Source organism: Poeciliopsis prolifica, unplaced genomic scaffold (assembly GCF_027474105.1).
Source record: "Poeciliopsis prolifica strain line A6 unplaced genomic scaffold, Auburn_PproV2 SCAFFOLD061, whole genome shotgun sequence".
In the NCBI taxonomy this organism is placed as follows: domain Eukaryota; kingdom Metazoa; phylum Chordata; class Actinopteri; order Cyprinodontiformes; family Poeciliidae; genus Poeciliopsis; species Poeciliopsis prolifica.
Genome location: NW_026562436.1, coordinates 1413622 through 1557800, shown reverse-complemented (window position 1 = coordinate 1557800; position 144179 = coordinate 1413622). Strand labels below are relative to the sequence as shown.

General features: G+C 40.1%; 7 protein-coding genes across 21 annotated transcripts in view; 4 read left to right on the top strand and 3 right to left on the bottom strand.

Moving 5' to 3' along the window:
- Nucleotides 1-62672, bottom strand: part of grk3 (G protein-coupled receptor kinase 3) — a 75467-nt gene extending 12795 nt beyond the window's left edge. The window contains exons 1-18 of one of the 3 annotated variants that reach the window (XM_055060776.1): nt 60331-62672; nt 41220-41296; nt 22148-22221; nt 21834-21935; nt 19837-19911; nt 18541-18602; nt 18403-18454; nt 17414-17505; nt 17231-17330; nt 14521-14599; nt 14171-14301; nt 12709-12803; nt 11169-11276; nt 9512-9578; nt 2891-2991; nt 2007-2073; nt 974-1069; nt 1-89 (exon numbers count right to left, since the gene is read on the bottom strand). The exon at nt 1-89 is cut by the window's left edge and continues 74 nt beyond it. In XM_055060776.1, the coding sequence (XP_054916751.1) occupies nt 1-89; nt 974-1069; nt 2007-2073; nt 2891-2991; nt 9512-9578; nt 11169-11276; nt 12709-12803; nt 14171-14301; nt 14521-14599; nt 17231-17330; nt 17414-17505; nt 18403-18454; nt 18541-18602; nt 19837-19911; nt 21834-21935; nt 22148-22221; nt 41220-41296; nt 60331-60443 (1580 nt within the window). In that variant the 5' untranslated portion in view covers nt 60444-62672. The remainder of the gene's footprint in view (nt 90-973; nt 1070-2006; nt 2074-2890; nt 2992-9511; nt 9579-11168; nt 11277-12708; nt 12804-14170; nt 14302-14520; nt 14600-17230; nt 17331-17413; nt 17506-18402; nt 18455-18540; nt 18603-19836; nt 19912-21833; nt 21936-22147; nt 22222-41219; nt 41297-60330) is intronic. The other 2 variants (XM_055060775.1, XM_055060774.1) reach the window with 2 other exon arrangements.
- Nucleotides 62673-65948: 3276 nt separating this feature from the next.
- cryba4 (crystallin, beta A4) lies at nt 65949-68011 on the bottom strand. The gene is made up of 6 exons (XM_055060800.1): nt 67925-68011; nt 67243-67286; nt 66880-66998; nt 66607-66748; nt 66294-66436; nt 65949-66194 (listed from the first exon to the last, which is right to left on the bottom strand). Exons 2-6 carry the CDS (start codon nt 67279-67281, stop codon nt 66047-66049), a joined length of 591 nt encoding a protein of 196 aa, XP_054916775.1. The 5' UTR covers nt 67282-67286; nt 67925-68011; the 3' UTR covers nt 65949-66046.
- Nucleotides 68012-74856: 6845 nt separating this feature from the next.
- On the top strand, nt 74857-79186 carry crybb1 (crystallin, beta B1). Its single transcript, XM_055060777.1, has 6 exons — nt 74857-74962; nt 75296-75439; nt 76416-76534; nt 76702-76834; nt 78038-78180; nt 78805-79186. The coding sequence occupies exons 2-6, from the start codon at nt 75317-75319 to the stop codon at nt 78980-78982; spliced, it is 696 nt and encodes a 231-aa protein (XP_054916752.1). The 5' UTR covers nt 74857-74962; nt 75296-75316; the 3' UTR covers nt 78983-79186.
- A 1148-nt stretch (nt 79187-80334) lies between these two features.
- acads (acyl-CoA dehydrogenase short chain) lies at nt 80335-86579 on the top strand. The gene is made up of 10 exons (XM_055060629.1): nt 80335-80438; nt 81573-81733; nt 82582-82731; nt 82809-82920; nt 83696-83847; nt 83943-84113; nt 85056-85193; nt 85412-85507; nt 85623-85679; nt 85760-86579. Exons 1-10 carry the CDS (start codon nt 80411-80413, stop codon nt 85910-85912), a joined length of 1218 nt encoding a protein of 405 aa, XP_054916604.1. The 5' UTR covers nt 80335-80410; the 3' UTR covers nt 85913-86579.
- Nucleotides 86580-88534: 1955 nt separating this feature from the next.
- cldn5b (claudin 5b) lies at nt 88535-89661 on the bottom strand. The gene has a single exon (XM_055060628.1). It carries the CDS (start codon nt 89554-89556, stop codon nt 88909-88911), a length of 648 nt encoding a protein of 215 aa, XP_054916603.1. The 5' UTR covers nt 89557-89661; the 3' UTR covers nt 88535-88908.
- A 10763-nt stretch (nt 89662-100424) lies between these two features.
- septin5b (septin 5b) lies at nt 100425-112640 on the top strand. 2 transcript variants are annotated; one of them, XM_055060627.1, is made up of 12 exons: nt 100425-100657; nt 100892-100902; nt 101890-101980; nt 102072-102158; nt 102243-102366; nt 104002-104136; nt 104797-104914; nt 106107-106208; nt 106966-107062; nt 107138-107273; nt 108370-108472; nt 110494-112640. In XM_055060627.1, the coding sequence occupies exons 1-12, from the start codon at nt 100468-100470 to the stop codon at nt 110554-110556; spliced, it is 1257 nt and encodes a 418-aa protein (XP_054916602.1). In that variant the 5' UTR covers nt 100425-100467; the 3' UTR covers nt 110557-112640. The 2 variants fall into 2 exon arrangements, with proteins under 2 accessions (XP_054916602.1, XP_054916601.1); XM_055060626.1 differs by lacking the exon at nt 110494-112640 and having other exon boundaries at nt 108370-108757.
- A 784-nt stretch (nt 112641-113424) lies between these two features.
- Nucleotides 113425-143739, top strand: mctp1b (multiple C2 domains, transmembrane 1b). 12 transcript variants are annotated; one of them, XM_055060660.1, is made up of 22 exons: nt 113427-114245; nt 126515-126635; nt 126723-126865; nt 126946-127025; nt 128699-128822; nt 129709-129753; nt 132363-132401; nt 133578-133742; nt 133941-134071; nt 134296-134482; nt 134910-135003; nt 135111-135213; nt 135645-135747; nt 136346-136447; nt 136540-136614; nt 137307-137426; nt 137538-137648; nt 137735-137788; nt 138735-138844; nt 140012-140121; nt 141148-141245; nt 141333-143739. In XM_055060660.1, the coding sequence occupies exons 1-22, from the start codon at nt 113742-113744 to the stop codon at nt 141402-141404; spliced, it is 2691 nt and encodes an 896-aa protein (XP_054916635.1). In that variant the 5' UTR covers nt 113427-113741; the 3' UTR covers nt 141405-143739. The 12 variants fall into 12 exon arrangements, with proteins under 12 accessions (XP_054916630.1, XP_054916629.1, XP_054916632.1 ...); XM_055060659.1 differs by having other exon boundaries at nt 133575-133742; XM_055060655.1 differs by having other exon boundaries at nt 113425-114245; nt 137307-137648.
- Nucleotides 143740-144179: the final 440 nt, after the last annotated feature.

The following is a 144179-nucleotide window of genomic DNA, read 5'->3' as shown; positions in this document are numbered from 1 at the left end:
TCGTACACCGTCTCAGCCACCTCCTGCTGCCAGCGCTCCGATATGACCAGAGGGAAGTTCTTGTACAGCTCCTGGTCGCTGTCCAGCAGCTGCAGTGAGACAGACAGAAGACAGAGCAGCGATGTCACCATGACAACAGGACAAAAAGACAAAGAGCAGAAACTCTGTCATGAGCCAAGCACTTCATCAACCTCTGAATCCAGCTGCTTTCTTATAGCACCTAGCTTGGTCTTTAACAGTTATCTGTTTAATGCTATAGGTTTGCTTGGTTAGCAGGGACAAAAACCTAATTTACTTCCTGCAGATTTAGCATTAAAGGTCATCACCAGTGTGATGACCTTTCATCATGATGGCACTCGACAATATGCAATGTCTGTTAATGGTTTCTCAATTGATGAGTGTATGTTGGCTGCCCACCCAGGGCGCCCTTGTATCTGGGGACAACATTTGAAAAAACATTCCCATCAGCCATGCTCAGATTGTCTTTACCGTTTCTTGTTTGCATGTAAAGCCGATAGCGAATGTAAAATATTTGCACATTTATTAATTGATAATATTAATAATAAATATTTCTTACTACTACCAATTATATAAAGTGGTGTATACACTAACTATTCTACAGAAGGATCCTATCAACACTTTAGTCACATAACGTTAAACTTGTCATTTTCAGATTTCCACCAAAATTCTTTCTCAAAGCCACAGAACAGATTATTTCTGGTAAGTTGCAAGATTAGCAACTCGCTAATGAATAAACTCTTTACTACGCCAGTCAGTTGAGACTGCTGCATGTAGCAATGGCTTTTTTTTTTGTTTTCCCAACCTATCTGCTTCAGGTGAAGGTAGGAGGATGAGATTCTGAAATGTTAAAAGCTATGTCCGACGATGGGACACTCCAAATCCCATCAGCAGCTGCAGTGGAAGACAAGAGGATTAGAAAGGAACCATGCGGATGCTCCAGCAGTTGTTTTACCTTGATGCCCTTGGTGTCCTCCTCATCAAACGAGCCGATGTCAAAAGCATCCGCGGCGTTCACCTCTCCCCTGGGCGGGATTAAAGGAGGGGGGTACTGCAAGACGGAGAACAGAGGGACGACTGTCATCCAAAACAATCACACAACGCTAAGAAAGACACACAGAGCAAGAACAACAACAAGGCCACAACTCTGTAGTGCTGTGGTAACCATAAAACCATCCACCTGACCAGATCTGAGCTACAAACAGAACATAAGAGATGAGATAATTTAATGTGACTCCCTGAAAACCGAATGGACCCGATGCAGATGGACATGTTCCATCATTTTGGAAGGTTATCAGTGATTAGTAAAGCAGAAGCAGCATTCAGTTCTTATGATCGTCCAATCTGGAGCAACCTTCAAGAAAACTAAAAAACTGCCGGAACACTGCGTTTCTCTAAATAAAACCTAAACCCCACCAGTTTACAGCTACCTTGGATTCAGAATAACTGGAGCATTGATCAGTATATTTGATGTGAATTTGCTTGCTGACGTTTGACAAAATGTTATATTAGTTGCTTATTTCATAATTGTTTACTGTATAGTGTCCAATGGTGTAAAGTCTTTTGAACTGCTTTGTTGCTATACAAATAAACTTGGCTTAATTTATATGTTCTAAAATACAGTGTTAGGTACTAAATATATTTTTTTTTATCAAAATGAAAGCAAAAACAAACAATAAAACCTTGAAAATTATAATGGGTAAGGTCACCAAATCCAGCAACTTTTGTCTCAAACTTGGCTAAATATACCAAGGTTTAAAAATATATATATATATGTATATATCTGTTGCTAAGTTGTTGTTTTTTTATCATTATTTTTAGGAAAAAGTGCTTTCAAATTTGCAAGTTTGGCCCACAGAGTATAAAGTTGGACACCTCTGGCCTAGATACACATTATGTCTGGACAAAATACCCAGAATCATAAAGAGCATATATATTTAGTGAGAATGAACCTCAGTCTCATCAGAAACATGACGGAGCTCACTCACCTTCTGCAGGTACACCTGCTGCCAGTCGATACCTTTGAAAAACTGATGCTCCTTCACCTCTAGCGCTCTGGATGGGAGACACAAGACGCCTCATTTGAGCACAAGGTGGCAGTGTTGCCCACATTGCTGAGCTGTGACAGCTTCATCCAGTCTGTAAAAGGCCCTGATGTAAAATGACAGCACTGACTTCACCCATCAGATCACTCAGTGCACCACGACTCATCTAGTCCTCTCAGCGTTTCTCAAAAGTGAGCACACCCCTCACTCTTTGGTTCATATTTTATCACATCTTTGATTTGTCTTTGGTAAGATGCATCAAAGATAAATTACTTTGATACAACATAAACACAGCCATTAATGACTGAAATCTACTGACAAAAGATGCAACACAAAATGATCGTCTTTGGCAAGCTTTCTGATTTTCTTCTATTGCTATGGTAACTACATCTACTCACTGATGCAGCCAAATCTGCTGTTAATTGATGTATTGAAAGTTGTCTGGATATAGTGAATACAGACAGACCTAGATAATGTTTTTATTGCTGAAAACAGAAAATATTTCTCAGTCTGTTTTAACAGTCATTGAATGGCTTTAATTTAACAAAGAAAATATTTGAAGTTGTGGCTCACAATCTGATTCCTACAAAAAAAAAAGGAAGTGAATATTTGTTTACCTAACATGGTTTATGTTTAGGTGATTGTTGAATGGGGAAAAAATATATATCTTTTTGTTGATTTTAGATTTCAACATGATATTTTCTGGCCCGTCAGTATTTTTGAGCTGAAGATTTTTGGCCCGTGCGACGTTAAGGTTTTGACACCCTGGATCTATCTAGATATCGCCGTCGATGTGAACAGACATTTCATGTGGGTGTTTGTCGTACCCCCGGCCCTGGCAACCGAGCCGCTTGGACACGTCTCTTTGCAGCAACCCCTCCAGCAGATCCTTGAGCTCCGGGGTGAACGAATCTGGCAGCTCCACATTCTGCAGGGAACAGACAGGAGGCAGAAAGGAACGTCACAGTCAGACATCGTTTTTAAGATAAACACGCATCATTTGCACTTATTACCATTTTTTGAGGAAAAAAAAACATCAAGCCATCTGCTCTCAAGGAGACCTCAGTGTTCTTGAATAAAACTTTGCTACCTATGAACACTGTCTTACATTAAATCAGGCTAAACTTCTCCTGTTGTAGGTCAACTGGGGAACTTTATTTCTAACATCTAACTGGCACTCTAGTTAGATGTTAGATGTTTTTTCTTAAAAAAAAAATGTGTATAAATCTCCTCAGTACATTTTAAACTGCCTGTTAAGATGAGGCAAATGTCCCAGGTTTCTTCCACCAGGTCCTCAGGATAGGTTGCTATGATTCTGGTCCATTCCTCCCGGTTTCAAAGCCTCCTTGTGCTCTCAAATTTTTGTCACTGGGATTGAGGTCAGGGCTTTCAGATGGACACTCTAAAATATTAACTTTGCTGTCATTAATCCGTCTTGTTACTTATTTGGCAGAACTTTTAGAGTTACCATTTTAAGTCCTATATGTGCTTTAGGCCTTCTAAGACACATCTGTATAAAAATGTATATCTCCTCCACATTGTATAAAAATGATAGTAAACACAGAATCGGTTTAAGAAAAGGTTGCGTCCACATGAACCCGTCAAATCCGCCCTTAAATGTTTTAAACATGCCAAACCTCCTTGGATAATGATGGCTGAATATTTCCAACTTATTCACTCTAGCTTGCAATTGAACAAATGACTGTGCTACCATCAGGCATCTGGAGATTGTGAACCTGATCCAGACTTGTGGAGGTTCTCACATCGCTCTGATTTCAGTTCATTTTTCCATGATGTCACTCATGGAAGGTGTTGCTTTCAAAAGACTAAACAAAATTATATCATCTCCTGGTATTGGCTGAACTGCTTCAGACGCAAACCAAAGTGTATAGACTTTGAAGAAACTGTGCTACCATCGTCAAAGAATATCATTGTTAGCTTTAGTAATCTTACTTGGATTAAAAAGAGGAAATGTTCTTATTTAATCTCACAGAGACAAAAAGGATATGCCTGTATGTAAATATCTGGTTTCAACTCAAACAGCTGCGCTTGTGTTTCTTTCTCTGATTTTTGTCAACATCTTTCTTCATCCCACTTGGGGAGTCAGACAGGTGTTAGAGCAGAGTTAATCCTTCAGGCAGCATTACTGTGGATTATAGAGTTGCAACAGTGGATTTCCAAAATCAAACGATAAATGGGATTACTGCAGAGTTCAAGCTGCATCTTCGTTCTAAGCGGGAGATTTGTTTGGACAGCCGCTATAACGGTATCCAGTTTCCATTTTAAAGAACTCAAACGGGCCACTGAGTTGAGGTCGATCGACTGAGTTGTTCTTTGCAGATGACGTCTTCACAAACCAAAAACTCCCATTTATGCTGACCACATCTCTGTGTTGATACTCGTAGGTTCTATGAATTATAAACGTGGATATATTTTTATTTGTCCTCTTTTTACTCTTTGAAATAAATGCTTCTTCTACAGAAAGTGATTCAAATACAAACCAGTCTGTCTAATCTGATTGACTTTAGTGTGTGACAGAGAAAACAATATTGACAAATTTGTTGGTACTCTAAAGAAACTGTTAGTACTGCAGTTACATTCATGTTTCAAATAGAGCTGAACCGATAAATCAGCCCTGAATCCCTTAAACTTGGGCTGAAGTCTTCTTATTTCAAAGTTTGCTGTGAAATAAGAAGACTGACTGATTGTACAGCCATTACAGAGTTAACAAACTTCCACTAGGTACATTTGTATTACTGTGTACACCACTGTGAGACCGGACCGGAGAAAGCAATGACTACTTGTTTTTGAGGAGCTCAGAGAGACGATTCTACATATCCATGGTAAAGGAAAGGGCAACAAAATCAACTTCAAGCAGCTTCATGTTTCTGTGGTCAAAGCTGCCAACAGGAGAATCAGGAGAAAGCAGCCAAACTCTCAGGGTTATAGAGGAAAATGCAACCCTACATTGATAAAGTGGACAGTGTGGATGGTTGAGGAAGACCCAAGAAAACTATCCAAAAACTAACCAGGTTTCTCTTGGTTAAGAGGAGTCTTAATACATTCCTCTCCTATGAGAAAAACGAAATAAATTCAGACCGGAATTCATCTGAATGTGTGCTGATGGGCTCCCAGGTCTCCCCAATGGTCATCAGGTCCCATCAGGTCTGTGAAATGATGTTTTTAGCAGTACACCAGACCAACAGTGAGACACAGAAATCAGGTTGGGTTGGTGTGGAGGATGCTTTGCTGTATCTGGTGAGGGGAACCTTTGATCTGAGCAGGGTCTAATTAAATCTCATCCAAGAGCCAAAACTATGTCCAGCGTCAGAAAGCTCAGTGTCAGTCATAGATTATGACCCAAAACCCACACACAGCTTAGAGCAGCCGGGAAGGGCTGAGAATGAATCATTACAGAACAGTCTGTTCTCTGTGATCTGCCCGGATCTGAATACTACTAATCATCTACGGCAACGATGTTCCAGTCCTCACAGACATCTGCATCCCTTGCACCTAAATAAATGGGGTGAATAATCAGCATAAAGTCCTGATATTGGCCTAATTATTTGGTTCAGGTGTGTCAAAGCAGAGCTGTGTAAATGTTACAAGACAGGAAGCCGGAGGGCCCTAAACTGTGGGAAAACCTAAAAACCCCTGGGAGATACCCAGAAACCTGAGACAACCTGAGCATTTCTCCTGAAGAGTAAAACGACCAAATGTAGACGCCTCACCGTGAAGTACTGAGATCCCAGAGAAGGTGATGCCACTAAACATCTGAAGGATCTAATTCTTTTCATTTGTTTAATTATAGTATTTTTGGACTACAAGTCACTGGGGTTCTTTAGTAGTTTAGCTGGTCGTGAGATTTGTAGTCCAAAGTGAACATAAAAACTCTGGACTTTTTTTTTTTTTACCTCTTCATGACCTAATTTGTGCTAATCCATACTGACAAATATGAACCAAGGATCAAACTTTTTGAATATTAGGTGGCCGGAGTTGGAGGAACGACTCGATAGTTAGATGATTGAATAACGTGCTGTGGTACAGTTACGTCTCCATGTCCCGGTAAAGGCCGGGGAGGTGGGCGTTGTTGGTACATCCCCCTCTCTGTCGGACTGGATTCACTGCAGGTCTCTCCGCTCCACTGCACACATACTCTGGAGTGACAGAGTTCTGCAAATATGCTACATAAAATAATTTACTAAATCAATTAAAAGTGTGGTTCTGATTTGTGTTGCAAATCAAATAAACAATAATTGTTTGCATGACCATTCCTACTGACCACTAAAAGCCTTTTAGTAGTCACCAATAAGGTCACACACCAATAAGTTTGTAGGCAACTTGGGGGCACATCGACATACAATGCAAGTAGAAGAGAGCTACTCTTTGAGCCAATCGACCCTGTACAAACATCTGTTTATGTCAACGAAGCTACAAAAATCAGAATACATGTTGTAGTCCCACAGACAAAAAGTGTCACTTATTTTCTTTCTGCACTGCTCTGAGCTGCAACCTGGTTGTGAGAAGTCAGATTGTCTCCTCCATTCAACACTTCATCTGCAGCAACATGTTGGTCTGCTGCTGACAGCAGAGAAAGCTCTGCTGTTTCATGGAGATGTTTGAGAGAGCAGAGGTGCCAGTAACCGTCCATCCATCTCTGCTTCCTGAGTTCATGCAACCAGCTCAATCATCATGCTGAATAAACACAAACATGCATTGGTTGGACTTTTAGAGCTGGACTGCAGTCTTTCACAGAGCTACTGCCGGTCATCTCTGTCACACACCCAGACTAGGATTAGAGGATAAACCAGATTAAGTGGCTGGATTCCAAACCTAATCTGGATTTATTGTGATATGAAAGATTAGACTTTCTCTGTTTGGAGGCCTTGCTCTGCTAGAGAGAAGGGAGAGAGTGCAGCTCCTTCTTCTCATTCCTTACAAGTAACACAAATGGACTTCGACACTTGGATGAGTTGCATTTTGGATGCGCAGCAGCTGGAGCAGGCAGAGCTGCCGCGATGCTTCAACTCTTCAGAGTTTGGTGTGAATGGAGAGGAGGAGGCAGGCCAGGATAGGTGGGCGAGAGCACATATGTCACAGTGTGGGCTCAATGGATGTCATTCATCCTGAGCGTGACCCGTGACATCAAAAAGGCCCGGCAGCATATTCCTCCCAGAGGCTACACACACACACACACACGCATATTGTTCTTTAAATCATGGACGGTTGAAGATTTCTGTCAGTGAATCTGGCCAGTGATCGTACATTAGCTGTGTTTTCATTACAAATGTGCACAAAACTTGGTCCGTCTTCCATTCATGTCAAAAAACACAATTACGCAATTTCTGTTTCCAATTAAATCTAAATTAAACTGAGATGTGAATAAGCTCACACATTAAGTCATAAAAAAAGAGCTGCACTATGATCCATCTTACCAGTTCCTGTCTTTATGTTTTCCGCCAGTAGTAACATCTGGTTGATATATGACTTGTGAAGTGACAAAATGTTTCCATTGCAGTTTAGCACAACACACTAATTTCAATACAGCTGAAAAAACGCCTCATTCTAGAGAAAAACCTTTTTTGAAATAGGTGTTTCCATAAAGCAAATTTATTTTTGAAACCCATATTTACATAATTCTATGGTTAATAGAAAAGCAAAAGAAAAATTTTCTGTGACAGTCAGGCTGCAGGTAACGATTATTTTCGTAATCAATTTTTTTAACTGAATTGACAATTTATCAATTAATCAGATAAAAAAAAACTGCCACATTCTGCAAATTAACCTCTTTTCATATATTGATATATTAAAAATAACTTAAAATCCAAACAATTCTCTTTTTTAAACAGCAGTGTCAAAAGAATGCAATAACAGCATTCGTTTAGAGAGCGCGTGATCATTTGTAGCAAAACATGCATCTGCAGATAAAAAATACTTCCATTATCAACACATGAAAAGCTCAGCCCTTTCCGCTCGGCCTTTCTAATAGGGCTGATATGACGATACTTTTTTATTAATAATTTGATAGCAAAAGGCGCTTACTGTAAAATTTCTTTTTACTGAGTTTGAAACAGATAAAGCTTAAACTGCCACTTGAAGAGTTTTGAGTAGAACATATTTACAGAAAAAGCAGCGTTCAGTTCAAATGCTCCACTAAACTGGAACAAACTTCCAGAAAACTGCAGAAGAGCCGAACACAGACTTCCTTTAAATCATGTCTAAAAATAAACCTGTTTGGAGTTGCCTTTAATTCATAGAAACTGGAACATGGATCAACATATTTGATGTGAATTTGCTTGATTATTTTGATGACAAAACAGAAAAAAAAAAACATTTTAGATTCCCCCTTTGAGTAAGATTAATCTAGAAGTAATGACACATTTGAGTAATTGTCCAATACAACAGCGCTCATACGAGGATACAAACGGATCATGGAGAGCAGCTAATACTCAGCCCTATCCGCCTCAATAGTCAAGGGGCAGGAAATGATGTCATACTGGAAGTGAACGAGTTCCAGCTGCGAGTGAGGCTGGGACTGGAATCCAGTTTGTTAAAAGACGACAAACTCTCAGCAGACTTCCTCTTTCTTCCACGGATGCTGCTCAGGTCAGGACGGGTCGCTGGACTTACTGTCCTTCAGATGTCACAAAAACTCCCAGAGCATCTCTGAATGTAGCATCGGTCTGTAGCATGGGAAGGATCTGAACGTCACTCTTATGTTTGCTGTGAGTCTGTTATGTGTTTACAACTGTTCACACAGCACCACACTGGAAGCCATTTTAACATCAAACAACAGCATATATAAGGGAACCAATCATTTCAATGCATTTCTTTGTGTCGAATTGAAAAACGTGTAAATTTTACCAATTTAATTTTTCAATGTAATGTATAAAGTATAAAACCCTTATGTTTTATCACATTTTAACACGTAAAAGCAAAAATAACATTTCCAATCATATTGCCAGTTTTGTTTTTAATTTACAATGATGGTGAATCACAATTCTTATGACTATTTTTTCACAATAAATGGCCACCTCCATGTCTGTGGCTGGAACATGAGAGGCAGAATGCTAAGATTTGCTGAAAAAGGGAACTTCGCCACATTTTTGGTAGAACCTTCATCTAGAGAAATGAGACACTTCAAAGCCATTAAGCCACTGTTTTCTCCCTGCACTGTCACTGTACCAATCATATTTGCACACTTCAGCTGCCATGGAGGCAGACGCAATGTGTCATCCTTTCATGAGGACGACGGAAACATTTCTATCTGAAGGACAAACATGGCTCCCATGGAGTTTCCTCACATCGGTTGTTCACAAGCGTCCAACAAAAAAAAAAACAACATGCATGCATTTAGAATTGAGCACAGACTCGTGTCATCTTCGGTGTTTATAGCGTGTTTACACAGAGGAGGTCTGCTGTGTAATGAGGGGATATCTGCAGCTTACCATGGTCAGCGTCATGCGGTCTATCTCATGTTTGTCTTTGGTCTTGTGCTGTCTGAAGGGGCTGTGCCTGAAGACGACAGAGAGGAGAGCCTGATGTCACCAGCTGGAGACGAGTGAACACGGGAAGGAGGAACGGAAGCGACTGGGAAAGGGTGAAGATGGTTCAGGGTGGACAAAACAGCTGCACACACACATACACACACCCACACAAAAAATAAAGCACCACAGACTCGGCTTCTTTTCAAACCATGTCACTCTCCAGCCCCCTTAGTTAAACTTTAAAACTGTGTTCAGAAAACTTCCAGCCCAATAATTCAGAAATGGTAATTTGAAGTGACCCAGATTTGACTGAGTCTAATTAGGATGCGGAGGAGGAGACGGTTCACATCCTGCAAGAAAACTTCACCATCACTCTCTCGCAGCTCTCTTTTGTTGCACTTCTTTTGTTTTGCTGACTAATCAGAAGCATAATAATTATTGTAATCAACTTTAATGGCTTAGAAACTTATTTTACAAAAAAAGGTACATTCACTGGATTTTTGCACTGACAGAATGACCAACTTATTTGATTGCTTATATGAAGCTGTGAAAGTTCTGAAATCACAGTAAATGTAAGCAATAGAAGAGCCACAGTTGTGCTTAAAATGGTTTTCTTCTTGTGTTGCCAATGGTTACCTCTAAATAAAAGAGTGGCATAATCATTGCTTAGGAGAAAGAGGGCTTCACGTTGGAGGAGACTGCTGCTAATAATGTTAGGCAACAAAGAGCCATTTTCCTGATTAATGAGAACTTCAAGGTGTAGTAAAGAATGGTATGTTCTATTTTTAGTCAGAAATCCCGACTTCCTAGACAAAAAATAAAAATCAACTGGAACGTCCCCTGAAGTCGGTCTTCCCCCTGGGAAAGTAAATTACAGTAAATTCATGATTTAGCTCTGGGGATAATACTCATTTTTTTCATGGTTTGGTGATCTATGACCGATATTAAAATGTGTTTGATAATAGTAAGCGGTGCCAAAAAGCAAAAAGAGCGTAAAATTGAGTAGATACTTTTCCTTACTGCAAACTCCAAAGTATTAAGTAATGGCTGTAACCTTTACATTCATATTCTGATAAAGACTCCTGTACCTAAAAACTGTTTATAGTTTCCCCTCATACTGGAGACAGTCAGCTTCTCTCTCTGTCACACACAAACTCTTCTTCTTTAAGGACGTGGATCCAAACATCAATAGAAAGACACCTCTCTCTCTCACACACACACACACACACACACACACACACACACACACACACACACACACACACACACACACACACACACACACACACACACACACACACACACACACACACACACACACACACACACACCCTTTACCTGGATTTTGGCCTGCTGGGACCAGACCTCTGGCATTTACACACTCTAGATCAAACACACGCACACACCCGCTCTCATACACAAACAAGATCAAACACACACCAAACAGAAGGCGGGCGGGTGAGAGGAACTCGGAGAAGGGGAAGTGAGCTGATTCAAAGAGGCTCGCATACAGAGCCAGAAGAGGTTTCAAAGCGGACAGGACGTCAGGATGCGGAGGGAGTGTAGAGCACGGAAGAGGAGCAAGAGGAGAGCAGCGAGGAAAGCTGGAGCTTTTTACCCTCTGAGGAGTTTGAAGAGCATGCAGCCTAAAGAAAACCAGTCTGCGCTGCTGTCGTACGCCGTTCCCTTCTGAAGGACCTCTGGAGCCATGTAGCCATGAGTCCCACTGTGACACACACACACACACACACACACAGCAAGTCGGAGTTACACATTGGTGATTTACAGAGCAAGACGGCCAAACAGGAGAGTGGAAAAACGTGACCAGATGTAAAACATTTCGAACAAATTGGTTTGAAAGAAAATTATTTAAACTCATTAACTGCTTCTACAAGAACAGAAACAGCAATGGCAGTCAGATATCTGCTATAGAAGCAAGTTCAACTGATGCTATACAGAAATCAGCAGCTTGTTTTTATCTTTATTTGTGTCAATGTTTTAAAATACATTCCTAATTATGTTGGATTCTTTTGCTGCTTCCTGAATTTCTGCAGATTACAAGATGGGGGTCGGTTTATCTCCAGAAAATATTAGTCACATCATCCCTGCAGGCGCATTTCATAATGAGTCTGACGAATAAACAACAGTTGCTGTCAGTGAATGATCCTCATAAAGCTGGCTGGGATTTCTGGACTTTCTGACATGGCAAACCAGACATCACAGCCTTCTCATCTCCAAAATTATTCCAAATAAAGGTTGTGGGTGGTAACAGCACTTCTTAAACGCACTTCTGACTTGCTTGAAAAATGTTTTATTTCTATCAAAATACAGACAAAATAATGTCTAAATCATTTACATTGAGTAGACTTAAATTCAAGTTAACTTTTATTTGCTCAGATGTTCAAAAAGTGGTCAAAAAGAATTATTTTAACACACTTCCCCTCATCACACCAAACATTTGACAAACAAAAAAGTTTGTTGACACACCCACGGTGTGTTCCTGATTAAAAGTTACCAAAGTAATCATAATTCCAAGAACAAAAATGAACTACACATTTTGGTTAAAAAATAACTCAAGTATATTCTAACTGTCTAAAGATGAAAACTGAACTGGCAGAAGTTATGATTTAAAAAAATTCAACATAAATGGCCAGAACACCAGATATGTACGCATTATTCCAAGAAGCATCTATAAAACCGAAAGTTGTATTTAAAACAGACAGAAGTTTTTACAAATCTAGTTTAAAGCAGTGATCTGCATTTTATCACTTAATTCATTTTTAATACAAATCTTTATTTATGGGTCATTTCTCTTAAATAAAGCAGACTAAATTATCTGTCTGAACAAAAACAACTGATAGGTCAAACATTAAAAAATATATATATATTTTCCATATTTAGTAAATTTTTCTTTCATATATAATTACTACTAAAAAAACACATTAAATCAGCTGCCGAGACCTTAAATATAAGCAGAGATCAGCATCAGCCAATAAAAACTAAAAAATCATCACATCTTGACTCCCTCTGTCCTATGAAATGAGTGAAGCTGCAATTTTAAAACCAACAAAGCGACAAAGCCGCAGATAAAACGTCTCTTATCGACCTTCTTCCTCCTGAGAAGTAAATGTTTGTGACTGTGAGGCACTTGTACTTACACGCTAGCGTGGGGCTTCTTCTTGGAGAAGTCGCAGGCCAGGCCGAGGTCTGAGATCCGAACGTGGCCGTGTTCGTCCAAAAGGATGTTGGCCGGCTGACGGAGGACGACAACAAGCAGAGGTTACCACTTCACATTCTGAGCAGACACAGACAGCAGAAGACGGCCTCCTGTCCTGGTTTCCTTCTGTGACTCTCTCGCTCTTTTTCGCTCTGCAGCGCTCGGTGTTGACGTATCATTCGGCTTGCACTCGACTGTTTATGGAAGCTCTGAAAATGTTCCCTGAACTCCTGCAAAATTTTGGCAATTGTTATGGCAACCCGTCCAAACAGCAGAACCAGAGCTAAAACAGGGGAAAGGCTGAAAACAAGGATTTTCATGTGGACGGGTGTAGTTAAAGCTCGTTGTTCTGCTCTATGCAGTGGCACCAGGAAGGAGAGATCCCTGACAGACACTCTTTATTCATACTTCCTTTTTCTTTCTATTAATGTAATTTAGGCAAAATAAAAAGTCTTACGTTAGCTGTCATGGTTCATGTAATATGATATTACAAATGTACCAGGCAAAGTTGGAAATTAAATGAAACTCAAAGAGCAATGGCTAGATTTGAATGATTAAAATATCTGATTGGCAGTAAAGGGAAACCTGACAGCCCCATAGAGCGCCCCCTGTTGCCTGGTTGGAGGTGGTTGTTCAGTGTGGAACAACCTGTCCCCCCTCCCCTCTTCCATATGGGGGCGCTGCAACAAGAACTATTGAAAGAAATGACATGAAAACGTCTGAAGAAAATACTGAGCACAACTTCCTTCTTTATGAAATGTAAACAAAAATGGAGTGGAGTCAGAGTTAACAATTGGAGTATTTCTCTGTTGTCTTTGGTAAAAGATCACGTCCCATTTCTCTAACAAGTTTGGTTTGGTTGCATTTACCCAGAATGCTCTGCGCTGTAATGAACTTCCTGCTTTTGGAGTGATCTCCAGTTCGCTTGGTGTTCACATATGCATTTGAAGCAAGTGAGAGTTCTCTATAACCATACTGAGACATAGCAAGCTCTTTGTTATGGCGCATTACAGCCATTGTAATTTACAAAACTTTAATAAACAATAAAAACTGAACTATTACCTTGTTTGTCCACAGAACATGGAGATATTCATAATGCTTATCAAACAGAAAACCAACATTTGCTTTTAAGCATCTTGACAAAAACTGTTTTTGGATTTATATCTAGGAAGTATACATATTGTACTAAGACAATTTTCTCAGTTTTAATTTAATATCAGAAATATAAATATATAGACAGAACAGTAAACAAAAAACAGGCTTATGAACATTAATGTGACAGATTAACTCACAACCGACATTAGAAACGTCACTAACAATAGTGGCTAATCGATGGTGTCCTATCTGGTAATATATATCAATGTGCTCAATGCCACTTTGGCATTTCAGGATCAGCGGCTCACCTTGAGGTCTCTGTAGACGACGAAGCGGTTGTGCATGTGCTCCAGGCCCAGGATTATTTCAGCAGCGTAGAACCGCATCTCTTTCTCACTAAACACACCATGCTGGGAGAGGTGGTAGTGCAGGTCACCCCCTGAACACACAGGAACACACACAAAGTGTATCATAACACTGATAACAACATGCTCTACGTTTCGGGAGGGAAGGAGGCCAGTTTGCGTGTATTTTAATCACACAAACTGACTCTGGCTGGAGCCTATCAGCCAGAGTCGGATTGTGTGATCCAATCTCCAAAACGTCTGGGCATGAAGCCTCAGTTTGATCTGGGATTATGAGTCAAAGGTCAGCCTACCGTTCATGAGGTCCAAGATGAAGCAGAGCTTGTCGGGGGTGTGGAAGGCGTACGTCATACACACGATGAACGGGCAGTCCTGGAAGAAAGACAGACACATCGTCGTCATCAATAACTTTAGACTTGTTTTCATTCAGTGATGCTGTTACATCTTTGCTTCAAATTCATTTCCTGATGATCCCACCGTCACTGGTCTGAGTCACCACGTCTATCGCCATAGTGACTCAGACCAGCGGAGACCTTCCATCTATCCTGGACCTTTAAAACTCAGTGAATGCACCGCTGACATGTCTGCAGACCCCACACATCCTGGACACAAACCGCTTAGACATTAACCGTCAAGTTTCCCTCAGCCTCTCTTTCTGATGAAAACAATGAACATCTTGCAGCTACTCTCCTGTGAAACCAAAGTTACACTCACACACACACTGTACATGCACACACACTGTACATGCACACACACACACACACACTGTACATGCACACACACTGTACATGCACACACACACACACACTGTACATGCACACACTGTACATGCACACACACACACACACTGTACATGCACACACACACACACACACACACTGTACATGCACACACGCACACACACACACTGTACATGCACACACACACACACACACACTGTACATGCACACACACACACACACACACACACACACACACACACTGTACATGCACACACACACACACACTGTACATGCACACACACACACACACTGTACATGCACACACACACACACACTGTACATGCACACACACACACAACCACACACACACACACACACTCGGCCAGCAAAGCTGATTCTCATTGTAAATGCAGCAGCAGTTATGTGTAATCTTTAAACTTATAAAAAGTAAAAAGAGAAAAATAAGAGGATCTTTACTTGCTTAGTTTTTCATTTTATTTTAATCCCCTTTAGAATCAATAAAGTAGTTTTGAAGAAAATGAAGAGTTAGAGTGTGTGTAGTTAAGGTGGCCACAGTGTGTTATCAGCTCAGTGCTCTTTCTGCAAGCATTTTGATTTGTCAAAAACCTTCAGACTATTGTTCCCCAAACAGCTGCTCAGAAAAGTATTCACACCCTCTTACAGGCTGGTTCTGGTTGGCTGCTTATAGCACCTGCACAGATTTTGCGCCAACAGGCTTCCTGTCTGATTCTGCACCGCTGTTCATAGCAGGTGCTTAAAAACATAACTGTTCTCACTTATTCACTGTATTAAAATAAACACAGTAACACTTCCAAGTTGAAATTATTTTCAGATTACGATCCTAACATGCGTCAACTGACCCGCTATTTATTAGCCTTAGTCTTTAGCCTAAACGATGTCAACACAATGAAAGACCAAACGGCTACTTGGCAGGAATTTTCGTTCTTCACTGTAAATATTAGTGTTGGCAGGAGAAGGACACACAACCTGCTGCAGCAAAGCTCAGACTTCCAGGTGGACAGAGAGCATTGTACCACTAGGGATTACAACTGGTTACATTAATATTCACCGTCATAATGCATCATTATTTTTATTACGGACAAGAGAGTCTGACTGTAAAAATTGATTAGCTGTTGTTGCATTCGACAGCAGCATTAACAATCCAGCTTATAGAATCGAATGATGTCCTGGAATTAACTGCACTGCTTGCAGTTTTCTAACCGATCACTAATCTTTAAAAAGTGTGACCTGCTGATTGCGTTTGAACTTTTTTTTTTAATCTGAAAGTTGCAAAATATAGCAACAAAGTTGCAAAGTTGACAACAGTTGACAACCATTATTAACCACGCTGTGACTGTAAAACCTACCTGCTTAGAGTTCCATAATAAATGGAGCACTGACCAACATATTTGCTATGTGTTGATGAATTTGACAAAATGTAATGTTTGTTACCAGTTTGTTACCAATAGAGAACTATTGGTGACTGGAGGTTGTCAGAAGACGATGACAGAAAGTATTAGGAAGATGATGGTGCAGTATTTTTTAAACAAATGTATTTTTTAAACAAATGTATTTTGTGGGATTTTATCTTATTTAACCGAAACACTGCAATTGAAAATTGTGTCTTCTCAACATTAACGGAATCTTGACAATGTTTTCAGCTGACTGATTCACCTGTTGACTCTTAGTTTATTCTAATTTTGTTGGCGACCACAAAGGTTAACAGCTCCGAAATAAAGTGGCCACACACCACCAGGAAAAGAGATGTGAGACGGCTGTCCTTATTTTTATGTTCAAGAGAGTTCACACCTCTACTTAATGCTGTCAGTAGAACTCATCTGACCCAAAAACAGGGGTTACTACCAGGTCAGAAATGTACAACAAATCCACTATTTCCGCCTTTAAATATTTGCTTATGTTGAATAAATCTGACGCTAGCTGTGTGCTACTGGGAGATCTGAGCACCTGTCAAGACCTCTGACATTTAGATCTGAGTAAGAAAGCTCCCATCAAGCGGCTGCTGTGAAGCTATTTCGCAGGACGGACGTCTGCGAGAAAACAGAGGGTTAAATTATGACTTTGATCTTCTCCGTCACTTGTTTGCTTTTTGAACACACGTTATCTGAGATGAAATGTGGTAACACTCTGAATCAGCTTGGTTTAAAAACTTAACTAACCCATAGGAACGTGAGTTAGCGGTGCGCTAATTTGTCTGAAACGACTAAAGCTCAAAGAAAAGCCATCTGGAGTCGACACTCACCCCTGTGCTGACTAGCGACAGCATGATTCTCTCGTTGAGCGCCAGAGTCTCGCCCTGCTTCATTTTGATCCTTTTCTTGTCCAAGCACTTCATGGCGTACCTGGAATCCAGAGAACGTCACAGACATTACAATAAAGCGGGCGACGCGGGCGAGTTTCTAACAGTTTCAGCTGTTTTGCTCACATCTTCCCCGTGTCGGCCTTTCTGCAGCCGTACACCTCCCCGAAGCCGCCCCTGCCGATGATCCGATGTACGCTGAAGTCGTTCATGGTCAGCTGAGAGAGAACAGAAAGAACAGCAACCTTTTATTCTGGTTTTTTTTTATTATTATTATTCTAAGTTTCTATAAGAACATATAAAACTAAAATTGGAATTTTCTATGTTCTATGAGAACATAGAAAACAGACATAAAAAGAAATGTTTTTCATCTCGGGTTGTTTTTCTGGATCGGCATCGACCGATACTAAATCTCGAATATCAGTAGTGGAAGTGAAAAAAAGAGGATTGGCGAATCCCCAGCAGAAACAACAGGAAGAATTACCAAAGCATTCGGAGGAAGTTCATAAATTTATAACAAATGATCTGGTAATTTTCTTCTCATAGCTGAAATGAGTCAATAGTTTTTGCATTATACATTTAGTTTCTGCTTTGGCTTGAGCGTCCCACAACCACAAATGCTTTCTGGGAATTACAGAGCTTAGACCAAAGCCAACAGTTTTGATAAGTTTGGAAGTTCAGCTTAAGAGCTTTTTAACATACAATCACATATATTGGAATTCCATGTCCAATATATGTATTGCAGGTATTGAGACCTGCATTTAGTCATGCAGGTCTAAATACAACTTTTTTTTTGCTTTGCATTTGTATACTGCTTCCTTTACTTTATCCTGAATAAATTACTAAAATAATGTAAAAAGGAATAGAGTAATAACAGACATGACGGTGGCAGCACCATGCAGTGGCTGCTTTTCTAGATTTCTACTTGCAAAAATGTTGACAATTTTTCCCTCCACTTTGTAATTACGCTCGACTTCGTATTGACCCATAACCTAAAATCTGAATGAAAGGCACTTCAATCTGTGGCTGTAACATAACCATGCACTGCTTTCCTATAGCACTGTACCATGTCATAATTACTGATGTTCTACCTTCAATCAAAATCTCGTACTCACATGGATGTTGAGTTCCACGTTCTTCCACTGGCAAAACCGAGTGAACTTGTCGCTGAGGTCAGAACAAAAATAGGGTAAAAATGGCACTTTGCCAGCAGTGAGAGCCATCGCTGCGTTTCCACACGGTCACCGGCTCACCTTTCAATGAACTTCTGGAAGATGTTCCCTCTCAAGCTGTCACAGATCTCCACTATGTATGGCTGCAGCAGAGACACACAGAGGCTCAGCTCAGAAGCTTTATGAGAAACATTCACTTCTGACATGGACGCAGCTCGAGTCTTTGCTCATAAGACCAAAGAGAAAAACAGTTACATTTTTCAAGCATATGTTTTAATAAACGGTCAACAGTTCCAGCTGAACGTACGATTTAAATATTGAGTAATAGCACAGGAAATACTGGCATATGCATGGCATATTTTGGAGTTGCAATGATTCACAGGGGATAAGTGAGTAAACAGACTAATAGCCAGGCTGTGGGCTAAAAGAGGAAAAGAGTGATTTGATTTACCAAGATGCAGGCCAACTTTTGTCTGGCTTGGTCTGGACTTATTCTGCTGGGCCTTTCCTTCCAACATCTGATACTTAGGAGTAAGGCATGTTTTACAAAACTATAAAAAAATGAGACTTAACCTGGATGACTAGCATTAATTCAGTGGAGTATCAGAGGTTGGCAGATTGACAGGAAACACAATGAAATGTGTCCTGCAGCAGATTGCAGTGAAGACAGTAACGAGACGGTTTCTAAAATACAGCTATAACGGCGTTTTAGGAACCAGAGGAAATGGAAAACTCTTCCGAGTGAGAAAAGTGAAAGCAGCTGAAAGGAGTGTGCTTGTTTGTTGCTATGGTTTCTCACTATTTTGTTCTCGTTCTGCAGGTGTTGGAACAAACTTCTACAGTGTTTTTTTCTTTAGCTTTCTTTCTTTACTACTTTTTATCTTGTTTCCCACTAAACCTTTTCCCCCTCCTCTCTCCCTTTATTTTCCATCACTGCGTCCATTACAATTGAAATAAACCCAAAGCCACATTGTCAAACATTATAGAAACATTACAGAAAGTAATGATGATGTGCACACCATCAGACACTGCTATATTACTTTATTGATTCAAGGATTCCTCAAACATGCGTGAAAGAGTCAAGGCAACACTCCAGTTATGTTTTTGATGAAGAAATAACATTATGACATGATGTAAAGCTCAAAAAGTTGATTTACAACATGGAAAACTGTCCCACAGCATGACAGAACTTCCACTGTGTTTAGAGACAGTAGTCTCTCTTTCCTGATCGGATTCATACTTTGCTAACTATCTGAGCTAAAATGTGAAAGCAAGTTTCACATCTACTTTGAGAAGCTGACTTTACACTCCATGAATCATAATCTGCTTCCTGTTTGGTATAAAAATGCCCTTCCATGTGTTGGGAGTGTGTTTTACCTGGAAGAGAGTTGGGGGGACCATTTTCTTTGCCAGATGACTCTGCACATGGTCCACTGCCTTCTTGGAAAATGGCTGCAAAAAAACATGGGTTGATTAAAGATGCAACGTTAACAGTAGTTTCAGTTCTGCTTCCTCTGTGCAAGAAGGCTGTCCCCTGGGTCAACATGCTGCTGCTGCTTGCTGCTGGGAGGCTCCAGAGGTAGCTGTGTGTGTGTGTGTGTGTGTGTGTGTGTGTGTGTGTGTGTGTGTGTGTGTGTGTGTGTGTGTGTGTGTGTGTGTGTGTGTGTGTGTGTGTGTGTGTGTGTGTGTGTGCGTGTGTGCGTGTGTGCCGTTTTTAAGTTTGAAGTTATCACATCAAAAATAATTATGACTGAAAAAGGTCTTAAGATGTTTCTATTTTTGCAAAAATGTTTAGTTTACTGTCTTAAATGCTTGTATGTTTTTGTCCATACTGAATGCTTGTCTCATTTTTAATGCTGAAATCTCATGTTGAGAAAGGCATTGTGAATAAAATATATTATCATTAGTTATCCCCATTAATTATGTGCTAGGTTGTTCCACAACATTAACCGCCTGCTTAAATAGGCACTGACGTTTATGATTGTAGCATATCGAGTTCTTAGGTGTTCGGTACTTTTTGCAAGACGTTGTATATTTTCTGTCTGCAAATTTGTGTCGACTAATCTAGAAACATGAAATTAAAAAAACTCTGACCAGAGCTGCAACCTGTGAACCGAAGTGGGATCAGCAAGGCGAGAGAACGAAAGCGTCTGCGGCATCCATTTAGGTGAAGCTGCTATCTCAGACACACAGCCAGAGGAAATGAAGCAGCAGCTGGATTTGGGTTTAAGGTGTTCTTCCCAACACCGCCTACCATTTAGGATGATTCCAGATAAAATATACAGCCAATAAAAATGAGGCGAACTCGATGGATGCCGGTGCCCGGTTTAATCCAGTTTTAGTGCTTCGTGTAGCGACATCAGCGTTTTTCTTTTTATTGTTTGGCCTAGCTGACACAAGATGAGTATGGAAGTATTTACACACCTGCGTCCTGACAGGGACATTTGCAAAATCAACTGATTCCCCTTCATGCAGCTGGGCAAACAGACAAGATTTCTCTGCACAATGAAAAGTCACTATCAAACAAACAAAGGAGGTTTTAAAATGTAATGCTTTAAATACATAACTTATTTTTATTTATTTATTTATTTAACACGTAAGGTCATTTGATTAATTATGGTATTTTAACCAGCAGTGTTTTTGTTTAGCTGCCTGGAAAAGTGAAAACGCATGACTGTTAGGTCGTTCATGTTAGAAACAACTGAGCATCTGGTTGTGCAGCCAGAACAAAGAGTGGTGGAATTGGGATTTCTATGACCTCTTTCGCAATCTCATAACTCGGACCTTCAGCCTTTGTTTACGTCCAGATTTACACAGTCTGACTTCTTCTGGTGCAGATTCACGATGCATTTCTCATGTCAATGACTTAGAGGTCAGACAAAATGCAGCGTTCAGACTTTGAACACTCTAGGACACGCATCTGATTAAGTTTCATATATGGAAGTGGCACAAATCAGATTTTTTGGGGGGTGAAGAGGTTGGAACTCGGACGTTCAGAGCGCCATAAAAAAGTCAGATACAGGGCACATTTTGGGAGAAAAACAAAAAAAATCAGATTTGAGTCGCATTCGCTTGTTGTGTGAACATAGTCTTTGGCGGTATATTCTTCAAATGGGAGAATTTTAACCAGAAAGACTAAACTTGGCATGTTGCTTGCAGAAAGTCTGGTTCAGAACTTTCACAACAAGATATGCCATTTAAAACACATAGCAGCAGCAACATGGAACCTGATCTGAGTTAGTGAATCATTTCAACTGACCAAAGGAGTTGAATAAATCCCACAATAGGAATGATTCATTTTCTGCTTTCACTTGAAGTCAGTGGCATACTGGAGGCCACCTGACCATCAGCAGGTGTCCTCTGTGCATCCTCACATGTGAACAGGACAGCAGCTCCTTCATGATGTAGACGTCATAAATCTGCCGGCTGCGGCTCAGACGCTCCTCCTCAGAGTCCAGGTTCTCGTATTCCTTGATCTGAAACAGAAACAGGACTCAGACTCACACGGCTTCCTGTGGGCTACATGTGGCTGAGCTGGATTATAGGGGCCTGATGCCACCTACCCACACACACACACACACACACACACACACACACACACACACACACACACACACACACACACACACACACACACACACACACACACACACACACACACACACACACACACACACTTCCGACTTACTTCTTCGTAGAACTTGAGCTGAGGCACAGCCTCGTCGATCTCATTCATACAGAAATCTTTAAACAGCAGGAAGCCTGGGAAAAAAAAAACAAAAAGACACAATGCGGTGAGAAAAAATACCCTACATGTTCACTGATGCAACTGATAAAACTGTCCATTGTATTATAATCATGAAATAAAATGACAGCTTTCCATATGATAGTGAAGTGACTCCTGAGTGACCATATATATTACATATATATGAATAATAATAACTAATAAAATCATGATCCTTTTAATTTGGTGTTAAAACAGAGGTCCTTTTTTATCCCACAGTAACATGAAATATGCTCCATTTTAAGAAATGCGTTTAATGTGGAAAAAAAGGCAATAGAGAATCACTGCCAACTTCTATGTATGAAAGATCTAAGATAGATACGACTGAGCTGTAATGTTTAGAAGCATGTGTTTCTATGATGCATTTGAGATCAGAGTTTATCATTGGCCAAAGCCTCACTACCTCTGAACCTACTTCACAAAAAATAAAATTTAAAAAAGAAAAAAAAGACTTCTCAGATTTTTCTATTAAATAAGACATCAAGAAGCAAATTCTAACTGATTGATTATGATGACAGATGGATGGACGATGAACAGGTATGATGGGCTGATAGCTTGCTGGCTAACAGATTGTTTCATGAAAATACTTGAATCAAGTTCTCCATTTCTCCAGACTGCACAGGAAGCATGTACTGATAGAAATCCTTCTCCCAAACATATTAATATATATTAATACATACACAGGCAGGATGCATGATCCTCAGTGAGAACAAACAGCAGCTTTACAGAATCTGTGAACCAAGCTGCAGCCTAAGAAACACAAAGGAAGGAAGCAGCCTGTTTCTGCCTCTGGCCCCACTGGTATGTTTACTGTCAGTTCAAACAAATGCTGCATTCACGGTCATTATGGAACAATTAGCACTCAGTGTTCTAGAATGAATTCGGTTGTCTGTATTGTTTCTGTTTCATTTGCCCTCACCATGCCACAGTCCATGTGCAGAATGCTGAGACTCTTCTTTACAGTCATTTGTAAGTAATACATTTATACAGTTGTATTTCAGGAAATGAAAAAAAAAACTATGAAAGAGGGAAAAAAAAGTATTCTTCATGAGCAATTTTGCAGAGCTGCAACTAAAATTATTTTAGTTATTGATTATTCTAACGATCGATTGATTAAAAAAATGCACTCTGCAACCACTGCTTCTTTTTAGCAATATCAGAAATACATTAAAAGGCACCACTATACTATTCAATTCCCTTTTAAATGAAAAAATCCAACCTTTAATTGTCTACAATGCAACTACAGTTCTTTAGTGAACTCTTGATTACTCGTAGTAAAGGATGAATTTGCAGTTAAAATATGTCAACATGTGAAAAGCTCAGGACTTATCAATTCAATGTAGAAAAGAAAACACGCGTTTTTGAGAAGAAACAGATGAAAGAAAGATCATTTCTTCTGTTAGAAATCCTTCTTAAAAGCTAGATGTGTGTCTAAAACAATCGTCAACTATCAGAGCTGAAATAACTCCAGGACATTAACCATCCAGTCATTAAACATCCAGTGAAACACAGTTGGCTCTCGATATTAAAATCAAACAGATTAGTTAAAAACATGGCCGTCTCCAATGTCCTGGCGAAGGACAATATGTCGCCGCATGGCGTCCCTAAATCCTCACAGAAACGCCACGAGGAGCTGAAGAGGTGAAAGAAAAACTCTTCCATGTTGCCTACAGAGATGAAACCCACAGTTGCCATGGTAATTGCATGTGTGTGTGTGTGTGTGTGTGTGTGTGTGTGTGTGTCTATCTGTGAACAATGGTGTAAAGACACAGATTATGTCGAAACGATCACACAGCCCTCCAGGAGGCCCGCTCCGTTATTATGGCCGACCTTCGAACTGCTTTCTAAAACCTGCATGCGAGACGTTTCACAGCTCCCCCGGTGGTCGTAGTACAGACTCACATCAACGGGGGAAAGAAGAGGGATAAAAACAGAGGTTTAATGAACTGAGAGGCACACTGCAACATGTTGCAGCTTTTATGTAACACGGAGCTGAGCAAACCACCTGATTCTCACTGCATCCTGAAGCCCGAGATGCTGCTAGTTTCTAACCCAAACTTTGTGTTAACGTAGGACAAAATGTCATCTCAAGAGTACTAGCAGGCCAAAAAATAAAACACTATATAAAAACTACAATCTTCGAATGCCTTCTTGAGAATTTATTTCCTGTTCAGCACTGAATAAAGCATAAAATACTTCAATTAAACAAATAATTTTGTAGAAAAGCCATGTGTAAATCACTGTAGATCCAAAAAAAGAGACATCTCAACAGTAATTTGTTGAGATGGAACATTAAAAAAAAACACCTGGAGTACTTGGTAAACCAACACAACTTAGTGAATAAAATCAGGCCAAAGTTTATCGACCTTGTCAGAGACTAAAAAGGTCGTATAGAAACTCTTTACCAGGCATTGCTGCTGCCAGATTGCTCAACAGTCATGTGTTGGTCATATTTCCACATTTTGGCTGAGTGTTTCCTATTTATAGAAGATGGTTCAAAATACCCCAGCTGGTATAAACCCAAGTTCACATCTTCTCTCTATTCCAGAAAGCTCGGACATGAAAAAGCAGGAGATTCAAAGGTGAACCTTTAATCTTGGCTGTCACTAAAGCAGACGCACCCAGTGTTCTTGTACTCAGTCCCCCTGTGGTTTCATCCGATTAGAGCCAGGTATTAGCAAAATTAGACTGCTAATGGGATCCAATTGTTGACACCAATCCTGACCTGGATGGAGACTTAACCTTGCCCATAATTACTGGGATTCCTTTCAGGAAATATATTATTTTCTTTTTAAGAAACAACAGTTTTGACTCTTCTGGGGAGTTTTGTTTTAAATCTGGCTTATAGAAATATATTTCGATGAACCAGAAAAAAAATTATCACACAGCAAATTCTTTCATCTACTGGTATTTATGCCTTACTGGAGGCACAAAATTCAGAACATTTCAAAGTCTGAACCTCCAGCATGGAGGGGAGAACTGTGGCCTACAGTGGCCCAGCTGAAGGCGCTCCAGACTGGGATGGTGGCAAAGTATCGCTCCCATTCACCGGTGGCTCTGTGTCTTACAAAATGCTTGAAACTCAAAGAAATTTCTAAGTCCAACCCTTCAGCTTAGAGGTGAGGATGTTCTCCAATTTGTGTGAAGTGTGGTCTATGTTACTTTGGAACCTCTGCATCTCTTTAGTACAGTCATGCATAGCGTCAACATCTGATGAAATTACCCTTTGCGTAGCCTGGTTGATTCACATCAAAGCGGTAGATAAAAACAATTCCCTATTTTTTTAAAAATTTGCTTAAAATCCAAATGACAGTTAGATGGAAACAGCTTGTGAATTAAAACATAATTTAGGGCTGCTGTCCACACAAAAGCTGTGTTTTCACTGACCATGTAATTGCATAATTTGGCATTTTGAAAACAAATTTGATTAATACAAACACGCCAAAAATACTTTATCGCATCACCAGACCTATTCATCAGTGATTGTAATCACATTTCTTATTTAATAAAAAAAAAAACGCAATGGCAAAATTGCATTTTGCTTGACAATAACGGAATATATATCAAAGTTGTGCGTACATTTATAATGGAAATGAAGCTAATGACAAAATTCCAAATGAGCTAAAAAGATTAGATGACTGCAGCTTTAAGACAAAGAGCATACACATCCTCACTAACAGAACATTAAACAGGTTAATAAATGCTAATATAAAGTAATGATGTAATACGTCATATGGTGACTTCACATATTCCAGATGTTATGAACTTAATTTGTCCATGCTTAATGCAATATTTAGTCAGTTGGACAGTCTTGCAGCAGCAGATGTTCACACCGGACACTAATGACACTGGCCAAATGACTAAAGGTCACTCAGTGATGGAAGCACAGATGAGAAAGAGGAAAGAAGAAAACAGACATATTGTTACCGATATTACCATCACAATAATTAGCAGCATCATTGCGAGGTTATCTAATATTGTGCTGCAAAAGAATCTGATTATTGAGAATAAAAAAGCTCTTTTTAAATAGAAGAGCTTTACTATGCAAGCTTAGGTTTCTTCCATGTATAGAGTGGTTTACATACATGATATATATATATATATATATATATATTTAGATAAATTGCTTGTTGCCTGGAAGAATATCTTTGTCGAGCAGATTAATGTGACCAGCATGATCTGGTTTAATTTTAACTTCATTTTCTGTCATTCAATTCACATCTGATCAAAAACATTCAGTGTTGCATGGCAAACAGAATCTTTGGCAAACTCTGAAGATTACTTTTTATTTCAAATGTTGCAAATTGATTACTGTGCATTATCCCATTATGAAATCAATAACATTTAAAATTCAAATATTTAAATATCAGATTAAGGGTATGGGAAGTAGACTGTTTTCATAACCTACTTTTTAAAACTTATTCTCATGTTAATACGACTGAACATGAACTCGACAGCAAGTAGAAAGCTGCTGGTCTCTCTCTCTGATTCGGTTCCAGACATGTTGAGACCAGCCGCCATTTGTTTTGGATTTTACGCCTACTATCGCCCATTCTCACGTCTTCCCTTCTTCTTTATCTCTTTTCCAGATGCGACGCATCATTTCCCCTCTGCTCCTCCGTTGACAATTGGGCTCATCCAAACAAACGGCCTGGAGCACAGCCGCGCGTGGCTTTCTTCCGCAGCAAAGAGCACCAGGGTGTCCGAAAGCTGTGCGCCTCAGCTGGCCTCACGGTGCGCAACTTTTCGGCGGTGGGGACTGGATGTGCACAAGAGGCATTAACAGAGGGGAAAAACAGCACTTCTTACGTCACAGAGAAGGGAGGATTAACCCTAATCTGTGAACACTTCAACACTACCCGTCTAATTCAACAAATAGCCTCCTCCAGAGAAGTCCCTGGCACAGACTCGTTCACCTCTGGTTGAAGTCAGACGTGGCTTTCCTGTGAGCTTCGTTTCATTAGTGGGATCAACCTGAACAGGCTAAAAATACCAGGCTAGCTAGTGGAGGCTGCCTCTGTGTTCTGTCACCTGCACAGACGCTGCTGAGTTCCACATGCACTGCAGAACATGTGCTGACCGTTTCTGACGACTGAAAACCGGTAGAGTACCTGCAGACATTTAAGAACCTTTTTTCTAGATTGAAATAATTTCCTTTAATCTTAAAGGAATCACTTTACCATATCTGTGTCCCAATGGAACATGATCCCCGTGACAAAAGCTCTCACACAGCCTGACTGCTGAGTCATTCTCTCTGAAGGGAGACTCATTTTTGACTCAGATCCCCATTGTTCCACCTATTCTTCTCCCCCCAAACACAATTCTCTTAAAGGAGAAGGACTATGTGTCTTCTAGGTATTCTGCCATTTTATAGCAAGTTATTATGTTAACGTTATTATGTTAATGTTAGTTGTTATAAATATGCTACATATTAAATATGTTATAAAAGAAAATTTCACATGTTGAAATTGGGGCTCTGTCTCTTTAAAAACTCCTGATCTTTCTTATTCTTTGCCTCCAGAAAGTCATCAAAACATGGTTCCTCTATTAATCCTTTAACAATGTTTTTACCAGTGCTGCTGTGAGAAGTGGCAACCGTAACAAGCTCAGCAGATGTCCAGTTCCACCAGATGTTTGCTAATTACTTCTGGGTAGTCTCAAGGAGCTGTGGGGGGGAGGCCTGCTCTGACAGGTGGCTGTTTGGTAGCTTGGAAACTGGAGCTCTGAGGAGGAGCTCGGCCCACCCAGGTAGATTTCACAGCTGAATGCCTGCCATGGAGATTAAACGATTGAGATGAAACTGAGAAAGAGTTCATTCTTTGCAACACTGGTCCTTCAATACAACAAAATCTAAATGTTCGTCCTCTTGGAAAGACAAAAAAAGAAACAATTAAGCTGACGTATAAAAACAGGACAGAAAACATGGAACTGATTACCTCAGAGATATCTCAAGTCAAATATTTAAGTATTATAATTAAGGGTGGCTCTTTAAGGAGTTCATTTTGATTAATTACATGGATTTTTGTGTTTAAAATGCCAACACAAATATTTGCATTCATTTTAAATATAAAAAAATCCCACGCCGGAACCTTTGCATTTTGTTTCTAGTACACCTGTAAATCTGACACACAACAAACAACACTTGCTAACAGTGTTGGACGACGAAGTCTCTTCTCTTGGCCCACTCAGAATTCATTTTTGCTTCAAAAGTGACCTGACTGAACAATGGAAAAGACTGTTATTGTGTTCAAGTTGCGCTAAAAGGAGTCATCCCATCAGTTAAGCTATTCAAACCTAAAATAGCATCTCAATGCTAAACATGTACAATCAAAACGCTAATGTCAGCATAAACAGCACTTTGCACCAATCTGATGGTTAACAAATTGAAAACAATGTCTTTGTAATTGAGCTCTTATATATATTCAACAGTTTAGCATCTAATGGGGTTTTTTGAGTCAAAGATCTTTATTTTGCAATTAACTCAAATATTTTCATGCAGTCCCACCATTACTTGTTTTACAAGGCAAAATAGAAAAGATTAACTTTCTACAGCTAATTTGTTTTTCACAGGAACAATTGTTCACAGCTCCTGCAGTGGAAGTCGACAATAGGCTGCAGTTAACTGCCCTGCCTAACTACAAAAGTAATGACCTTTATCTGGTCATAGAACCACCCATTTCACAAACATGCCGCTCTCTGCTGGATCAACTTTTGTCACAAGAGGCATTTTTCATCTTTATGCATCCGAACACACAACCATTGAGGCAGCTTTCTGCCTCAATGGTTGTTACACATGAAATGCATTAAATATCTGTAACAGTGGCATCATTTTGAGCAGTGCCCAGAAAGATTCAAACAGTCAATGTTCTAACTTCCTGCTATAGTGGACTGTACTATCATTCTGTTTTTAAATGATCATTATTGGCTTTGAAGTAAAACACATTATCACCTTTTTTTGAAATCTGCTCATCCGGAGCCGATAATATGATGTGCTTGTCATAACATCATATTACTAGAGATTAGAAATATCAAATCGTTTATAATGTACCTGGGGAAATTAATCAGGATGTTTAGTCAACCTCTCATGATAAAGATGAACTCTAATTGATGTTTGCCAACCTCAAAAACAGATAAGTGGGGATAATTATTTTGAAATAGTTTTTTTTCCGCCCTCTGTTTCCATAGGAACGTCAATAATTGCTCTGTTTCAAGCTATGATTTATTGGTGTGATTATTGTGTACTGTTTAGCAACATAAGAAAACTACTTAACATAAGTAGAAGAGTGAAGTGGTCCATTTCATATTGGATAATGTTATTAGACCCATATAAAGTGACGTAATATATAATGAGTTTGTAAGACTCAACTCTTCAGTGACAGATTTACAGTTAAAAACGTTTTAAATAATATCTATAACCACTTCTACTCTTATATTAGTACACCCTAGAAGAAGATGTGGTAATGCCATGCTGCCTCATACATTTTTTTGTATGATTTTCACACATCAGAATCAGGAGTAGAATCGACGTGAACGAGATGTTTTGTGGTACTATTGTAACAATAGTGAACTGAACAACAGCCACAGAAAAAAACAAGAGACATATTGTTCTTGGAAACATGTTAATTTGTAATTAGTTTCTTTCAGACACCAGTCACACAAAGAAATGTTATTTGTACCACTTAACTGCTCAGATACTAGATTTGATCATATTTTCAAATTTATTGATATTTATTGATCCTTGCATCAAACAAAGACTTTAGAAAAACAGAAAAACACTCCTGACAGTTTTGAGGGGTTTTAAACAACATTAACAAGATTTTGACAATAAATCAAAATTCTTATTGTGATAAGAAATGTATCACGGTAAACTACAATAAATGCATTTAATCTTTATGTAACTGTTTTTGCAGAGAAGCGATATTTGTTCACCATGCTAACCAAAAAGGTTGAGATTAACTCAACACTTTTTAAATGACACTTTCCAAATGCAACAGTCAACATAACAGTAGAAAATGACTTTTCTATATACAAATAAAAAGAAATTAAAAAGAAATCAAAACACTGGCAAAAAATGAACCCTAGCACCATCCAGTATGAAACCTCCACTAAACAACACAAAGCGTAACGAGCTGCTCAGGGACACTGCTGCTTTCACTGGGCATAAAGGACGTCAAAACAACCAGCAACCTGTAGAAAACGCTCTCTGTCCTCAGAGCATGAACCCTCTGAACAATCACATCATCATCTTCACCATCCATAGTGTAGCTATGAGATCCACGGCTGAGACTGCGTTTCTAAAACAGACTATCTTTCTGCTTACACACAGATTAAAGGACAGGTAAAGGACGCGAAGCAGATGAGGGGACGCAGGGCGGTGGTTTGAGCCGCACAGGCTTGGAGCTCGGATATTTTAGCAAATGGCCTTTTTAGAGTGCATACTTTAAATTAATGGTTACTGGTTTATCAAATTGTTTGATTATTTCAGTAACTGATTTATCATGATTAATATGATGGTTTCAGCTCTTATCCAATGTGAAAGACCAAATTAGAGAGCTATTAACTGATAGAAGTTTATTTTCAAAACCAAATAATTTCCTTCAGAGTTGTCGGACATTATAAATGAATGACAAATAACTGAATAAAACCTCAACTTCCAGCACTTCAGTTAAGGTAGAAGCATAAACAAATGTTACTGCATTGTTCATCATAGTGACTTTTACGTAACGGATTTTTATTGCCATTTTCTGTTCCTTGACAGAATGTGGTCATTGTTTTACTGCCTGGAACTGACTAACCTGCTGCTAAAGAAAGTGAATTTCAAAAATTCACAAATTTAATGTGTAAACGGGAAAGGAAAAACTAAAGTCTGGAAATAAATCTCTTCTTTGTGCCTTGTTTTCTGTTTTCACTCCAAGGTGACAAAACAGCTTTGTTTCGTTTTGAGCCAATATGGGAAAAGACGAAAAAAAAAAAAAAAAAAAGATCACGTGAGTCAGAGAATGACTTGACTGAGCTGCATTATACATACACTGACCTTTATAGGGTCGCAGAGAGCCACCATTTCTCTGTCTGGGGTGTGTGTGTGTGTGTGACAGACACTCATCCTGCTTCAGGATTCTGCAAACAATGTTATGTATTCTACTGACTGGGCTGTTCACTGATGGTTATTGAATAGCGTTAGCAGAGACCATGCTGGCTGCTAGCATACATCAAGTGTCTTGCACTGTGCGTTATGATTTTATGAAGACATTTCAAACATAATATGCAAACTGTTTGACAGCTGCAGTTGTTCTTTGATGATGCTTAATTCCTTTTCATCTTCTACCAACAACCTGAGCTCCAGAGCACAGCGCAAAGGTCTCTCACATGCAGCTGGAATTTAAAAGCAATCTTGAAGAATATTATAGAAATTCCTCAATGCACAGGGTGACCTATAACTGCTGAGGCCGCACAAAAAGTGGTGTGCAAGGAGAAAAATAATTTCCATTCTTTTTTTAAGGATATTTTATCTTTAAGACTTTTTAAGGACGCAGACTCTCCTGCCATGTCTAAACTAGGGGATACACCAATCCACTCTTTCACACCAATGCAAATATCAGAGTTTCAATATGGGCCGATATCAATCCGTTTCAGAAAATCAGAGCTGAACTGACCCAGAGTTTACTGATTTGCACATTTATTTGTTAATGTTACATCAGTACAACACTTAAATACACCAATGGCTTCACAAGCTTGGTCAAACATGTAAACCCAACTTTTAATTGTTGAGCCAGTGCAGTCAGGAGTAGAACAGGCAATGTAAAATAAACATTAACCTGACAAACACAATAGGTTGAAAGTGTTCGTCAAACATAAAAATAAACAAAGCTTTCAGATGGTTCAGAAAGTGCAATTAGGAATTCTAAATCTAATGTAAATTAAATAACTAAATGTGACGTCATTGAGAGCAGAAAGCATAGAATCAGTGCAAGCAGATCTGCTCTTCTGGATAAGGCGCACTGCCACTGATTTTTATCAAAAGCGGGACAGAACAGATATTAATATCTGATGGTTGCATCTTTAATTCAAACAGGACCAATACACTTTTAATAAAACAATTTTTTGTTCAATTTCTAAAGAGACTGTTGGGCTCCTTCAGTAAGAAAAGTTCATTCTAAATATAAAAATATTTCAAACTCATCACACTACAGATTTGGCATCTTGTTCAGTTTACGCACCTTTAAATACTTTTTTTGTTGTCAAGAACAAATATGTATAAAGATTTCAATAGAAGATGCAGGATTTTTTTTAAATACACAAAATTGGAAATGAATTCAGTTTTTATCAGTCTTCATGAAAAGCCAAACTGAGCTTCCAACCAGCATCCAAACCAGTGTATCGTAAGCCTGGAGGGCCACCAGGCTTTAATTGACCCCCCCACCATGCCAAATACTTATTTGTTTTTTTTTTTAAGGCTTCATAATTGACATTTAGGTAATGTCTACAATAACACATAATTTACCAAGTGATATTATCAAACTTCCTGCCAATTTTGAACCTTTTTTAACTCACAAACACAGCAGGCAGGCAGCAACCGACTGCCCCAGCAGTCTACCACCGGCCTTGGCAGGTTTTCAGGAGGAAATAAAAATATTAGCACTGGAATGCTAATGAATGATTGTGTGGTGGGTTTCCCCTGGAGACAACCATGATGAGCTGACTAACTTAGAAGGTTCCTGACTTTATCACCACAGCACTGTTTGACTACAGATCTTGAACAAATTGACACATGGAATTTGAACCTTGAAGGACTGTTTGCAAAAGTTGAAGAAATATTAACATACAGTACGATTCATACATGTGCTTAATGACGTGATTAGCCAACTGGATTGGATGCAGATTAGCAGCATAAGCAGAGTATCTCTGGGACTCCCAGGAGAACTGATGAATCAGCACGCCACACGTCCCTCAGTACAAGACGTTAACGCTAGCCTCCGACGTCTGAGTAAAACCGAGGTGTCTGCTAACACGTGGCGTGACCTTTATCGTGTCACTGGGTTTCAGGTTGTGAACAATGAAGGCTGAAAGCACAGTGGCACGCTTCAAAAACGTGTTCAAACCGAAAACACGATGAGGTCGCCAGTAGGAAACCGGTTGCATCAACCCAGGCCGCCTCTTGCACACACTGGAGGTTTCACACCACCAGTTACATGCACTAGTGTTCCCACTGGTCTGCAGAAGAGTCCCACTGACAAGTAAAAGGTGATGTTTGTGAGGGTGGAAAAGATTGGAATCTTTGAATGTAAGGTGAAAAGAATATATATATGCAAGTTTACACCACATTTAGAAAATTTTAAATGTGGAGGCCTGCAAGGGATCAGAAAAATAAAGATGTAGGGTTGAAATCATTAATCATAATGAATCAATTACAGAAATAATTGTCACTCAAAAGAAGGCCATTTACTGAAATAAAAACAGTAATTAAGCCCAAACTGTACAAAAAGCATCTATTTACAGAATAACAAAAATCTTCTAATTCTATAATCATTCAAATTCCCTTTGCTGTCCAATTATTAGTTAGTCCAAAAAAAATGAGTTCAAATATTAGCTCTAAAGGAATGCAGTTAATGCATTTTGATGTTACTTAAAGCAGAAACAGCTGAGCTTTCACATGTTGATTTCAGAAGCATGTTTTTTTTACCTGCTACAAATGATCAAGTGTCACTAAAGGAATGCAGTTTTCACATTTAAAAAGCCATTACTGTTTCATTTCTATACAAGACATTTTAAATATTGTATAAATGATTGAGCATATGATTAAGTGAAAATTGCAGAATGTGCGATGAATACTTGATTGAATAACAGATACATCACACAATACATAATTCTTCAAATTCTCCATTTCAAAACCATCATTTTCTAGATTCTCAACTAGTTTTCCAACAGATTGTATTATTCTATGAACCTCTGAGAAAGGGAGCTTTTATTTTTATGTTCTGATAATGTCAGCATCAAATTCTGAACCATGTTCAAGTTTTGTTTTGTTGCTTTTAGTTTCCATTTCAGCCACCAATACGGTGGCTCGAAATTCAGACGGTTTTCCCTTGATCGGTTCTGGTCAAAGCCAAGAATTCCAATCATTCTTCTTCGGCAACCAGAAGCAAATGCTTTGATGTACTTTCACAAAAATCAGATAAATTGGATTAAATGTTCCAATTTAATTAAAGATGAGTGCTTTGAAGAACAAATGGGAATAATCTTGTACAGTAATAATTTCATTTTCTGTCATATTTAACCCACATACTTCCAAACAAAGAGCAGCACAATTTGTCTCTTTTGGTGTGTTAGAAAATTGAAACATGATGACAATTAAACCAGCAGCTCAGACAGCAACCAGCATCAGCCCAGTGCAACTCCACTTTCGTTTCAATTCTGGAAAACGGACCTTCAGAATTTGGATGACATGGTCCAACATTAAATGAGAGTTCTCTTTAATATTGTGATTGCTCTATTTGTTTTCAAAATTTACAAAACAAAAGGAAGTTTTCTGCTTTTTTCCCTCCATATGATTCATAACATACTTAAAGGATGCTCTAATCAGGTTTTTGGGGTAAAAAACCCTGAGTGGTCCATTTTTGAGTTTTAAATCAAAGTGAATTTATCTGCAGATAACCGAAAAAGCAAAATGATCAACAAGTTAGAAACAAACTGAGCTTATGATTTTAAGTTCAGTTAAAATCATAAGCTCATAAAATCATAAAATCAAAGATAAAGAGTACTATCAAATTGGAAAGTCGTGTGAGAAATTACTTCATTTTCAAAAGAAAATTGAAAAAGGGATTAGTGTGTAGAAACCTAAACTTATTTTCACATGTCATTTTCTTAATGGGCTAAAACTTTTTATTGAAAAAGGTCAGTTTATTTTATTTTATTTTTTTCAAAATTGCTGTGTTTCCATTAAGAAAATGTATTAAATGCCATTAGAGGTTTAATGGAAACAGCTTGTATGATGTTTTTATGATGTGAAACACTTTGAACTGCCTCATTGCTGTTGACTGGGGAAGAAGTGTTGCTGTATAGTTGAACAGAACCGAGTTACATGACGTCTCTCCGTCATGCAACGCTTTGCAGGTCTTGAGCGATGTGGTTTAGTTGTCCAACAATGCCGAGGCAACAAGATGAGGGGCATAAAACAGCCCTGAAGATATTAAAGCTTTTACAACCGAGCTAAGCACATCCCTGCATGGGGAGCTAAGGGGAAGACAATCTCATACCACAGCTGTAGTGGGCGGGCAGAACGGTAGGAGGGGGTTATAAGTGCACTCTGAGGGGTTATTTCTGCAAACAACTGTCCTAGAGCTGCGACGGTTAGACGTGGTAAGTCGAAGCGGCTGCTGTGGGATCTCTGGAATAGAGACGGTGTGAATCATGATTGGTGAATAAACAGCCAGGTGGCTTAGGCACTGTGCTGACATCAGAATCCGCGCTGCGGTGCTTTCTGGGAAACGCCGACCACAAGAGGGTTTCTCCTTTTACACCCCACCACCCAGCCCACCCTGAAATATCCCCCTCCGCACCTCTGTCTCCCTGCGATTCCCATCACCTGTTTCATTCCTCCTTTAATCAATTTCATTTCTCTCCGTTGACTAGCAAAATGCAGCAGTTCTGGCACGGTTACCACAGCAACCGCAGTTGCTAAGCAACCCACAACTCTCCATCACCCGTTCCAGAAGTCTGACAGATGGAGAGGGAGAATGCCAGAGCAAAAAGTGAGGGAGAGCAAAAAAGAGAGAGAAAGACAAAAAAAAGAGTAAGAAAGAAAAAAAGAGAGAGGAGCAGGAAGAGGTGGGGAGGGGGGGGTACATTAGAAGAGAATAGAGAGAGAAAAAATGAAGAATAAAAATGGAGGAAGAGCCACAAGGCAGAGAGAGGCAGGGATGATGAAATCCAAATCAACTTGTGAATGACCCCCTTCGTCTACCCCTGCCTCTCGAGTTTAGCGTCATATTTTATAGCTTTCATTTTAGAAAGCAATCGGTGCCATCGTAACTCACAGCCACAAATCCAAAATATCTAACAAACAACCAGGGGGAAGGAGGGAGTCGGCTGGAAGTCCAATAAACATGCAGACACGATCATAACCCAGGAGTACAGTAGCCCACTGATATGAGGTCGGACTGTCTTCTAGTGTGAACGCACCCCGTATTAAAATCTCCATTCTGCGATAAATGAGCAGGTTGGAAAATGTTTTGTGCCCTCGAGATACAGACGACTAGCGAATCGCCAAAGATCTCATCTAAAAGAAATATGAGCTTTTTAATGCGTTTTTAATTTGGTTTCTATGATGCTGCAGATTAAAACAAGACTAATGAAAGCTCTGAGACAAAAACAAAACAGAAGTAGTAAACACAGAGCAGGGCGCATTAGTGAACTGGCCGCAGCTGTGAAATCAATCATCCCGCTAGAAAACTATAATTTACTGGTATATTAGAGTAGAAACAGCTCCCAGATCTCAACGTTGCCATGGTAAAGTGTTTCAAATGCCTGCTTCGCCTCATTACTGGATTGTAAATATCATAAAACTATCTGTACAGTAGGGGAGTGGTGTGTGTGCCAAAATATTCATAAAGTCTTCTGACTGATGGGCGTTCTGTTCTGCCTCTATCAGTTATAAATGAGAACATTTTGTTTTCAAGTCTCGCTCTGCACAAAGTGGTGACCAGAGATGCACTGATCCATCTCAATAGTGATATCACGATCACAATATTTGGCAAACGATACAATTCAATACGATTCGATGCACTTTTAAATTTTCTGAAAGATTTTAGAACAACAAAGTGATTTTCGCGACATTTTGTGTTTCTTAGACTTGGATTTAATTAACTGAAAACTGATTAAAAGCACCAACTATACAATACCTGACTGATTGGACAGAGTCCAACAGTCCCCAGCTGGACACAATGAATCAACGATGCAGTGTAAAAATGTGTTTGTCATTTTATTTATGTGGATTTGAAATAAAACTCAAAGTTTCAACAATGATCTGGGAGCTGAGTGAGGAGATGATCAGCCTCTGTCAATATGCCAATGATTCCACTTATGTTTTTCTTGTGGACATACAGTGGCTTCATTTTGGAGTAAAAAGAAATTTTTTTGGACTACAGGGAAAAGGCTATTCTACCTTAGCTCCCAGAGTTAGCCATGGCTGTAAGCTGTTTACTACTAGCTGCTGGGGGAGTGGCTCTGCCTCACCCCGTAGTGATTGACTTCTTGCAGCTGCCCAGCGCCGCCATTCCCCTGCTTGGATCTCTGAGTAACTGCCTCAGTGTGTGATACTCTTTGTCAGTTGCTAATAAGAATGATCGATCCGCCATCATGGCAATCTTCACTGCACCAACACTGCAGTTGCAGGTTTCCCGTCTTTGTTTTCCAGCTCAAAACAGAGCGCCACTGCATGCTGCGTGTTAATTCTTCAGGTAATCCTTCATATACAGAACAGGAATCACTAAGCTAAAAACAAATTACAAAGTGGACACCACTAGTCCCTCCGAGATCCAAACTTTGCATTAATTTCACAATCTCACTGCTTTTGCCGCTACGCCGTTCGCACCACTACTCCGTTCTGCTTAGCAACAAAACATCTTTCGTTGAAGATTTGAAATTTCCAAAAAACAAAGGAATCTAATGTTGCATTTTGTTTTTTATGTTTGGAAGCTCATCCCATTTCACATCACCGGAAAAATTATGTGAAACTTTTCTGGTAAATGCCAAAATGTTTTTGACATTTCTCTGACATTTGGAAAAATATGGTTTATTTATTTTAGCATAATTCCAGTTTTAACACAAATTAAAAACTGGTGTGAAGTTTATAATATGCACTTTAAGCACAAGTTGAAAGTGGGGGAGGCGGAGTCTTACTGCTATGCCGTCACAAACCAGACATGTTAAAAAGACACTATAAGCTTATGGACCCCTAAGGTTTAACGTATCGAGACTTGGATGAAAAAGAAGTTGATGTAGAAAATAAAGTGAGTTTTGGAAGTGGAAGCTCAGTGAGGAACAAGGAAGATTTGCTGAAATCTGGGTTTTCTGCAGCCATGGGGGTCACAAGAGCTGATCGTAGTAAAACGAGGCACAGCATGGCAGAGTCTCTCTGCACTGCAGCTTTTCACCTCATGCACAAAGACACTTGGCCTGCTGCTTAAAAGCAAGACTTTAATGGATTTCTGGGAAGTTTCTGGTTATTGTTTGTCTAAATGCACCAACATGAAGATCAGGGGAATGCATGGAAATTATTTCTGAGTCGTAATAGTAAAGCAGAAGTTTAGGTTTGTCTGTCATGACAGAACCGATAAAAAACAAACTGTCATCTCCACTGTTCCAGAAGATTTCTTAGAAAATGTCCAAACAGCCACCTCATGCAAAATGATTTAAATATAAAATAAGTAAAACAGCTGGCTAAGCCAGAGTTTATTGCAAAATGGCTGAAGACAGTTCTGCATTTTTTGAGCTCAGTTATCGGAATAACTGGACAACTGGGAATACAGTACCTAGAAACAACAGGTTGTGGCCAACGTTTCATCTCATGTTTAGTCATTTAAATCGGAGAATTTAGCTTTATTCCTTCTTTCTGTTACGAATAAGCTTGTATTTGAAGATGTTTATATTAAAATGAGGTTGTTTTTTGTTTTTGTTTTTTCACAAAAAATGTATTCTTTGTCCAACTTAATATCTGAGGCCAAAAAAAAGGGATGTGATAAATTTGTATTACTATAGCACTACATGGGCTTTTCTGCAATAAATACTATATATAATAAATCCAGCTGCAGGTAAATCATTTTAGAAATCGATTGATCTAAGTATTAGTCTGGAAAAAAAATTGGCACATTCCACAGATTTTTCATTTTTCCATTTAAAACTATTGACACAATAAAATGTACTAAATGTTTGCAAATTAGATAACTAAATTCCTTTTTACATTTCATTGCCTAAACTTTAAATACAGCATTCTGTTAGTGAAGCCTTAATCATTTGTAGCAAAGGATACATATGTAGCACCTGTTTACTTAACAGATTAAAATATTTGCTAATTTGCATATTTTAATGCATTTCTAATATTGTATAGAAAGGTTTATGTCGTTAATATAAAAATATGCAGAATGTGCACATTTTCTTATCTGAATTGATTAATTTTCAGAATAATTCTTAACTGCAGCCCTACAAATGCCTGATCCTGCTGTAATCTTAGGCATTTATAGTTTTCTAAGGAGCTCACACCTTTTCTGGACAAAAGAAATTCCCAAGTATTACTGACTTATTAAAAGAAATCCATCTTGCATGCATGTCCAGACCAAAACAGAGAGGATGGAGGAGATGAAACTGAACACAACTGACAGAAATTAAATGAGTGTTAAGCCTGACGAAGAGGGAGAGAGAGAGGAGACGAAGATGGAGCCAGGGACAATTAACACAGCCTGTTCTCATGGGGCAGGCTGGGGTGGGGTAGGGTGGATGTGTGTGTGTGAAGTGTAAGTGAACCAAGCGCAAGCCTGCAGGGTGGCTGTGGTCCCCTGGTAAGGCACACAGCCGGTCATCTGTGAACAGAGGCGCTGTGCTCTGTGGTGGAGAGGCGGCGCTTCCACCTGGCCGGCTTCAGGAAGCAGCAGACATGATGCTAGCAGAACAAGCCGCCCACACGAAGCCCTCACAGCAGCAGCATCACAAATCAACCGCTTGGTTTCAAAGAAAGCCCCTCTGGAGACGACAAGAACCGTGGCTGGAGACGGACCCGTCACCTTTTTGGGTTCAGGTCCGACACCAACGCTCAAACATCTGCTGATCCTGATGCTTTCCACCGCAGCTCCATTTATTTGGATTCTACAGCCATGCTTTTGGTGGAAAACTACACAGATAAATCACATGCGCAGCCAGCTGTGGCTCTAGTGCCACATTATTTGCTTCAAATCAGAAAAGCATCAGACAAATTTTATTTGGATCATATCTATGTAGTCATTTGATGATCAACCCTCAAATGTGTCTGATGAAGGCCATCCTGAGCAAACACCACCCTGCCACAGAGACTCAGCCCATAGAAATAAAATGACCTGCATCCATTTAGAGACATGAGACTGATACATTTTCATGTCCCATTCTGCTACATTTTGGCTGTGAGTTTAAACTTCCACTATGAAACGCTACAAAATTCCAGACAATAAGTATTTACAGTACGCTCACCATTTATTGGCCAATCTATTGAAGATAAGTAAATGTTTCATAAATTAATTCCTCTCTCTTAAACTAAATTATTGACAGTTGATTTCAGTTTTTTAATTATTGTTTTGACAGGTTTTCTGAAAATAAAATTTCAAAAATGTCTCCTAGGTGGTTTACTTGAATAAGAGGAAATGCCATTCCTTGCATTTTGAGGAATGGCTAAGCTAACCAGCACCATAAAATCATACTGACAGAATAAAGAATAAGGAAATGGAAAATGTTAGAGGTGCACATTAAAATGAACCCCGAGGAGTTTCAAGAGGTGAATAAAAACAGTCATTTCCTGTCCACTACATAAATGCATTTAAACCGTGTTAGTGTAAGAAAGATTTTTAGTTCTTAAAGTCTTTACAGTGGCATCCCCAGAAAGTTTAGAGAAATGTATAAAAATAAAAATAGTAATTTTACCCACACACACACATTTCATTATTCTGTTTAAGTTTACTTTTATAAATTTCTTTAATTGTTTATTGGATTCTACATGTATGTCTTGATTGAAGATGATTATGACCTTCATATGAAGTGACAATGTAGTTACAATAATAGAAGCTAATAAAACATTACAGTGGATGGGACCTCATGCTGATTTAATATTAAAGGATTTACAGTAAAAAAAATCATCACAGTGAGAGGAGAGATCATAGACTGGAAACATGGAGGAGAGGACACGGAATGATGCTAGGTGTGAAAAAGCTTTACTCCCTTTAAAAGAGGTGAGACTTACCAATTTTCTGGTTGAAAATTTTGTCAAAAGTGAGTTCGTCCCTTTCCTCCAGGTACTTCTGCATTACACTGCGAATACTGTAAAAAACAAACAAATAAAAAAAAAGTCAGTTATTAAAGCATTGACATGCCTCCTCCAGCTTCCTCAGAGATCCTGACCCAGGTTTCAAGCCTCCCAGCCAGCCAGCCAGCCAGCCGTTCCCCACAGGGAGGAACTGCAGGGAGGGAACAGGGACACATGGGAGGCTTCTGAAGGACCTGGAGAGATACAAGCTATCCTGGGACCGGGTGTTAATGAGAATAAGCCCAAGGAGAATGAATCAATTAACACCCTTCCTCATAGGCCCATTAACACTTTATCAGCAGCCTGCACACAGAAAACACACAGCGGCAGGCTGAACACAAAATCATCTGGATGCCGACGGCCATTTGGGTTTCTCAACCAATTTAACATCGAAATTTCAGGTGACGATATTTTGGACATCTGAAATGACTTTTGGACTATTCTAATGATTTACTTTCTAAAAGAAACCACACAGATGTAAAGAGGACACATTTGATTGATTCTTTTTGATGAAGTAAATGGTTCTGAAACTTTTCCTGTTGATCACCATCGGCCTGTCACTAATCAATTAATCAATTAATTGCATGATAAATTCAAACAAGCTCAATAATTTGTATTGGCAAGATTTTTCATTTTTCTCTTTCTGCCTAAAACTGGATGATAGTCTTCAGTTTGGTGATTTGGTTTCAACTAGCCCTTTTTTTGAAGGACAACTTTGTTTACAGACACTTTAGAATTCATTTTATTTACCATTTCTCTATTGTTTATTTATTTTGGATACTTAAAAGGTCTTGCAGTTTCAGTGTTAAATGTTCAACAGAATTTGAAGCTTACTGATATTTGAGAATGTGTTCTTGCATTATTATTCAATTACTATACGACTTGAAAATAGTGTCAAGACAACAATATTATTGTTTATTGCAATACTGCTGGACAAGTTATCAAAATTTGTTATCGTGACAGGTCTAGATTACCACCTAAGAAAATACACAACTTCAGAATAACAAGCCAGCCTTCTGCTTCATGTCACTTTGGTGTCAGCTACCAAGTTTTCATTACAAATGTGTTTCCTATCAGAAAAAGGGCTTTTTAAGTACATTTATTTTCAAAATGTCTCATTGTACAAAGATATGATCAATGGAAACTGCACTGGAAAAACAGCGTTGAATTAACTTAAAGCATTTCTTTTGTTAAACACCGACACAAATGTACTCAATTGCAAATGTATTTAATAACTCTGCATCAGTATCGCACACTGTGCACCACTAGTTTCAGAATCTTCTTCAAACATGCAAAAAAACAAAACTTTCATTTGTTCTGTTAGTGCCGTTTTAAATATAACAGCCAATCTTAAATAAATAATTAATTAACTGAAACTGACCAAAACAATAGGTTGCCTACCTTGGTGAAACATAAAAACAATAAACTGCAACAACCCTTCTCTCAAGAGGTCCAGAAACTTATTTTGTCAAATACAATGTTTTTGAATAGGTTGTGATTAACTAAAGCCCTGCAAAAATGCTAAATAAGTTACAGCACCACAAATAAAAATGCAAAAGTAGCTTTAGGCATTAAGCTGTCCATTTTCTTCTGATAAGTTGATTTTCACTTTTTTTGACAGAACTCGCCAACTGTTCAGAAATGGATCTCAAGACTTGAAATTCAGTCAAATTTAAGACGAGCAAAGACTCAAAACCTGACTTTGTGGTCAATACAGACTCGACTGAGTCAAGCCCTGAGAACAGAGTGCCGAGCCGTCTTTATCTGGACTCATCAGGGTGAAGATAAGCTGCTAAGTAAGCCACAGGCTGAAGCTCAGGAAGTGATGTGCATGTTCTCCCGTGAGCTTGATTTAGCACACAAGACAGGATCTAACAAAGGTTTATAACAACCTGTTTATGTCAGCCGTGGAACCCAAAAGGGCAGCACTTCATCAGGAACAAGCCATCATGATACTGACGTTGGACAGTCCAACACATGTACAGCACAACAGTAATTTCAATTTGTTATAATTAGCGCATGATTTACAACTCTTCAAGTTGTGTGGGTTGTACAGGTGCAAAGGTTCAGCAAAAGGTGGAAAAGGATGATGACTGAGGAAAATGTGGATCAATCAAAATTAGGCCTGTCATAATAATCAATAAATCAATCGCATGATAAATTAAAACAAACTCAATTTCAATTTGTGTGATTTATCTTTTTTTTTCCTCTTTCTTTCTACCAGAAACTGGACAAAAGTTTTTGATCGAATGTTTTGGTCTCAACTAGAGCATTTTCTGAAAGACATATTCCAGTGTTAAATGTTCATTAGAATCTTAAGTTTATTGATGTTTGAGGATGTGTTCTAGTATTATTATACCATTATAACAATGGTATATAACAGTATATTGCATACCATTATAAAATGGTCTCAATGCAACATTATGGTTTATCGCAATAACTTCTGGACAATTTATCGTCCAGTAAAATTTGTTACGGTGACACGCTTAATCATAATTGTTATTGTTAGCAATATTTACTGGGGCTGAAATGACTCATTGAATGATTTGATTTCGCAGACTATTAAAATTCCTTAAAGTAAATTATCTGTATCAACGCTTCGTTAAATTATGTTTAAAAGTATAGCGCACTGTGTTCCAAACAGATGATTATTTGTGTTGCACAACGCTCTCACTTCCACCACTGAACTGTTATTGAGGAGTGCAAAGAGCCTTTAGCAGCTATGGAGGGAGACGGATACAAAAAGTGTCAAAAGTGATGGATCACTTTAAACTGGCTACCAACAGGTCACGTCTTTGTTCCCTTTGAAAAAGACCAACTTTTTAATCTGTGACTCTTAGAACAGAATTTGGAATGAAAAATATGTAGAAAGAAATACATTTAAGCTAACATGACATTCCTGATCAAGAAAAGTAATGACAAAAACAAAGTATTTTTGTCAAAAAAAGTTTCTACACTTCATATAGAGACTGAAAGTGATATTTGATATACATTGCATTTTCAGAAGTAAAAAGGAAGCCTTCTTTTTAATACTAAGGCTGCACATATGGCTGAAAAAAGTGTCACAATATAATTGTCTATATTTATAATTATTCATTTGTTTTTGTTAAAATAACTGAAATACTGCCAAACTGATCACATCACCTTTCCTGTTTTATCCACATTTTTCTCTGCATATTTTAAGCAGTTGTGAAGCACGGTGACAAACTGCTGCACAAGTTACTCAACAGGTTGTTTCTGGGTAACTTAAGAATGAGTTAGTTAGTTGATGTCACCAAACTAGCTTAGCTTGACATGAGCGCTTGAGCAGCAAAAGCCTTTCCTCTGCCAACATATTCCTGAATCCTGAGCGGCTCTCGAATGGAGTTCAGTGAAATTATTGAATACTCCATCAGATGTAGTATCTCCGGATATTGATCATGTGTCAATCACAATATACAATGTTATTGATTTCTTGTGCAGCTTTACTTTTTTAACAAGCATTTTATTTTGTACATTTCCTTTACTAGGTTAAGTAGTTGCAAAAAAAAAAAAAAAAAAAAAAAAAACGACCTTTTTTTCCTTTCAATCACTTGGTAAGCTCCAGCAATCAAGCTTTCCACCGCCCGGGTCACCATTTGGTGCCATGGGTCAGACTTTGTGTTTTGTTTTCAATATTTATGCCATCATGAATCCAGAGAAGTGATGATCAGTCAAGATTCAGCACTATGAGCAACCAGAGAAGCATATGACTGATAGAGGTTTTATTTTTCAGCATGGGAATGACCCCCATCAAACAACCTACCAATGCATTGAAAGTCAGACATAAAAAAATAAAAATAAAAACCACACACAATGGAGCACTGTGAGTCATGGATCGGTCTCCCTGGAGTCTGGACCGTAACATTATTAAAGCAGTGTGGGTTCATCTCGACAGCAAAGCAAACAAAAGGCCGCCAACATCAAAAGATCTTTGAAATGTTCTTCAACAAGTGTCCACAACGATTTCCTAAAGCTACTGGTAGAAAAATAAAACAAAACGTTCCATAAACAACAGAGAGCAAGACTGAAAGAAACAAATGTGGTCATTATCGCCACCATTAGCTGGAATCTTTTCTTTATACTTTAGATATTTGAAATAAAATGTTCCAACACAGGAGGCCTGAGCAGAACTGTGTTCCATACTAGGGCTGCAACCAACATTTAATTTAGAAATCAATTATTCTGTCGATTATTCGATTATGAAAAATTGACAGTCGGCAAATTTTTCATTTCACCACCAAAATACTTCAATGGCTTTTTTGAATAAAATAAACATTGTATTGCCTAAAATACAATAAAACGTTCAGTGAATAATCAGTCATTTGTACCAAGAGATCCATCAGCAGCTACAAAGAAAATAATATATGAAAATACAGTGCAGGGCTGATCTGGTGATTAATTTTTGGATTAACTGATTAAAAATTGTATAGTAAAAAGATTCTTCACAAGACTTTTTTGTACAGAATTTGAACCAGGTGAAGCTAAAATGCCACTAGAGAATTTCTAGACAGACATAATTTACCAAAAAAGGTTTGTCATAAATTCAAAATGTTTTTTTCTTATTATATAATTTTGGCTTACTGCTCTAAGTAGGTTACAATTTCAGTAAATTACCTTTTCCAGTCTGTTTATTCCAGTTAATGCTCTATTCCTAAATTGATAGATTATAATTTAAATAATTAATCAATCAGGATTAATCCAATTAATCATTTCATCCGTAATTTTAACACAACAAGGCATGACTTTGTTGCTATATGACAGAAGACCCCAGCTAGTGGTGGTGATGACACAGATGGGTACAACCTTTTTGGTGAATACTATGCAACATTTCAGCCTCAGCCACAGCTGCTGAAACAAGAACTGAGGAAGTAGACACTTCCTCTTCAGACACGGCCTTCTTGTCCCGTTGAATCACTAGCAGCTGACTAGATTATTTGTTTAAAACTAAATCCCGCATACCACAAAGACGGATAACATTTCCCGTTAAAAGTCGAGCATTGTGAGATTATTAAAACGTATTAAAAGTGCAGCAGGTCGTTCCAGAACACGGAGGTCAGGACGGCTGGGTGCAGCTGGCTTCTAGGGAAAATCCAGATAATGAATACATCGATTACAGTAATAAATCATGCATCGCAGCACGATTTGGACCAAAGGCCGTACAGATAATCCATCTCTTAACATATTGACACTCCTCTGTACAAAAGGACAGAACATACATTTTCCAGACATTATCAATTGAGCTTAAGCCGAGCGAAGCTCAGCTGGGAACAACAGTTGTGATATAAAATCAACATTAGCTTATGGGGGCAGATGACCGCGACAGAGAGGGGCAACAAAGAAGGTCCTGCTGCGACAGAGCGCTTTGAGTGACAGACTGGCTGCCGGCGCACGCTGATAAATAAGGCCGGGTTGCCTGCAGCGGATTGACACGATGTGGACAAATTATGAGAGGTGGCGTTGGTTCTGCTGCTGGTTCTCAGAGAGCTTCAACAATCAGCAACAATGAGGGGTGCGGAGCCCAATAAAGAACGCTTTCGTTTGCTGTCATCATTCCACAGGCAGAAACGTTCCTGCACTCAGGAAGACGTCAATCAGCCAGGCAACAGCAGCTCATATGTGTTCTGTGGTGTCTAGGTTTTCAGATCGCATCATTTTATCAGTTTTATCAACATAAACACCAAAATGGTGGTATGTGCACCTTTATAGATGCGTGTTTAATTATTAATGTCAGTATATGTGTCAACTCCAGAGTCTATTAATATGGAAGGGAAGTATAAGCCTATTCCTTTTATTGTAGCTTATCATTGATTTTTATTTGTTTATTATAATAAGATTAGCCATTAGTAGGGTTGAGCATTTATAGCATCGTTTATCATTTATTGTGGTAAATTTCTTAGAAGAATTTTCATTTATCTTTCTCACCATAAATTCCAATTACCTGACAAACTGTATTGTCAGGATTAGTAGCTTTGTTATTTTTTTCCCCCAGTGCTAAATAAGAGCATCAATAAATATGACAATAACATTAAATGTAGTTACTGGGTGAAGGTTAGTGATTTAAATCAAACTTCTTAATGTGACTGGTAACTTATTAAAGAAGCATATTAAAAGTGAGAATGTTATTCAAGAGCAGCATTTGTGTTTGTGGGGCTATAAATGCAGTGATACGCAGTCACAATCAAATAGTTACTTAAAAATGAAAAAAAAAATTTTTAAATAGTAAATGGTTCTTCCATTTAATACCACAAACAGTGCCACAAAATATTGTGATAGAACTTTACGTGCATGTTGTCCATCAGTCAGATAGTCAGGGCACCTAACTGCTTTAATGCTAATTCAGCTTCAGTCTCCAGTCGTCCCTTACAACCAACCGTTTTTTCGGAGGATAACCGGATGGACTGTTTAGAACTGGAAGTTCACTCATAACGTGACGGTTTAGTGGCGCATCTCTGACCTACAACTGTTTCATCTTCAGGAACGGTGATGGATTCTTGGCTTTTGCACTATTCTTTCTCGTTTCCAAAACTCTGCAACGCTATCATGGGACATTTCCTTTTCCATGTATGGTAAAGATTAGATATTTCACCATTTTTCATGTGTTGTGCTATGGTAAGAAACGGCTGAAAGAAGACGTTTTACCTCAGGAACACGTTTTATGTTTACGCTGAATTCCACTCCTGTCAATGATCACTAAAGTGACTTTAAAACAAAAGCCACAGCTCTCTCGTGTCATAGTTAAAGTGATTCATCTCAGAGCTCTACTAGATATGAGATTCTCACAGTATGGCAACTCTGAAGAAAAATACCACATTTTACAATATAGAGGTGCACCAAAGTTTCTGGCCCATCATTGATCTGTAGAAGCCTGACCTGCTGACTCTGATTTTAGTCAATACACATTTTATCTGTCTGAAGTTGCTAAATACTTGTACTTGCAGAGCGCTTTACCAAGTCCAGAGGACCCCAAAGCGTTCAAACTACAGTCATTCACCCATTCACACACACACTCACACACTGATGATGGCAAGCTACTGATTGTAGTAGCTACAGCTGACCTACTGGGCAAACTCCTTCCACCATCGCCATACCAAGACGTATCTTTAATATTCCCATATATCATAATTTGTAATATAAACAACAGAAAAAGACATTCACCAACAATAAATGCACTAAATACAAAAAAAGAACCCATCACAGTGTAGACATAAAAACATAACTGCTGAGAAATTCAACAAGGAGTATTTAAAAGCAGGGCAACAGCAAGCAAAAATACATTCTGAAGTTAAAAAGGACAGTACTGTGCGTTTTCCAGACACACTCATCTTTCATAGCACATTCGTAGGCCTGTCACAATAAATTCTGCTCATGTCTCAAACATTATTGCGAAAAATAAGATTTTTTTAATACCATTTTAAACTGATGTAATGGTAATGACATAATAATGCAAGCACATCCTGCCAAAAATTACTTGAACTAGTAAACAAAATAAACAAAACAACCAAAAACAAATAAAATGGACTCTCAGTTTCCATCAACAAAAAAATATGCTTGCATAAAATCTAAATGTAAAACCAATGTGGATATTAAAACTACATTCAACCAAATATATTATTATTATTATTATATATTATTGCACTTTAATAATCATTAAATTTAGATGAAAGATGGGCATATCTGACTATCTGGTGCAATAGCTCACTTCTCCCTTCCACTAAGGAAATGAGGGAGGCAAAGGTCAGTGGAGACAACCGGAGTTGAGCCTTTTGTCATCCAGTGAAAGAGAAGCAGGAAGAAATGATGAAGCCAATAAATTAAAATGAGATCAATCATTTTCATTTATCATCCGATTAATTGATTTGTTAATTGCTACAGGCCTACACGTTCATGTAACTACGTTACCTTTAGATGTTATAAAATGCTATATGAAACGTGACTAAAAAGATATTTGACTTTGTAATTTAATACCTTGAAATTAGGCTTCTGTTTATTATTTCTTCTTTAAATAAATAAATCTCACAGTACAGCCAGCTGTACAATGGTCCATCCCAAGTGTGAACATCGAATGCATTTGAAGTCCTCTAAAAAAGCCAATTCCCGATCAGATATTGGCATCGGAAATTGGTAAGATATCAACTAAAAACACGGTTATCAGATAATATCAGCTTACTTCTACAATCTCAGACAGAAGCAGTCCGTTCCAGGATTTAGTCCGCTCCAGTATTTCTATTCAGTGACATTTGCATCCCACAGGCAGAACATTGGGTGATAATAAAATGGATCAGTGTTCTCATATCTATTGTTATTGATGAGCCTGTTGCACCAAATCAATTAATTGCATAATAAATTAAAATAAGCTCAATAATGTCCATTGTGATGATTATATTTTGAAGGATACATTTTTGTTGTAGAGACTTTAAATTTTTTTTTTTTGTAGTTTTTATTTCTGTTTTATTTAGTGTTAAAAGTTATTTCCAAAATTAAAGTTTATCGATCTTTGACAGTGGAAGCTTATATTATTAGGCAATTTTCAATATATTAATTGAAAATGACCTACAAACAATATTATCATTTATCACGGTAGTTATTGTGATACTGTCAATATTGGTATCAGCGAATACTCAAAGCTCGGTACCTTATTTTAAGTGAAAAAATTGTACAGACCTACAATCCTATTGTGATCTATGCTGTTTGGCCTTACAGTGTGAACCAATGGTGATTGACTGGATAAGCATCACTCATTCATTCAGAACTAATTCCAATGAGCAAATTTTTGTTCCTCCCAGGTTAAGACATGAGCAACACCATTAATGTAGCAAAAGTACAAGAGAAAATGGAAGATCAGGAAAGAGAAGTAGCTTGAATAATGCGATTTCACATGGGAAAAGTTTATGTACATGTGGGTTTCTTTTATTTTTTCATGTTCTGTTTTTGTTTTGAGTGAAAGCCAATTTGTTTACATTTTTAAATTTACAAAACGAGTAAACAGGTTGTCATAGTCAAGGACTAAGGATCTATGAGAACAGGCAGATGGAAACTCATTCACAGGCGACTATAAATATATTTATGGCAGACGTCCAAAGGTCTTCCAAGAAATCAAGATATTTTCCCAGAGTCTTCTCGCCTAGATATTTTTTCTTCAAACCTTTGGTTCATCATTTGCTCTTTTATTGTGACTGGATGTTGAGAAGCAGACGGGATCAAAGAGAACAGCACATTATTCTTCTGACTGTATGAGAAAAACCACCGTTTAGCACATGAAGATTAGGGTGTGCTCACACTGCCAAGAAAATATTGACTAGTAAGTCAGAATTCTCTCCACTGTCTCCTGGCAGCTCTTTACTGAAACATGCTGGTGCTATTCATGCAATAACAAAGCAGCACTTAGGAGGAGGGAGACCCCTTTAAAACAGATCAGCTAAAAAAATAGATTTCAAACTCACTGTTACCCAAATGTTTGCCCTTCAAGGTTTGTCAAGTGTTTGATATGATCTTTTCACACCTTTGAAACACCTGTTCCCCTCCTCACCTGTGGTGGCGCTGCACCAAGGACCACTGAAGAAAACGACACAAAAACCTTTGAAGAAGATATTGAGCGCAACTTTCTTCTTTACAAAAACTAAACAGAAATAAGATTTTTGCTGGGGTTTTTTGTCCTTTGTCTTTAGTAAGAAACTACGAGTAATTTCTCCCGCTGGTGCTAAACTCACATTTTTGGGTTGCATAAAAACCCAAAGTCCGCTTGATGGTTGCATATGCATTCGAACCGCACCAGTGTTCACTTCAACAGAACAGAGACCTGGTTTTGGAGGCACGCCAGAGTTCACTTTATGGGTGCAATTGCGTATTCACACTTCGCCAAATGAACAGGACTTTCAAGCCAAATGGCCTGGATTAAAGCAGACCAAACAGATGTAACTGCACCCTAAGGGGCACTTTATGCTTCAGGGAAATAAAATGTCGTAATTCATATCATCCAAAGATTTGTGGATAGTGATGCTATGGGCAGGAAGTGTCTCTGGTCGCAGTCAGGCTTCAGAGGTCTTTGACTGAAGAATGATGCTCTGACAGTCTGACTGCACTGACATGCTATTGGCTCAATTTCTGAGCAGCAGAGACAATATTCTACAGTGATATAATCTGGAAGACAGAAGCACTGCTAATCCATCTCATTTGCTTTTGCTGCTTCTCTTTAAATCTCTGTCTATCCCTGTGTGCAGAAAGTTGGGCAGAGAGAATAAGTCCGGAATATGATCCTTGCTCATTATTATCAATGAAATAGATGATTTGAACCTCATTCATTTTGTGGTCTTAAATCATTGACAGTGGGGATGTTATTTTTTCTAACCATCTCATTTCAACCTCTTATATACATCAGAGGAATATACATCATGTTGCACTATATCCAGATGTGCTCAACTAATTATACATTTTGAGTGATTCTTAGGACTGCACACAGAAAATGAGGTTACAAATAATGTTAGCCACATTAAATGCTAAGGTAAGTTTAAAATGTCAAAACTGTCATAATTTGATTTCCTTACAACGCAATAATCCTGTTAAACAGAGACTGCTCTCTCTCACACGATGGGATCTTTCTTCTGCAGAACTTTTGCCACCTAAAATAAATCTGTATGTGTACTTTAAGTTACAAAAGTTGTCCTTTGACAAAACGAGGTCATCCTCCTATCTACACAACTTCCACCATTCTCACTTTTCTGTCAGAGGACTTGGCTCCTGCTTGCCGAGAATGTTGCATTGCCAGGCTACGTCCAGAGCGCCGCAGCGGACTGCAACCCGCCACCTCGACAAGCAGCCGTCTAAAGGCTTACAGCATGTGTGCATGCTCAAGGGCCACAACTGGAGCATGCTTACAGAAACGTTTGCACCCGTTTCGAAAGTTTACCATGTACAGGTGTTTACAGGAAGTGGCTTTGCAGGTAAAGTCCGCATGGCTGCCAGCCTGCTCTTACTCCTTCTGCTCATCCTCTATGATCTTTTAGCAATTTGAATCTGAGTAATTCCTCTCAAGCACTCAAAGCGCAACAAGCTTTGGGGTGACACTGCACAGGAAGGAAACATAATGTAACTATTTCATTCAGACATAATGGACACATTACTGGATAAACGACCTGACTGAAAAGTACGTTTTCATGTTAATGCGAGCCTTTTGGTGCGCTGATTTACTCCACAGCTGTATAATAGTGCTTCTGTAAGTCCATTAGTTGATGCATTTATCTGGCCAGCTTCAATATCATCGTGTGTAATAACTAATGGGGATCATTTATAGCATATGACCTCAAAGGCCATGCTTTCATTTTTTGATATAGAAAAAAAAAAGAAATGCTTTCATTTTTTGATATATATATATATAAAATAAGAAAAACATTTCCTCACTATGTAGGCGTCAATTTTACCACTGAACTACTTCAGGTAAACTCCCCTGTACCTTAAGGGCTTCCCCTTCCCTGTGCTGTTAGTTTCACCCCCTCATTTTAATCTACATGTTTGATCTGATCAGAGTTTGACTATTTTTAAGTGTACTGTAAACCAGTCCCTCCAAAGTTTTGAGATTATTTTTGTGTATTGTTTTGGTTTTGTTTGTCTTTTTTTCATCAAAAATACTGATTTTGTAGAAATATTTTCATAAAATCTTGTGATATTTCCACTTAAACCTCAAAATCTAAGCAGATAAAAAAAATTTATTCTTTGAGAACTTGAAGTAGCTTTATTTTTAAACCTATCAAAAGAAGCAATTAATTGCATGATAAATTAAAATGAGCTTGATCATTTCCATTCTAATGATTCATATTTTTTGAAGGGCAGTTTTGTTTACAGAAAGACAGACTGTCTTGAGATAACGGTGTCTTCAGTCAGAGGCTTCTTCAATTTCGCTGAAATACAGACCACTACAGGAGTTCTTTCCAGCCAGCGGACATCACCATGTAAAATAACTTGAATTAATACGAGCTACAACGTTTAATTTCCTTTTGGGATCCATAAAGTATTTTTGCATTTGAATTTGTGAACAAACTAATTCATGTCTGATTTTAATTGTCTTATTTAATGGAAACACAAATTGTGCTTTTTTGATTTAAGAGGAATATTGGCAAAGTTTTGGGCATTTTTATAACTCAGCAGCTGAGACTTCTATAGTAGTGTATTTTAATGCAGGATCCTTAGAAAAACAGCTTTTTTCATTATGGTACAGGTGAACCTGCTCTGCAACAGGACCTTCCAAATAGACCGTTTCAAGTAAAAGGTTCATGATCCGCGCCAAGTTGCAAAATTTCAGAGTTGCACGACATGGAGCTCAAGATCAACAAGCAGGGGAGTGGGATGGGAGTTCAATACATCAACTATAAGCCCAGTTTATAAAAAAATCTGTTGAAACACCGTAGGTCTGTTTGTATCAATCCAAACACAAATGAGGACCTTTGAATAGTTTCTTTTTCTAGCATTAATTTTACTACCTGTAGTCATGACAGTAAAGTGTTAAAAAAGAAAAACAGATTCATTAGATCAACCAAATCATTTGCACGGCAAATAAAAGTTTTGCATACCACGGACACGGGTACAGCGTCCAACTGTAAGGTGGGAGAAAGCTTTCTGGGAAAGTGAGCCTGATAAAAAAAAAAATCAGAGCAGCCCAACGACAGGTAGCAGGAGTTGAGTTTTATCGACACAAATTATTTAAAGACGTCACCAGAAACTCATATTTGGGATCGCATTGGATTTTTCTGAGCATTAACTGTGTATGCTTATTAGATCTGAACAGTATACTCCCCATTATGTCCCAATATGACAACGCTGAAATCATTCATTTCATCAGCAAGGCCACGCTCAGAATCAGAAACTTTTATTATTTTGTGATAAATCCAGGAATGATGATGGACAGGTATGCTAGCTAACAGTGGACGAACAACCCTGTGAACAGGTCCGACCCGCCTCTAGAAGCAAGACGAACAGGAAAGTCAGAGAGTTGGATGCTGAACGTCAGAACTCTGTGGAGCAGCGATCCTGCCAAGATCCCTCTATCACGGCGGTTTTCAAAGTGTGAGGCGCGCCTCCCCTGGGGGGCGCCAGAGCACATGAGGGGAGGCGCGGTGCGAGGGAAAAAATAAACCGAAGAAGAAGCTGGTGTGGGAGAAAAAAATTGACAAATTTTTAGTAAACGTGTTCATCTCCTTCATTTCAACCCATCTCTGTGAATCTGGGTTTTCCGCACTCCCAATGATAAAAAGCTAATCCCGGTCAAGGCTGCTGGTTGAAGATGATCTGCGGTTATACCGCTCCACAGTGCAACCCCGCATTAACCGGATTTGCGCATCAAAAGCACAAGCACATTGTTCCTACTAAAACTAAAGTGAGCTGAACAGTAATGTTGCCAATGTGTTGCCACGTTGCCAATTTAGTTAAAATCATAAATAAAATGACTTACACATGATTCAGGACCGTGGTAGAAAAAAAAGGGGTGCGCATAGCGTGCGTAAATGTTTTTTTCCTTTGTATGCCTCCGCTCTTCCATACTGCACGCTCTTTTAGCTCGAGATAAATTGTTAGATGAGCCACAAAAAGAGCTCCACAATTTTGCAACTGTTTAGGTTTTTGATTTATTTTTTTAATTTCAAGGAAATGTGCAACATTTACAGATGTGTTCCAAAGATCTGATCAAAATGTTTTTGTTAAGATGTGAAAACACTGTTGGTATCTCAAACATTAAACTCAGAATCTCAGATGTAACGTTTGTTTGAGAAAACGGTTGAAAAATCAGTTTGGGGTTGTTCTTATCATTAGAAAAATGAAAAAAGGGCGTATTTGCCATCCAAAGGCCCTGATAAAATAATTAAAATGGGAGGAAATGTTTTAAAATGTTCATGTGTTAAATTTCATTCAGATAAAGTGTCATTTTAAAAGATGAGATGGTTCTAAAATAAAAGCAATTAGAAGGTGTTTTGTAGTGGCATTTGTTTGTTTGTGTGTGTGTGTGGTGTGGTGGCATTGTGCAGCAGGCATTGTGCTCCTTGGAGGGGGGGCTCACCCTTTCATACTTTGAAACTCCCCTGCTCTATCACATTATGATGGCACACTGTTAGCAACCATCAGGCTCTCTCTGAACACACCAAAAACATAAGTGGCTCACTAAACTGTCTTGTTTTCATTTTTTCCACCTCTCAGCTTATCTCTTACCATTCACCGTCATTCCAACAATAATAGTATCATTCATTGCTTTTATTTCATTTGATTTGAAAAAGCAAAACACTCAGAGTGTCAGGGATAAATAAAACCAGCAGATGCAACGTTCAGAAGATGCAGTGACTATTTAGGGTGGGAATTCAGCTTTCTCATGGTTAATCAATTATTGAAATAGTAGTCAAATAATCATCAAATAGTAAAAAATTAAACTGTTTATTTGCATCTTTTAATTTATTTCTAATAATGTTAAAAAATAGCTCAAGTTGCCATGAAAAAGGCAACTTGAGCTAAAAAATGTGCCATTTTTTATCCAATTAATCAACTAATTGGGAGACTGATTAATTTCTGAAATAATCGTTAGTTGCAGCCGTAGATAATAAAGATGATACTGACTTTAGTAAAATGCCTTGACACAATATTTGTTATGAATTGGCGTTTTATAAATGACCAACATTTTCCATATTTGGTCACCTACATCATCTCTGCATGCCAATAACATGACGTTTACTGCCATTGAAGCTTGTTGATATCATAGATCAAGATTTTAAAGCCCATGGAGATTGGTGATGATGGAAAGGAAAACATAAAATAATTGTCAAGATTGGCATAAAATATTGGAACATCATATTGCCAGTATTTCTGGATTTTCTTTTTAATAAATCAAGCACCCTTACAGACTTGTTTCCTGAATGTTTGGGAATTTGGTAGCAGAGAACATTCCTAAATATCCTGAGAGTCAACAGAAATGTAGATTTTCTGTGAATGAGACTCAAACCATCTGCAGTGAAAGTGTTTTCCCCAAATGGTCTATAGTCAGCATTACCGTATTTATCGGACTACAAGCCGCCACTTTTTCCCCACTCTTTGAACCATGCCCGGTGCAGCTTTTCTGAGGTGCAGGTGTCTATCTCCAGCAAACATTTCGGGCGAGAGGCGGGGTCACCCTGGACAGGTCGCAGGGAAGTGAATCTTTGGAATTCAAAATTGGAAATCAATGAAAGTTCTGATTTTCATTTCGAACAAGCACGTGCTAGCAGCAAGCACGACGGAGAAATTTTTTCAAACTCATACTCCCTCATCATGGAAACCACACAAAGAAGTTCATATGAAGCAGCTTTTAAGTTGAGGGCTATAGATCTGGAAGTACAGATCGACAGCCGCTGCCATTTGTACTTACGCTGGCTTTGGAGACGCAGAGCTGCTTAATAAACCTTAATAAACAGTAGATTTATTAAGGATGCTCCCTCTACTGCGTCCTTGTTGAAAACCGGGAGCGGCAGTAATACCAGCAGCTTATAGCCCAGCGCAGCTTACATATGTATGTTTCCAGTTATTTTTTTTAAACTTTGTGGGTGTGGCTTACAGTGAGGTGCGCTCTATAGTACAGTAATTTAAAAATAACTGGCTTAGTTGTGGCTCTGTAAGTATTTCTGTCTGCCACCTGAAGGTCAACCCATGTAAATCTGAAACGGTATCCTGGCACAAATTCATTCTATTTGCATAAGCATGTATCAGGGTATAAAATAAAAGGTTTTGACTGTACTCTGCTTATGGACAAAAAAGGGAGGATGCTGGCTTTAATGGATTATCTGACCAGAGAAAGCTTTAATTGTAAGCTTATTTTCAGAGTGGAACCAGCAGAAACCAAAACCAGCAGCCCCAGCGGAGGAAGGAAAAGCACATCCATCAGATCGCAAAGCAGCAGTGATGAGCCATTAATGAGATCTGAATCAAAGAACATTAGCAACGCAAAAAGTCAAAAATAAAACAAGCCAGTGTGTGTGGAAATCTAAACGCTTTGGATACACTCACGCTGCTGCTGCTGCCAATAACTGCTAGATGGATCTAGCAAAATTGTGTTTTTTCGACATTAGGGAATATTAAAGTTTTGTATACATTTGTAACGGAAATGTTGCGAGAGGTACGATGTCAGCATCAACATTGGTATCTGCAGATGTTTGTCAGTTTTTAATATATTGCCATGGGTCTGATAAATACTGGCTTGATATTAAAAAAAATATTTCCACATTGTTGCCATTTGTATTTATGGGGGAAGGAGAGGTTGCTCCTGTGGGTTTTGTTTGGTCATGCTGATGGTGATGCAGCACAGTATTGTGGCCATTTTTTTTTACATTGTCGAAAGGGAAGCATAGGGCAATATCGATTAACAGTCATAACAGACGTATTAACATCAGCCCAAATTTTCATATGGTGCATTCCTAGTTGCTATAGTTTCCCAGTAATTTTATGAAAAGGCTACAATTTTGGAAATTGTTTCACTTCACACTGTTAAACATATTAATAGAGACTTTTACAACTTTAGTCTGCTAAACATGTTACATTTCATTTCTTTTACTTGAATCATTTATTCACTACAGGTCAGGTGAGATTTTACATTTGACTCAGGAAAATAAAATATACATATCACAACATTAAAGAACTGTTTTTATTACTTTGGTTAAAATATTTAATTTCCAGTACACTCCCATTAGAGTGACCTAAAAATTAACCAACAATTTGTTAGATGAATTGAACAATCCCCCAAATATTAGTTTAACACTGTTAAACTAATCTAGAGAAGTCATTGTTAAGTGCAGCCCCAACTGTCACATTTACAAACCTCCCATGAAAAGAAACTTTCAATAACCAAATCTCAACCACATCCTGTTTCACCGAGTTGCACGCCATGACCTAAAACCAAGCACTATGAAGCCCACTGCAGCACGTCTCTCTGTAAATGCATAACAAGAGGGCAAAGCGGTGTCAGTTCAATCAGAATGGGGCTTCTTGTCTGACGGCCTACTAACAGTGGGCGCTTGCAAACAGCATGGGTGAGGGGGTGTGGTGAGGGGGCTGGGTGCTAACGTCAAGAGCTGCTACATGCTGGTAGCACAGCTGCACCAGCTTCACAGGCAAGACCCAGCAGCAGCTACCAGTTTGAAGCTAACGCCGTTGTACAGCCATCAGTCAAATAAGCCTGGGAGCAAGTGACAGCTATGAGAGGGTACACCGTGGAGCACAGAACATGGAAAGGACACAATCTGCCACTGCTTTCTATTTGCCTCAGAATCGTGAGCCGGTTTTGAAACACACACCGTCAGTCAGGCTAACACAAGATTACTTCTATACATGGACAAATCGATCAGATCCAAATTGGCTAATCTTCTGTTAATCACGAATCTGATCCATTTTATTTAGGAACCACATTTAAAAGAAACAATATGTTTATCCAATATGTAAATAAAAACAAAACAGTCATCCTCTCTTTAATAATACGCACGCTACAATCCATACAACAACAAAAAAAAGTTAGCAACAGATCGATGTCAATTCACCTGTTTGTTGATAGGTACGCCAGTGTCATACTGATATGTATAGAGGAATTATTTGCTTGTAAACACAGCCGATGAGCGTGGAACCTGACTGCAGCAAAAGCCTGGCCGGCTAAATATGAACCAAATTCATATTTAGCGCATAAATTACAGATGAAATACAATCATTTCTTCCCATTTTGGTCACAAATAGCAGAAAAGGGTGGCGCCCCCCAGGGGCAGCAGCCCAAGAAACCCCATCTGATGGGCTGTGCCCAAACAACATTTTGTTGCGCTTGTGTACAACAACAATGAAAGCATTCTGATTATGAAAATGAAGATGTAGTTGCATCCATGAAGGCAGGGGAAAAACTAACCCATTACAAATCAAAATGGCAGCGGGTTTGAACAGGAGGTATTGTGAGATACAGAGGATGTCCTAAAAATAAAAATGACCTGCGCTGGAGGCGAGTTGAAAATTATTTTATTAGCCTAATTGTAAATAGTAAATAGTTCAAACAGCTATTTTTTTCCTGCCTTCTAAAGATGACATGCGTAGCAGAGTAGCTGACAAAATGGGCATTTATCGCATTGTTTATCATTTATTGTAATAAATTTCTCCTAAGTCCTTTGATTAATCACTCTCACAATAAACTCCAACTAACTATTGTTAAAATCTCCTAAAACTGTCCGTATTTTCAAGATTGATAGTTTTGCCATTTTCTCCACTCTATTCTTCAATGAAGGCATCAATAAATACCAATAAGGTTGAAAATACAGTTACTGAAATCAGCTTAGTGACACAGATCACACTTCATTTTGAAAAATGGCCGTTTAGGGCTGGTGATCGAACCAAATGGACTAAAAATATATCTCTTTGTGGCATGTATTTTTTGTTACAAAAACTACAGAGAATGCAATGTCTCCTTTCTCAAATCCCTGCAAACTACATGTGGAATCCAAACAAAAGAAAACTAGAACGCGATGAAACGACACAAACACATACTTTAATGAATTAAATAATAATCTTATAATTGCCTCGCTGTTAATAGGATTCAAAAACTACCAACACTATCAACCAAATCTACACCATTTTGTTTTACTTCTATGAGTTTCATTCTTTTGGAAATTTGTTTATTTTTTTAATTGGCCCAAATTGGAATTGGCAGATCAAGCCTCAAAGAAAAACAAAAATCGGTTGCAGTGATCAGGAAAAGCCTGATCAGTGCATTTTCAGTTTTAAAAAAAAAGAAGAAAAAAAAAAGGCATGCACATTCTATAATAGTTGTTCCCGTTTTTGGTGTGTGCTTGCAGGAGGCCGGAGAGCAACAGTGTGGTTTTGCAGAAAAACTGAACAGACAGAAAAGCCTTTTTGTTTAAATCAAGCATGTACAGTAGGGACAGGTTTGACAGTAAGCACGCCTCCTTCCTCCTATGCAGCCAAATACGCTTCACAAAGACTCCATGTTAATTGCAAACAGGCACAACCACTTAACATCACAGGGCCTCGCTGATGAGCTTACCTGGGCTCAGGGAGGATGATTTTCTTACTGGCTCGGGCGGCAGGAGTAGACTTGCTCTTCTCCATCGCCATCAAATAGCTGACATCGGCGAGTACCGCTTCGAGGTCCGCCATTTTTCGACCCTTTGGAGGAGCAAATGAATAAAAACAGCAGGCTTCCTGTGGTACTTTAAAAAAAACTATTGAGGGAATTAAAAGAACCGTTTCCTCCAGCGGGGAGGACCACCATCAAGGGCCGAGGTGTGATGACAGGGGGTGTGGGGGGTCCGGAGGAAGCGGAATCGTGTGGATGTCTGCGGCTGCTAACCTCAAGCCACCATCATCATTAAGACATAAAAAGGGAATTCATGGGGGGGGACATTAAGGTGGGCAGATCGGCTCAAAAATTTAAATAAGTCGCAGTCCGTGGATCAGCTCGATCGCCGTCCTTGCAATCCCATTTGGCGCAAAACTGCAGCCGGATTGCGCCGTGTGACCGCCGGGAGGAAAGGTGCTAAAATAAGCAGGATCGGGCTCGTTTTGGTGTCAGCGCTTCCTCGCCTCACAGGGCTGCCGTGATATGCAGCCTTAGTGGACAGCTGTCAAATTCTGCACGTCTCTCGGGACTTCCTCGCTGAAAAAAATGTGCCCAAACGATCGGTTTGTCTGCAGTTCCACATGGGGTTCCGATTCGGGATTTTCCCTTCAAATGTAAACAAATGTGCGGTAAGGAGGGGATGGGGGGGTCCAATTTGAGAGAAATGGCAGGCGGAGTCTGCAGTCAGAACGTGAGATGTAACTCCCGATTGTTTTTGTGGCCTCGATAGCAGCAGAGGGTCTGCGTTACAGCAAACAAACAGGAACACGTGTGGCTCGTTTTGCTCGAACGATCACATTTAGGGAAGGGGAGGGGGGCGGATTTACTGAAAAGACCTGAATAAGACCCTCCAGGGCAGGTTAAATGTGGCGACCCGTTGTCCTCGTCTCAAAATATTAAGAATCCTTTAAGCGAGCTTTGGCACCGATAAGTCCGTGCGATCGGAAGCTGAAAAACAAGCAGCGTTCATAATAATGACCTCCGATCAATCCCACTCTCCGCTCTCTGTGTGGCTATTTGTTTTTCCTTTTCTGCCCAGTCCTTTTTTTTCCTTCGCTCGGCTCCCTTCCTGTTGCAGCCGTAGTGCTCCGTGCGGGGCGCAGCAATCACGCCGAAAATACCGTCGGAAAAGACGCGGATAAACACCTTGAGCGCTTTAGCTCCAAATCCAGAGCCGGCACGGCGCGATTAACTAATCACAAGCCAAATCCACGCGTCGTGGAGCTAACCTGCTGTAGCCTCCTGCTGGTGTCGATATTCGGGTTCGCCTGCTAGCTAGCCAACATGCTAGCTAGCAAAACTGAAACCTGCTAGCCAGAAAGCTAAATTTCCAGCGAGCTGCTGGGTTTCGACAGCTGCATTCAAAAGCCCGTAGAGCCGCTTGTCAACACGGTTATTAGGAGCTGGTTGACTAACAGCGGTGCTGCTCCGACGCCGTGCAGTAGTTTATCTGAAAAGCTAACGGCTGCTCTTGCTTCCGTCTCCTTGTTATTGGGGAAGTTTCGCTGCGCTTCCGAGAAACAGCCCAGGAACTCGTGGAGAAAAATATCAGTAAAGATGACAAATATAGTCCATGGCTTCTCGTTGAGTTATCCCCAGCGCGGGGAGGAGAGCCAGCACGGAGCTGCACACCGTGACGGTAGCAGAGGAGGGAGGGCGCGCGGAGAGATGGAGAGCAGCTCGGCTGTCCAGCGGTGGTTTCACAGAACTGGGAGTCGAGGTTATTATCAGTTAAGGCGAAGATTGTCTGTTATATTTTCCCACGCCAAAATTGAAGAAGCACGATGGTTGTGCCGCTGTTTTTGAGGTCTTCTCACGCGGCGAGTTGAAAATACTAAGAAAACCCAGCAGAGTCGAGCAGGTCGTCGTTTTCCGCGCCAGCCAGCCAGAGCCGAGCGGTTCCTGCCTACCAGGCTGTCCGCGACAGGGGAGCCGTCTCTCTCGAGCTGCCTGAGAGGAGCACTGACGCGGGTCCCTTCGCTGTCTCGGCGACGTGTGCCAGTCGATAGAGCCCGCTCCGTTCAGTCAAGCGTATCGTTTCCCAGCAAAAATGTGGCACATGTTTGCTCGAAAACCCTCCTCGCTGTATATTTCTGTAGGCTTTTTTTTTTTTTTTTTTGCTAACGCGGTAGCGTCTCCGCTTGACTCTCGGTTCGACTTCCTCTCCCACTGCGGCGGAGAGAGGCCGGTAAAACATGGAGCGGCTTGTTCTGGGGCAGGAGCCGGAGCTCGGTGTTTAAGTGCTTGGGGAAGGAAGCATTTGCGCTTTCAGCCAGCCTCTTTTAGCGGATGCCAAATGCATGTCTGTCAGGACTTTTTTTTTTTTTTTGACGAATACATAAATGAGCGTTGGCCCGCAGGTTGAACGTACACGTACGAGTCGCGGCGCCGTGTTTCACCCTAAATATGAGAACAGCCAATGAGCCGCAGCCATTTGTGACATTTAATATCACGGCACTATATCCATCTGTCAGGATGACACGCAGCGGATTCATGCGACGTTCAGGTAGAAACGCAGTGCCCTTCCCTGGCCTGCCGCGGTAATACTTCTGTAAAATGCACTGAGAAATCTAACACCGTTTTATTGGCATATTTGTACGAGAATGACACAATCAAAGCCTTTTGCGAGCAATAGTCTGAAATTTCAATTCAACAGTATTAATGCATGTACACGTATTTGCACTGTAACAACAGCTTGATGTCTTTTGAGGCATCAAACCATCTCCAGGCTGAGAATGCTTTAGTCAGATTGGATAGGGACAATCTGTTAAATTTCAAGTCCTACCACAAATTTTCAGTTTGTTTTATGTTTTGCTTTGACTGGCATTTGAGCTCAGGTATGTCGTCCTACATGAAGATGGGATTCTATTCCAGTCTCAGGTCTTTTACAGTCTTCAGTCATTTCCCGAGAGGATTCATCTGTAATTAACTTGATCCATCCTTCCAGCTTTTTTGTTTCTGCTGCGTAAAAGCATCCAGAGCGTATTGTTGCTGCCACCAGTGGATTGGCATGCTGAGGGGGATGTTATATACCACATATAGCATTTTGCTTGTACACTACAAGCATCTTATCTGACAAGAGCACCATCTTCCGCATGTTTGCTGTGTCTCCTACATTGAATGTGGGAAAAAAGCAGGATTTTTTATGGCCTCTCCTCCAAAAATGCTAGATCCACATAGCACACACATATTTTTCCTGTACACATATTCTCCCACCTGAACTGTGGAGCTTCTCCATAGGTGCAATGTGCCATGCTTTTTCCATGTTCAGATGGTGAATTGAACATCTCAATAAGAAGATCAAAACTTGGGATGTAGTTTTAGAACTTAACCCTGCTTGACTTCGGATGGCGGACACTGTGCTACGGCTCAACAGGTCCACTTTGATGGAATCCCTCCAAGCAATACTGCAATAGTCTTATTGTAGAGACTTTCTCCTGGCATCCCATCTGAGCTTGCATGACCACCACATGGTCTAATATACCCAAATTAAAAAAGTTCCTTTTTCATGACAAAAAAAAAGCCTCGTCACCTGGACAGGACACCCAAAGCCATCTCACCTACAGATCTTTGCATTGGTGTGTGAATGAGAATGTGTGGCGTAAAGATCCATGAACTTTCAGTTCATTTATGCTAATGTTCTGACGACAACTCCCCTCAAATTTTGCTTTATTTTTTTTTTTTTGCCAATTTGTGGAATCTTGTCACCTTTTTCTGACAAGATTGTGCCGGATGTACGAATCTCCTGATCAGCCCTTGAATTTTTCTGTTTCATTTCTATATTTGATAGCTTCAATCTCTGCTTCATTTAACCTTCCACTCTGCCGTGATGAGACATTCATAAATCATTCAGATTGCTGACACTCAAGGCTGATATTTCGCGTTAACGTCTCGCTGATTAGAAAGTCATTTTAACTGGAAACGCAAATGAATGCTGGTCACAATCAAATGCAATCCGACAACAATTTTACAAATCGACCAAATCTAAAAAAGATTAATCTGAATGTAATTCTGTGGGGGTAAGATCTATAATGTATACAAACTAAACATGCTTATGCATGTTATTGATACACTTTGAAATTAAGTTGAACATTCAGAGATGAATATTTTTATCCCACTAATGTGTTCAGCCATGTTTAACATTAAATGTTAAAGTATGAGATGATAAAGTAAAGTAGCTTGAGCTACTCTAAAATAATGAAAGTCAAATCCTTGTTTCAAATGGTTGGAAGATGTTGGGCTGGAACAATTTCTCAAACGATCTGAGTACCTCGGTAATTAAAATTCCTCGAGGTAAATAATCTGCCTTGAAATTTCATTAAATTATGTTTCTTTTTTTATTTAGAGTACCGTCTTCCAGTTGGGTGATTATTAGTGTCGCACAACGCTTTGACTTTGCTTATGACATGTAGACGAATGCTAATGTTAGCAGCATAACCTCAAATTATTAAGTTTGATCCGGGGGAGATGTAGGTATTTTGTTGATTTATGATAATGTCAAGGTTTTTATCATTTTGGGGAGGATACAGAACATACAGAAACATTAAAACATTGGACCTTAAAGAAATACTAACCTTGGTTTTAGGTTTAATAAATGACAGTTATAATCTATTTATTAGTTGAGGATCTGAAAAGATGAATATTCCTTTGAATCAAATATTTTCTTTGGAATTTATGTTTATAGACTAATAAGTATTTTATTAAACGCTGCTGCTAACACTTGTTTGCATTTGTTTATTGTCACAAAATGCAGAACCGGTCCAGACTGAAGTAAAACATAATGGCCGTTAGGGCCAAAAAGGCATCAGGAGCCTCCTCAGAGCATTTGATTTCTTATGCAGAAATCAAATACTTGAGGTAAACATTTAAAGTTAAGTTCACCATAAATGAGGCTACAATAAAAAGAAAGAAAAAGGATCCAATTCTTTCTTAAAGGTTAAAAAAGAATATTGAAATTTAAATTTTCTAACAGTTAAAGTCTAATGAGATACAACATTTAAATCTTACTAAATTCTCTGCATTCATGTTCTCTAATTAGTTAATAGTCTTGAATGTAAGAGTTTCCCAAATAAAACTCTGCGTCTGTCCACACTCAGGCATGGGTCAGATCTGAGAAAATGATTAACAGATTTTTCTGTTAATCCATTTTGTAAATACCAGAAACACATTAAAAGAATTTTGAAACAATTTGTTTTTTAATTTTCGCAAACCTTTGAGGTGCTAAAAACAACATTAAATAGGTCTGCTTCATAAATGTCCAAACTGAATAATTAAAAAACCATTTTGGAGGTTAAAAAAAACTGCTCAGATAATATCCGTAATGAAAATGGGCTATTCTATTTGACAAAAAAAAAAAAAAAAACCTAGAAAATTCAAGATAAACTATTTACTGGATTCTTTATTGGACTATTTTCCACTTTTGCAATGATTTACCGGTACCCTGAATACCATCACCGGTGAAGAAGTGAACATATTTCATCAAATCATGAGGCAAAAATGTGCAACATGTTCCTCAGATAACCAGATACACTGGTGGAAATCAGTAGGATTTAAGAAAAACAGTTTATTCAGCATCAGAAGCCAGAAGAGGTCGTGGGTGAAGGGTCAAGCGGGAAATCGGGTTCATTTCGTGAGTGGGCTGTTACTGCTGAATGCGGCGGATGGACTGGATCTGAGGGGTCTGGCAGTGGGAGCCAAACTCCCTGAAGTGTTTGTACTCCCCACAGTGACGATCACACTCCATGATATACTGGTAGCCACGATAACCAGGGTACTGGTAGCAGACAAATCTGTGGGGGGGTGAGGGGTCAAAGCAGGAGGAAGTAAGTCCAAAATGTCATTGTGTAAAACTCCAAGCAGATTTCAGGAAAGTAGCTGGGAACACTCACGCTCCTGACTGGACCCTGAAAGATCCAACTTCGTTGTTGCACCAGCCCATCGCCTGGAGGGAGGGATAATCGTCACTAAGCTCACCTTTACGGCCCATAAAGTTCTCACGCTCGAAGATAGTCATACGACACTCTCTGTGGTTCTGCGGAGGGGGCACACCAGGGTGGGAGAAGTAGAAAAACAGAAACACTCAAGTTGTTAGTCTGGTCAAACAGGTCTAACGTTATTATCCAAAGTTAGTGGATAATATTACACTGTCACAATATTACAGGGAACAACTTTCCCGTAAGCAACTGACAAGTAGAGACTTACAGCACAGGCAATAGGTCTGAAGGAAGTCATCCTCTCGATGTGATAGGCATTGCTGCCTCCAAAAGCATCACACTGGGGGTACTCTCCCCTCTCCAGGATGAACTGCTGTCCCTGGTAGGAGGCGTGCTCATAACCCACCCAGCTGGGACGAAGCAAGGGAAAGCAGCTCTCCGTTAGTACGGACAAATCTCAGCGTGCTATTTCGGCTGTCCAGCATCGACTTTTATGACAGTGCTGCAGTTTGTGCTGCCCTCTTCGAGCAGATGTACTCACGCTCCGCTCTCCACCCTGAGGGAGCGCACACTCTCGAAGCCGAACTCCATCACATTGCAGCACTCGGAGGTGAACTCGTGGTGGCGGCCCTGGAAGCACTCCTCATCATAGACAATAATCTGTGAGGAAGATGGCGAGAGGTTGTGAAGAGAATACTTTGGACCCAGAATCACAAACTATCTCCAAAACTCACAACAAGGCAAATTAGCCACATTAGCCAACCTATGTTAAGGCTTGGGACTGTTCATTTTGCTAGCTTGTTCAATCATTGGGGCCACCAGAGGAAATCTCATCTTTGGGATGCATAAAGGTTTGAAAAAGGCCTGGTGATGTCATAGTCTACTCCAACACCTGTGGACTCACCTTCCAGTGGCCGGAGAACTTGGTGCAGTGGTGAGTCATCTTGTCTGGAAGGAAGAAGAAGAGCACTACTTTAACAATGCTACCAAGAAAAGGTGTGGCAGGAGGCAAGTACCTCCTGCAGTTTGAGAGTCCATGCTTTCATCTAAGTGTAGAGCAATAAAGCCATTGCAACAGCTTGGAAAGCTTGAAGATAGTCACTCAGGAGAGAACATTAGGATAAAACCTGACCTGCCTTACTTCAGTACTTCATTCTACACCTCAAATAAATAAGATAGTTACTTGAGTGGCCCAAGTGTACAGCAATTGTATGTGTGGAAATCCTGAAAAACTCCTCCACTGTGGTCAAGGTGCTTTCAGTCCACTGGAACCGAACACCAGAACTGTTGGCATTCATTAATTGTTGTCTACTTTTGGCTCCCTCTCTCCACCCTCCACCCATTCTATCTGTTCATCAAATTCCCTCTCCATTTCCTCCCTGAAAATGCGGCAGGCACTGAGATGTAACCGCCACCGTTGCTCTTTATCTCACCCGTTGGGTGTGGTGATGGCCTTTGGGCCCTGGGGCCCATACAGCTATGCTGTTTTTATGGCTGGGATAAAGCAGGGGTTTGAATACATACCAGGTGCAACTGTTACACCCTGGCCTGGCTTGCCCTGGCTGTTTGAGGGACAGGGGACTCACCTTGCTCTGATGCCCTTAGGTCCTGTTGTCAGAGTGAGAGGAGCCACGCGCCCCCACCCTTTTAAAGCCTCCCCTGACGAGGGGTCACACTAAAACCCCCGGCTCAGCAGCAGGGAGGGGCTTTGCTTTGTGCCCCCTCCTGTTCGACCCCCACCCACAAAGCATGGTTAATCTGTGAAGGGACAGAAATGCAGACACCACAATATCACCCACACTGAGATGTAGGAATATAAGAGTGACAAGGCTGTGAGCGCCGAGAAAACACTGAGGGCAAAGGACACAAGAAGGGCTGGAGGAGGAAGAGAAAAGGGGTCGCCCAAAGCTGCCTGACTTATTTTTAAATCTGGTCACATGTGGGGATAGTTTCAGAATGAATTTTCGTGGAAGTCATTGGCTCCTTTAAATTGCTTTTTGATTTACAAGATTATCAGCAGTTAGCCAGAAATGGCCTCCTCCTGCAATCAATTCATATGAAAATAATATATATTAGCACATCTTGTATTTGCTTTTAAATGATGAGCAAAACAGTCCCAGAGCAATGTTGTATTAGGTAAGCAGAATTTCACTTGAATTTGACAGAATTCCTTAATTCTGTCAATCAAGGAATTGGCAGAATTACCATCTGAAGACATGATGTAGGCCCATCCATCCATCCATCCATCCATCCATCCATCCATCCATCCATCCATCCATCCATCCATCCATCCATGCATCCATCCATCCATCCATCCATCCATCCATCCATCCATCCATCCATCCATCCATCCATCCATCCATCCATCCATCCATCCATCCATCCATCCATCCATCCATCCATCCATTTTCTGTACACTCTTGTCCCCAGTGGGGTGGGGAGGGGTGCTGGTGTCTATCTCCATTGAGACAATTCAGGTGAGAGGTTGGGTCACCCTGGACGGGTCGCCAGTCTGTTGCAGGTTGTGACTGCCAAATATTGAATAAACAATCATTCCAGCAAAGCAACCTCCTAAAAGCTTTAGGGGGTAGCTTTTAAAATAGGACCAGGTTGGTTTGGATAAAACTTTTTGGTGATTGAAAATGTTCAGGTGTAACAGAAAGCAAAACAACATAGAAATCATAACAATATTACTTAAAACTAAATGTTTTCTTAATGAAACTGTGTTCAACTGGTTCATTATCAAAGTGGTCTATGTAAATTCAAGTTCTGTTTGGGCTCCTAGATCAGCACAAGGTCCAAAGATTACAAAGATCACAAAGATTAGTTATACCTCTGACCGTTCCTGGACTGAATTCAGAATTTCAGCTGCGTTCTCTCTTCCTTTCCATATCGAACATTCTCAGTGCAGAGCGTCTTCACAAACCGAAAGCGTCAGTGCTGTCATCAGCTGCAGTCCAACATGAGAGCAATCAGAAATATAAACACACTAGAGGAAGTCATCCATCCAGACATCTGGTGAAGCAGCAGTTAGCCTGTTCCAGTCACACTCCCTTCATGAGATTCTCTGTGACATCAAATGATAACTCTACTTGGAAAACGACTATTATCAGCTGTAAACCTTTATGTGCATTAATAAGAGACTGGGCACTCCTATTGAAGATCTCAGGGACTTGGGAGTGGACTCATCTGAAAGCATTTTCAAACACATTTAACAGGAACTCCTGTCCCCAGGCTTCAAACAGGTTGAACCAGGAGACTCCGGTTTGTTTAAAGCAATTAAACAGCCCTTGTGTGTGGGTGGGTGTGGGTAGGTGTGTATGCGTGTGTTTGCGTGTGTCTGTGCTCGCGTGTGTGTGCGTGTGTGTCTACTTGCATAATCAGCTACTTGTAAACAGGGAAGTCAGAGGCACTTCTTTTATGAGCAATTCAAATTCCTAAAGAACAACTCTATTTCCTGTAAGTCCAAAGGAATTTTGGCCACTTGAAGATGTAATTTAAAGGGGCGGTATTCAGAAAAATTGACTTTTTTCATCATCATGTTATAAAAACATACCTGAAGTCTTGTCTTGATTATTTCATGCATGTTTGAGAAATCCTTTAATCTTCCATGGCAACCATTCAGTTGTGCAAAATGCCTGGGTGGACCTAGCTCCACCTTTAAGACATAGCTCCTCCTCAGAGCTGCAGTTTCCAACTTTCTGCCTTAAAGAGCAGTTCTCTCCCGTGACCACACCGCTCACTAAGTGCTCCTTCAGACTAATCAGCAGCTCATTATACCGGCTTCTTCTCAGTGCAATGCTGGTAAAAATGTTGTCAAAGGGTTACTGTTGTGATAACTTCTTGAAGACAGAGTTTCGGAAAGAGCAGGAGTTTTTAAAGAGACAAAGGCCCAATTTCAAGGTGGTGCATTATGGAGCAGGGGTGTCAAACTCCAGTCCTCAAAGATGCATCTACAAGTGTCCTGCAACTTTTAGATGTGCCTCTGCTACACCACACCTGAGTAGAAGAAGTAGGTAATTAAGGCTCTGGAGAACTGTAATTAAGACATTTCATTCCAGTTTTTTGTACCTGTGGCACATCTAAAAACTTGCAGGACAGCAGCCCTTGAAGACTGGAGTTTGACAGCTGTCTTACAGAGTGAAATTTCTTTCAAGCCATATTTTTATAACAGCTGATGTTAACATATTTATGTAATTGTGCTCTAAAAGGGCACTATGTGGCCAGGAATACATAATATTGTCCCTTTAAAGCCTGAAGTTATTCTACACATTACTGGATGCAGCTAACCAAAATGCTAATTTATTTCTGTAAGACCAAAACAATTTCTGTTTTATTTATTGATGTTCTGGATTAACAGATTTATTTTGTAAGTCCAAAAACTGTTAGAAACCAAGTCAAAAGCGTTGGCTTTATTTCTCAGGTGTAAGTGGCTGTTTCATCTCCTCATGTCTGATGGAGCCGCTTAAATACAAATGTCATCAAAATGTCAGAAGTCAACATAATTAACTGGATTTCTCTTGTAAGTGAAACAAATTTAGTTCAATGCACTCCAAGTAAAACCAAGATCTGTTCATTATTAGGCAGAAACACGAAGTGTGGAAGCAACAGCAACTATGACCTGAAAAGGACACCTGGTGCATCTCCTTAGAGTCATTTATACGTTGAATGAATGGATTAATAATGAAGGGGGCTGTATGTCGACAGCTAATAGGTTTCTAAAAGGGTCATTGGGGCTGGTGTTTATCTCCTGTGGTTTCTGGAGGAGAGGTGGGTTCCTCAAAAGACATCACAGAGACACACTAGATAAGCAACCATGTACATGCAAATGAACTAAACATGGCTGTGTTTGGGGAACATACAAACTCCACACAGAAAGGCTTGCCATGATTTGAACCCATGACTTTCTTGATGGAAAGCAGCAGTGCTAATAACCACCTGGCTTTGCATTCGTCCATCAAATTCTGAGAAATTATCTGGACTCAATATAGTGCTATTCAAGTAAATGACATATAGCATCTACCTTGTTGCTTGAGGATATGAGGAACTTTCATGGAGTCTGTGCAACTATCTGGTATGTAAGCATGTAAGGTAAAGATACAGCAAAACTACAGCAGCGTAGTTTTGCATCACCTGACACACAGAGCTTCTTAACAGTACCAGGCATTGGACAGGTTTCATCACAAGATGTGTTTCAAACCGATGTGAATTTCAAACACAGTGCTGTCAACTATGTCAACTTTGCTGAGTTCCATCCAAGCCTCCCGTGGTTTCCTCTCTGTAAGGTCTCATCTTCACTGGACAGGGTACGGTCAACTGGTGATTTATGAATGGCCAGAGGGAGCTCAAGCAAAGGACTTGTGGTTCCTGTTACCCTCTGTCTTTAACAGTAAGGCACTGGCCTATCAGTAATCCAAGGTGGAATACCATGGTGTGTTGTCTGTCTTCAGTCAGGAGTTCCAGACTGCCCCATGCATGGTTTCATCATGCAAGCCTTGGCATCCCGGATGAGCCCCCAGTCTGGTGAATACACATCACACATGAAAATGACCATAAAAAGAAGCCGGTGGGTGTTCTGTCTTTACTCCAAGCAAATTTAGGTTTAATCACCCACACATAGACAATACATGACTTATTAATTAATTAACTATTTCTATGAGGCTAATATTTCCTACATATATTTTGATCACATTTCCTGATGGGGTTCTATGCCTTAAATGCCTGAATATGTTGAAACTGATTACAATTGTCAGAAAAATATTCATAAGAAGTATAATGAAGAATATGCCAGACTATTGTAAAAGATTAACTACAAGCATTTATCAATCTAAAATTTGTCCTTTTATATCATCTTGATGAACAAAATACAATTCAGTTCATGATAGAACTAAACCTGTTTACTTCTATTTCATCTTGTTTGACCACCTGAACGCTAAAACTAAAACGTGCAGTGATGAGATGTATGTTGACGTTAAAGTATACACCTTTATGTTTTTGGGATGTCTTGAAATATTTATTGTTTTTGACTAATCATTAAGAATACACAAGAAATGTATTTTCAAATAATAAAAATCAACATTTTAAAAGTGTGTTTTAAAAAATGTATAAAATGAATATAAATTCAACATTTGTTCAGGTATTTAGAATAAAACTGCATCACTGTGAGAACAGATTTCAGTCTCCACTAACGCATCATGAGATGAGTCTGACTCCAGCATCAGCTGTATCATGGGATGATTTGGGAGTCAGACAGATTATACTGTAGGATTAGTTTGCACCTAATCTGCAGATATCAAATAATTTCTTTATCCAGCTTCACAACTGGAAATCATCACAGCGGAGGTGACATAATCCAGATGTAATCCATCTGACATAATCCTGGAATTATCAACATGATCAGCAGCAACCTTTATTTCACTCCCGGAAGGACCAGTGAAACGGATAGCTCCAATTAAAGCAGTGCTGTTTTTAATAAAAGATTTATCAGTGATGAAAGGTTTTTATTAACAAAATTCCCCTCAGTGTTTTGTGTTGTCACCAGTTGACTGAAATGGAGACATTAATCATTTCTCAGAACAGCCAGCTGATATAAAACTGGTATCTTCCAAACCACTGACTAGTGAAGTAAGGAGGTTTGTTTTGCAGGTTTGGAAGAACACTAGGCTATCTCTGGTTTCAATCATCCTGTCCTTTCTCACTCTTCTTTTGACTCATTTGTGTACATTACATTACCTTACATACTAAATGGAGTAAGTTTTTGTTAATCAAAAATGATAGCGACAGTCCACTACTGAATGCATTTCAGCTAATGTTAGCATTTTAGCTAATGTTAGCATTTCAGCTAATATTAACATTTCAGCTAATGTTAGAAAAACCGCTGTTTTGCCTTTGATACCAGACATGTTACTGAATGCATTTTAGCTAACACCTGCATTTCCACTAATTTCAATTTATAAATTGCCGTGTTTGCATTCCAGATGTAGTGTGCTGCTGAAGGTCAACATGCTATTGATAGCGCACATCCTACTGACAGAATACTTGTTAACTTCAACATTCTAGCTAATTCTGGACATGTTCGTCACATTACACAAAGGCAGACATAACCTATCATGTTGTTTTATGCTGTTAAGGCTTTGCGACTCAAACCGGAGGCCTGCTCACCCCGACTCTCCATAAAAGGTTCTGATTTGGTCTGAGTTTGGAACCTTGACTGGCCCCTTCTGAACTAGAACTAGAAATCTTCTAGTTCATTCCAGGATTACAGGCATAAATACTCAGTTGAAAATATAACTTTTAATATCTCTTTATTTCATATTATTTTGATCATGTTGTATTGCACACTATTTCCAGCTTGTTAGGTCTCATCTCTGCTGGGGCCAGATGACTCTTATGAAATATGACAGATTATGAGCTCTGATCAAACCAAAGTAGCTCAAAGCAACTTCCTGCTTTATAATCCCATTTCCCTACAGTAAGCTATGAAAAAAATTTAGAGAACAACTTTGAGTTGTTGTCAAAGTGGATACAAAACATTCTTGGTTTGTATCCACCGAGAATGTTACTTTTTAATACCTTAAAAGTTGGGCACATTTAACCCAAACTTTAAATGAAATGGCAAAGAGGCAAAATTACCAGCTCACTGTTTGATGCTGTGAAAAGTTCCAAACCTCAAGGACCAACACAAAGACAGATATTTAAAACTTTATCCTTAAGGTATTCTTTCAAAAGCCACTATAATAGCATCTGGTATAGTTTTGAAACTTCCTCCCTTAAGGCATAAATTGGCACTTTTGACACAAACGAATGGGGAAACATTTTAGTGGTGGGTCTCCCAATTAAATTGACTGATGTTTATTTAAATGCATGGATTTTTAAAATGTAACAAACTCCTTAAGGTGGTCTTACAAAAAGGACAACACACACGTCAGTGTATCCCTTCAGAAGAGTAACAGCCAATGCATCCAAACAAAGGTTCAGTTCAGTTTCAGTGGAGTTTGAAATAAACAGTTTACTTTGACTTGAAACTTTGCCCAAGGCACAGTACTGGTTGCTAACCCTACTCTCGCTTAAATCTCTATTCTGGTTTCAAGCCAGTTAAATGTCTAAAATGTCAAAAATATGTACAAATTCTATTTATTTTTGCATTTTTACAGTAGGAAGTACTGCATATTTTCAGTGTTTTGGCTCGTCAGAGCTAAAGGACTGTGATTTAAAATGCTCTGTCTTTGTTCTCGGGTCCCCAGGCTATTGAATATGCTGCATTGTTGTTAGCCTGTGTAGGTGATCACCTCTTTGTGTCCCCCTGGATCTTTGCATTCCTCATGTCTGCATACAGCTATAGCTCACAGGCCCAGCAGCTGAACCCGGGGTAAAACTGCGTGGGTCAGTGCTTTCCTTTGACAGTGAAATGCTTACAGGCAGGCCAGAGGGGGCCGGCAGTGTTTCCAGGCTATACGATGACCTGCTGCTTTGGCGCAGGCCAACTGTGATGACGCGAGGCTTTCTATTGTGCCGCGAGCCCATGCGTTTGGCCTTTGCCAGGGTATAAAAGCTTGGGTCTAGCTCTGACGGAACCAGCACGAGCCAGCCTCCCTCACACGGCACTGCAAGCTGTACTAACGCAGGTAAGGACACACAGACACAGCCATACACAGCCGAGCACCACATTCAGAGCCAGGGTCCACTCCCCGTCATCCACAAGCCCCCCACCTTTAACCCCCCATCTCAGCAAAGGGCAAAGGCCCAAACAGAAGTGTAGCATCCAAATGAGCCAAACATAAACAGCAATAAATCCCAACAAAGCACATTTCTACCAACATTTCCCTCCAGATGACCTTAATGTTTTGGAGCTTTTCCCATTCTTTCGCATCAACCGCAACAAATTCTGTTTGTTTACACCTCTACTTTCACCCCCTCCCCACCTACCCCCTCCTCGGCTTCCTGCATCCGACTCACAGACTCTCCTGAAGCCCCTCACCATGTCTCAGACCGCCAAGTCCGCCTCCAGCCAGGGCGCTGATGCCAAGGACAAGGGAGCCCCAGCTCCAGCTGCCACCAGCAAGGCCACCAAGACCGGCGATCCTGGCATGGGATCCTACAGAGTGAGTCACCGCAGCAACATCAGTGCACATCAGCTTAGATTTAGTTTGTTCTGTCGAGCCATGAAGAAAGAGTTGGGTGGCAGCTCTGAAGGAATCCAGCTGGAGAAGATGTAAGAGAGGAAAAACAAGCGAGGAGTGGAAGACATCTGTTAGAAGATGCAGAGACTGTGAGGTGCAAAATTCTATAGAGATTTTAGACTCTAATATTTTCAAGGGAATAATCTGAGATTAGAACAGAAATTGTATAAATTTTTCATTTCAGTGGACAGACCTAAAGCTGCAGTTTGTAATTTTTGTAAAAAATATATTTTGATATTATATTTGTTCAAACTGTCACTATGTTGTGGCAGTATATGAAACAAATAGTCTGAAAAAATCGAGCTCTGCTGCCTCCAATCAGAAACAACCGATCAGAACCAGGAAGAGGGAGTTTATGCTGTCAATCACACATTTTAACAAATATGTTAAAAACATGTATATTTTCTTTTTTATAATAGTTCCAATCTGTGTCTTGAAAGAAAGTTGTTTTTCAAACAGATTTCTGGAAGTTTGTTCCAGATCAGAGGAGCTTTTAAAAGTCCAGCTTCACTAAAAGTATAAAATGTTTGGCAGGAAAAAAAATAATAAAAATAATAAATCACGATTTATACAGTAGATAAATTTATGTTGGGTGTTAAACTTTTTTTTTTTAAGTTAATTTTTCCAGAACTTTCCAGAATTATTACTTTTGTGTCTGAAAAATCCACATCTATGATTTCCTCCAAAAGCCACTATGATAAGTTGTGAAATATATTTTGTATTCATATTAACATCATTTCTAGTTTCAGGCTGTAAAAGCATGTCTTTAAAAGTGAAACTTGCTTCCGACTGGGTTCCAGTTGCATGTCACATGAGCAACATCTGTCTGCACAATTAGGGAGGATTAAACTGAGTTTCCTGTAATCCGCCCAACACTTCCATCATCCCCTCTGTGCAGATCATGCTGTTCGACCAGGAGAACTTCCAGGGCAGGATGATGGAGGTCCAGAATGAGTGTATGAACGTGTGTGACCGTGGCATGGATAGAGTGCGTAGTATCATTGTGGAGTGCGGCCCGTAAGTTCCCACACAGAGAAGTAATCCGAGCTCCTCCGACCTCTATGTACTTCTCTTCTTCGTGTGTGTTACTCTTTTCTGCTGTCCTCTTCCTCCCTTCCTCTGTGTTCATCCCTGAATCCCCTGTGCCCGGTCCCCTCGCCCCCCAACCCACCCGCCCGCTCTAGCTTCGTTGCCTTTGAGCAGACCAACTTCCGTGGCGAGATGTTCATCCTGGAGAAGGGAGAGTATCCTCGCTGGGATACCTGGAGCAACTCCTACCGCAGCGACTGCCTCATGTCCCTCAGGCCCATCCGCATGGTACTGTCAACACTCAAACTGAAAAGGGTGGTGTTATGTCAACAGGCTACTCCCTCATGAAAAACATACCTGGAGTGTTGCCTGGGTGGACCGAGTGCTGCCTCCGAGGTGCAGCTTCTCCTCTGAGCTGCAGCTTCAAAGCTTCTGCCTCGCGGAGCGGCTCTCACCCACAGCTCCTTCAGACTAGCTAGAAGCAATTAGCAAACACCAAGAGGAACTGCGCACCTGCTAAGTTCATTACAGGAGATACCTTTCAGTGCAATACTGGTAAAAATGTTGTGAAAGGATTCATAGAGGAGTCGCGTTGTGATGACTTCCTGAAGATGGAGCTTTGGAAAGAGCAGGTGCTTCTTAAAGAGACAGAAGCCCAATTTCAACATGCTAAGTTACAAAGTCAAATTTTTATGCCAAATTTGATGTATGCAGCATTTTATAACAACTGAAGATAACAAAGCTACTTTATTGTGCACTGTGTGACTAAAAAATACACAATACTGCACCTTTAATGAAAACATATGTCAGACAGGAGTATAATCAAGACTATTAAAAATGGAAATTTAAATGTCAATACTTTCTGTTACCACCCAAACAGACTTTCATTGAAGCCATATTTTATATCCAGTGAAAGGTGAAAAACCTTCAGCATAGAAAGCATTTCTCCATTCTTTGAATCCATTTAACCAGCCTAAGCTGAGCTGAACAAAGCTGAGCTTTCAATGTCTCTCTTTATAGAGCAGAACTGTGACCACATCAGAGCGGCTGAACAAAGGTTGGACTTTCAGTGTTTTTATTTAGGCTAAATTGAGATAGTACATGACAGGATATGTCGCTATTCACCAAATTCTGTTTACTGCTGTTTGAAGAACTACAGCCTTAACCGGATAAAAGCTTAATATTAATGATCACGTTTTATTTTTCTTTTAGGAGAAAACAACTTGTCGTTCTTCAGATTTGCATTGTCAGCCTTTTTGGGTCATTTTAAATTCAAACTATTCCTGACACATGTAGATTGTTATCTAAAAATAGCAACTCCAGTGAAGATGGTCTGCATTGAGGAAACTCAGAGAGCTTTAGTTGCAGTCCCTGAGGGCTAAAACTAGAACAACACTGCCCCCTGTAGAGTCACTGACAACACTGACACAAAGTCAGGAATCAATGCCAGGAATAAAATCTTTCTCTGTGTTTTGGTTTTCCTCCCTGCAGGACAGCTTGGAGCACAAGATCTGCCTGTTTGAGCTCTCCGACTTCAAGGGCAACAAGATGGAGATTCAGGAGGATGATGTGCCCACCCTCTGGGCGCACGGCTTCTGCGACAGAGTGGGCAGCGTGAGGGTGCCAGGAGGAGCGTAAGTGGACACACATTTGGTCAGGCAGACAGTTATTGATAGCTCCTTGGGGAGCTACAAATACCTAAACCATTCCCTCGAAAACTGCAAAGCTCTAAAAGAGATTCACAATCTATTGATTGACCTGCATAATGTCTAAAGATGCGGTCATAGGCCCTAAAATATGTATGAAGTGTCTGCTGTAATGTCACCAGTGACCTCAGACACAATGTACTATATTATGAAGTCCCAAAATAGACCTGTTTGCAAAACAGAGGACCAAATAACTTTTCTGCAGGAAACATAACTTGGTAATTTCTTTAAAGGTTCCACTAATGACCAATGAGGTCAAATAAGGCATCTCTTCTTAGTGACAGAAAACAATATTTCTTAGAACCTTGTTCCCTAAACTCTGTATTGACTACAATCATAACTGCTTGCCTTTCTGTGAGTCCTGCACAAGATCATAAGTGAGTTCAAGTAGCTCCAGTTGACCTTGTAAAATCATTCTCAGAGACTCTCAGAGATTAAAATGATCTATTTGTTAATGAGAACTTATTACAAGACCTCTGGAACCTCCTGCAATTAGAAGCTAAGTACACAAGGACACACATAACACTCCCTCCCTCTCTATGTGTCTCTCAGCTGGGTGGGTTACCAGTACCCTGGATACAGAGGCTACCAGTACCTGTTTGAGTGCGGTGACTACAGACACTACAACGACTTCTGCGCCTTCCAGCCCCAGATCCAGTCCATGCGCCGCATCAGGGACATGCAGTTCCACCAGAGAGGATGCTTCACCTTCACCACCGCCAGCAAGTGAAACACACCTGCTTGACGGCCTGGTGCTGCTGTAGCTCTCTCAGCTTTTTATCTCTCCAAGCTTCTTCTTTCTCCAATTCTCTGGTCCTTTCCTTGACCTCTGACAGCGTTGCTCCATCCCAAAGGAAAGAGAGATCGAGAGCAATACACTGGACATCATTAAGTGACTTTTTATGGTGCTAAAAAATAAACGTGAAAAACTTGATCCCTTTACGACTGGATAAGCTTTATTTATTTTACAAAAAGTGGTATGTTTTTGCATTTATACTGTGATATAACTCATTTGTTTATATCGTTCTTTTTTCTGCCCTGGCATCTGAGTCAAACATTCGGGTGGGTCTTGTGTCTCGGCAAATAAAATATTGATCCTCTTGACCTTAAATTCACGATGCACTTTATGTGGTTGAGGCAACAAACTGAACATGACAATTATAGAAGAATCTATTCTTCTAAAGAGGAGTATGATGTTGATTTATGTCGCTTGAACAGTTTGAAATGTATTCACCCCTGATGTATCATTGAACAAATCAGGATTTTTCATCAGCATGTTCTAATGAATTCCAAAGGATCCATTTACTGCTTTTTCCCCAATATAATTATTTTGTATTCCTTATGAAAATAAGAGAAAGCAAACTACATCCAGCACCAGGGGCAAGTGGTTTTGGTAACAACACACAGTGGAAACTTTAACATTTATTTTGAATTTTAGGCATCAGCTTCACATATTGATGCATTGCATTTATGAACAGTGCAGTGAAAAACATACCCTTTCAAAAAATTTTATTTTTTGCTTCAATTTAGTCACTTCAATGCTTTAAAATCATCAAAGAAAATTGAGGTCAGATTGAGATAATACATAAAATAAAAATCAGCTTTGAAATGATAACTTCATTTCTTCAGCTATGAAAGCAAACCTGCAAGACAAAATCAAATTACAATTATTACATAAAATGTAAAATGAAATAATCAACTTTTTTCCGATTCATGAAAGAGGTGAGTTGACTATATTTCTACTTTAACTCCAAAATGAAAACTCCAAAATGCTGCATTTTGATTGGTGTAAGTTCTGTGCTTTTCTAGTGAGGTCTGTTGTTTACGAGGTACAGTGAATCCAGCAAAGCGTCACGTGGTCCACATGCTTCCTTTGTCCTCTTTAGGTGTGCTCGTAAATGATAAAGACACGACTTTGAACGTAAGCTGTAAAAGGTCATACTAAATGTTAAGAGGTGAATTGAACAAGCAATTTTCGTTTTTGTACATAATTTTTTTAATTGGACATTTTAAGATTTTTATATGAATCGTCCATGTCGACTCATTCTGCGAATGATGCGCTTCCAACCTGATGCAGTAATAACGATAACGATAAAACCTGAAGGCAACACATGATTTCATAAACTTTCAGCTGGGGTTGTACGGTGAGGAAGGCATCATGTTGGCACTTTTTAAAGCTAGAAAAGGTGAGTTTCTAAGGACAAATCCAAAAGAAGACCAATGAGAAACTTTAAAACAAGCTAGAGAATCATGCTAGAGGCAAGTTAGTTAAGTGAGAACTATTTAACAGTATAATGGCTCAGCGCATGAACAACTGTATGCTCGCATCTTGGGTTACCTGACATCTGTAACTTCTGTAGTTTAAACTCAGTGAAACACAAACCTCTGGGATGTTCCTCTCTTCTCCCCACTGGGATTGGAAGCAAGTAGCGCGTTGTGTAGCTGTGTTTTTCAGTTAGCTCGTTGGCTAAGTACGCTTTACGCTTTCAGTTGAGCTGTAAAAATCAAAAACTGCTTCCGCTCCCGACTTGGTTACATAGAGGAAATCAGAGCACCCGGTGCTGCTGTTTAAATGTTGCGTTCAGGGGGTCATTCATTTGATAGAGGTGGCTAATGGTGGGAATGACCTTTCACCTATATAAGCAAACTATAGCTAGGTAGCTAGTGATGCGTTTAAAGACCCTGCTGCTGGTCAGTGCGATCTTCTCACTAGTGGATTGTGATAGATTAATAATGCTTTCATTTCTGCGGCCTAGTGTACCATAGTTTGATTATCGCTAACTACGTCAGTGGCAAAAGGGGTCAAAATAAGCCTCCCTAAGTAATTAGGTATTTGGCCCATTTTTGTGATATTTATTTAGATAAGAGAAGAAGTACTTAAAAATGAATCACTGTGTACAGATGGAGCCCCACCACTAAAATACAGTTCGAAACAAAATCCCACATTATCAAATAGGTCACTTTATTATATTACATGATACAGTTTCACTGCTAAATGCCTTTAATTTATATTTTTAGATATATTCATATTTATTGATAATCTCATTGAACCAACAATGGAGAAAAGAAAAGTTTGCTTCAGTTTCTGGGATAGGCAGTCAATGAAATTTAACATCCTGGTTTTATGAAATGTGTGTTGTTGTTGTTTTTTTTTTTATAAAGCAAACCAATAACTGGGATTGTAATTATTTTTCAGTTGCTTTCGGTGAAGAAATATTATTAGTACTTTGCTGCATTTCCTCTGGTTTTTTAACATCTCTCTCTTTTTTTGTCTTTTACTTAGTTATGTTAATCCCTGTCCGTGTTCCTCTGTCCTTCAGTTCTAGACGTCTGTCTCCACGCCAGCCGCAGTCTGTCCCAGCTGGCCGAGCTGCCGGAGACGCATCAGTTACTGAGGCAGACCTGCAGAGACTTTGCAGACAGAGAACTGTCCCCCATCGCTGCCAAGCTGGATAAGGAGCATGTTTACCCGGCTAAGCAGGTACTGTCACACACACAAATACACACAGCTGCTCAACAAGAGGATTTGTAAATGATTGAAAATATGTCAACTTTAGTTTAAGTAAAAAAAAAAAAAAATGAAGATTTGATTCAACAGAAAACTAGTACTGACTGTTATTTTACTATTCTAAAATGAATCTTGCACATTAAAAAAAGTAAGACTGACAGCTCGGTCTCTGTTCCTGTCTTGTTTTTAGAGGTGTGCTGATGAAATGTTTTCACTTCCAATACAATACAGATTTTGCAGCTTTGAGTTCTGGCCGATACCGACATCGACACCATGCGATAGCAGGACGAATAATCTATACTTTTACTTATTTTGTTAGAAAAGGCTTGATTTAAAGTGCTAGTTCCACTGGCAGATGACTTTATTTATAACAAAATACTTTCCCCATGTTATAAGTGAAATAATCTGCCAGTGGAACTATAATAACAGAATTATTAACTCTAAACAAGCTCATATCTTGCTAAAAACGTACTTAGCTTTGTCTTATTTCAAGTGTGAAACAAGATATTGCAGAAGAGGAATAATTATGTTTATGGTTCATAATTATATTATTTGGCATATTTTTATCAAAAGATGACAGAAACAATAGAAATACTTGGTAAGATTTTGTGCTTTTTGCTATGATTTTATGTAAACCTCTTTGAAATTCAACAGGTGAATAATGTCTGACATTAAAATAAATTTGAGCTGCAACAAAACCAAAGAAAATTGTTGGGAATCCAATAGTTTTTCATCATGCTCTAGGAATTTGTGTCCAAACAGGCTTTTTGTTTTGCATAGAAAGTATCATGATGACGGCGGCCATTGTTCTGCTTGTTCAGATAAAGGAGCTGGGGGCGATGGGTGTGATGGCCATGGAGGTGCCGGAGGAGCTGGGCGGAGCGGGGATGGACTACCTGGCTTACAGCCTGGCCATGGAGGAAATCAGCCGAGGCTGCGCCAGCACGGGCGTGGTGGTCTCCGTTAACAACGTAGGAGCAACCAGTCAGCACGGAGGAGCGAGGCAGACGGCGCTGGTCTAATGCTGGGACTGTTCTGTGATTCTCAGTCTCTGTACATCGGGCCCATCCTGAAGTTCGGCACAGAGGAACAGAAGAAGCAGTGGATCAGCCCGTTCACTGCTGGAGACAAGGTGGGCTGCTTTGCCCTCAGTGAGCCAGGTAACCATAGCTACCGTTTGTAGCATCATATTGTTTTAGCAACAGAACATCCATGAAAATGGAAGACAAATGAGAACATACAGATGCATGTTTTACTGTAAGCTAGCTGGTCAATCTATCGACCAAATTGCTATAATTTCCTTTTGTGTTGTATTTATATTCTTTGTTTTGTATTTAATTTGTATTTTTTTGTATTTTGTGTATGCTTACTGTGTGCCACATTTTTGCCTGTGAGCTGCTGGTAACTATAATTTCCTGAGGGAGTCTTCCCAAGGGATCAATAAAGTCAAGTCTAAGTCTAGGTCTCTAAGCTAGCCTGCATGATTATTATTATGTGATTAATTGATTACTGCTTGAGCAAAAAGTCTTCAGTCAGAGGTCTTTCTGGATTTGTTGCAAGACTGTCTGCTACTGGAAATCCTTCCTGTCCACAGCAACTCTTTGAAGACTCTTGAATTACATGAGCTATGACTAGATATAATTTCCCTTGGATATAAATAATGTTGCTTTTTATTGAATTGAAATCATTGATTTACTTAGTCTTTCACACTCAGGTCATGGCTGCTTGTTTATTTATTAAAAGCAGACCCTACAATCTGTTGGGACTGAAATAACTAGAAAATGTCTTTTTTTCTCATTTCTTTTGACCTGATTATTACTAGCTTGTCCTGAAGCTTAAAACCATAGCATATGTTCTGTTTTCCACGACTTTGTCTTTGTTCCAGCAGTCATTCAATAGTAATGCAGTTATCTAACGTGTGAACCTAAACGTCAGGAAACGGGAGCGATGCGGGCGCTGCCTCCACCACGGCCCATCAGGTGGGAGAGGAGTGGGTGCTGAACGGAACCAAAGCCTGGATCACCAACAGCTGGGACGCTTCTGCTACGGTTGTGTTCGCCACCACGGACAAGAAGCTCAAACACAAGGCACGGGAGTGAGGCATGGGAGTGAGACACGGCGTTTCTGTGTGCAGAGAGAAAGCAGCGTCCTCTAACTTCCTCCCCTCCGTTTGTGTCTGCAGGGAATCAGTGCCTTCCTGATCCCCATGCCGCATCCTGGACTCTCTCTGGGAAAAAAGGAGGACAAGCTGGGCATCAGGGCCTCGTCCACCGCAAACATCATCCTGGAGGACTGCAGGATCCCTCTGAACAACATGCTGGGGCCCCGCGGCGCCGGATTCAAAATTGCTATGGTATTCTAATGCTTCGTCACTACTGCAGTCGTACATCTTCACATTCAGCCCCTCCTGCTGCTCTCTGGCTGGATGGTGGCTGAGCATCCACTGTGACTGACTGAGAGAAGCAGGTCACACGAACAGGAATCAGACAGGAATGAAATGATTTATTGATTATTGAAATAACAAATTTAGTCAGCGATTAGGCATCAACTAGACTGTACAGATAAAAGAAGGCAATTTGCTGAAAGAACTGTTCAAAAGTGTTACATTTTTCAAAATAAGAAAAGAAAAATCTGTAAATTTGTTCTACCAAGAACTCCTCAAGTGAAAGTTTTAGCTTCCCCCTGGCTCAAATTCTGTTCTGTATAAGAAATCTCATTTAAAGCTTGTTTTGCTGTCTAATTACTCATAAATTAATTCCCCCCAAAAAATCAGCAGATCAGCCCCACATTGTATTGATAAATCCAGCAGAAAGGCCTGAGGGTATGTTTCTTTAGCTGCAGATGCTTCCTTTATTTGAATGATCAAGTGTTTACTGAATGAATTCAGTTGCTGTATTTTAGGCAAAAAAATTTTGTTTTCTTATTTAAAAAGAAAAAAATATTTAATTGCCAGTATTTCTAATATTGCAAGATTTAAAAAATATGCAGAATGTGACTATTTTGTTTTTTAATCTATTCGTCGTCAGAATAATGTTGTATGAAATGTGAAGATGACTGGAAGCAGCTAAAAGTCTCACTTTTTCTGTCAATATGAGAAAAACTTCAAAAATAGCTTGTTTTCTTAACATGGTATTATTTGCCAGGAAAAAAAAACTGAGTTTGGTTTTAAAGATAACTTTATGGAGTTCTCTAATTTTCAAGAGTTTTGCATATTTAAGTGCAAATAACGATGCGTTTGTGTCCTCTGGTGGTGTTTACATCTGACTAAGCTGTATGACGTTTGTGCGTCCCTCAGCAAACCCTGGACAGCGGACGGATCGGCATCGCGGCCCAGGCTCTCGGCATCGCTCAGGCGTCTCTGGACTGCGCCGCCGACTACGCACACAAGAGGACCGCCTTCGGAGCGCCCATTGGCAAGCTGCAGGCCATCCAGGCAAGACCAGTCGCATGCTGGACTTCCTGTTAAAGGCAGAGCTAGAGCTGCTTTTAGTCTGATTTATTTCAGTGTTGTGCGTTAAAACGGATTTCGGACAAAACAGAAGTTCAATTTAGGAGTTTATAAACTTAGAATCTTAATACAGTTTGTTAATTCCAGGGTGTCATTCCCTCAGACTGAACTCTCTTGTTTTTCTCGGTGTTGGTCTGATCCAGTTTAAACTGGCTGACATGGCCGTGGCCATAGAGAGCGCCCGCCTGCTCACCTGGAAAGCTTCACTCCTTCGAGATGCAAAGAAAGCCTTCACCAAGGTGAACTGTGGCCCTCTGCACAATGGAACACACTCAACATTTCAATCTGACGTCATTCAGACACCATTGTTACATCCCTGAGTGACGACATTTCTCTGACTGTGTTTTCCCACAGGAAGCAGCCATGGCCAAACTGGCGGCATCTGAAGCCGCCACGTTCTGCTCCCATCAGGTAAGGAAACGGCAGACGGAGGCCTGGAGCAGAACTAAAACGGCGGCCGGTGTAAAACCTTGCTCTGTGTTGTGACTCAGGCCATCCAGATCCTGGGCGGGATGGGCTACGTGACGGACATGCCCGCTGAGAGACACTACCGCGACGCCCGCATCACAGAGATCTACGAGGGCACCAGCGAGATCCAGAGACTGGTCATCGCCGGTCAGATCCTGAAGGAATACCAGTCATAGGAGTTCTTCTACACTAAATGGACACTTTATCCTGGATGAAATGCAGTTGTTTAATTTTTTTGTTTGTTTGTTTTTCCAACGGTAAAGGCCTTTTGGTTGACATTAGCTGAGGCTTGGAGAGAAGATTCAGGTGGTTTTAAACCAGCAAGATATTCTGGCATTGATTGAAACACACTAGAAATGAAATTAGAGCTTTACTGGCCAGTTCTCAAAATATTTAAAATCGGGGCATCTTTTCTCCAAATCTCATATTCTAAGTGCAGAGGCTTCTGGGTTTATGTTGACATTCTGTTCCAAACCATTCCCAGAATCCTTTTTTTAAATTTATTTTTATTTTTATTCCACTGCTCATCATGTGCCATTCAGAGGTCCGACCACCAGGGGGCGACAGAGAGCCTCCGTGCGTCTTGACCCATTTCTGCATCCTGACATCAGGAGCGGTTGTGTAATAGCAACAGTGTGATCACACTTGCAGATCATCAGAATGTTTAGTTCTCTGCTGCGTTAAAGACGCTCTAATTGAAACAGTTTTGATTCATTATCTGAAGGTGTGTGTGATGACACACCGTGTGTTTGCCTCACACGCCTTTCAGCGCTCAGCATGTACATATTTGATTGTAATTTATTATGTGCAGGTGTTAATAAAAGCGCAGCGGTTTGAGCTTGAGACGATGGTGGGAAGAAGCAGCTTGTGTGTGTGCGCTATCTGCCGCCTACTTTGTTGTCCCCTGTGTGTACGTGGGTGTGTGTGTGTGTGAGTGATTACTCCTTTCCTCTCCATCGCTCCACGTGAAGGCTCTGACTGCTGATCTAGGTCAAGATTCCGGATGCTGGAATGGCTTCCTGCTGATGGTGCTGACGATAGGGAGCATTGTTCGCTGCAGCCGCGCCGCTCGTTTATCGCGTGTGAAACGCCAACCTGATTAACCGAACCTCAGTTTAATAGTCCTATTTATTTCCCTTATTTCACACACAAACAGGAGCTTTTACACAAGCGCTTGGGGGGGGGTCAAGTCCCTGAAGGTTTCCTCTAACAGGCTGTGGTAGATCTTCACACACAAGAACTTCTTTTTTGAAGTTGAAACTTTAATAAAATGTTTTTATATACATTTACATAAGAACTATATATATGTATATCTGAAAGGTTTGCTATGTAACTTGATAAGTCAATAATAATGTGTGCACTCTTAAAGTGACACTTTGCTGAAGCAACTTTTCATCCATTGTTGGGTCAGTCAGTTTAACAGGCTGCTGAAAGCCTCTGTTTATGACATGCAGACGATTGAAAAACTTTGATTTACAGTTTGCCAGACTTTGTGTGACGTTGCCATGGACAACACAATGAAATATTAAAATGACAGGAAAAAAAATGGAAGATATAAAAAGTTCTTTGGATGTTGTTTATCAGCTTAAACTGTTTGGAGTAGTTAGTTGGAGAACTTGTTTGGCTCCAGAACCCCCTCTAAATAAAAATGTAAATTGGTTGCTGTTGAAGTAGCTTTTATTTATTTTTGTTATGCATGGTTGAAAAAAAATTCCTGAATCTCCCACGGCAACCATTCTGGTGAGCCTAAATTTCTGCTCACTCAAGCAGCCACCTATTTCCACAAAGCTCCTCCTTGGTGAGGCTGAGTCTCACCACTCGGCTCCTTCAGACTAGCCAGCAGCCATTAGCAAACACCTGGTGGAAGTGGTAGAACACCTGATTGTGTCAAGCAAACTTCCACTCAGCCAAAGCTCAGAAGGATGGTTGTAAATGGCATACTGGAGGAGCCATGTTGTGATGACTGAGCTGGAGCTTCTTAAAGAGACAGATGCCCAATTTCAAGGCAATAAATTACAAAGTCAAACTTTAAGTCACATTTAATATACAGCATTTTTGTAACAACTGAAGGTAATAGAGTTAAGCTATAAAATGGCTTTATGTGTCTGGAATAAAACATCACTTTTAAATTTGTTCAAATTTGATCAGTACTGAACAGGAAAAGAAACCATAGATAAAAATGATCTGATTGAAATGGATACAGTCATAAATTGCTTTAGGTCCAAAAGACTTAATAAATGGTTGCCATGGAGCTGTGGAGCAGCTCGGACTGACATTCCCCTCCATCAAGTTAATGCTCTGGGCGTGGTGACCATCTCTAGTCAACCCTCTCATTTATTAATTTGTTGTTTTCCCCATGTTTCTATTTCTACATGTAAATGTTTTACTAAAGGCTTTGGATGTAGAGATGGCTCTCAGTATTTACTTCCTTTTCCTGTTGGAGCCATTTCCTTTAAATCAAATCTGCTTTGTTTCCTTTCCATCCTGAAGAGATTCTAACAGAAATGTGCCCATCCCAAATTATCGTCATATATTAATGCAACTCATTCAAAGTTCACTCTGATTGTCTTAATTTCTTTCCCCCCACACAGACTTCATTGTTATGTGTAAAATAATCCCTGGTGAAAGTAACTCTCCACTAAATGAAAGATCAGATCTTTGTTTCTGAACTGAAGTTTGTTCCCTCAGCCTTCCATGAGTATTGCTATATATAATTCATATTTCTTACCTCATTTCTTTTTCTAAGGAAAAACAATATTTCAAATATCACATGAGACTTTTTTTATGTAAAAAGAAAATACAGTACATTTTGCTTTATTGTTTATAAGAAAAAGACATCTGTACAAGAAGTGACAAAAAACACAGTAGAAAACTCAACCAGAACACCTGCTCAGTTTTACAGTCAGTGACTGGGTCGGAACCTCTCCACAGTTCTAATGATCTGGTTCTGATTGTCCTCAGAGTTCAGGCTCCTGGGGGCTGACCCGCTCCGAACCGCCTCAGTAATTTACCTTCATTTCAACAACACACACACACATATATATAGAGATTTTTCTTTTTTTACAGGCTTTTCTCCTGCGACCTTCTGAGCTCCGGGTCAGCGAACCGCCCGAAACCGGACGGGCTTCTGCCCGACTAAAAGTCCCCTGAACCAAAGTGTCCCCCAGCGGGTTTAAACGTAGTGCTTCTTGTCAAACTCGCCGCTGACCGCGATGGTTTTGGTGGGAGCCAGTTTGATGGGGAAGGGCCCCCGGGCCCCCTGGGAGAAGGAGCAGCAGAGCAGCGTGCCGCCGGACAGCAGCAGCGCGGCGGCGGCCCAGCCGATGTAGATGGACGCGCCGATCTCCCTCTTCTGAGCGGGGGGGACCTTCGGGTTGTGGAAGTCCGTGATGATGTTGTTGGCCATCCAGCAGAGGGGCACCAGCACGAAGAGCCCGCAGAGGATGTAGAGGACCCCGCCGGCGTACACCACCCGCCTCTTCACCGCCTCGTCCTTCAGGCAGTTGGTGCACTGCGCCCCGGCCACCGTCACCGTCAGCCCCACGACCCCCAGCACGGCCGAGATGACGGTGAGGGCGCGGGCCGTCTGCAGGTCCTGCGCCAGCGCCAGCACCGAGTCGTGGATCTTGCACTGCATGTGTCCGGTGCTCTGCACCACGCAGGACATCCACAGTCCCTCCCAGATGGTCTGCGCCACCACGATGTTGCCCTCGATGAAGGCGTTCACCTTCCAGGTGGGCAGCCCGCAGGCGATCATCACCAGCAGCCAGCCGGCGACGCACAGGATCATCCCCAGGACCTCCAGGCAGGCGGCGAACATGGTTCTGGTTCTGGTTCTGGTGCTAGGTTGTTCTGATCAGTTCTGCTGAGTCCCTGAGACGTGCTGCGCTCCTTTCTGGTCACAGCTGGTCGGAGAAGTTCTGCTCAGGGCTTTTATTCAGCATTGGATCAGAAACACACACACACACCCACACTACATCACACACACACATCGGCAAAACTTTGGGCCAATCATCAGCGGAGGCAGCTTTGCGTCAGCTAATGAGGAGGATGAGGAGGGCGGCGCCTGTCGCACGTGCTCATGTTGACCCCGGGGAATGTTTACAATTCAGAGGTGGCGCCCCCTCCCTGAGGGCCCCTGGGGGGGCCTGGGGGCCCCTCACGGCCCCGCCCCAAACTCCCACGAGACCGGAAAGCTTCCCAGTGTTAGAGGATAAAATGTGGCTTCAGGTCGATACAGAAGATCAGGGCCACAAGAAAAAAGAAAAGATTTCTGACATTCTTTTGGAGTTCAGGCTCATGTATCTCGGGGTAATTCCTCAAGAAGCTTTAAAAAGAAACAAATATCTATTTTATTAACAGCGAGTAAGAAAAACAAGAAAATGGTTATCACAGGACAAAGCAACTGTAGATGATGACTGGATGGACATGATGCTCAACATGTATGAAATGGTAAAAATAAACATCCTCTTTCAATCACAACACTGAACGGTTCTGACGTAAAACCTGAAAGATCTGATTTCATTTTTAGAGATCAAACTTGTTCAAACTTCTCCTAAGACAGCCATATTTTAGAATTATTTATACTATATTGTTTGTTAGTGTGTTTTTCTCTGTGGTTTGCTTTTTAGATTTCTGGCTTTATTAGTTTGATTTTTTTTTTCTCTACTTCTTTCACTCTCTTTTACTCCTCACCTTATAATCTTTCTCAAGGAATGTAGTTCCATTTTTGATTTGACTGTTAGAAGGCAGAGTTCTACTTGTGCTCCTTCTTTCACATGTTGGAGTTGATTTTGTGATGTAGATGCCTAAGACCATGTAAATGATACTTTCTTGAGAATCAGTAAAGATTAAATAAAAAAAGAAAAAAAATACAAAAGATTTTTGACTTAATTCCCAGAATTCTGATGGATTTTGTTCTGAAATTCTGAATTTTTTTTCCCTGGGACTCTGGAGTTTTCCCCTGGAATTCTGTCCCTGGGAGAGACGCTTCACCCAGCCGCCTGCTTTTCTGACCTACATAAAGAGCAAGCCAAGCAGCAAAACAGAGCAGTGATTCTATCTTTTTTTTTTTGGAATGTGGTCACACATTTCACTTATAAAAATTTCAACAAAAAGAAAAAAAAAGAGAGGGGCGGGGTCAGTCTAAAATTGGCATGCAAGGGCTGGAAATGAACAACGGTTGAGTTTCTCTGTGCCGCCATGTCTGATGTTTACTGCAGCAGAACCAAGCGTGCTGATTGAAGCCGCGCCACACCCGCTCTAATCACACCGCCGCCTTCTGAGCACTGCACTCACTCTGTCTAATTCAGACAAACATGTTTGAATCATAACGGCTCAGGGCCACGGTGCTGGGCTTTCCGTTGACTCACCCACAGGGATCTCTGAGGCAGATAACACAGAATGGAAGGAGGAAGAGGTGTGGTTCAGCGATAGCATCTCTGCTCTCTAATGAACACTTGGCCCAAAACGTGGACCTGGAGGTGGAAGTGATGCCCAGCAACAGAAACCATTATATTCTAACAAGTGGGCCAGAGAAGCAGCAGGGGTTGATAACAGATCAGAGCCAGTTGGTGACACATTGCACAGAGATTTATGTAAATGATTTGAAAAACACAGCTTTCAAATGAATTATCTGTAACTTTATTTTCCAGTCAGCTTTGCTTACTCGGCTCAAAATTTGTGCTGCCGTGTCTCTGGTGACCGTGCTCTGGGTGACATTTTTCACAAGGAAGTTGTGAATTGAAAGAGCGGATGTGGGAAACAGTGGAAGGCCAAGAAGTTCAGTAAGCCAACCAACACGAATAGTAAACCTCATGACTGCTGGACAGTTTGCCCCTCATAACTGATATCGCCCTCTCCTACTTTCATTTTGCTCCTTAAAGGGGCAGTATCATGTAAATTAGACATTTTGGAGCTGTACATTATGTTATGATGTTATTCCCTCATCTAAAACACACCTGGCATGTTTTGATTCTTTCATGCATGTTTGATAAATCCATCATGGCAACCATTAAGCTGTGCAAAACGCATGCCCCGCCGTCGAGACACAGCTCCTCCTCGGAGCTTCAGCTTCCAAGCTCACAGAGCATCTCTCCCCTTCACTCCCCCATTCAGCTCCTTCAGACTAGCCAGCAGCAATCAGCAAACACCTGCTGGAACTGCACATCTACTGAGCTCACTAGTTCCACTGGCTGATGATTTCACTTGTTATAATACATTTTTATAGATGAAAATTATCTGCCAGTCGAGCTATTACTAAAAAAAAGGGGGAAAAAAAGCAATATTAAGGAAATATTGACTTAAAAACTCATATATCTTGCTTAAAAGTTACTTGTAAGTTAGTTCGGCATGTTTCCAGTGTATATTTTTGCACTAGTAAACCGATCAAAAATACTTGGTAAGACTTTGTGTTTTTGCAGTGTTGCCAGGGTATGTAAACTTATGAGCCCAGTTGTAGATAGAAACGTGTGCAGGAAATGACCTGCCAGCTAAGAATGTAAAGCCAAACCTGCTGCTGGTCATTCAGTCTGAACTGGACGCCTGTGTGATGACAAAGGAAATGTTCCTTCAGAAAAACACAATCAGCTCCACACCTGGAGATCTCATTACTGCAGTGCACACACAAACACAAACACACACACACATGCACAAACACACACACACGCGCGTGCATGAAGCAGAACATGTCATGATGTCACGTAGCAGGTGAGTGGGTCAGAGTTGCTGTGCTCTGACCGGATAAATAAGCCTGGAGAATGTGTCTTAATCAACAGTGAGACAGTGGAGACGGCCAGCAAACTCAATAAGGGGAGCAAACTATTGTCATCGTGTGTGTGGGTGTGTGTGTGTGTGTGTGTGTTCTGAGTGTGTGTTTAAAAAGCCAGATGTTTCCTCTTCTCTCTCTTTGGTTTAATGTTCACGGTTGCTCAAAAAACAGCATCCTGCTTCTGCAGGCTCCAAAATATCTGATGTTTACCTCCTGGACTGTAATAGACCGAAAGCCAGCGGGTCAGTGTGTGATGATGGGGTTTCACCACCTCTTCTTATTAAGGTTTATTATATTTATTTGGTTCTCTCTTTTTGGGCCTTCCTGTTTTATTCCGTTCAATTCTCATCTCCCCTTCACAGACATTCTCAGCTTTCTGCCATTGACTTGGATTCCTCCTGCAGATTTTTCTACCAGACCAATCAGCGAACAGGACAAGTTGTGAACGATGACATTGATTTTGATGACATTGTCTGGAGTTTCAGCGACGGCAGCAGAGGAAGTGAACGAAGCCGCTTAGTGGTGTGGGTCACGATTCCAAACATTGAATGAACATCAGCAGCTTTGTTCGGCTGGAGACACGTCTCTCTGTGCATTAAAGCAGGGTTGCTCCAAGCGCAGGCAATTTCTGCTTCATAAACTTCATAGCATCGAACTGATGCATTACATGCGTCAAGGGCAAATGTTAGTGACTGGGTTAAATTTAAAACATCAACTTCCAGGAAGCAATTGTTTCTGCAACAGCTCAGAACCTTCTTGGGGCAAGAAAACAGGGCCACCAAATGCCCTGCTGTGCTGCCCTTTAACCTTTTACAAAGTCTTTTGTGGCACTGGTGGTCTTCATTCACAAAACAGCAAACAGGTACAGGGTGGATGATGGAAGACGCAAGTGAGACTGACAGGTTGTTCTACAACAAAGCGCTGACTGGACGTCTTTCATCTTTCTTTCTTTTGGAAAATAAAGAAAGATGTTGTGATAATTATCTATACGGTCAAATACCAAGAAAATACTTTGAAGTCTGTGTCACATGACAAAGAGCTGGGAATACTTGAGCAACAAAGCGGTGAAGGCAGTGCAAAGACCTCTACTGCAAACAGTCTGTTCGAAAGCAGCAAAGGAGTTAAAAATCATTAACCTGAAGGAAGGAAACCTGAGCAATCTTTATATTTACGTATGAGTTCCTGCTGTGGAGCTAAATATTCCCGTTCTGTTATAGCAAACACAACGTCATCAGAGAAGCATAAAAACAATCTACAGTGCAGCTGATCATAACTGCACTGTTGTGATCAGCTGCAGCAGCAGCAGCAGCAGCAGCAGCAGCAGCAGCAGCAGCAGCTGCAGCAGCAGCAGTGTGCCAGAGGCCTGAGACGTGTTAGGATGTCCTGTGTCTTATCACTTCCCTGTGACTCCATTGTTCTCCAAGCCAGCAGGGAATGTTGACCTCCTCCTTTTCCACATCAGCCCTTTTTTATTATCCACCATCAAATGTCACCTGCTGATGCTGCCTGCCTCGCGTTGTTTTATGATGTTTTGTTGATGCTGGTTTGTCTGGCAAAGAGTTTGAACGTCTGCTGGGTTGGTGATAAAACTACATTGCCGTCATTGCTGACGGAGTCCAGCAGCAATGACGAACAATGACGAACAACGACATACTGTAGGTCTAGATATTCACACACAGAATAAAATTGCAAACTTGTATTTTTCTCACTGTTTGAATTTAAATCTGACCAAACTTTTCTTGTTTTTGCTTAGTTGTAATTACCAAAATTAATTCTTTGTGCTAAATGCCAGAAAACTTGGCAAGAAATTTTTTTTAGATTTGTTTGTTGTAACTTTCTGTTGTAACAAATTCAAAAGTGTACATACATTTTGTCAATATTAGGCATTTTGTTCAAATTTATTTACTTAATATTTTTGTGGGGTTCAGGTGGGGTTTATTTGCAGGTTACTAATTGCCTATTTTATTTATTTATTGGTTGATTGATTGATTTTTATGAGACAGGAAGAGCTCTGGGTCCATTACCTTTGAGTGCAAGGACTGGTAAAGGACCAGCATGCATTGGGTTTGGGGCATACGTTTTTTTTGTTTGTTTTTTTACCAGAGCAGGAGAGACAGCAGGAAACAAAGACAAGTTTGATTTTTGTTATGTTTTTGCCAACCATAAAAGGGAACCTTTAAGTGCAGTGATTCAGACAGGAGGAAATCCCAACACAAGGAGGTCGTCAGTCTGCGGTGATACGATGCAGTTTATGTGTTTGTGCCTCTGCCTCCTCTCTTCTCCTCCTAGTGACTCAGTCCACCTGCTTTAACAAAGGCTGGATGTGACGGAGTCCAGCAGCTGAGAGTTCCTCCACCGCGGCCCGGCTTCTGGAGGTCCATTAAAAGGCCAAAGCTGTGCTGAAAGTACTGCAGCCATTTACTGTCTGGTCATGGTTAAAGCTTCATCTGTTTGACCTGTTTCAAATGAAGGTAAAAAAAAAAAAGAAGAGAGAAATACCTCAAAACACAAACATCAGGTTTATCTTCATATATGCCAACATTATTCAGTCTGAAACACTGAACTGTAGAAAATGGTTTGAAATGACTCAATGGTCAAGAATGTGGAACCTTCAGATTAGTTTGTAATTCTTTTTAATATCCTATAAAAATGACCTTCAATCATCTGTACATGGAACATTTTCAGTAACAGAGAAAGAATTCTTAAAGCTACAGTATGAACATTTTTTAAAAACAAAAATGTATTCTTTTACATTCGTGAAAAAGATCACGTTCCACTGCCTCCACTGAGTGCTGCTAGTGACATCTGCAGAAACAAATGTCACTAGGAACAACCAATCAGAATCAGTTTCTGAATAATTTTATTTTCTTTCAACACACAAATGATTTGATGACATCGCGGGTCACTATGCGTGAGTATTCTTTAAATGTCAGATCTTTACATCAGGTTCTAAAGTAACTAAATTTGTCTTGTTGACTAGTGAAAAATAACTTTCTCCACCATTTCTAAACCTGCATTTTGTGCCTGTCGAGAGGATATGGATGAAATATCCAGGTACCAGACTGTTGAGGCTAAACGACACGAGTCTGAAGCTTTTACATCGTAAGGAGTCAAATAAGAGGTCAGTGTAGTTATTTAGTCAGGAATAATGTCTTGACTGCTCTATTTTCATTCACTATGCAACCAAAAGTTGTTAATGCTAATGTGTAATGCTGGTTTGGACTGGTCCCATCACTGCTTCAAATTTTAGTTTAGATGTTCTGCACAAGATTTAAATAAGTCCTGAAACGCTCCGTGATTGGATAACTGCATGTCTGCTATTAGCTGCTAATAAACCCTGTTGTCCAGAAGAGGAGCATCAGCAGGAGAAACAGTTCTCTGGTCATTTTGTTAACTCTGAGCCGGGTTCTACTAATGTAATGGCACAGAGCAGCTCCTGAGTTCAAACCCGGTCCTGGCGGTCTGCAGGGCAGCAGCCTCAGTGGTGTGTGGTGCAGCACCTCCTCCACCGCAAACTGGCCACAAGCTTCCATACATCAGCGGACGCTGATAAACCAAAATAAAGCCCTTCATTGTAACGTATGGAGCCAAAAATAAAGGGCGTTTCCTGGAGAACCAGAGGCCACATGCGATGTGTTGTTTCCAGTGTTGACGGCTTTGAACAACATCGGTTGTTTTCATTTTAAGTCAGGTTTCTATTTTCTGTTGATTCCACAGTTAGGTGTTTCCTGTGTGATTGCGGTCTAAAAAGTTTAGATGTGTCCCTTGTCCTTCACACTTGAATTAAATGGTGAAACTGCATCGCTAACATACAGTCAAACACAGTGCTAATAAAACTTTGCTAATATTTCGCTAATGTCGAACACAACTTTGCGATTGCGATGAAATAAGAAACTCAATAAAAAGTTTGTTCCAGAGATAAGCCGTTAAAAAACGGGATCTTCCAGCTACTTCCTGCCGTCTCCTTCTTTGTGGTTTGCATCAGTGGCGACATGTTGATTATGTTACTGGTGAAATGTGAAAAAGATGTTTCCGTTGCAGTTTTGGAAAATAAAACTATTTTAATTCAGCCCCAAACCCCACCTCATCCTTGTGCCAAAACTTTTTAGTGAAAAAAGATTATTATTATTTTTTTTCCAAAATTGACATGTTTCCATTAAGCAAATTTATTTTTGAAATGTCGATAGATATGCAGCTGTTGAATATTGATAAAACTCAATAGCTGTGTAAGTGATGATGGCAGTCGTTAACAGGAGGTTGATTTTTCCAGAGGTCAGAGTGATGATGCACAGGAAGTAATCACAGAGGAGCCAACATCAAGTGATTAGAGGACAATAGTGACTCAACCCTACATTAAAGGCACATGTGTTGACAACAACGTAAATGAACTCAGCCACAATAGACATGACTATGCTGGTGATAAATAAGACTGAAGGATCTTGGCGCGGCGGCCATTTTGTGTTCATTTGTGTGGCGGTGACCGTGGATGTGCTGCAGGAGGCTGATTGACGGTCTTGCTTCTCCTGCTCTGTTTATGCCTGGACTTGTATTGGTTTCCGGAAGCATTTTCCCATCTTATCTGAGCCATCGCCTCATTTCCTGTATGCAGCAGCACCATTTCCTGTCTCTGTGGAGTGTGATCAGAGATAGCAGAGGGGCCACACAGATCACAACCCTTTCTCCACACCTCCCCCCCCGTTTGCCTCCGCTCTCAGGCTGCCCCGATCTTTGAGATTTCTACATGTCCACCAACGTTTATGTGAGAAACGTCAGTTTGTCTTCTTGGAATTCTGACCAGCTGGTTTCTCAGAAGATCAGTGGAGCACGCCGACTGTAACTCTTGGCTTTTTTTATTTTTTATTTTCTATTTGTCTTCTTGGTATTCCTGTGTGTTTTGCGAAGAACAAATAACGGCCCGAGCCCATTGTCCCCATGCCACTGAGAAGGAGAAAATGCTCCAGCAGAACAATACACACTTCCTCCTGGTAGGTTCTGTGCTCCTTGGCAGTCAACAGATCAACTGAAAACACATGTAATAGGCCATTGTACGGCGCTCACTCCATACTTCCTGTGGTAACCTGCTTCCCAGCTGAAGTCACTGTGTCGTCGCAGGAGAAGTGTTCACATAGTGTTGTTGTCATATAGATGTAGTTATGGTGGCATATGGTCTACACCCTTCCATAAACTCTGATCTTATGCTAATATGTTTAGTTGTTCTGGGCAGCAATAAAAAAATAAAGCCAGTGTTTCATTTCATTTTTTTTAAGTGTCAACAAAAAGTGTAAATCTTTACGAAGCAAAACTTAACATGTTCACAAGCAACAGGTGAAAAGCACATCAGCCGTGCATTAATACTTAAGAGTTTCTCATGTTTTATATGGCTTTTTATATCACTTCTATATCAGTGAACTATTTTGTCGGAATGTCTGATATTAAATTTACAGCTGATGTCGACCGATATCGATGCCATTCCGATAATATCGTCATCCGTAGTACAGACACAGATTTGTCTTTCAATGTTAGATAAATTAACACAACTCTGCTTGCTTGTTAAATCATTGAAATGATTTGTGAACACATATTTCCCTTAGCTTTGACCTTCCAAATGTGATCTGTTTGTGTCATTTATCCAACACATCAGCATTTCAGGCCTTTCCTTCTCTCCATCCAATACGGTTTGTCCTGGTGTTGCAATCCGAACTGAAACCAGTGACGTTCCAGACGCGGATGAAGAATGTTTTTTAGCCTTGATTTGAAGGGACTTGGTGTTTCAGCTGTTTTGCAGTTTCTGAAAGTGTCCAGATTTATGCTGCTTCTCCATGTTTGGTTGTGCTCTGCATCCAGAAGACGTGATCGATACAACATGTGTCATGGTGTTAAGTTTCTCAGAGCCATCTTGTGCAACAGCAAGAGCAAAATATCTTCCTACCAAATCCTAAAGCCAACACATTCTTTTCACTCAGCAGATTTTCATAATAAACTCCATGACTTCATTCCTTCCTTTGACACTGATCAGTATTATATCATTCTAGGGAAGGGAGGTCCTCCCTTCTCCATGGGGAAGGGAGATTTTACTGTAAGTTAGACACGTGATATTTCAGGGAAACATGTGGATTTGTTTTTCCTCTGAGGTTCTTGTTGTCCTGACTTTCTTTCTACTGAGTTTTGCAAACACAATGAAAAGCTACCACATCTGGAGCTGTGAGTTTGTGTTTCTTTTTGACTAAATCGAAAGTGCAACAGAAACACTTTCTTTATTTGCGCATCAGAAATCACATAATCAACAGCCTGATGTTGCCAGTGGCTATGTTTCCATCACAAGTGTGAGCAAAACGTTGTCAAAAAAACACATTTTCCCATTTTTCGTCATGAAAACATTTCTTTCATACCAGATGATTTTCAACCCAGCATGTTTAAAGATTGATTGTGAATATAGACCTGAGAGGCTCAGACTGTTGTAGCTCTGTAAAGGCTTTTTTATTTTTATATATATAAATATTTTCTTGTTTTTACTGAACATATCTTTGCTCACATGCATTATCGGGTTTCGCTGCACATGGTTATGATTATATATTCTGTTTGGGCTGAGTCTTTCTCAGGAACTTAGCTTTCCTGTAAGCGTTCGTTTTAATCTCCTCCTTGCTTCTTGTGAACTCATGAGGCGGAAAATATTCTAGAGAATGTTACACTGACTGCCAGGAGAAAAGATGTTGCCTCATCATTTAAAAAAAAAAACGTTCCTATATATTTTAAATATAATATAAAAACTGGAAATATAAAAACAAACAAACAAAACTAAAAACCCTCCAAAAAGCATTAATCGAGATGTGTCCCCCAACTCAAAACAAGTTCAACTCAAAACAAGTGAAACTGGACTTTGATGCTGATCATTAAACTCCAAAGAACATACCCAAAAAAAATCTGCATAAGAATGTTGACTTCTTATGTCGACATAAGAAGTAAACATTATAAATCTATGCTTTGACTGTGTGGAGTCATCTGGAACACTTTGAGTGGAACTGATCACCATTTTGTGGATCTATGCAGGAACTTTCATGTGTTTTCAAGTCTTTCCATTTCAGTTTTGCAAAATGCATCAACAGAACCACCTCAACCTAACACAGAAAAACTTTTTATTAAAAAAATGTGTTTCCACTAAGCAAATTTATTTTCATACTTTGACTTTGCACTACTCTATGGTCAATGGAAACTACACTGCCCCATGAAACAAACTTTATATTTATTGTCTTTTTCATTTCTTCTTCTTTCAGGCACATCTTATCTGGAGCTTGAAATCCCAGCCAGTGAGTCTCTCTGTGGAGTTTACATGTTCCTCCCACACATTTCTGAATTATCTCTGGGTGCTTCTGCTTCCTCTCACATGCTGGACCCAACATCTGACCACTGCCCCATGGCTTCTCCAATAACCTTCACAAAACCGACCATTATCAATAACTTTGTCATGTCATTGAGTTTCTTTAAATCAGGAAGCGATTTTGCTTTTTAAGATTTTTATTTTTATTTTTTAAACTTATACTGCATGTGTTGCAGAAAGGTTCTAATCCAAAGATGATCTGATTTTACAAGCTGGGCAGTAATTAGCGTGGATGTTTCTCGTTAAGTTAAAATCATTTTTTCTTACAAAAAAAATACTTTTAATTTCTAATTTAACAACGGGGTTCTTGTTTTTTTTAAAAGATAGATTATTTTGCATTTATTCACATTGTCAGTCTGATGTCAACATTTTCTCTAATCAATTTATATCAATGCGTATATATGAATTATTATTTATTTTGTGTTTTTTAAAGTGCAACAGTCTTTGTTTACGTGAAGGCGGACACTGCCCCCAGCTGGTGGCCTGGTGTACTGCTAATACATTTTTCCTCTTTTTTTTTTTCACCCACTCATCCTCACCAGAACCAGGCACCGTCTGAATGCGCCTCCAGGAAGTCGCGGTGACAGATGTGCTTTTCTCCGAGTGATTCTGGCTCGTTTTGGCTCGTGCCTGCTCCCGTCCTGTCCCCGTGCCGCGGTCACGGACGTTCGGTTCGGTTCGGTTCCGACTCGCCCCTTCCATTCAGCCAGGCAGCGTCTTCCACCGGGTCAGACATGACGTCCATCAGCAGGTACCGGAGCCGCGCACTCCGAGCAGGTGAGCTCCCCTCAGGTGATAGAGAACCGACACACACACACACACACACACACCCACACCCCCACACACACACACACACACACACACACACACACACACACACACACACACACACACACACACACACACACACACACCGGCAGGTTGGGTGACGGTTCTCTCTGTGTCTCTCCTCCTCCGCCTGGGGAACCGCCGCGGCTCCATGTCTGCTGGAATTCGGCTTCGTGATGGCAGAGGATTCGGAGGTAAAGAGCACTGGGCTGATGGAGGTGTTTGACTGTATGTGTATAAAACGTGTTGAAAAAAGACCCGTCTCCAGCCGCGTGGCACCGTCTGCATTTACAACAGCTGATGGAGATGATGCCGTCAAGAGGGGGGGGGTCACTAATGACTGAGAGCATTGGAGTACGATTTATGCACGTGCCTCCCAGTAAATAAGAACATCACGAGCTGTGCACAAACACGTTCATAGAAAGTTGAGTGGAGAGAAAAGATGCGCAGGATAACTGCAGTCCTGAGAGGACAGAGAAGCAGAGAGCAGCAGAGAGTCAGGAGGGACACACACATCCACTCCTCAACCTGACAGAGGAAACCTTTCTGTTTCTACTGGGGATCAAGAGCCAGACAGCAATAAATTGAATTGAATTGAATTGAACAGGTCCAAAGAGACCTGTTCCAACAAATGTGAGAAAATATTGATGAGGGACACAGGTTGGACCAACTGAGACTCAGAGGGTAGAGTGGTCAATGTGCCTCTGGGCAAGGCATTGGAATCCAAGTTGCCTTCTGATCTGTGTGTCGCCGAATGAGTGTGTGTTTGTTAAGTGGGTGCAACTAGGCATATGTTGCTCTAGTGCAACCTGCAGCGCCAGAGCCGGAAAAGTCTCTTTGGACCTGTTCAATTCAATTCAATTCAATTCAATTCAATTCAATTCAATTCCTTTATTTAATTTCATTTAATTGAATTAGATTTATTATTACTTCAATTTATAACAAATGCTGTCTCGAGATTATTTCAGTTGATCACAGTTATGAAATATTGCATTAAGTTCATATCATTTAAATTAGTTTTGAAGTTTCTAAGGAAACCCTTCAGATTTCATCAACTCATTGACTTGCAGAGCTTTCTCACCCTGTCAGGAGTTCTCTCTCTCCATCCTCAGTGCATCATAAAATGTGTGTGTGTGTGTGTGTGTGTGTGTGCTGTAACATCACTATTTGCTTGTCTCTAGGACAAAGAGTATGTGGGATTTGCGACGCTGCCCAACCAACTGCACAGAAAGTCAGTGAAGAAAGGCTTCGACTTCACACTCATGGTGGCAGGTCAGTCTGATTGATATATATATATATATATATATATATATATACACACACATATGAATAAACTGTAACAACTAAGATTTTTGTGATGCAGGTGAGTTTGGTCTGGGTAAATCTACGCTGGTCAACAGCCTGTTCCTCACTGACCTGTACAAAGAGAGGAAGCTGCTCAACGCTGAGGGTGAGCTGCTGATTCTGCTTCTGTCTGTCTGGTTTTAGTCTGACTATCTGACTGACCGCTGTGCTGTTTCTCCTCCCTGAAAAGAGCGAATCAAGCAGACGGTGGAGATCACAAAGCACACGGTGGACATCGAGGAGAAGGGCGTGAAGCTGAAGCTCACCATCGTGGATGTGCCAGGTTTTGGAGACGCTGTCAACAACACAGAGTGGTAAAAGACATTCAAACTTTGTCCAGGAGCTCCTGTAGCATGAGTGACAGAATACATTACTTTACAGAATACATTACTTTACAGAATACATTAAAAAACAAAGTTTGGTTGTGCATCTCAGCCTACACTGGCTCTGTTCATATTTTGCTTTTATTTTTTGATTATTTTTATTAAGAACATTGCAGTTTTATAAAGGTGCTATTCAAAGCCTTTTTAACCAAAAAACTTAAGCAATGTAAGAAAACATGACAGGCTGGAACAGACTCTGTTACTTTTTTTCATCATTAATTAAACATCTTTAATTAATTCAAGAACTCCAAATATGCTGGTCAAACCTGGACTGAATTCAACTTTAGATTTTTGTGAAACCTATAAGTGAAAACATTTAGAACTTGTTCAAATCTTTTGTGTATTGTACATTTGGCCAGTCATTGAAGAAATGCTGCTGACTGGAACAGAGAAAGCAGAGACATGCGCAATGTTGTTAGTTATTAGATTATTATAAATGAATTATGACAATTTATATGCAGAGCTGCAAAGATTTCCATTTTATCCCACTGAAGCAAAGTCAAATCCTGTTCCCTCCAATTTAATCAACCTGCAGTAGACACAGCGGTCGGCATGGCAACCAGGTTATAGATCAATATGACAGAGGGACTGTCTCACATTAACAGAACGAAGCTTGTTTTTGTGAATCATACAGTTTTGTTGTCCCTGACGGAGAACTAACTGTTATGACCAGCTGTTATGGATGCTCTACACATCGGCTGGGATCTGATGCCTTGCTCATGAGGCAGGCATGATTTCACCTTTTACTCCTGCGGATGTGTCTCCCGATGTGAACAGCGGTGAGACCAAAACGCAGCAGCATGGAGAGGAAAACACAGCATGTTCCACCTGTGGACTAGAACCGCAATGATTCGATATTGATATCTGTATTGGACCTGATATCGACAAAATTCTGGATCAGGTGACAACATGCCCATTTCAGGAGGGCAGATCCATTCAGCTTAATTCTATAGTTATTTATTTGACATTATATTTAGAATCAATAATATAACTTTCTGAACCGTTTGAAAGAAGGTTTGTTGCGGCTCATTTTAGTCCATTATTATTTATTTTACATTAACTGATCTACTCCTAACCCCACTGACTGACCAGACTAAAGCTGCTTTTACATGTTTGACCAAACTTGTGACGCTGTATTTAAGTAGCTCCACTGGTATAGAGTTAAAAAATACATATATAACTGTGCTCCTTTTTATTTCACTGATTTTTTGATGTATCTGTTTCTGTCCACTAACACAGTATGTTTATTCTGACTCCATCCATTTCATGTATTTCATTTGTAGTGAATTCATCTGGTGTTCTGTATCGGATCGGTGTTTACTAAGCCTCAAATATTGGTATCAGAGGAGAATAAAGTGGATTGGTGCGTTCCTATCATGGACTGCATGGTTTCCACAGCTATTTGTGTGAGAGCCATGTGGACACATTCTACTGATGATATTTCTAGCTCTCTCACAGCTCCTGCTGTTTCCCTGGAGATGTGACTCTCCAGCTATTTGGATAAGTTGCTTTTTGCTGCCATCTGGAACAGCCACGCATTGAAAAGTGTATCCTTGTGTTTTGTAGCTGGACTCCGGTAACAGACTACATCAACCAGCAGTTTGAACAATACTTCAGGGATGAAAGTGGGCTGAACAGGAAGAACATCCAGGATAACAGGGTCCACTGCTGCCTTTACTTTATATCCCCGTTTGGACAAGGGTAATACACACACACACACACACACACACACACACCCACACACACACACACCACCCACACACACACACACACAACACACACACACACACACACACACACACACACCCCATAGACACACATAAATACACCGAGGCATACTTGTCTATAACTTGAGCACATTTCTTCAGTTTCTGTCACATTAGCATGTTTCAAATCATCAAATAAGTTTCACTGAATGAACACAGAAAGAAAAATTGGAAAATGTGAGATGACCCTGAGTGTTTTTTTGGCCAGCAGTGATCTGTGTTAGAAACGTTACAAACCACTGACTGTTTTTCATCAATTTTGGAATTTGTGTGTGTGAGGCACCATGTAACAGCAAGGTTAACAGAACCAGAAAGGATGATTATTGATAGCATTTTATGATTTTCTGAGAGTGATTGAACTTTACCACAAGAGTTGGTTATCTAATCCACCTCATCTCATTTTCCCTCACTAAATGAAATCATCAGGTAAAAAGTATTTCTTTTGTATTTACTCTGGTTATATTGGTGCGATGGTAAAGTCTCATTAATGATGTGAAATATTTAAGTGCAACATAAACACAAAAGCTGAATAAATTTGAAAATAAATATTTCTTCCACTGTATTGAATGTGCGCTACGTTGACATCCTGCCTCAGGCTCCGTCCCATCGATGTGGAGTTCATGAAGGCCCTTCAGGACAAAGCCAACGTGGTTCCACTCATCGCTAAGGCCGACTGCCTCACGCCTTCTGAGATAAAGAGGCTCAAAGAACAGGTATCTGTTTCCTTCAGGAACTGGATTATCTGAGGAATAGAGAGAACCACATTCAGACTGTAACCTGGAACACTGTGAAGAAGTGTAGCTTGGACTGTATGGTACGGCTTCTTTATGAAGCCCAATCAGGGCCGTTATAGGTCAAAAACAAAGAGTATATCTCCACTCCACCCCCCCAAAATTTCACATTAGTCTCATGAAACTTGGAAATTTCCAGGCTTAAAAAGTATATTTTTTCCTGTAAATTTGGGACTTTTCAAAATAAGAAATGCCCTTGTTTTTTTTTTCTATAATTCTTTTTATATTAGTCTCAAAACTTTCGATCTTTTCCAGCAATTATTCAACTTTTCAAAATCAAAAATTTCCATGTTCTTTTTTCCTAGAAAATTTCTGAGATTCATCTTAAAATTTCTGAGTTTTTTTCTTCCAAAATTTTGACGTTTGGCATTCAGAAATGTCATTTTTTCTAGAAATGTTTTATTATCCTCAACATTTCAGGATTTTTTTTTTTTGGCAGATCTCTACCTTTGTTTCTACGGCCCTAATCTGCCGTCGTGGTTCTTCTTGTGAACTTGTTTAATTTGTTCACCTTCATCACTGGAATTCATAACAAATGTCTACTTAAAAAACTTTAAACAACTTCAAATCTGATAATTGTGATAATTATAATGGTGAATATACAGTTTGCACTATTTGTGATGCACATTAAAAGTGTTTTATCTAATTTTTGGAAACAAATATATACATGAGAAAATTCAATCTTTCTTTTGTTCCTATAGAACACAAAACCTCATTTGGCCATTCAGCTTCACAAACTTCATTCTCCAGTTCTCTTATAATTACCCTTACTTAACTTTTAGAATTTTAGATCTTGAAATTTGAATATATTCTTTTTAATCAGTGCAGCAATTACATGCTTGAGATATAAAAACAACCCATGCCATGTGATGGTTGTTATGACAACCATGAGTTATTTTCGAACTCTCTAATCTGAAATCAATTAAACAAGCAAGCGAGCAGAATGTCAGGTTCAGACTCTGGAGCGGTTTCAGAATGACTCAGACGTCTTCATAAGAAGATTTTATTTGAAGTGAATTTTGTTTCTCCTGAAAAGTTCCAGCTCTGCACGCCGAGGCATATGTGTTCCTGCTGTGACCCGTCACGTCCCTGACCGTGTGTTTGGTCCTTCCAGGTGAGGGAAGAGATCGATAAGTTTGGGATAAAGATCTACCAGTTCCCCGACTGCGACTCTGATGAAGATGAGGAGATCAAACAGCAGGATAAAGGGCTGAAGGTAGGCCTGGTCTGAAATGAAAGGGCCTAAAACATGTACACTGAAATTTCGAGCAGTAAATTTAATTACATCGCACTCTGCTCAGGAATAATAAGTCTGCTTTTATATATATATATATATATATATATATATATATATATATTATATATATATATATATATATATATATATATATATATATATATATATCATAGTATAAAACAGTGGGTTATTTCTAATGCTGCCAATCAGTTCAAAAATGTAATCAAATGAATCACACTCTAGCACTGTGATTGATCACCACGCCTAACTTTGTAACCTTGAAATCTAAATACGTATATGTAGCTGTGGTTCTCTTGGGAACAGCCAAGCCCCTCCTCCTGCTGCGCTTCAACCAATTAAAATGCATTATATTATCTGATTGTTGTTTTTGGAGCAGAAAGCAGGCCATGTAGTCTCCCAGGACTCATGACCACAAATGTAGTAACAAGCTTGTTTATTTTCCAGTTCTTGGGTGTGCAACCCCTTTCCGATGCCGCCCTGGGCATCTGCCCATGTGGCCCATATTACTAAAAACCGCCACTCTATCCTATGCATGTTTTCAAAAGATTTTTAAGAAAATGTTTTATTTACTCAAATATAATATCAAAATAAGTGTTATGTAAATTTAATATTTTAATATGTAATATTAAAATATCCCCCTTATTAACGTTGGCAGTTATTTGTAAGTATGATCATAAAACTGCAGGATGTTCAAACATCTGTGTCGGCGCTGCAGGAGAGCCTTCCGTTTGCAGTGATCGGCGGGAACACAGTGCTGGAGGTCAGAGGTCAGAGGGTGAGGGGCCGCCTATACCCTTGGGGGATCGTAGAGGGTAAGACCCCGAGCTGCAGTCTGCAGCTGCCGCTCCTGGTGGGTGTCGGCCTCTCATGTCGGCCTCTTCCTGCAGTGGAGAACCCGTCCCACTGTGACTTCGGGAAGCTCAGGAACATGCTGATTAGGACGCACATGCACGACCTGAAAGACACCACCAACGACTGTCACTATGAAAACTACCGGGCCCAATGCATCCAGAACATGACCAGGTGAGCCAGAACCATAGGACAGCAAGCTGATTCAAATTTTTAATCAAGTTAATTGCGGGGTCTGTAATTAGTTTAATCACAAAAACCACATAAGCAACATTTCCAGTTCAAAAACTCTTTTTGAAAGTATTGAATATTTTAACATATTAACATATTTATAACAAAGATATTCATTGTTTTGAATCAGTGATTTATGTTATTCAACCATCAGATTGGTGCAAAGTGCTTTAGATATTCATCCTTCCAGCTTTGCTGATAGGCTGATAAGTAACAGAGAAATCCTTTTAGAGCAGCTGGGTGCAAGAAGTAATCTAAAAAAAAAATAAAAATAATTAAAAGCTGTGGAAGAGGCTCCACTCAAAGCGTCCCTAGTGTGGGATGGATGCTCCTGTGTGGAAAGTGTCTGCAGATGAGTGTGGGCAGAGCAGGATGCTGTTGGAGATCAAAGAGCTGGGCCATAAAAATACCTCCAGCACTCTGGAGTTCTGACATCACAAAGCTCAGTTTCACTGCACAGCATTTAAGCAGAAATTTAAAGAAAAAAAATGAAAAAATAAAATTGTACAACAGGATTTAATTGTGTCGCTATAAAAGCATATATGTGATTACAGTGATGAAGGAAATACAGCATTATCACCCAGTGTTATGTTACGATGTTTAATAGCTATGCTAGTGATATTTATAACACATAACTATTACTTTCATCTGTTTTAGCTTTCATCTGCCACTGTTGGTATGACGGCAAACAAAAATAACATTTAACTTAATTTATTTAATGCTGTTGTTCTGTGTTTATGATGCTCACACTTTCTGCACTGACAGAAATATTGCCGAAAAATATATACATAAAAGAAAAATGTAACCTCACTATTTTAATTAAATAAAGACCCCAACATATTGTTAAACTTTCAGGTTCATAGCATCTGTCCAGTAATACAGAACTGCAGTAAAGATGCTATTTTTTTTTTGTTGTTGTTGTAAATGAAGAAATGAACAAACACAGCAGGTAAAGCAGGTAAAGTCAATTTTTTCCACTCATGTCTGAGCAAAAACAATTTGTCATACAGCAGCCTCACATCAGTTTTTCCTGTTACAGTAAGATGAATGCAGATAAACGTGTGGAGAGTCCCATCCCCATCCTGCCTCTGTCCACGCCTGCCGTGGAGACAGAGAAGCTTATCAAGAGGAAAGATGAAGAAGTGAGTGGCAGGAGACACACTCTACTGTTGTGTGTAAATGTAAAGTGGAGGAAAATGACACATTTTGTTTTTACACAAATAAATCTCAAAACTAGTTCTTGTGTTGGTATTTGGATAATCTGGGCCATTAACGTTACATTAACTTTTGAATGAAAAGAGAAAAAAACATGAACAAAACAAAACAAAAAATATAAAATCTTGATAAAAATCTCCCATAGTAAATTTACTACCATTTTTTAAGGACTGCCATTTTATTTATATTCATATTGAATCAAAGAAGATGGATATATTTTCTTCTACGGGATGTTGATATTTGTAGAAAATGTTTAAAAAAAGAGAAAAGTATGATGTTTCCAACTTAAAACCGCAGTATGTAACTTTTAGATGAAAAAAGTATACCATATATATATATATATATATATATATATATAATATAAATTCCCTTCTCACCCACCGCGGGTGGTTCTTATCCTCTGAGCTCGGGTCCTCTACCAGAGGCCTGGGAGCTTGAGGGTTCTGCGCAGTATCTTGGCTGTGCCAAGGACTGCACATTTCTGGACTGAGATGTCTGATGTTGTTCCTGGGATCTGTTGTAGCCACTGCTCCAGTTTGGGGGTTACTGCCCCGAGGGCCCCGATGACCACAGGCACCACTGTGGTCTTCACCTTCCAGGCCCTCTCCAGTTTCTTCCCTGAGGCCCTGGTATTTCTCCAGTTTCTCGTGCTCCTTTTCCTGATGTTGCAATCACTTGGTATTGCTACATCTACCACAACGGCTTTTATCTGTTGTTTATCCACTACGACAATGTCTGGTTGGTTCGCCATTACCATTCTGTCTGTCTGGATCTGGAAGTCCCACAGGATCTTAGCTCTGGCGTTCTCCACCACCTTTGGGGGTGTTTCCCACTTTGATCTCGGGGTTTCCAGTCCATATTCTGCACAGATGTTTCTGTACACTATGCCTGCCACTTGGTTATGTCGCTCCATGTACGCTTTCCTGCCAGTATCTTGCACCCTGCTGTGATGTGCTGGACTGTCTCAGGGGCCTCCTTGCACAACCTACACCTTGGGTCTTGTCTGGTGTGGTAGATCTGGGCCTCTATTGCTCTGGTGTTTAGGGCCTGTTCCTGGGCTGCCAGGATGAGGGCCTCTGTGCTGTCCTTGAGTCCAGCTTTTTCCAGCCATTGGTAGGATTTACTGATATCAGCCACTTGGGTTATTTGCTGGTGGTACATCCATGTAGGGGCTTGTCCTCCCATGATGGTATCTCTGGCACCTCAACCCTCCGTTCCCTGTTGTCTGAGACATTCACTGAGCACATTGTCTGTTGAGGCTTTGTCCCTGATGTATTTATGGATCTTAGTTGTTTCGTCCTGGACAGTGGTTCTCACACTCACTAGTCCTCTGCCTCCTTCCTTGCAGCTCGTGTACAGTCTCAGGGTGCTGGATTTGGGATGGAACCCTCCATGCATGGTTAGTAGCTTTCTAGTCTTAATATCTGTGGCTTTTATCTCCTCCTTTGGCCAGCTAATTATTCCAGCAGGGTATCTGATTACTGGCAGGGCATAGCTGTTTATCGCACAGATTTTGTTCTTGCCATTGAGCTGGCTTCTCAGGACTTGCCTTATTCGTTGGAGGTATTTAGCTGTGGCTCCTTTCCTTGTGGCCTCATCGAGGTTGCCATTTGCTTGTGGTATACCTAGGTACTTGTAACTGTCCTCTATGTCTGCTATTGTTCAAAATTTTATTTGGGGGTATTAGACCTCAGAGAGGTCAACACTTTTTACATTTTGGTAACTAATGTAAAACATAATGCATCATTTCCATTCCTTTCGTACTCTACTTTGTGTTGGTTTGTCACATAAATCGATGTTGAAAGCTCCCTGACGTTTACATTCACGTAATGTAAACTCATCAACCTTTTTCAATTGTGAAAAAGGTTGATGAGTTTTGAAAGTCTGTCTGTTCCTCACGCTGCTCTCCTCTCCATCTTCCTGTCTCCATGTGGCTGGTCCTCTGCAGCTGAAGAGGATGCAGCAGATGCTGCAGAAGATGCAGCAGCAGATGCACGGGCAGGACCTGTGACCTCTGATCGGCCTGTTCACAGCAGCGATAATCTCACACACACACACACGCACACGCACACACACACACACACACACACACACACACGCATGGTGTAATCCACACTGCTCTCCTTCTTTCAGGGACGAGATGAGAAAATTTCTCTTTGCCAATTAACAGATAAAGTGTTTTTAAGACAGCATGCTTTCTGTTCAGTGCAGTCCTTAGCCAAGTGATCTATAGATTTTTAGCCAGTAGGTTGAATTGATCAGATAGACTAAAGTAGATGCAATGCTTTGCTGAATTACTGAATAAGTATTCCAACAGTGGTCAATTGTTATGATGCTTTTGAATATAAAGATCAGAAATTTTTATATTTTTAGAAACAGGAAACGGTTTGAGAATTGAGTTTTCATAGATATTTAAAGTCATTAGATATAAGAAATAAGGACTTCCTGTTGTGACAGAAAAAAACAACAACAAAAAACCCCCAAAAGCACAATATTAGATGCAGAAGTCTTGACTTATTGATGGAGTTTGGATAAATGACTGTAAGGAGACTCCTGGTAGTTTTCTAACAGGGATCTTTGTTCACATAACATCAGAGGTTTGGGTTCCTCATCATGGTCTTTATTATCATATTCATCCTGAACTTTGAATGCTGCATGAAGCAGCAGTTTAAGAGACAACTTTAATGAATCTTAAAAGCAAGAAAAAGTACGCATGTTTGAATTTATGGTGGACTTTCTAAAATCCACATAAGCTCAAATGTATAAATACCCAGTGCATAGAGTTAATAAATCCAGGTTTTGCTGCTTGTGGCTGGATACCAGAGCTTCTTATCAGAAGTTCATTTTAAAAGGCAGAAAAGGCTCTTTGGCACATTACAAAATATTTATAATTGACCTGATGTCAGGAAATTCTAGAAATATTATATATAAGGTAGATGAACAAAAAGTTCAAATTTTTCAAGTCTAAAACCTTGATAAGGTATCACTCTCGCTATATGAATTAATTAATCATAGGTGTTGTTCTTTTATTTAATTCGTTTTAGCTTGATTACTTTACAAAAATTGCATGAAGCTATCTCAGATATCCTGAAATTTACTGTTTTCTCCTCTAAACACATGTTAATTTCTCTGAAGAATATACAAAATAAACCTGAACAGCTGTTAACCATCTCTACAGAGAAATTATGATCAAATAAAACCAAACAAAGTGTTGTAAACAGTCCTGTTTTTAATGAACTATATGACCCATTGTTTTGTTTGATGTCTGATCTGGTTATTTCACTCTAATATGAAGTGCAGATGAATTGTTTTCAATACGTGAACATACTGAGTTATAAGGTAAAGTCTTGATGGCCTGTGCAGCAGGGTCTACAGGATCTTTCTAACATGTCAGGTATCAAAACAGAAAAAAATCCTGGTTCTGATCACACCCAGTGACACACAGACGTCACTAGGTCTCTTGGTTTTAACATGGCTAAATGTTTCTATGCTGGCAAACTTTATTCAGTTATCAAATCTTTGACACATGTTGTCCAGCTACTTCCTGTCGTCTTTCCCTCCAGTAGTAACTTCCTGTCGTTGACCACGTGACTGGTGTGATGCGACATAAACTAATAGCTGAAAAACAAATCATCCTCACTCAAAAAACGTCTTAGCATTTTGGTTATTGAAATTTCTTTGTTTCAATTAAAGAAATACATTTTCTTATTCCAATTTTGGCAATCTTACAGTCATTGGAAGAAAGACTAGTGTAAATATAATCTCCTTTTATGTTTCTTACAAGTAATAACTGACACCAACATAAAGCTGATGTTTCCACAAACCTTCATTTTCTCAGTTCCTGAGAGTTTACATATTTAATCATCTGCTTTTCTACACTTCTGGGGAATTGTAATGATTTGGAAACATGAAGGTAAATCTTGTGAAATGAACAATAGCCAGAGGAAAAAACAACAACAAATGTTTACTGAACTCCCTGACAACAGGAGTTTTCCAGCACTCAGGACTGCAAGACATTGTTTTTGTTCTGTTTCAGTGGCTGATCAGACTGTGTTTTAAAATTTTGTGATGATAATAAAAATGATGTGAGAATTGTCTCAGCAGTCTGCATTTTCTGTATTCACTTGGGAGATATTGTAGAACAGTCTGAAACTTTCACGGTGTTTTCAGCAGTACTTCTCAGTCACAATACTGAGACATAAAAAATCCCATTGCCCGAAATTTGCTTTTGCGATTTCAAATAATAAGAAATGAGAGTCAAGCTGGGGCTAACGGTGACCTTTCACAGCGTTTATACACCGTGAAACTATGTTTAAATCACCCTAAAGTCTAAAAAAGTGTGAAACATTCTCTGATTGATAAAACCTCACTGACAATGACAGCTGATCAGTTCTGTCAAATTGCTGAAGTTTGCATTTCTGAAACTGCTTTATCAACTGAGCGGCTGGCCCATAGGGGGCGCCAGGGCGCCGCGCTCCCTGTATGGAGGGTGAAAAAAAAAACTTCCAAAATGATCCATAAACATTAAAAATACTCATAGATGAACCTCTCAGGCAGAGCTGACTGGCTGCCATGGGAGATTAAAGGATTTCTCAAACATGCATGAAAGAGTCAGGGCAACACTGCAGGTATGATGTTGATGTCTTGATACCTGGTTTTACATCATAATATCACGTAAAGCTATTTTATCATGTCTATTCTGACATAACACGGCCCCTTTCACTGTCATACTTGACAGGTTCCTAGAATCCTTCATTCAGTCCATGCACAATAAATCTGGACAAACATCCAGAAAACTGTAAAGATGCTGAAACACTGAGCATCTTTGAATCAAGGCCTGTTGGTTCGAGCTGATTGTGATCAATAGCTGGACACTGACTGATCTGTTTGACGTGCTTGGTGATTTTGATGACGGTATTTGACAACATGTCATTTTGATGTCTGGTTTCAGGCTGTTCTGTCTGAATGGGGTGAAGCGGCTTGCAGCGCCTGGCTGCAGCGCCTGGCTGCAGCTGTGAGGCAGCGGAACCAGACCTGACCGGGATCAGATGGAAGCGGTTCTGTGGACAGACTGGACCGCGGCAGCCAGCTGCACATGCGTTTTTCAGCGGGTCGCTCTCGGTGTAGTGCGGGCATTTTTTTAATTTATTTTATTACTGCTGGTTGCGTAAGTCGGCAGAGCAGCAGCGGCGGAGGATGGAGGGGAGTGAAGCGGGCGAGAATGAGAGCAGCTCGATGTGGAAACAGTTTCAAGCCAAAGCGAAGCCGCTTCTCAGCCCCAAGCTGGGCGGCCGAGAGCCGGACGAGCAGAGCAGGAGGAGCCTGTGGATGTTCAAGAGGACTAAGCGGAAGGAGCGCGTCGCTCTGGACCGGGTCATCTCCTCCTCGCAGCCCGACCTGCTCTTCTCCGCTGAGGTGACGGACGTGAATCCGCAGGACGCCCCGCTCTGCGGCAAACCCCCCGGGAGCAGCGCCCTGCCCGGCCGGGAGAAGCTCCACGCGTCCGTCAAGCGCAAGTCCGCCGGCGCGAGCAAATCCACGGTGGCTCAGCTGGTTCAGTCCCACCACAAGAGCTCCTCGTTGGGCTCCGCGAGCCTGGAGAGGCTGACGGAGCCTCCGGGCGGCAGCCGCGGGAGCGACGCGGCCGCGACGCAGGCGGCGGCGGTGGAAAGCCGCCAGGAGAGGAAGCATGAGCAGGAGGTGAGTCCGCACGGGGACCGGTGAGGGTCATTTACCTGATTCTACTCGAAGTTTTACTGAATGACGTTTAGTGTGAATGGCTGGGTGCCAGCATGTTTTCTGGAAAAAACAGAGTAAAACTAAACTTGTATAAATGAAGTAGAGTGGAAATAAATGAACACAGCAGGAAAAGTCATGATGTTTCCAACTAGGAGTTTGACACTAATAACTTTATTCAGTTGTTTCTTGATGCATTCTGTGTTCAGACTGATGAGAAACTCACTTCATTCATTCATTCATTCATTCATTCATTCATTCATTCATTCATTCATTCATTCATTCATTCATTCATCTGTCTGAGTAGAACAGTAAATAGATCTGATGAGAATCAGTTCCTCAGATCTTAATGTGTTCCCATCCTGTCAGTTACTGAGGTTTCATTGTAAACAACAAACGGGCAGCATTTCTCTGGGATGCTTTTTAACAGCGTTAAAAACCATTAAATGTAGATAAACGAAGACAACGCAATGAGGCTCCGGACAGATGGATTATGATAGCAGTCATAGATGCATAATTCAGCAGCGTGTTTCCAGGATGCAGGGCGGCCATGTGGTTGTGTTGTGCAGATCCTCTGATGACAGAGACGCTGTCAGGATTCAGCTCCTTCCTCTGAGGATGCTGGGATATGGTTCAGTTTCCTGAAGTCAGCAGGTCAGTGGTTCCCAAACTTTTTCTGTTTTCCAAGGAAATCCTTGCCCACCCCCTGGTCCAGACACAGCCTCCAGCCTGACACAGTCAGACATGTTTTGTTTTCAAACTCCATTGCAGTTCATTTCCCACCTCAACATTTTGCTCTGAAGAATAAGAAAAAGGCAAACTGCAATAAATTACATGTTAACACATAAACTATAACCACTTTTAAATAACAAAACAACAAGCCTTCATAGTGTAACAATTTTAAGGGTAATTGTTATTTTAAGCAATGCACAGATGTGAAAATATGATATTAATACTGCTATTATTCATATTATATGTATTTCACTACTTTTCCTACATCTTAACAAAAACAATAACAACAAAAAAATACACACCACTGACTGTTTCCGTGAAACTCTCCACAGTCCTGCACTGCATCACCATCACTGTCACATGACCAACACAAATATCACATAATCAACTTCCTCCCAGGAACAAACGGCAGCAAGATGCAGATAAATATCGGTTGTTAAAATCTACCCAGTTACATACATACATCGGGTCGCTACTGATCGAGCAAGTCTACCTTTTATTTTATTTTTTTTACTTTCGACAGTACAATAAACACATTTTTCCAAAAATTAGCACAACTCCCTCAATATGAACAACTCCTCAGAGCAAACAAAAAACAAAAACAAAAGAAAGTGTGTTTTGCAAAAATACCACCTTTAATCCTGACATCTTTTCAGTGACTGGCGTGAGCCTTCCTCTTGCTGCAGAATCTTCTCAAAACCCCGGTTGCAGTTGTGAGACTGTAACTCTGAGCTTTTTTTCACACTGTATAACTTTGCTCTACTTCTGGCTGGCAGTAAATCTAGCTCACATTGGTAGGATCCAGCAAAAGAAAGAAATATGGCCAGTTACCCTCTGCTATTACCCTAACAGAGAGTAATATTTCACTGTTTCAATCCAAAATGCAGCCAGTGTCTTTGCCGCCTCTTTGTTGAATCAGAGGTGGGATCAATAAGCTGTTCCTTCTCTGAGCGGCTGAAGTCAGCAGGTGGTGGTTTGGAATCCCAGGAAATGATTTGGAGAGAGATGTGTTGTTTCATGCCGTGTTCAGCGTCAGTGAATGATGTCAGATTCTCGAATCTGTCCATATTTCCATCCTTTACTTATTGCTGCCACTTCCTAAGTTTTCTGATGGATGATGTGACTCTATCTGCCAGATGTGGGAAACATATGTTTGTGCTCTGAGTCTGAAAATTCATCTCATTGAGTTTTGGGAACACGTCGTTGAGGTGCATCAGCTTCACGGGGAACTTCAGGTCTCACCTGACTAAAGACCCTGGACAGAATCCTCCAAACTGAACCGCTGTCTGGTCGGCCGAAAAAAATCCAGGCTTTGACAGAGCTCTTTGGAGTGAAAGGAGAACTCATCTCTATCTATGAGTCTGACACAAGTTATCAATAAACAGTCTTTGTTACTGTTAGTGTCCATATGTTCAGAGAACATATCATCCACCTTGTCATCCACCTTATTTGACAGAGGAATAGCCTGCAGGGATACTGGCTTGATCAGTCATGGTTCAAACAGTATTCATAGCACAGTGATGTATTCATTTCTCCATGATCGTGTGCAGTTTTTTACGCTGTCTCACTGTGGAGGCCGACCTTATAGGAGCAGAGTCGAGCATTTGCCAGGAAAGCTGAGCTCAGCAGTTAGCAAGTTTTTGACTGAAATAGTCAACTGATGTTTTGTTTCATTTTGTAAGGCTTCAAAGTGTTACAGACAAGCACTTTAAGACGGACTACACACTGGTTTCACGGTTGTGCAGGTGAAGCTGAAGGAAAGACATCCTTCATGTTTTCTGTTCTTTGGCTTGGAAGGAAGTTGGTTTGGAAGCAGATATGGAGATGCCTCATCTTCTGCTCTGAGTTTTTGTGGGAGCTCTATCACAAACCTGTGGATTATGCTTGCAGTGTCCAAGCATTCGTGTTTTTATGCATACCATGACCCCCACTGCAATGACTGTATGCCCCCACTAGGGGAATCACTGCACCAGTTGATGACACCAGATGTCTGAACACCAAGGAATTTCATCGTTGACCATTTCCCTTGTTTCGACCAGATCGAGGTTGTTGTCTCTGTCCATATATACATTTACTGATTCATCATTACCATGAATGAGTCCCACAACTGCTGTAACATTCACAGGTTTATTGATGAGGATTTTCTTATCTGTGATAGTAGAGTGAACTGCAGTGGACTCTGAACTACAAAATCCTATGAATAAAATTGGCGGATTGCCAGGCCCTATAACCAGTGAACGGGATACAAGCAGATCATAAAAACAGAGGACATGTAGGATATAAAATAATTATAATGTCACTACAAAGGGATGGATGGGATGAAGGGTTGAAGGAATAACATGTCAGTTGGAGGAAGTTCATTTTGGAAGCATGCCTGACTTGAGATGCAGCCTAATCATAACATGTGAAAGTCGTGGTGAAATTTTTAAGGAGCCTTTCTGAAGCGACTGTTTGGAGAATGCTGGTTGCTTCTCAGTGGAGCTGAGTAGTAAACAGGAGTCTGACTCACATCTGGGGCAAATTAAAGATGTGGGGAAGAGTGGGATTGCGAAACTTGATTTCGGACTCCAGTTTCGCACAGAGGTCTGCAAATGTTGGAGAAAAGCTACTTTTACATTTTTCTTGTAATGTTCTGTAAAACTTTTGACCCCTCTATGCCACAATATGAATCCTCTCTGCAACGCCACATGTTGTAAAAAACTGAGGTGAGACATATACATTCCTAGTAACAGTGCTGCGACGGACGTGAGAGGTTTGCCTGCAGCGGAGCTGGACAGTGTCAGCGTTTCCTGAGGAATGTCAGAAAGGCTCAGCCTGGATCCGTACGGCACTGACACCCTGCTGGAGAGACTCCAGGTCTGTCTTCACGCTAAAGCACATAATAGAAATCTGCTAGTAGTTAACTTGTTGCTTCTTTGAGCTTTAATAACACCAGCAGGCTATCAGTAAAGCAGCTACTGCTTCTAGCTCTGAATGCTCTTGGCCAGTTTTGTTTAACTGCTTCTGCTTTGTCTGTTTCTTCCTGTTTAACTCTTGGTATGCAAATATATGGTTCTTTGGAAACTTTGGGAACCACAAAATCTGAAACCAAATGTTGTAGATAATGTAACTGATTTTAACAGCAAGAATGTCCCCCCAAAATAGACTAATTAATTCATACAAGATGCATATCTGTGACTAATCCAGCCATGATATTATCCATTTGCTCCATTAAAAGTCACTAATTTCATCAGTTCATAAAACCCTTGAAAAGCTGTCGTTAGATATTTCTTGGCCCAGTCAAGACTTTTCAGGTTCTGTGTCTTTTTCAGTGGTTTTGGGCCAACAGTTAACGTATCGTTTATCATTTATCACAATACATTTCTTATCATGATGAAAGTGTGATTAATCTTTGTCAAGATGTATTCCAATTAATGACTTTCAAAAACCCGCAAAGCTGTTTGTATTGAAGGGATTTTTATTTTTACTATTTTACAACAGTTTGTTCAAGAAGACTATTAATACTGATCCTTACTGATGCTCTCATTGAACAAACAGTCTGATTTAGTGACACACAACACACTTTTGTTATATGACTGCTATCCTGAAGTGACATGTTATAAAAGAGTTAGTAAAAAGAAGCAGTAAACAGTTTTATTGTCACTCTCTGGTCTTTGCTGCCTTATTGTTGAGATAATAGTTTCATGTGTGGGTCAGTCTGGTCTATAAGAGCAGATGGTATCAGGGGAGAGAAACTTCTTTTGTCTTTTGCTTGTTGCTCCTGTATGACCCGATGAGGCGCTAACCTGTTTTCTCTGGTCATACCCTGAAGTGCACTCCTAGTTACTCCTAATCCACTGGGGACGGATTATCATCCTGCCAACCAGGCTGACTCGTTGCTGTCCTTCTGTCCATTATTTATTTTTTTTCATTCAGCAACTTGACTCGGTCTCCTGGTTCCTTCTCCTCAGGAGCTATCTTTGAGACATTCTCAGTTTCTCTGCTTTTGTATATTTCTCAACTCAGTCTTCAACTATAAGAGGTTTGTTGTTTTTTGTGAGGGATCCTGTTGCGTCATCCCTGACCCTGGATCTTTTATTAAGCGAAACCCCGGTGGCACAGCCCCGTCTGGCAATCCAAAGGTTTCTTCGCCGCGCCTCTTCAGATGACCCTTACTGCCTCGCCTCGTCATGTGAACGCCTGCTGTCGGTGAGCTCTTTTCCTTTTGCTCCAGCAAGTGAAGGAACGTAAGAGATGGTCTAAAGCAACACAAACATTTTCACTTAAAGTTCCAGTTCTGCTGGAGACGAAACCAGTGTATGTCAAAAAATGACTTGGGCAGTTATTTTAGTTTGATGACAATATGATTGTTTGACCAGGAAACGTTTAGCTGGATTCAATGTCAGTGAGAATTAAAATCTCTTTTTTTTCATTCAATAATAATAAATATCTGCGTTCAGATCAGATGTGTTAAAAGTTGCTTTTGAGATTTTTCAACATTAAGGCTTTTATTTTCACAAGTTGAAGAACTTCTCCTGAAGCCACATGACCAGACGGCCTCTGATGTCTCCTTCAATTCTGCTTTTTTACAAGAACTTGAAATAAAAATAAGTGTTTAGCAGCCCAAAAGATGTTTTGTTTCATTTTTAAATTTGCTCTACCTAGGTGTCCTATAAAGAAGGAACTGTATAAGTCACATAACTCTGCGTTTCTTCAGTGTGTTTTTTTTAAATGGCCATGTAGAAAAAAGTGTAAGATGGAAATCTAAACCGCTCTGAGGGTTCCTGCAGAAAGAGTCTATTAGTTGCAGTATTGATCACTGCCTGTAAGAGCCCACAAGGTTCAACCATCTTAATGAAGACTCTACATATCTTCATCAACTCTTCTTATTGAATTTATTCTAAGCTTCCCTATTCAGCATCTGTATCTTTTATCTTATAGCTTTGAATATGTATTGTTTTAATTTTGTCCATCCATCCATTGAGTTTGAAGTCATTGACCATATTATCTATGGCTGTAGTATCTGTGAGTGTCGAGACTGGTCAGGCCCTTCATGTGATTCTTCTTTAGTATTTCATCCTTTGTGGCATTCTGTGACTTATTATGCTCTGACAACAGCTTCCATGCATAATGCGTCTTTAACTCCGTACTTGACTTTGAGGATTGTGTTGTTCAATTTCTACGTTGCAGGTTGAGCTGTTTCCAGAGAAACTGACAAAACCTTCGAAACGGTCGAGGAACCTCCGGTTGAACATCAACAGCAAAAGTCCAACAAGTTGTTTGAGTTCCTGCTCCCTGACATTAAGATTGTCAGCGTTGTAGCTGGGAAACACATTTTGACCAGGGAGCTCAGATGTACAGAACACTGTCATAGGGCTGTTTGTCTCTATGAAGCTGATATTAAAGCAGATAGCATTGTCTTTGTATGTGGAACGTTGTAGTCTGAACGGTCATGTGGCATTTTATCTGTCCTTTACGTCATTGATGTCAGACATCAGTCACAATTCTGCACCAGCAGAAGCCAGACGTGGTAAATCCAGGTGTAATCAATGGCTGAAAATTCTAATTATGAAATGATAAAAGCTGTTTGTGTCAGTGAAGTGCATCATATCATATTGTATTCCCACCACTACACATCCAATCAGACGTCCCTACAGAAGTTTCTGTCAATTCTTCACAATTCTAATCTTTTTTTCGATTAGTTTAATGCATCTTATAACCTTGTGTTTAAAACAAATGTATAGATAATGGCATCCATTATTACGTCTGTAAACAGAACGCTGATTATGTGCTCAGCTAGCCTTTAAATACACAATGAGTTGAGATCAGGAGAAACTGTAACTGATCGATGGATCATCTGTGGAAGCCAGGATTATACTTTGGCTTCAACACAGTCACTTATTTTACTCACTAAAGTTCAAATCACTTTGTAACTTTAACCTGTAACATGTTTTTAGTCTATATTTTATCATCTGTGTTGACTTTAAACTACAATATTAATAGGAGACAGCTCATGTGTTTATCAGTTCTAATTTATAAACTCAGCTTGGATTCATTTCCCACATCATAATCAGTAATATGAAACTGAAACAATGGCTTTTATACTGATCCTGAAGCCTGAAATAGGCGTTCATTACAATGCCTGATGGGATTGGGTTGGCCTAACTCTATTCTCAGCTTTGCTTCCTGATTTAGTGCCACAGTTAATTCTGACTAAGCAGCTTGTTAGCGTTGGCACTTCAAGTCGGTCTTGTCATGTAAACTTCTTACCTCGTTCTGTCGCCGTTTCAGCTCTGCTGGCTGCACTCATCTGTTGTCTTTCTCCTGTCTATGAGGCTCTGTTAGCAAAAATATGATCAACTGCTGGTTTATACTACAAAAACAAAACAAAACACAAGCATTTTTTTTTATACAAAGTCTGGTGTGAAATGAGAATGTGCTTTTTCTCTTTTCGTTCATTTACGATTCCCATTTTTTTTTCTATTTGTTTAATAGAAAATGCCACAATAATAAGAAAAATGTTTTTTTTAAAGGGAATTTATATTACTTTCTTCAAAGTCAAAAGTCTTAAGTACTCCTCTTTTTTATTTGGTATCATTGCCCTTAAACTGTGTGACTAGGATATCCTTCCACAAGCTGCTCCAGTAATTTTGGCCCATCTATGGGGTAAGATTGCTGTCAATAATGTTGCAGAGATGTAACTTTGTAATTTGTATTTCACCACCTTCTTCAAATAAGTAATTATTTGCCCAAATCAATAATCTGTTACTTTTTATTGCCATAAAATGATTTAGGCAACCTCCCCCCCCCCCAAAAAAAAAACACAAAAAACAAAAAACAACACCCACTTTTGGCAAAATATGACACAGGAAGGTGACAATTTGTACTTTGTGAGCTTTTATTCTCACTGATAAAACCCCTGATTTTACATCTATTCATAATTTGAAAACACAAGACAGGCACAAATCTTAATGTTTTTTTTTTTTTTACATTTCTTGACTTGCATTTACAAATTTAGACTCCTGCACATACATGTCCAATTGACAATAATCTGATCTAAAACAGGACAAGTTTATTATGATTTCACGCCAGACAGCGTGAAGAAGGATGCATGTGCCTTTTCATACAGCATCTGTAAACCTCTGGTCGGAACCGTAACTCTGGTGGTGTCATCACTTTGGTGAAACAGAGACTGGTTTTTAGAGCCACCAGCAAGTCAGAGTGGAGGTGAGAGCACAGTGTATCTCTGTCAGCTCAAAATAACGTCAACTCAAAAAATGTATTAATACAAATCATATTGTTTGCAAGTTGCAAACAGGACACATCCTGTTTGCAGTAGATGGTCATTTGCATAAAAGTTTGTGGTTGCTTTTAAGAAAGCCTGTGGCATGCTGCAGTTTGTGAAATGAACCTTAACGCCTGGCTCAGGAAATTATTCAAGAGACACAAAACCAACCTCGTTTATTTTTGTATTTTAATTTCTTCTATCTCATGGTTAATGGAAGCACAGCCAGTTCGTCCCAGCCTCACTGAGGAAAAGGTTTGTGTAAAGAGTTAATCAGTTTGGACTCTGAATATGAGATACATTTAGTTTTTAATGTTTGTGGCAAAGATCAGTCTCAGTCATTCCTCTCACCTGTTACAAGACATTTGTTTTCTCTGTCTTCGGCGGCGCAGCAGCAGGTTGTTCTGCTTTCTGGCTCCTGGTTACCTTCAGCCCCGCGGAGCTGTGAATAATTCATGCTACCTCTTGTTGCTAACAGCTTTGATCTTAGAGTATGGATACTTATACTTTGCTGCACTCATGGCTTCTGCTCAGCACTTCTGCTCCGTCATGTTTTTATCAGATCCTGGCTGTCTGGGTGGTCTGACCTCAGATTTGTATCAGTTCTTGCTTCTCCTTGCAGATGCTGCCTCATTACTGGAGCAAGTCAGGCTATGTGTTGCATACAGAGCTGATCTGTCAGATTAGGAAAGTAAAAGTATTTCTCTCTTTGTCTTGAACACTTTGTTGGGATTCTATGCAGTGAACTAACACAAAGAGCTCAGATGTAAAGCGGAAGGAAAAGGATGTCTGGCTGCACCATAAAACGATAACGACACCTATTGCAATAAAAACATGATTAGAATAGAAATACATCAGATAGAACTTTGATCGTTTCACCAAGCTGAGATCCAGAACCTCAAAGCATTGTGGGGGATGTAGACAGATGAAACACTTTTGCCTAACCTCTCATGGTCAGCTAAGCAAGGTTTTTCCAGTGGCATCAACTAACTCTCTCACTCTTTGGTTACCTAGCAACAACTTGCTGAATAACATGTGCAGCAGCATGATGCTCCCAACATGCTTTGGCGTCCGCATGACTCAAAGTGAGAATCCGACAGACATGATGATGATGATGATGACGTTGAGAGTCGGTGCAGCAAGTTGCAAAGACGGGTCAGTGTAGCTGCTGCTCTCCGGGTAGCACTGTCTGAGTTTCTATTATAAATGTTCACAAATCTTTGTTTACATTCTGCTGATGGCCAAAAAAAAACACAATTTCACAGTGGTGATGTTTTCCATTCAATAAGAAATGAGATTAAAATCATACTTTATTGAAATCATGGCAGTGACAGATATAAACAGTTACATGAGACATACTCAGACTTCTGCTGCTCATCATCAGCCAATCAGAGGAGACATCAGCATCTTATTCAGGCGTTGGGGTGACAAGCCCCGCCGACTTGGGAACGGCAACATCTGTGCCGTTTTGAGGGAAATTGCAGTGTGTGATGTTATAGAAGGATTATGGATTCAACACGTTTGAATGACGCATCAAACTTTTTATGAACTGTGATGCTGTGAGAGCTCTGCTGGAGCTGCAGACCTTCAGAGAAAACACTCGTCCCCAAAGTGATTCACGACTTTCAAAATATTGCACAGCACTAAGTGTTTCACCCTGTTACCCTTAATTAGAAACTAGATCAACCTGCTGCATTTACAGGCCAGATTAGTAGGAAATCAAGGTCACCTCAGTCGTAGTTCATTCATATTACTGCAGCTACTCTATGTAATGATAAAGAACCATTATTAAAACACAGATTTAAAAAAAAGATATGCTCTTATAATTGTATCACAATATTTTGTGGTATTTGATGTAAACAAGACAATAAATAATTACATTAAATGACTTCAAATTAGATCATTTTTTGAAAGCTGTTTTTTTTTTATATATATTTTTCCAGAAATATTAACATCTCATTGATGAAAATGTCTCCATGTTCTTTTTGTAAAAGGTTAACTGATAGAGTGGTTTATTAAATATGACAACACATTACCTATGATTGATTTTGATCAGAAATTATAATTTTGTTTTTCAAAAGCTCATGTAACATTTGTGACTCTAAGGAGGTTTGTAAACTCAGCCGAGGGTAAAAATGTTTTTGGGTTGTACAGGTTGAAGACGCTTCCTCTGGTTTGTACAAATCCACACTTTGCTTTTCAGATTAGAGTATTTCAAACATTTCTGAGGCCAAAACTCACAGGCCGTCAAGCAGCACCTGGATCACGAGGCAACAGAAATCCTTAACGACCCCCTGCAGTTTGCAGCGATCCATCCGGGTTAAACGCTGCAGCAATCTGCTGCTCTCACACTCCAGACTCTCATCTGTCATGGGCATCGATCCGGACGTTCGCAGGGACGTGTGTGAATGTGTTGACAGGATGCAGGATTCTCAGCAGCTTCCTGGCATTTCAGGCGCAGCGTGGAGAGATGGACGTCAACGCGCTTACTTTGCTTTAATTATTAAATGACTGGTCTCATAATATCATGACTCCATTCTGACAATATTATGACTTTTTCTTGTACAACTTTTTTTCTCACAACATTATGATTCACTTCTTGAATATTCATTTTCATTTTTTTTACCCTGGCTCTCATACTCCATCATATGCATCAAATATCAGTTTCAAAATGTTACGTATTGAATATTTAATCTTGGGTGGATCGTTCTTGAAATGATAAAGGAAGATTTTACTATAAGTTCATGGTTTGGGGCGACACGGTTACTTTTGTTCGGATCATGGCAATCAGATTTAAAAAGAACATTGTTGCCAGTTGTCATCCAGTCATTAGCAATAATTATGAATTTGTCATGGTGTCAGGAGGAGACACTGCAAACATTCAATAATTAATGCTGAGCTGTGGGGGGGATGAACTCACTATGGGACACATACTGACGGCCACAAGATGGAAATAAACATCATCTTAGTGCTGAAACGACTAATTGTGATAAATAACCGTCAACTGATCATCAACTGGAGTATAAAGACTTAAAAAAGGATATTTTCTGAAAGAGCGGTGATTAAGCCAAAACTGTACAAAAAATATTTACATTTTGAATTTAAGATCATTAAAAAACAACAACAAAACACCTGGTCTGTAAATATATTCCCCTCATGTGTTATAGTTTAACTTCACCTGCTCAAAGTTCTGGAGAAAAACAAACAAATTCTCCTATTAATCACCTTCTGATTTCCAATTATTAATGGGCTCCTCCGAAAACACTGTGCTCGGCCGCACCATGTGTTTCCACATATTGATGTTAGACGTGTTTCATTATCTGAAGATTAATCATTTACTACAAATGATCGAGTATTCGCTAAAGTAGTTATCTGCTGTTATATTTTAGGCCATAAAACGTTTATTGTCTTATTTCAATAAGGATTTTATTTATTTATTTGCACCTTTCAATGTCTTTCTAATATTGCATAAAAAAAGGCTTAAATATTTTTTATTTGATTCATCCATTAATCATCAGAATACTGATAGATTAATCTAGAATAATTGCTAGTTGCAGCCCTACGTCAGTTTTTAATATGGACACAGTTTGACACCAACTGACTGACACCATCTAATACAGTAATGCAAATATATCACATATTCCCAATATATATACAGTCTTTCTTTTTAGTGCACATACAATATATTGCAAATGTCACTGGCTTTGCAAGAAATGCAGCATATATTTGTAGCACAACATTGTAACATCTTTCCTAATTCCTTTATATTTTCCTCCCATGCAGTTGGATCAGGTATGTGCTGCTGTGAAATAGTTTAGCCATTAAGTCCTATGAACAGTGCAGCCATGAATCATGTACATTAGGCATAAAATCAGTGTCAGGGATGCATTTCATGAAGCCTGTCTGCAGACTTCCTCATCCAAAGGTGCTGATGTGAAAACGGTGGGTGTGTAAAAAAAAAACAAAAACGGAAGAAACATCATTGCATCTAGCATCAGTGCGGTCGGTTGGGAGGAAGCTTGAATCGTGTAATTTCCTGTCGGCCGTCCTCTGAGGGATAAGTCGAGTTTCACACTCTAGTTGGTGTCAGTATGAAAGCAGCAAAGACAGAGAAAACTCTGATCAAACGCCTGCAGAAAGACTCTGGCATTCCTCTTCACAATGTTGGTGAGTTTGCATCGACGCCGGTTCACGCAGCAGCAGCGGCTCTAACGAATGCGTCCGTCTCTCCTGACAGGGCATGGGGGCGTCCTGCTCCTCTGGGAGCCCCGCTGAGGCAGCAACCCCACAACCTGGGATGTACAAGCTGGAGATCGAGCTGAAGCGAGGACACAACCTCGCCATCCGAGACCGAGGAGGTGCTTCTTCTAGGACGTCTTTCTTCTACAGTTGTTGTTGTTGTTTTTTTTTGCCTCTGTGGATGTGTTAACGGTTGATCTGCTCAGGCTCCAGCGATCCCTACGTCAAGTTCAAGCTGGCTGGTAAAGAGGTGTTCAGAAGCAAGACCATCCACAAAAACCTCAACCCGGTGTGGGAGGAGAAGACCACGCTCATCGTGGACAGTCTGAGCGAACCGCTCTACGTCAAGGTAAAGATGAAAAAACATTTTGAAATCGATGGTGAAAGAGAACCAGCAGTCAGTGGAGATGTTGTGTTGCTCTCCTGCAGGTCTTTGACTATGACTTTGGTCTTCAGGATGACTTCATGGGTTCTGCTTTTCTTTACCTGGAGTCTCTAGAGCAGCAGAGGTCTGTTAGACGTTCCTGTCATCATTTGTGTGGTGTTACAGGCGGGTCTCATTGCGCTGCAGACGCAGTCTTTTAGGTCGTCTTTGTGGTTGTCGTTCTCTCTGTGGTGGTTAGTGGTTGCATGTCTCTGTTGCTGTTCTGTGTTTCTCTTCTGAGCAACTTTAGTTTCTCTCTTGACTGTTCTACCGTCCGGTGGCTGTTGTCATCCTCGCAGCTGCTTGTGTGTCTCTGTGTCGTTTTGTGCCGGTTGCTGTTGCATGCCTCCATGTGAGTCACCTGTCTGTGGTTGAGGTTGCCAGATTTTGACAACTGAAAGAGGCCCTGTACCAACTTCCACTTTCTTTGTTTTGAGAGGAAACACTTTCATGTTGACCTAAAAACGTAGCTGTAAGTCACCCGCAACTGTCGGTTGTGTTGATGTAATGTTTCAACCTGAATGGCTCTCAGCAGAAAAACACATGCAGACCCATTTAACGGAGAGTCTTTATTAATTAGTTGATTTTTTTATGCACATATCAAAATCTAGATGCTTTGGATCACAAGACAATTTTCTTTTGCAGATTCATGTTAATATAAATGACTCAGTTTATTACAGTGGTTGGATTGAGACTTCAGAGCCTTAGTGATGGATTCCCGTCAGGACACTGACGGTTCCTACACCACCAGGTTTTTGCTTTCTAGCTTTTTAATGACTCTGACTTTCACTGTGCCTTAAAATAAGTTTCTATCAGTGACTAAATACATTAAGGTCTCCACTTCTGACGGCTTAAATTACAGAAGAATAGTATTTAAAGAAAATGAACTTCAGTTCTAGGTTTCATAGTCCTCAAAGCCTACTACTGCTTCATGCACACAGTAATGAAAAGCAAACAAAATATACTTTATGATGTCTCTGTGTCGTTTGTGCCAGCAGACTAATCAAAATTGGATTAATGGGTTGGAACATCAGAGCAGAGATAAAATCACATATGTGAACCAGAAGAGCTTAGAAAGTGGCGTGACCCGAACAACGGGTCACCTGCTCCTCCAGTGTGGGTCATGTTAACGTCCCACAGCCGCCTCCATCCCACCTGAACAGGTAACTGACCTGTGATCATTATGGAACCTGTAAACAGTCCCAACCAGGGCCTATTGTTAAACACATTTTCTAACCATGTGGGCTCCGTATGCAAATGTTATGGATGGTCGGCAACCCTGTCTGTAATGGTTTTGGTTCCCCTGACGGTCCACTGCCATGTGTTGCATGCTTTGTTTGCTTTCCTCTGTGAGCCTTTTGTGTCTCTGGGAGAAATTTTCTTTGTCTCCTTCCTGTTGCTTGTGCCAGTTTGTGGTGAACATCTGAAACTGTATTTCACACTCACAGTGAAACAAGCATACATGCTTTCTTTGCACTTAGCATAAAAATGTTCAGTGTTCAAGTGTCAGCATATTGGAGTCATAAAGCATTTCTGCTTTCAATTGAATTCACTTCAATTTCACTGTAAGTGATCAGACTTTGGCAACAATTAATTCATTCCAAACAGTCCTTTTTCAAAGTGAATATTTCTCACTCTGATACTGATGACTATCCATGCAATGTAAAATCTCTTTAAAGAGCGTAACAGGGTTTTTTTTTTCTGCTGATGTTGTTCATGTGGGAGCATGACTCCAGCACACACATGCTCGTGTTGCAGGACGATACCGGTGACTCTGGTGCTGAAGGACCCACAGCTGCCCAACGAGGACCTGGGCTCTCTGGATCTGGCCGTTACCCTGACGCCTAAAAGCAGCCCCATGGAGGAGCCTCGAGACGCGGCGGTGGGTTCACATATTCTCTGTCAGATACGGTCGCTGGGGATTTTATTGCAATGTCAAACATCTGATAAATTAGCTTGTTTATCCTCACAGGGCAAACAGTGGTTCACTTTTCTTTTTTTTGGAATGTTTTAAAAGTTTGTTCCAAGTTCGCTCATTATTACTGCAGGACGAAGAATGTCTCTGGCTTAGGGGACAAGCTGGGTTGCTATAGATACAGGTTAGCAGAGGTCTCACTGTTCCTATAGAAATCATTTCTATCATTTCTGGCTCTTTCTCCTCATTTTGTTATTTGTATTTTTATTACAGTCTTCAAAATGCTGCCAGTGTCTTTCCTCAGTGTTTTTGTAACAAAACGTTGCTGGCAACCCCAACAAGAAGTGGACTTCTTAAGAACCTTTTCACTTCAAAATAAGAGTCTTAAAAAACAATATTTAAGCACTCGCCGTTTTGATGACAAGACATATCACAGTGTTTAAACATTACACTGCTGCTTTACAGCAGAGATCTTTTAAAACACAGTGTGAGATTAATAAATTCATTATTGACTTTAGGTCAAACAAGAGGGAAAGCTGTCATTATTTGTCTGAAATATTCTGCACTCATTCCAGGTTCTTTCAAACACAGTTTGTGTTTTATGAAAAGTCGTTCCTCCCAAAATGATTCCAGATGCCAAACGGTGAAATAGTGGCAGCAGGTGTTACAACAGAAGAGCAGCTAAACTGAAAAAATCTTTAAAAAGATAAATCCCCGCTGCAAATAATGTAGTATATATGTATTTTTTACACAGAATAAATTGCTGAATATTATCTCTATGAACTTGTTGTTGATTAAAGAAAGTCTCCAGTTAGATCTTCCTCTCTTTTCCACATGTTTGTGTTTCCTGCAGCGAGGCGAGGTTAAGACGTATCGGTGGAAACCTTATGTGAATAAAGTGAGTGTAGCCGTGATTTAGCTTGTGGCGTTTCCTCCTTTAGCTCATTTAGCTCCTTTAACTCCTTTAGTTAGTCTGAGTCTAACTGGCTTGTTCCTCAGCAGCCTGATTAGAAAACATTCAGAGGAAATCCTCAGTGAAAGGATTTCTACTCTCTGGCATTGACATTATTTTTGTGGTATTGAATTTTAAACCTTTTTGTTTTACACCTGATAACCCTCCAAACGAATGTTGGATCAGATGCCCTGTATGACACAGATACTTCCCTCCACATCAGCAGGTTCTGTATGGAGGAAGCCCGTTTTAGCTGCTCGTATGTGTGATCCGACCCTTTCTGTGAGGAATCAGTTTTATGACGGCAGGGAAAAGCAGGAACCCAGATGGAGCTGTATACGGAGAGGTGGCTGAAACAACAGCCTCATTACTGCGTGAGCTGCGCTTAGTTATTCATGCCAAAATGCAGACGTCAAGGTAAAACACTTTCACCCCAGGATGCCAGAGTTCTTTGAGAAATTATCCATGTGGTTCATGCACCGCTGACGGAGTAACGGTTCTGGGATGGGATGCAACCTCCACTCTGACTAACGGCTCTGATTTCTGTCTGTGGAGTCTGGAATCCTGCTGGACCGCCGTATTAGCACGCAACAACATTGTGCGTTCACACAGCACAATTCAGATGTTTTTACCCACATGTGACTTTGTCACGGCGGTCTGAACATTCTGATGTTTTCAACCAAACAAAACCAAACTGATTTGAGCCACTTTTGTATGTAGAACTAAATGTGATACATAACCAAATTGATTTCTGCAGTTTGGATGATTTATGTCATATTTCATGTGACTTTTCCATCGTTGACATGAGACGTGCGTCATACTTCTGCATAAGAAGAAGCCAGACTGGATGTAAATGATGGCTGAAAAAACTCATAATTATGAAATTATGAAAGAAGTCTGAAGTGCATCACATCACAATCCCCTCACTCCTGGTCCGACTTCACGTCCAATCAGATTCTCCACAGAAGCTGCAGTGAACGCTTCACTAAAGGCCGTTGCTGTTACTTGTATTTTCTCTTTCTTAGCTTTCTTTATTCTGTTATGATTTTATGATAATTCGGTTGCCTCCCATTACTTTAAAACTGAGTTAAGACGGCGGTGGCCATGATTACTTCCATAGACAGTGTGCTGCTATGCAATGTCACGTTTTTCTTGTCACGAAACGACTTACAAAAAAAAAGGTTTTCAGCAAAAAATCATAACTGAGCATGAAGACCTGCTGTGTGAACGCAGCCTCACTTGTGTTACAAATGACCGAAGGCAGCTTTAAAAGAATAATTAAACAAGTGCATTGTGCAAAGGGCTAAAATTTAAAACTGCGTTTAGCATTTTCACTTGTTCCTTTGCGATGTCCCAATCAGGACTTTTTGTCCTAGATACCAATCATTTTTTAAATTTGACAGTGTATTTATCTCCGCTGTAGAATGTTCTCACATTCCTTCAGTTGAAATATGCAGAGTTTTAGAATTTGTTTCTAGAAAACAAATCCTAAAACTCTGCAGTATTAAATAAACTCATATCTTGGCAGTTGCTGTCTGGAGCACATTGATGAAGTGGTAAGCTAGTGTTAGCGTGTGTCCTCTTTGTCTTAATATCACTTGTTGATCTTTTGACTCAGCTGAAGTTAAGTTATATGACAGACACCTACAGAAAAAAGTGAAAAGGTTGCTTTCCCGCATCAAAAATGTTATGTTTGGTTTTAAACGTAAGAATTTAACAACTAAATTTAATACCAACCTCTTCTCAAGAGACACCCGATCGTAATCATTTAACAAAAACCTGGACTAGGACCTTATGCTGACTGGTGGGATCAGATGTGGACATCCCTGTCACAATAAAGAATCACGTTGTCTGAGTTATATTTCCTCTGAGCCTCTGAAAAAAATTGGAGTGACACATCTGATTTTCAGCATCTTTTTTCTCTGGATGGTTGTTTCAAGGTTGGATGGATTCATGTAAGGTGGCAGGAGGTGGAGTCTGTGAATTTCGAATTTCAGTTCTAAGAGCTCTGTGACAGTAGCAACAATAATATGTATCTATTTTTTTCAGTTACTGCTTTGGAAATGAGAGAACTCCTTCATATTCAAAAACTCTTAATTACTGATGAAATTGTTGCTGCAAAAAATGCTTGGAGTTCTTCACAGTTATGGATTTTAATGTTTGTTTTTGAGTTTTCTGCTAGGAGAGCCTTCAGACATATTCTAAGCTCCAAATCATTAAGCACAGCTTGTCTCATCCATATATTATTCACCATATGAAATAGTAATAAGCTGAGTCTCAATCTGAAACGCGGCTCTCGTCAGAGAGATGGATTCAGGATCAGGCGACAGTACGCTGAAGAAGTGTGGCAAAGAAATAAGCAAACAGAAAAATCATCAGAACTGTAAATAAATGAAACATCTGTTTATGTTGCTTTATTAATGGGGCTGAAATAAAGCAACATGTCTCCCTACCTCCTGGTTTAGCTTCAGTTAGTCCCAGTAGAGCTGATCCTCTAGTGCTTTAGGTTGAAACGTGTTAACGTATAAAATCTGAACAGTGTTATATGTCTTCAGACCATGCTGCTCAGGAGGTCCTGGAAACGATCCACGAAGGTAAACACCATCACCACTGTGTGTGTGTGTGTGTGTGTGTGTGTGCGTGCGTGTGTGTGTCTGTGTGCAGCCACAGCATCCTCCAGCAGCTTCCTGTCACTTCTCCTCCACCATGTTTGCATTTCAACGCAGCGCCTCCATTTTGTGTGTCGTCTTGCTGCTGCTGTCGGTTCCGCTCTCCAAGCCGGATCCGGTGGGAAGTTTCAGGAGCAAAGTGATCCGGAGCATGCACATTACATAACTGAGTTTACTGATCTTTTATTTATTTATTTTTTTATTACTATTATTATTTAAGCATCAGGCACAGATAAAAATAAAATAAACCAACGGCTTCAGTGTTAAGTTTTAAGGTTATTAAAGGGGAGTTATTATGTAAAATCTACTTTTTTTCCCCAGCTGTTTTAATTTCATATTATTATTGATTCATCAACAAAACACTTGGAGTGTGGCTTTGATTTTATTTTTTATGCATGTTTCACAAATCTTTGTCAAACATGCTTTGTGGAACCCTGCCTGCTTCCACAAAGCTCCGCCTCAGAGCTGAGCTTCTGCCTCACACCGCTCCTAACGACTAGCCAGCAGCAATTAGCAAACACCTGGTGGATCTGCGAGTCCACTGAACTCAGCATGCAAACTAGTTCTTAATGGCTTAATGGAGAAACAGGAAGCAGGAGCTTCTTAAAAAGAGAGAGGCCTAATTTCAAGTTGTGGCCCCAGTGTGTGGTGTGTTTGTGTTCAGCCCCCTTGTGTCTGAACGTTGTAACGCCACCATGTTCTGTGTTTTTTTACTTCATTTTTTGGCTCATTTTGCTTTGCTCTGGCATGAATGGATGAACAGTGTCTGTGGAACATCAGTCAGTTAGCCTTAGGTCTGAACTTTGACTGGACCACTCTAACACATGAGAATGCTTTGATTTGCACTGTTTGGTTGTAGTTCTGACTACAGTTGTTAGGTTTAGAGAACAGTCACCGTTCGCACAGGGCCATGTAGGGTTTTTTTTCTCCTATAATAAAAAACCCTCACTTAAAAACTGCACTTTGTGTTTGTTTGCTTGAATTGTCCTTGACTTTTCCTAAATTGGTTTTATTGTCCTGCATGTCTTATTCCTCGCTTTGAGATGAATACATTCCGTTGTGTGTGCGTGTGCGTGTGTGTGTGTGTGTGTGGATCAGCAGCAGCAGTCATTGCGTCTCACTGAGGTGCATCGGAAGTCCCAGCTGTGGCGAGGGATCGTCAGCATCACGCTGATCGAAGGTCGGAACCTCACGCCCATGGACCCCAACGGCCTGAGTGACCCCTATGCCAAGTTCAGGCTGGGGCCACAGAAGTACAAGAGCAAGGTGAGTCGGACGCTTCGTCTGCTCGGAACCAAGCAGCATAAAGTCACTGCAGCTCTTTCACCTGGTGCCCATTAACAGCAACAACAACAACTTCAGGAAACAATAAGAAAACGTCCAGGTTCACCTGAAATCCCGTTTCACTGAGTCCAGTTTGGGAAGGGGATTAAGAAATGTGTGTGTGTGTATGTGTGTGTGCAGACAATGTCGAAGACCCTCAGTCCTCAGTGGAGGGAGCAGTTTGACCTTCATCTTTATGAGGAGACAGGAGGCGTTCTGGAGATCACAGTGTGGGACAAAGACACGGGGAGGAGAGACGACTTCATCGGACGGTCAGAACCAGAATCGGTTTTACTCGCCGTGTTTGCTTCCACTTTTCTCCCAATGAATACTTTTTACATCTACAAACTTAAGAAGGACTAGGCTGAGGAAGCGCAGATAAGCCTGGTGCTGATGTGATTCAGTAGAACCAGAACCACTGACCGTTTCCTCCATCCTGCACTGGTTCCTGTGACGTCATCTGAAGAGTTACCCAGCCTGTCTGCTCCTGTTCCAGCTGCCAGTTGGATCTCTCCACTCTGACTAAAGAGAAGACCCATCACCTGGAGCTGCCGCTGGAGGAGTCCCGGGGCCACCTGGTGCTGCTGGTCACGCTGACGGCGTCGGCGGCGGTCTCCATCGCCGACCTGTCCCTCACGCCGCTGGAGGACCCAGAGGAACGCAGAGAGATCCTCAAACGATACGTCAGTGACCTTCTGACGTCCACACCTCACGTCCACTAACTTTAAAACAATACTGACGTCAGCCAGGCCTGTCATGACAACACATTCACTGGACCTTAAATTGTTGTCCAGTTTATCATGATAATCCCAGGGATTATTTATCACGATAATCCTAGGGATTATCATGATAAACAAAGATATAATTTTGAGACGTAGTAAATTGATAGTGGTATAACAATGATTTAGTAAAATAATTTAGTAAATATCACTGAACACTGGAACTGGAAGATATTTTAAATCTACAATATAAAGCACAACAACAAAAAATAACAACGAAAAGAGAAATAATAAAACACACTTTCAACAGAAACCATAAATTAAATGGATTATGATGCCTCTGGAAAATTACCATCCAAAAGATTGCAACACACATGTTTTTTTGCCGCAGGGTGTGAGGAGGTCGTTGTCCAACCTGAGGGACGTGGGCATCGTCCAGGTGAAGGTGCTGAGAGCCGAGGGGCTGATGGTGGCAGACGTAACGGGTACCAGCGCCTCCTCGATTCTTCTTCTGCTTCCCCTCAGAAACCACCTGCCACCAAACACACTCTCTAATCTGACTGCTCTCTCTCTCTCTCTCTTTTTTTTTCAGGTAAAAGTGACCCTTTCTGTGTGCTGGAGCTGAATAACGACAGACTGCAGACACACACCGTATACAAGAATCTCAACCCCGAGTGGAACAAAGTCTTTACCTTGTGAGTCACATTTCTCTGCAGCATCTTCCTCCTAATTCTTCATTATGGGGCCGTTAACGTTTTCTCCAGTCAACTGAGAGGCTGTAAAATCCCCCCTGATTCATTCTGAGTTATGAGCTTGTTGATGCTGGAACGCCCACATGTGTTGTTCCAGGCTGGGGAAACCAAAAAGCATAAGCTAAAGTTTGAATTTCAGAATATAGAAGCAGAAAATTTAGCTAGTACTGCTTAGAGGATGGACATCAAGTTAGACAATCTGCTCCTGAGATAAAACACTCGTAATATAAAGTAGAAATTAAAAGTAAAGTAAAAACATAAAGACAAAAATCATACCGTGTTTTTCTTTCATGCACATTTCAAAGTGTTTCATTAGAAAAGGTTTGTTATGCTCAGTCTGGCTCAGTCTGGCCTCATGTCTCCTCTCTGCACAGCAATGTGAAAGATGTCCACTCGGTCCTGGAGGTGTCGGTGTTTGACGAAGACAGAGACAGGAGTGCTGACTTCCTGGGAAAAGTGGCCATTCCTCTTTTGAATGTGAGTATCAGAGGCTGTTCAGACTCCCAGAAATGTTCTTCATTTTATCCCGTTAAAGGTTACATACGGCTGATCAAATACAAGATAATCATGAAGTGGACTTGAATCAATGGCTTCTGTGTTTTTAATGATGCTATTTGTTAATGTGTTTTAGAAAATCTCTGAGGCCACAACAGTGGAGATCATCCATCAAGGCCAAAGTTAATATGCATTGTTCTAAAAGTCAGACGTTTTTCAAACTATTAAGTTGCAATTTAGACATTTATAACAATTGTAATTTAGTTAATAGTTCTGTTAGGATATATGAGACATGAGCTTTTTTTTAAAAATGGAAACAAACTAAACGTTGTCCCTGCTGATATCCAGAATAATAACATGTAATGACCAGCAGTTTTATATTTTAGGTTTAATTTAGAAACAAACATTATTCTGAAGATTTGTTGAGTCACATTGACTAAACACGGTATGATAACCAAGTGAGCTTTAGCCTGCAGTGCTTGTTGGAAATCAATCTAAAAGCCAAGACAGTGTGTGTTTTAGGTTCATAACCCAGTGTGTGTGTTTTAGGTTCGTAACCCAGTGTGTGTGTGTGTTGTAGATCCGTAACGGCATCCAGAGAGCCTACCTGCTGAAAAACAAGGAGCTCACCGCCCCGACCAAAGGAGTCATCTACCTGGAGATGGAAGTCGTCTACAACACGGTGATTGTGACGCTCCAGCTTGTGTTCACACAAATCCTGCAGTTTGTTCCGTCCAAAGCGTCAAAGTTTTTCCTTGATGTGCTGTTCTTCAGATAAAGGCTGCTTTAAAGACCGTGGTTCCTCCAGAACAGAAATACGTTGAGGAAGAACCAAAAGTTTCCAAGCAGGTGTGTATCGTTACGCAAATACATTTATGATTATGATCAAATTAAAAGCACAAATGTTGATGGGTTCAGGTCCAGTCCAGATCCTTGATTCATAACTGTGTTTCCATATATTTGCGCATTTCGACATTTCAAAAATAAATTAGCTTGACGAAACCTTTCATTTTTTAACAAATTGTTTTGGTGCTAGGATGAAATGTCTTTTTTTGCTTTATTGAAATTGTTTTATTTTTTCAAACTTAAATGGAAACACTTTTCGATTGCATCACATGAGTGATGAGCAACCGGACATTGGTCCTGGTGTAAACCATGAAGAAGACCACAGGACGTAACAAACATTTTCACATGTGATTTTTAATTGCATTTCTTATTTAATGGAAACACCACAAATGCCCAAAGAGAACCCATGCCCCCATCTATATTTATATTTTTTAAAACAGACATTTCTCTGTTTTTAAAAGCATCCTCTGGTCTAAAACGTGACAGTACCTCTCCCCCGCCAGTAGGAGGCAGCTTAGTTGAAACCAATCACAATTTATTTGAAAGCCTCTAACAAATCCATAATGTTAATAAGACATAAAAGGTTTTGACTTTATAGAGTTTGTACTAATCACCAAACGTTTTCATTGTGTATTTTAATCAAACTGTATTATTATGATAGCATATTCGCAGCAGGTAAACCTTTTGCCTTCCAGCTGCTGCAGCAGAACTTTAACCGGGTCAAGCGTTGCATCATGGTCCTCTTCAGCTTTGGTACCTACATTAACAGCTGCTTTGAGTGGGAGTCGTCACAGAGGAGCATCACTGCTTTCATTGTACGGAGAAAACACACACACACTCACACACGCATGTACACGCATACACACACCCACCCACACAAGCCTATGCAGTTTGCTCTTTCCCCACCGTGTCTGCTCTGTCCCCAGCTGTTCGTGGTTCTGGTCTGGAACTTTGAGTTCTACATGCTGCCACTTGGCCTGGTTCTGCTGCTGGCCTGGAACTTCTTCTTCTCCTCAGGCAGAGAGACGGCGGAGACGGTGAGCACCGAGACTCGTTTGTGTTCATGTGTGTGTGTGTGTTTCACACACCAATCATCTGCTGAAGCTTTCTCTGTGTTCTGCAGTCCATGGAGGCCATGTTTGACTGGGAGGATGATGAAGAGGACAAGGAAGAAAAGGTGCTGCTGTAATTCAGGAAGTCATTCCTCTGCTCTCGATAGATGTAGTTTTCCTAGATAGTGACTATGTAGCCAAATAAAGTTGTCCTGAAATATCTTCTGATGTAAGTTGGGGTCACTGGGTGGGAACTGAATTATGTTTTTAATAATGAATCATAATAATTAAATACATTAAATGCCGCCACCTTTAACAAAAGGCACCCACATATCTATAGCAGCGGTGTCCAATATGTCCTCTGGGGGCCACAAATGTCCCCTGACTCTGACTCTGTCGCTCAGTCTGGCCCCTGATTTCCGTTCAAGAATGATACAAAGGTGTTTGATGTCGGTGGATACATTATTTCTTTATTTCGTAATTTTTCATTAGTTGTTTTATTTAAAAAAAGATGGAATGTCTGATCATTTTAAAATGATCAGACAAAGTAAAATCTCCTCACACCAGAAGACATTTACAGCAACACATTACTCATCTTTTTGGATTCTCTCCAGTTACTTTTACTCAAAACTGTGACTCAGCTGGACCCAAATGTGCTTTTACTTCATGTATTAAATTTGGCTCAATAGAATAAGCATGTTCAAAGAAAGAATTTCCTATGTTTTGATTTTACTGGTTAAAAATGTCTTCAGTTGTTCTGTTTGTTTTGTTTGTTTGTTGTTTTTCAAATTCATACCTGGAAAATTTGCAAAGTGTCTCATTCTGATTTCTGCAAAACAATTTGAAATTTTAGAATGCATAACAATTTACACATCTCTTTCTAACAAAAGATCTGACTATGTAATTATTTGTTGAAAGTATTGAGTTGTTTGCTGAGTAGGCACAAAAACATTATTTTTGGCCCATTTGTTTGGGCGCCCCTAAATGAAATGGACAGATTCCAACTCTACTTCTTATCTAGACTTTATACATACAGTGTCAAATATTGAACCTTTCCCTCTCTCCTGTCAGGACTCTGAGCACAAAGGCTTCATGGATAAACTGTACGCCATCCAGGACGTATTCATCAGCGTGCAGACCGCTCTGGATGAAGTCGCTTCGTTTGGAGAAAGGTTAAAGAAGTAGGTTCTCTGCAGGTTGCCATGTTTGTGTTTTCCTTCACAACTAATCAGCAGAAACAAACAACTAGCTTATAAAGGCAGGCCTGTGGTTTTGTTGTTAAGTAATGAACAGCTGATGACATCACTACATGTTTCTTAGTGTTGTCATTTTTTTTATAAATATTAGTTTTTCCCATATGCTATGCTAACTTTTAGCCCAGTTTGAATCAGGTCACAGCATGTCATGTGATGTGTATTTCTGAACCATTCAAGTCTCATTAAGTGGACGTTGACATGTACGTCTGGAGTTTTCTCTGGAGACTGCGCCAGCGATCATCTGTAATGTGAAATCCACACAGAATGAAGCAATAAAACATCTCCTTTTTAAGTTGAAAGCAATGAAAATAATAAACTTTTATTGCTTTCCCAGGAGGAGTTTTGTGATCTGGATGGTGGCTTCGTATTGCTCTCTTCCTGTTGACCTTTGCCCTCTGTCAGCTGCTCCAGTGACTACCTGTATCTCTTTACTTTATTTCAGTCATAATCCATGTCTTTCTCCCTCTAAACATGTTAGCTTCTTGCAACTTGCAACATTTTCAGGCTGGGTTTCCACCGACACATGAGCAACTATAGCGTCATCGCAGCATCACTATGCAGTATTCTTGTTGTAAAGGGCTAATTGGAGAGCAATAATTGTTGGTCAAAGAGGCGTTTATTGGATTGTATCATGATTGTATTCATGATTTTGATTTATATGTGCTTTAAAAAGAAACAAACAAACAAAAAGAAACCCGTCCGTGTTGTTGGGATTGTTAGTATTACTATTTTCTCCAATGTTTGTTCATTGAGTGTCAATAAATGTGAAAATATAATTAAAGCTAGCTACTGTGAGCAGCCTAATAGCACAAATCTCACTTAATGAAATGACTGGTGTCCTAAAAAAAACATATTATAACTGGGATGTTTTTTAAGAGCAGTATTTGTGTTTGTGCCATGCAGTCATAACCATAAAGTTACCTAAAAAAATTATAAATAGTTCTTATTGTAATGTTTATTGTTGTCACCATAGTACCACACAATATGGTGATGACATTTCACGTCCATATCGATCCACATTGGTTAATATGACTCAAACCTTTCAGCAGTAATTCTCAGGTCACACATTCATTCCTTCTCTGTGTCCTGCAGCACCTTCAACTGGACAGTGCCTTTCCTCAGCTGGTTGGCGATCGCTGCCTTGAGCCTGGCCACTCTGCTGCTCTACCTCATACCGCTGCGATACCTGGTACTCGCCTGGGGTGAGTCCTGATCCACTCATGCAGAGCCTCGTTCAGACCAGCCTGATCCCTGTTGTTCTATCAGGAGGAACGAAATCCCAACAAACTGCTGTCAGAAGCTCAAACTGTTTGACTGAAATCATAAAGTCGAAAAGTCATTTTACTAAATACACACAAAAAATCAAAAAACAAAATTACGTGACTTTATTTGGAAAGTGCATATCAAAAAATCTCTGTGCTTATTTTAGTCAACCTCACTGACTGAAGAAGAAAAGTGTCTGATTTAAAGTCGGACTGTTAGGAAATGGTTATTTTATGTAGTGTATGTAAACATCTGGTTTCCACCCAAATATTTCATAACCCTGGTAGATTTAAGAAGCTTGTACTGATAGAGAATGAGAGAAGATTCTCTAAAAGATGACAAAACTATAAAGGAGATTCATCCTTAGTAAAGAATAATAATTTATCAGTTTTAAAAATGACACTGTAAATCCTTTCTACCAGGTTATACAGGTTATATCTCTAAGCCTCTCACAATAACCAATAAATTAAAATGAAATCAATAATTCCCATTGGCATGATTTATCATTTATCTCTTTCTACCAATAAACTAGAGAATAAAATCTTCAATTTGGTGCTTTGGTATCAACTAGTCTTTTTTTGGGAGGGCAATTTTGTTTACGACTTCAAAATTCATTTTATTTGTTGTTTGGTTTATTCATTTTGGATATTTAAGAAGTCTTCCACTTCCAATGTTAATATTCATTAGAACTTAAATTGTACTGATCTTTTAGAATGTGTTCCTGCATTATTATTATTATGCCATTACATTATATTACTTAAAAATGGTCTCAAGACATCAATATTATCGTTTAAAGCAATAACTTCTGGGACAATTTATCGTCCAGCAAAATTTGTTATTGCGACAGGCCTTCATGTCGTAACAGTTCTCTATTATAACTCGCTGAGATTTAGAGTTCAAATGGGTCTCAACATTTCATTTCCCTTTGATGATGAATAAAGTCATTTTGAATTTGAATTCTACAGGTGTGAACAAGTTCACTAAGAAGCTCCGTGATCCATACATGATCGACAACAACGAACTTCTGGACTTCCTGTCTAGAGTTCCGTCTGATGTTCAAATGGTGGGTACGGCGGCCATGTTGGCAGCAGTGAGGCTCACGATGAACATGTCAGAATTCATGTCTCTCTCTCTCTCTGCTGATGGACAGATGCAGTACAGAGAGCTGAGAGCCGATCCGGGACAAAGCCCCACCAAGCGCAGGCGAACGAACCCCAGCTAGCTGCAAACTGCAAACTCTGTACATTCATTGTAATTTCGTATTTGGTTTCTTAACTGTGTCCTCTTGTACATTTGATTCGGACGAAAATGCATTTACTGATTTTTTTTTATTTTTTTTTTATTTTGTTGTTACCAAACTGAATTGTTTTGTAAATATTTGAAAGAAAAAGATGTTTTTTTTTAATCTAATTTATTTCTCTCCACTTGTTAAAGTGATGAAATAAAGGAATGTGTCGTCTGCATGCAGTGCTGCTGTCGCATGCAACAGGAGCAGAGTCATTCTGGCCTGAACGTGTCGTCGCTGTGTCTGAAAACAGAGCTGCATGCTGTTCCTGCTCCGACCCACGATGGTTTTCCTTTTATTCCCGTCAGTCAGGAGAACAAATGTTTTTGTCTGAATTCCGTTTCAAGCACATGGCAACAGCCAAAATCACTGCAGCCTAAAAATTTCTCCACTCAGATAAGTTTTTATATTCCTGGGGTTCTCATGAGTGGTTATGAGCAGTCAGTGTCTTACTTCCGGTTTGTAGCTTTTATTATCTGATGAATGCCAGTTTGAAACAGCTTTAGAACAAAATTTTACCAAGTAATTTTGATAAGATGTTCAAGCATCTGAGCACACTTGAAATAAGGCAAAACTGACTTCCAAGTAAGATACAGGAGCTTGTTTTAACTTAATAATTCCTTCATATTTATAGAAAAAGTACTTGTTCTGTTGTCAGATTATTTCATTTATAGCATGGGAAAAATATTTTCTTATAGGTGGAATAATTTGCTGGTGAAATTTGTACTTTGTAAAACAATATTAAGGTGTTGTCTAAAACAAACTCTTATATCTGACTGGATGTTACCAGTTATTTAGTTTTGTCTTCTTTCAAGTGTATGAACATATTTGCACCAGACAAAATGACTTTGTAAGTAACTTTATCTACTTAATAAGTTAATAAAATGACTTCTTGGCAGATTGATAGATTGACAGCTGAAGGTTTCCCATGTTGGAAAGAAACAAGCAAAACTGCTCAACTCGTCTTAGATTTTATTTTTGAAACTCTTTCAGTCACAAATGTAAATCTGGGTGGTTTAAGGAGCAAAAATAACGTCTACCGTTCCTGTCTTTGCTGCACAAACACAATAGAGGGGATTGCTTTGTCAATCTGTTTTAATCTACAGCAAAAAAAAACATTGAGACATAGCTCTAAATTTATTCAACTTCTAAATATTTCTGACTTTATAGAAGTTAAAATGTTGTAAACATAAATGAAATGTCGTCTTCCTTACACCTGTTCCCAGAGTAAAGGAAATAAAAATCTGTTAACTGTCAATGCGATTTTATCGTAACTTTTAAAGTATTTAATGACCGTTCTTTAAGGTCTGCAGCATTTGTCCAGTTAGATTTTTCTTTTTCTCATCTTGTTTCTTTCAAATGCAAATTATTGGACGTCTCCATCATTTTTGTCTTGATGTGGAAGTGAGATGGTAAATGTACCACACACCTGGATATGTGTTTATTTAGGCGTCTTTTACTCGGCTGGTAAAAATTAGCAAAAGAAAGAAATCCAGACAAAAAATGAACTGACTGGACATCCACCAAAAGTATTCCATATTTTCAGTCTGTTGTAAACCAAACAAACATAAACTGAATCACTTTTGAACAAAAATGTTGATCTAAATTCTGGGAACAATAATTTGGTGCTTTTCTCATAAGAGTGGATTTTTCCAGCCTTGTGTAACTTTGTAACTTTTCACAAGTCCGTTCTTGTTAAAAGAACACAGTTAATTCAACCAGACGTGTGAATTATACAGTATCTGTTTAATGCTTTGAGTGGGAATGCAGCTAATATCAGGCATTTGCAGCTGATCTCCTCCCAGTGTTTACAACTGCTGGGAATCAGTTTCTCTGGTTTCATCAACAGCTTTTTCAGCAGATGTCAGTGTTCATATCAATGAGCACTGATGTCTGATCGCCAAAGAACAAGAAGCTTATTTGACCCTGTTTGTGCTCCTTTTTGAAGATTTTTTCCAGCTGCTCTTTGTTTTATCGACTCTCCTCACTTTGTTGATCCTGTTTTATCGCTGTCTTCCTCTCAGCATCTCCGTCTTTGTCTTTTTTAACTTTGGGATGCAAAGACCTGCATGTATGTGGAAGCTGCTGTCTGTAAGTGTTTTGCATGATTGATCCTAAACTATACAAGTGCATTTATCAACACTAAATGTGCGTAAAAGCTCTGATTATTGATCCGACGTACTGTTAACTCCCCCTGACGAATCCTCGCTTCTGTTGTATTGAACTGTTTTTGACTTCTTTCTCTGAGAAAATATATTTCTTCACAGACGTGTGTGGCTTTCTGTCTTACATAATCAAAGAAATGAGGCAGAGCTTTGTGAACAGGATGCAGGATTTTTAGGAGGGACTTTGATGTTGGGAGGTCACTGAGGTCAGACTCCAGATTCAGTCAGTTCTGAGGTGAAAAGGGAAGTTGTTGATATAAAAACATCCACCAATCATAACTGAAAGTAGAGCTGACTGACTTATCAGTGCTAAATATGCATCGCAGAAAGTCTAAATGAATATTAATTATAGAAGATCTAGAAAGAACTAAACATGAGGGCTTCATGTTCCTCATGTTAAATATGAAAAAGTCATTCAGGTAATGTCAGTGGTGTTTCCTGACAGCCTTTACTGTCCAAACAAAAATTTGTGCATTAAGTGGAACTGACTTTTTTAACTAGGTCAGATAAGTCAATTCCACTCACAGATAACTAGCTGTTGAGTTTG

Excerpts from the sequence above, each read along its gene's own strand:
- cryba4 (XM_055060800.1), bottom strand. The coding sequence starts at position 67,281 with ATGACTCACCACTGCACCAAGTTCTCCGGCCACTGGAAG. Across the intron at positions 66,749-66,879 it reads CTCAGGGTGGAGAGCGGAGC|CTGGGTGGGTTATGAGCACG; the intron begins GTGAGTACATCT and ends GCTTCGTCCCAG. Across the intron at positions 66,437-66,606 it reads TCAGACCTATTGCCTGTGCT|AACCACAGAGAGTGTCGTAT; the intron begins GTAAGTCTCTAC and ends CCCCCTCCGCAG.
- mctp1b (XM_055060654.1), top strand. The coding sequence starts at position 113,742 with ATGGAGGGGAGTGAAGCGGGCGAGAATGAGAGCAGCTCGATGTGGAAA. Across the intron at positions 126,636-126,722 it reads CGCCATCCGAGACCGAGGAG|GCTCCAGCGATCCCTACGTC; the intron begins GTGCTTCTTCTA and ends TGATCTGCTCAG. Across the intron at positions 134,483-134,909 it reads GAGAGATCCTCAAACGATAC|GGTGTGAGGAGGTCGTTGTC; the intron begins GTCAGTGACCTT and ends TTTTTGCCGCAG.
- acads (XM_055060629.1), top strand. The coding sequence starts at position 80,411 with ATGTTGGCACTTTTTAAAGCTAGAAAAG. Across the intron at positions 80,439-81,572 it reads ACTTTTTAAAGCTAGAAAAG|TTCTAGACGTCTGTCTCCAC; the intron begins GTGAGTTTCTAA and ends TCTGTCCTTCAG. Across the intron at positions 81,734-82,581 it reads ATGTTTACCCGGCTAAGCAG|ATAAAGGAGCTGGGGGCGAT; the intron begins GTACTGTCACAC and ends CTGCTTGTTCAG.
- cldn5b (XM_055060628.1), bottom strand. The coding sequence starts at position 89,556 with ATGTTCGCCGCCTGCCTGGAGGTCCTGGGGATGATCCTGTGCGTCGCC.
- septin5b (XM_055060626.1), top strand. The coding sequence starts at position 100,468 with ATGTGCTTTTCTCCGAGTGATTCTGGCTCGTTTTGGCTCGTGCCTGCT. Across the intron at positions 106,209-106,965 it reads AGCAGGATAAAGGGCTGAAG|GAGAGCCTTCCGTTTGCAGT; the intron begins GTAGGCCTGGTC and ends TCGGCGCTGCAG. Across the intron at positions 107,274-108,369 it reads TGCATCCAGAACATGACCAG|TAAGATGAATGCAGATAAAC; the intron begins GTGAGCCAGAAC and ends TTCCTGTTACAG.
- crybb1 (XM_055060777.1), top strand. The coding sequence starts at position 75,317 with ATGTCTCAGACCGCCAAGTCCGCCTCCAGCCAGGGCGCTGATGCCAAG. Across the intron at positions 76,535-76,701 it reads ATCATTGTGGAGTGCGGCCC|CTTCGTTGCCTTTGAGCAGA; the intron begins GTAAGTTCCCAC and ends CGCCCGCTCTAG. Across the intron at positions 78,181-78,804 it reads GTGAGGGTGCCAGGAGGAGC|CTGGGTGGGTTACCAGTACC; the intron begins GTAAGTGGACAC and ends TGTGTCTCTCAG.